At 39.6% G+C, this 144179-nt stretch overlaps 1 protein-coding gene and 1 pseudogene across 1 annotated transcript; both read right to left on the bottom strand.

Annotated features, from left to right (window-relative positions):
* Positions 1-43012: 43012 nt before the first annotated feature.
* Positions 43013-45235, bottom strand: LOC149173659 (subtilisin-like protease SBT5.3 pseudogene; annotated as a pseudogene).
* A 775-nt stretch (positions 45236-46010) lies between these two features.
* LOC149173658 (subtilisin-like protease SBT5.3) lies at positions 46011-129914 on the bottom strand. The gene is made up of 6 exons (XM_089426788.1): positions 129740-129914; positions 49978-50211; positions 49663-49845; positions 49469-49580; positions 47345-47900; positions 46011-46231 (listed from the first exon to the last, which is right to left on the bottom strand). The coding sequence occupies exons 1-6, from the start codon at positions 129912-129914 to the stop codon at positions 46031-46033; spliced, it is 1461 nt and encodes a 486-aa protein (XP_089282914.1). The 3' UTR covers positions 46011-46030.
* Positions 129915-144179: the final 14265 nt, after the last annotated feature.

The raw sequence follows: 144179 nt of genomic DNA, 5'->3' as shown, positions 1-144179 counted from the left end.
TGGGTCGACTACAAGGAGTGACCATGGACATTGATGGGGTAAGTACACAGATCAATTTTGAAGTCATAGAGATTGTTGATGACAATAATACTTACCGTGCTTTACTCGGAATTGATTGGGCAACGAACATGAAAGGGATCATTAATTTAGAGAAGCAGAAAATGACGTTCGAAAAGAAGTCACTACGAGTAGTAGCCCCGTTGGACCCAACAGAAGGAGACTGCTACACCAAACCCATGCGCGATGAAGAAAGGGACGACGAACTGGATTGCATCTATCAGATAACAGCGCAAGACCAAGATCAGGTGCATCCCACACACGGTAGAAGAATCTCGTGGGAACGCGATAGCACCTGTATAGTGGATTCCCATGAGGAGACAAAGCACTGGCAGAATCGATTGCAGGAAATTACGACACTTAACTATAATATGATGATTCAGTCATTATGATGCATAACGACAGAAAAAAGATAGCGGCAACTAGAGACTGACGCGACAGCTGACGAGTAGCTCATCCAGCTAGGCACGTTATGCGTATCACAGGAGCAACATAATGTGTCGAAAGACGTGTTGTGCGCACCAGAAGGGGAGCTGAAGAAGCTGAATGTAGGCGGTAGTTCCAAGTATGGCTTAGAGGACATGCACGACAGCCAAGGTGGCATAAAACAGTTGTTCATCAACAATGAAGGGTGCAGATCGAGCAAACAACAAACCAGCTGGATCTGTGTGAAACACAGGCTCGCATGACCAGGAAGGGACACCTATCTACAACTGAACGAACCACCATAGATACAACTCACCTTACCGGTGACAACATCTGTGAAAGGATTCAGCAGCTCTGGGCAGCCATTTGGCATGGTAAAATCCAACTTGATAAATTAGAAGAAGCAGGGGCCAAACTCTGAGCACAAAGTACGACGCTAGATGAAGAAATTGAGAAGCTACAGTTAGAAGTCATCTACACAGACTATGCAAAGAAACTACCAAAGGGAACGGACATGGCTAGCTCTCCTCCCCTGCTATAAACAGAAACACTGCTAGCATGGCTGCGACTGCACCTAGGAGGACATGGACGTGCACACTGCCCTCGTTAGTGGAATCAATAGAATGCAAAGGGTGCTCGCAGCTCAGGCTAGCCGGGAAATGGAAGGCCCACATGAGGGGTTCGCCCACCTGACTATCCATAGGAGGCCTAGTCCTAGCACCCCATGCAGTTGGAAGAGGGCGCGAGACTATAAAACAGGCTGCTGAGAAGTTACGCGACATGGCCATAGAATACATACAAAAATCACACTTGTGTCTCTGGGGATTCGCTGCCGCGAAGGAAAGATGGAAAGTGACCATTGCCGGTATTGTTCATGATATGATGGCCCATTTAAGGTGCATTGGAGCAGGTGATAGGCAGTTAAGGAAGAGGAGTGACCACCAAAGTCGCATTTATGAGCTACAACAACGGCGATCAGCCGATTTTAAATTTGAAATCATTTATAATCATATCAAGAGTTACACCACCATGCTTTACCGTTCCACAAGATAGATGTCATGGGTTCGAAGCAAGCATAGGATGAGTGACGAGCAGCTGGAAGAAATTCTGTGGTTTTAGGAATTACTAAACCATTACCAAGAAGCAATCCTTAAGGCGAAAAATTCTACCGCAGATAGTTCGCAGAAAGCCCCACCGCAGATAGCCGAACTTCCTAAATCTCCCCGACCGCTGCGGACCAAAAAAGATCCCCAGAAGCCAGACCCAGTAAGAAGATCTCTAGGACACCTGCAATTTAGCAAGTTCACGATGGAGGAAAAGGCTAAAACTGTCATAATTGAAAGTGAAGAAGAAGAAAAGGGTTCTCCCACATACGTCAAAGAAGTCCTCCCTGAAGAGGATCCCATCCAGCCAGTATGACGGCCCGACTATGTGGTTCCAAGCAAGGGGAAAGCAAAAGTACCTGCAAACCTAGATGAAGTCAACACTACCCTCATCACTCCCTCCCTCCCAAAAGCAGTCCTAGTGGAAAGCTCGGTGGTTGGCCGTATTGCGACACTGAAATTCGAAGACTGGGACCTAGCAGATACAATCAAGTTTCCCCACTTGGCAACTGATGAACTGATGGAGTAGAGTGTAGAAGGGACGGTGACGATGCTACAACCAAAGGAGTGGCTGCGAAAGGTGGAAAAAGCTAGGTTGCTCTGTCTTTTGTCTATTCGTCACTTTCACCGGCCCCTTATCACAATGTTGGTCATAAGGTAGCTGCTTTGTTTGGTCCATGAGGAAATATTATGGGTTGGAAAGCTCGTCCGCATGACATCAGAACTTTTTCATTAAGTTTCGCACCTTCCCTACAAAAGGAAGAGACCCCTGCGAAATTTCTGATAGAAGTGGCGATGTCGCGATGATAGAGAATCTGAAAAAGAAGTATAGCCTCATGAAGGGGCAACGAGCATACATCATTAACAACATTTCTAATAATGCAGTCCACATCGCCACCCAGCTACAGGCAAGGAAAGTGATGCGGAAATGTCGTGGCACTGAGGTTCCCGCAGTAGTCATTGCACTAGCTGATGAGTGTGCAGCTGGAGCACAGTTTAATTGGTCATAGTTCCTGTGTGAAGAATTTCTGACCAACTGCCACGAGGTTCAAGAGGAAGGCAAGAATTTTCATTATGCATGGTTACTCTTGTCGATTATGTTGGTTGCCATTGACTTACCCGAGGATAGCCAGTTTCTGGACTTGGACTCGGATTGGCTGGAAGCTACCAAATATGCCTCCCTTTGGGCGACGAGGGATGCGGGATGAATCCGGAACATTAAAATCTTTTGGATACTGATGGATGAATGTGTGCCAATGGATTAACGAGCTACCCCGTCTGTCCAACGAGATCTATGAAATCATGAATCATATTTCCGAATTCAAAGCGGACATGCATCGTATCTACATCAGAGTGCGCAAGGACCTGACTCGTTCATGGACATCACTCCGTTTTATTTCCTATGATGACACTATTGACGCAGTGATAGATACCTGGCCAGTGGCATGGTGCGGACCAGAGGCAGTAGATTGCAATGACGCCGCTATTCAGAAACAAATGGAGGAAGCTAAGCATGCCACACAACAAAAGCGAAATGAACAGTTCGCCGCAAAGGTTCAGGCAGCCTGGGAGGCGGCACAGACGATGACAGGAAATATACTGCCAGGAGGGGTTGCATCAACAATGGACAAAAGTAGTCAGAAGGCACCCATTAAGATGGCTGTGAAAGAACCACCATCAACTGCTACGGATTCGCCCTTGAAGCAGCCAGCACAACCAGAACGGTCGAAACCACAAAAGAAGACGAAGGCATCTAAAACGGATAGCGGAATGACCACCTTAACCGAAGGTGACCTAAATGACATAGAAAATACTGTTCGGGACACCACTCAGGATGCAATCGATGAGGCCATGACAAAGCAGTAGATTGTGTTGGGGGAACTCCGTACGTAGCTACAGGAACTTGGAACAAGGATCGCGCCAATCAGTCCCAGTGCTATGCAGGGGATTCCTGGTATGACAATCGCTGAGCCATTGTTGAAGGCCCAAATGGCTGATTCCATCGTGACTCCAGCAGGAGCATTGATCACCACAAATATGGATGACCGCACTGTGCTAGGACGACTTACAGGGGTGGGATTAAACATGGCTTCTCTACCGCGGGAAAGTCTACAGCAACTTCAGGACAATGCTACAATGGAGCTTCGTGCCCAGGGTGGCCGTGCAGAAAAAGTACTCCAAGAACATAAAGTTAATCTCGAAGAACTATGCCTCCAATGGGACGAAGCAGTCACACAAAAACAACAAGTCTAGAAGCTAGTAGCAGAAGCCTGCTCAAGTGCCCGGGAGCTAGAGATTAGGGCAGAATTGCCTGTGGATACACAAATCCATAAATTGGCCACTGGGTTTTGACATGCAAAGGAGGAGGCCACGCGGATCTAGCTGGAGCTTAGTTTGTAGATTGCGGACTTAAAACTGCAGACTCAACCGTCAACACCACCTGATATCATCGAGCAGCGCAAAAACATCCTTACTGTCGGGCGCGTGATGCTCACGAAGTCAATGAAGGAAGGTACCAATTTGTTAACCCAGTTGATTTTCACGCTCACCTCCCTCCAAGAAGATCCAACCCTTCAGTGACTGGAAGCCAAAGTCAGGGAACTTCAAGAAGCCTACGATAAGATCAAAGGAACCATCTTGACTGTTGCTATTACGCAACACCTGGCTAAGATAAGGGATGCCTAGGACCTAAAGATTCAAGCTGACACAACCCAACAGAAGGCAGCAGTGATTAAAGCTCATCTCCAACTATGGTTGGATGAGGAATTTGTAGTTTCTCCCACATCGAGTGCAAGGTAGCTCACATTCAGAAAGAATATGCCACCCTTGAAACAGCGTCGACAGAGACTGAGGTGATGGCCACATGCGTGGAAGCGATGCAGCGGATGACGGAGGAATTTGCTGCAGATATGAGCGAAGCACAGAGGCTGCTAACTGACCTCCGCAAGAAGATTGTTGCAACAGCTGAGTGGCTAAGGATGAGTCACGATGATTGTGTTGGGGGACTATTGGGTAGCGGAAGCCCTGCGTAACAATCATGGGGCACAAAGCCAGAAATTTTGGGAAAAGATACAGTAAAGACTCCACGGAATGCGTAGAGCGCGAGGTGTAATAGGTTAAGTCAAAGGGTAGTCCACCCAAAAATAATGTAAATAAATGCAAGCAGAGTCGGCCTGCCTTGGATTGCAGGCGAGAGAATATATAAGTAGAGAGAGGCTCGATAGGTAGAGGTAGCTAAGTTTTCGGTATGATTTTGGATCTAAAATGTAATGGGGTTTTGAGAAGAATAGTCTGAAAGGCATCTGTAAGTCCAAGTCAAGGGTTTGGGTAGTGGATAGAGGCTCTGCAGCTATGTGCACAGAGGCCTAGTAGAGTCTGCAGCTGTGTGTGCGGACCCTTGCAGCTGAGTGCGTAGAGCAGATCTGGATGTCTTGGTGAAGAAAGGGAATAAGATAAGCTACTTCTGTGATTCTGTGTTAAATCTGAGTTATCGTGAATCTATGATCAATATAACTGTTTATTCTATGTGCATATGTTTATATTTTGAATACATGTGAATCTGGGTTTAATCTAAGTACGCAAACTGGTTAAATCTATTAAATGTTTGCTTAAAGACCTTGCTAAGTAGATTTGATTTACAAACCTTCATCCAATAGAGTAGATCTGTAAGAAGTGCGCTAATTGAAGGCAAGAGTTATCCTAGATCTATGCGAATACAGAGAAGCGCGAAGCTACAAGTCAGTGCACGAAATCTCCAAACCACATCTAGACATTCTAAGGTCTTGTTAGTCAATGGTGTCATACATTACCCATTTCTTCTATCCATTCATTCAACTAGGTTAGCAAGAAGATTCATAAAGCCTTCGATAACTATAACTACTGATATTCTTGTGGAATAATCAATCGTTTAAAAATGGAGCTTGATGAACCAGTTGAGAATTTTTATGATCGGTTCCTTCACATGTATTGTGAAATACCTTAAAAACATTTGGACAGGGATTTCTTGAAACAAGAGTTTGAGTGCTTGGTTCATATCTCTTCATATTGTGAGCCTGAACCTCCTGATTTTTCTTCTTCCCCAACTCTTTTGAATCATGAGGCACCTCAAATTTCATAGGTGGAGCTCACTACCCCTTTTGTTCCTTGTCCTCCTCCTTTTCTAGTCCCAATGAAGGTGCCTCCTTGCGATGATTGTAAAATTGGGAAATATGTGAATCAAATCTCCAATCCATTTTATCATTCTTCTTCTGCTTCAATGGAGGAAATTCCATAATGGGTCATGAAGCCTATAGTGAAGACTCACTCCTCCATTCCGTAAGATGTTGTCACCATTCACAACTCTAGTCTCAAAGCTAATTCATATTTATGTTATCCTCTATCATCTACATATCCTGACTCTTTGTATTGTGACCCGCTTTATTAATCTGCTCCACCAGTTAGTTCTTCACATTATCTTGATTCTCAAGTTGTTGGCTCAAATTGCAATTAGATACAAGGAAGTCACATTACATGGGTAGACGAGTGGGAAGGTGAAGACGCTTCTAATCTTTCCTCTATGTTACAAAATCTTCCATGTCAAAATAATGAGTTTCCATTCTTGAATGATTCTCAATCTCCTAATCTCAGTAGAGAATCTAATTCAATCAATTATTTCAATCAACCCCCAGCCTTGGTCAGGAATCATTCCAATGATGATGACTCTATTTTTGTATGTCATGATGAATGCCCAAGCACATCATATGATCTTTCAGTTTCTCATGAAGATTTTAATTTAGATGTAGAATCTGGTTTGGTCAAACAAGATATTCATATTGAAACTTCTTCTTCACCTCACTATCCCTTGTGTCCAACCATTTGCAAGCCATATGCTTACGATGGAGATACTTCATATTCTATTCATCCGAAGAGTTATCCCCTCGATGGAAACAAAGCGGTGAGTCTGTCCATGCTAAAATTGAAAACAATAAAATCATAGAGTGCCCTTCCCATTCCCTGTCATCTCTTCTTCTGCATGAGGAAAACTCTTCAAATGATATTTCTCATGAGATCTCACCGATTCAATTATATTTTAATATTCTATGATAAGAGCCTCTTCAATTAAGTAATATGATTGTTGAAGCTAAAAGATCCAGTAAAACCTAGGACAAAGATGGTTTCCATCCACTGAGCATTTTTGAAATCAGCAACAACAACTATCCTCAAGCCATGCATGATCTGGTTCAAGCTTCAAAATGTGATCCCGCAATCCTGGGAAGTTCCGGTACCTTCCACGGAGTCAAGGCACTTCAACTTCCATTTATGTCAAGACCTCGCGACTCGAGTAAGCCCTCCGAACTAAATCAGGTTTGGTTTCTCTCACACAATTCGTCTATCTGCATTGTTTCACTCAATTTGAATTCTCATATGAAAAATGTTTGGTTTTAAGGGTGTGACATTTCAAATTTTCAAGATTTTACTTATGACCAAATTCAAGAATCTGTTGCAGTTAATTCATCTTCATGCAAATCTTTCACATCAAACTCAGGTTGGGAATGTGCATCTCCCATAAATTCATGGAATTGTGAAGTTGATTATCTCAAGAACTATCTTTGCCCGAAGGAATCAAACTTATCAAATTTATCCCTTAGTGGTAAGCTCGTCGTTCTTCTTATGAATTTTATATTGCAAATTTGTCCTCTCGTCACACTAGAAATCCTCTTGAGTGATAATGAATGCACAAGTTGTCACACAAATCAAGTTCTTCTTCGTTCACCATGTCCCAACTAGTCTCATGAATTTGTGGTGCTAGCATCCTTTTTAAACTCTTCTGATGACTACAATGTTTGTGAAATTTTTCCCCAGTTGTAGGAAGGTGGTCTGTCATATTTGGCTCACAAGGAACTTGGTTCAATTGTTTAGATCATTGGCGCGATTGTTCAAATTTATTTTGCTTCATTTATTTCAAATTGATAATATGATGCTTCAATTAGCTCGTATAATTCTTTATCTATCTTTGGTGACTGTCATTCAGCTTGTCATTTTCCCATCAACACGTCTCATGGATGTTGTTTCACACTCCTTGATCTTCATTGTTCAACATCTCTCTCTTCAAATTTTTGTCAAGTAGGCGAGGCACTTCAGCCTTCGTTGATGGTTATGGCAGGTCCTCATTGTCTTGGAATGACTGTTATGTATAATCAGATTTGCTTTCCCTCACAAGATTCCCATTGTGTTGCTATTTCTCTAATCAAAATTTCAACTTATTTAATATTTTGGAGTTTTCAAGAGGGCCATCATGAATTTTACGATCCAATCGCTGAGTGGCTAGAACAATATTACTTGGCAAGCTCTATTGCAAATAACAAGTTCCAATATTTCCTTGTGCTTGCTAAGGAGATCGGTGTAGATGAAGACACATCTGCAAGAGGATTCTGAGGTTTGTTAAAAAATGGTATTCATTGAAAAGGTAAGCATGTGGATTGGATGAATGTAGTGGTTGTGTCACACCTTTCTTCCCACAGGCAAGACCTTCCTTTTCTTGTGCAAGTTTTTCAAGTTTTTTTATCTTATGTTGCACATCACTTTTTATCTTTTTATATTTTTCATAGCTCTGGATGATCTATGTTGTATCACTAAGTGTCCAAGTGTGTGGTTTTTGTCATCACTGCATTGTGGGTTTCAATTGGTTAAGGTTGCCCAAGAGTAGTGAAGTTAGGATCCACTTTCCAGGGCCATAGAAGATCTCAGAGCTTAATCAGACCCTCTCCATTTCCTAGTGCTGGGAAATAGCTTTCCAATGGTATATAGTTTTCCAAGAATGGAATTCTAGATCGAAAGTTAGAGCATGTTGAAGATCACACTTAGAAAGCCTTGAAAACCAAGAAAATGACTAAGTATGAAGGAAAATATCACGTATCGGAGTCCCCGGGCACAATAAGCCCCACACATCGCAATCCTGTATATTGGCAGCCCCGTAGTCCTGCACTATAGGCTTATTGGTGATCAGTGAGGGGCAATCCCACAATCCCGCATCCTGTAATCCCACATTATCAGCATATCGACGGATCAAAGGGCTACCACTCTAAAAACCTTGTGGGGGTGTGATTATGCGATGTAGTGTGACATCGCTGGGGGAGGCTGAAAAGTGTTAACAAAGGAAATGTGGAACAAAATGAAGGTTAGGACACCCCCCTTTCTTTCTCCCTTTAGCGAGTCTAAAAAGGGTTTAAAGAGGACTCTATTGACCATAATTAGTCAACGTATACCTTTTTTGTAAATAGTCCATTTCAGTCCATAAAAGGGGTAAACTTATACTGAAGGGATGATTATTCATTTATTTTAACGAGTTTGAACAATCAAGTGCTCGACAATCTTTTCAATTTTTGAGAGTCTGAAAAGAGCTTAAAGAGGACTCCAATGTTTCGCTTTTTCGTAAATTTTTGAAAGAGTCCGAAAAAGTGATAAAAGTATGCTCTTTGTTGAAAAATGATCAATTTTCCCGAAAAATCCAATATTCTGCACAAAAACTCAAAACATTACACATACCTGTTTAAGATAAATAAAAATGTTTTAAAAATTTACCTTTTTAAAGTGAAAAATAAATAAATTAAAAATTCATTTATTCGAAAAAACTTATAAAAAGGGCTTTTCTAACTTCATTTTTACCATTTGAGTTCAGAGTGAGAAGTGAGAGCTTTTGGGTAAAAAATTTATTGCGAAGATTCTAGAAAAACCGTCCATCGGAATCGAAAACCGTCAGCTCCAGGTAATCCATGTCCTCCTTAACGTGCATTTCATCTATTTACATTTCGTTTTTAGGCTTTAAATTTGTTTTTTAAAGGAAAAATAGGTTTAAAAAGTCGCTCGTGGGGGTCTGCAGGTATAACATGCCGGCCCTGCGGACCCCGACCTTTTTTTATAAAGAAAAAAGTCATTGGTCCACCCTATTGCTCACAACCCGTGCGAACCTACGCACTGTTTGTAAGTAGTGGGTGTGGATCCCACGTAACGAATTTTAAAATTTAAATTTCTCCATTTTTGCCCAAAATTTTTCGAACAACCTTGTTCTCATATGTCTTTTTATGTATTGTAGGACATTCAAAATTCTTATTTGGCGAGAACACGAGCATGAGGATATAGATTATGCTGCAATGAATTATATGCCCACATTGTAGGCATTGAGAGCATGCAGATTGTATAAGTTCTAGGCCATACAGCGCATGAGGGCCCAAGTAGACCTCTTGACATGGCTGGTAGACAGATGGAACACACAGGACCAGTGCTTCGTGATTGGTGGCCATCGGCTTGAAATCGAGCTGGAGGACATATACTTTTTGACTGGTTTTTCCAAGAGGGGCAAACAAATATCTCTTTTCGGGACTAGGCCAGGTGGCCAGTCTGTCGCTAGTCTCCGAATGAAGTTTTGCAATGATCAAGCAGACCCCAAGGATAAACAGATTGATATTAAAACTATTAGCCATCCTGAGCTTAAAGTTATTGCATTCACTATTACCAGACTATGCGGGAGTGCAACATTGCATGTGGCTACTAGATCCCAGATGTAGATGGTTGTAGACTGTTTTCAAGGCACCATATACAACTGGTGCCAGGCTGTGTTGGCAAATGTGAAAAGCCAACTAACCAGAGCAAAGAATGGATAGCTGAAAAACTTTGGATATGGATTTATCGTAGTCAGCTTTGCTCTAGAGACGATCCCCATGCTAGCCTCGCAACATATTCGTGTTGATGCTAGTCTTCCTCGAGAGCCTAGAATGGTTCAATGGGTTGCTTTGATGGCCCGCCACTCTAAGGGCATAGAGGTTGTTTGATTTCCACCTGCATATTTTCGTTGGATGAACAACCAACTTTTTGTGATTAAGGATTTTTCATGTGCTGGGATGGATTACCACGGCGACCCAGACATGATTCTTCCACCAGGAGAGCAATGGGATGATTCAGGTAAAAACCATTTTCAACACTTTCTAAGTTTTATTTTTTTTTATATTTTAAATTTTCCAAAACTGACAATCAAAAGTTTAAATGCAGATGTGGGTCCACGACGACCAATTGCTCTCCAGCCTTATGAGAGAAGACAACCAGCTGCAGCAGCACCAGCCCCACAGGACCAATCAGTAGAGATCCTAACCGACTTGGAGCATCATCTAGAGCATTTGACACTAGATATTCCAGAGACTGATATAGATGATATTCCACTTAGGTTACAAAGATATGTGATTAGGGTCCCAGGACCTTTTAGGAGGTTCCTATGTAGGGTGGCACGAGCAGTAGTTTCTTATTGTGATCATTGCCAAGGATAGGATGATCGATTTTGTAGACTCATGACATTTTTGTCTTTTTGTATTATCATTTTTTCTGATCATAAGGTGTTTTTCAACCTATGATCGAAGACGATGTATATTTTGAAACACACTTCTATGCTATAATATATCATTATTACCGACTATCTCGTGTAACATGTTATTGAATGTTATTAAATTTACTGTTTTGATTATTGCAAATGTCTATTTATCATACTAGAAGAAATTGCATCTGCTAATGTATTTAAATGTCTTGGAATATGCTGATATTCAATGTAATCAAATTCACATTCCAAGAGACAAAATCTCAAAAATAACCTTAACAACACTGGATTTCTAATGGCATAAACCCTATTAAGTTGTAATACAATGAGTTCAGAATCCAACCTAACAATCAAACTCTGAATCCCAAATGAGATGGATTCAGATAATAACTCAATTACTGCACTATACTCTGCAATGTTATTCGTTGTTTGATCGAGGCTTACCCCATGCATAGACACTAACTCATCAGAGGTTGAATAGATAACCCAAGCTGCGGAATAAATGTTTTTTGTACTACGACAAGCACCATTAGCAAAACCAATGTATGTTTGAAGAGACGTCAACATCTGCAATATCAAGATTAAAATTAAGATAAGCAAGAATAATGATAAGAGCACTCTCTAAACTAGGCACACTTTTCTAATCTAAAACACACCAGCTGCAAAGAAACTAATCTAACAAAAAATCTCCACACAGAATTTAAGCATAATATCTCTTCAGATAAAGTCCATTTCTGGGTTTACCCAAAGGGACACCGTCAATATATAGCAATTCATAAGCCCCTTTTTCCAGCTTTCGCTTAACAATGTAAGGACCATGCCACATAGGTATAAATTTTCCAGCCCCTAGCTTATCGTTCGCTTGATCATATACTAAAACTAGGTCTTCTTCTGAAAAATTACGAGGTGTAACACTTCTGTCATACTAAGCTTTCATTCGTTTCGCATGAGTCTCATTTGCTATTGCAGCAGTGCATCGATTCTCATCTAGCTAAGATAAGTACAAAAAACGTTTTTCTTCCTCAGAAGTAATTGGGAGTAATTCTATGGCTAATTGTAATGACAAAATTTCACATTCAATAGGTAACACTGCTTTCAAACCATAGACTAGTTGAAAAGGAGTGAAACCAGTCGATGTTTTCACTAAGGTCCGATATGCCCAAAGTGCTGAAAATAGCATGGTATGCCAATTTGACTTGTGAATACCAATGATTCGTTTGATCATAGTGACTAAAACTTTATTGATAGCTTCAATCAGACCATTAGCCTGTGGGTAATACAGAGTAGAACTATTGTGGCACAGGCCAAGTTGATCTGTCAGTTCAGTCATCATGATATATCAAAAGTGACTTCCATGATCAGTAATAATAGCTTGAGGAACACCAAATCTAGCAATTATATGATTGAATACGAAAGTTGCAGTAGTCTTGTCATCTGTCGAGATGTAGGCATTGCCTCGGACCACTTAGTAAAATAATCTACCACTAGGATAATATATGCATGCCCCCCCCAGCCGAGTGAGGGTTACATGTAATAAAGTCAATACTCCACTTTGTGAAAGGATTGACAGTAATTATAGGGTGAAGATCAGTTTCGGTTGAATAGGAACCAGAAAACGATTGTACAACCTGATATGAAATTTCAAAGGGACTCAAAGGCATCACACCATCAAATGAATCCACTTCAGAATAGGAAGGTACGATCCAAGGATCATCAAAAGTAATAGTATTCGATGAAATCATATGAATATTTGCAATAGAAGGCGATACGTTAGGAGGAGGAAAGGAAAAAGTTCCCAGTAAACCAGAATCTTTAATCAAACCTACGCCAACATCCTTGTAAGGGATATTCGTTTTTTACCGATGTGCTGAATACTATCTATAGAGGCTAGGTCGGATGAGAAATAAGTCAGCTGGTCTATCATAATGATATTTCCATTATGGGGAAACTTGATAAGCCGAAAAACCGATGAGACAATAGTAGTCATAGCATAAGACCAACTGCGACCCAGGAGAAGGTTGTAATCTAGAGGGGCATCAACCACTTCCACATCTAGATTTATGGTTTTTCCTTCGACCCCTATAGGTAAATCCTACAAAATACCAAAAGGATGGAACCCTCAGCCATCAAAAGCCTTTAGAATTCCCGGAGACTGATTGAGTGTGGGGGAACCAAGTGATTTCCAACACTGGATCAACATAACACATGTAGAAGCCCCTTCATCAATCACAGTCCAAAAGAAAGGTCCATTTTTGACTAAAACTGGAATCTGGAAAGCCATTTGATGAGGTAGGCGAGGTGTACTATTCTCTAAATCGAAGATTATTAGGTTCAAATCCTGAATATCGACAACTCCTATACCAGACAATAGTAATTTACGCTGTGCTGGGCATGATTGCAGCACTTCCAAAGCCGACATTGCTGAAGGGGAAATAGCTAAGTCTTCAACAACGTTGTAATTCTGAGCAGCTCTTGCATGTGGATTGAAAGATGATTTCTAAAGTAAACCTTTAGCAGGTGGTTTTATTACTAAGTCAGGGTTGGGTTTCTCGATTTGTAGTGGATCAGAACCAGGAGGAGGTGTAGTTGATGTGTTTGAATTAGAAGATTCTTCTTCTTTACCACCAATAGGATTTTTACTGCCATAATCTTGCGATTGCATCGCAATCTTGACATGAGACATCATCATAATGGGATCTTCTGAGGCATTCGAGGAAGAACCAATCATCTTACTATCTTGAGTAGGAAAATGATCCTTCAAGACAGTAGGTGTTTGAGAACCTTTAACGAATTTCGAAACCTCTAATTGATGTGGGCATTCTTTGGTAAAATGATCCTCGTCGTAAATGAAACAAGGATAGCGAGGTTTCCGTTTTTCGTCAGTAGATTCATTTTTATCTGTTTTATCTTTTGAATTTTGTTTGTTTTTCTTCTTCCCCTTATTTTTACTACCAGATTTTGATTTGGTCATATATGATTCTACGACATGGACGTCGGTAGAAATTTCAACGGAAGAATCTCCCGTCGAGGAATCAGATAAAGTTATTACAGGAGAAGAATTTTTTGAAGATTTCTTCTTACTTTTATTACTAACTGAACCAATCATACCATCAGTGGCATGAGACCCTGAAGGAGCTGCAGTTATTTGACCGTGTTTTGGAAGATCAAGGATTTTTTCATGTAAAGTACCTGACTGTGTATAGACGAGGTCAAGGTACTGAGCCTGAGCAATGACTTGCTCTTCAGTAACAACTCCTCCCTTAGCTACATATTTCGTGATTTTTGGTAACAATGATTTAGTGAACCATTCCACTAAAATTTGATCCGGAATGAAAAATTTCACTAAATGCCTTCTACGTCGCCATTCATGAATATGATCAGAAATATATCTGGACGTGGATTGTTTCAGTGAAGTTAACAGTTCTGTGCCATTGTCGTATCTGACAAGAAATTGAAAATGAGTTAAGAAAGCAATAGCTAACTGATTGAAATTATTAAAAGAGCCTCATGGTAACTCAATGTACCATTTGGTGGCAAGACCAATAAGAGTTTGTTGAAAAAGACGCAATCGAATTGAATCATCAATGATTGAATTGGATGTACACCATAGGTGATAAGTCATAACATGATTTGACGGATCCTCTCCTGACTTGCCCTCGAATTTCAGGATATCACTAGGCAGCTTATTAGGCATTGGTGGCCAATACGGAAGATAGTAAATTGAGTCGTTCGTAAGGCGTGACAAATCAGGTAAATCCAAAGTTGCAATAAATGGTAACTGATGGTTAGGGTCATGAAAACCTTGAGTTATGAGACCAGTTCCAGGAGGAGGATATCCAGGATATCCTGGAATCGGATTTGCATTAGGAATGTTATAACCTCCTGGAAAACCAAGATTAACCGGACCAAACTAGGGTTGTTGAGGCTATTGATAAGTATAGCTAGGATACAGTTGATACTGATAAACTGGGTTTTGTACAGTAGGACCGAATTGATACTGTCCCTGGTACAGTTGATAGATGACTTGTGGAAATCGTACTTGTACCAGCTTTTCCTACAGGCATCTGGACCGAAGTGTAAACTATAGGTCCTGACTGTGGCACAGAGACTTGAGGAATTTGCACTGATGCAGGGATAGTAGAAAACAGAGAGACAGATACTCTAGAAACAAGTGTTGTAGGTTGAACAGAAGTTGTAGTAGTTGCATCAATTTGAGGCGGAGTATGAGGTGTGCTAGGCCCAGGCTACTGAACTAAACTAGGTGTAGGGATTTGAATAGTAGGTTGGACAGGTTGCTGGGTTGGACCACAAACCAAAGGTTGTCCAGGGTTATTAGGTAACTACACATTAGGTTGCATAGTTTGTTGAGTTTGAGATGGATTCCACACCATGTTCATTCCAGAGTATGGACCCATGAAAGGTTGTGCATATGGAGGACCATAACCTGGTTGAACGTAGGGCTGATAATTAAGCGGTACATTTCCAGCTCCTTGTAAAAATGATTTACCAGAAGGCGGTTGGAAACCTTGAGTTGGGTACTAACCTTGAGGTTGATAACCCTGAGGCACGTACTGAATCTGGGGTTGACCTTGGGGTATGTACCGACTCTAGGGTTGACCTTGGAGTATGTACTTTCCTGAAGGTTGAAAAACTTGAGGTAGCCCTCCAGGTGGTAACTTACTACCTTGAGGTTGCCCCCCAGGCAGTAACTGAGTAGCTTGGGTTGCCCCCCAGGCAGTGACTAACTACCTTGGGGCTGCCCCCCAGGTGGTAACTGACTACCTTGAGGTTGAGGATTTGGAATACTACCAGACATCATAAGGATTTGCTTTGCGTTCAACGTTTGAGTTCGATTACTACCAGATGATAACTCTTGTTCAGTCAGTAAAGGAGTTGCTCTTAAAAAAGTACCGGAGAGTGACTGGTACCCCGAAGGAACAGAAGGACCGCTGGATAAAAATGTTTTCGGTGATTGGGAAAACATAGATGACAGTCTTGACATGATCGATGAAGGATAATAACCTCTTGATGTAGGATGAAAAGGAATTCAAGGTGGTGAAAAACTAAGACCTGGGTTTTCTAAAAAAATTGCCAATGATAAATACCAAGCATCACTCCTAAAAGGACTGTAGAATATTGATTCACGCTCCCTAAGATTTAAAGTTTGTTGGCTTTCAGGAAGAGTTACGTCTTCATCTGGACTAACAAGTTCTTCAACAGAAATGAGGCCAGAAGGAAGATTTTGAGCAATGATATTTCTTACCCTAGGTGAACCAGGATCACTAGAAGTTGGAGTAACAAATCCTGAAGATGGTTCCAAAACAGTAGGTTCAGTGTCAGGCTCAGAAATTTTAAGTTCTTCAGCTAATTCACTAGAAGGAGAAATACTACCAATAACATCGGAAAATGAAATTATCTCTTGAATATATTCTGTTGTTTGTATTTGATAATCAAGATGAACAATTAAAGATGACTCTCCGGCTTCTGGTGATCCAACTCTACTCTCTCTAGGTGATACGAGAGCTCGCAGCCCTTCAATTTGGCTTGGTGTATACTCAAGAGGTTTCCCTTGAAGTCTACGATATTTTCTCGGTAATTCGGCCACGATTAAATATTAATTAATCACACGCAAACAAATAAAATTTCAATAAAAACACCTAAAGTCTCTAAAGAAACAAACAGTTGAATCACACACCTAAAAAATTTAAGAGTTCAAACCACGCACAAACAGTAACTTCCCGTACTAAAAACACTAGTTGGTGATGAAATCCAACTTAGTAGAAGTTTAATACAGAAAGGGCGGTTGGAACAGTTACCCCGACAACCCGCTTAATGAAACAGATTAGCACAAGTTTGTTCACAAAACCATCTCGAGTGAAGAGAACCCCCCAGAGATTCGAAGTGAGTATAGTTGACGTCTGCTCCACGTACAGTGAGATCTTTCCTTCACCGTCACCTTAGGAAATAATCTTAAGTTTATGGACACTAAGGTTACCAACAACAAAAAATACAACTGGGGGAACAATCTATGATCCGATCTACTCGCAAGGGCAGAGTAACAATGCTCAATCCCCTTGAAGGCTCCTCGACATGGTTAATCCGAGGTTTACCAACAAGTGACCCCAAGCTCCTCGACAATAGTTAATCCGAGGTTTACCATTTATAATACGCGCAGATCTTCTATCTTTCCCAATGAAACAGAATTGATTGTCTCAAAGGTTCGGACATGATCTCGTGATTGACTCCTTTAAGAGAAGCTTCCTAGAATGTATGAATTACAATTGGATTTATTTCCTACCGCAAGATGTATCTACTTGTTTGTTTTAACTATCTTGAAGAGTTAATTACTCCCTACTCCAAGATACTAGCCTAAGCTATATTGGTGATAAGATCCCTAGAAATAGAAAAGATTACTAGATCAATTTTAATTAAGCATTTCTTTTATGGGTTGTTCTTTAAGTCGATAGGGATCGAAATGGAACTTTGATAGTTTGAAGACTCAACTCCAAACACACTAAAAAATGCACCTAAATTGATAAGCAATTCGTTTTCCTTTTAATGAAATTCTAGCTAAAAGAAAGAGTTCGAGAATGCAATTCTTTAAGAAACAATTCTTTCTTTCAACATGGAAATGGAAATAAAATCTTTTTGTTTTAATAAGAACTCAAATGAGACAAATAATTAATGCTCACAATAAATCCATTTCCCTTTTCAAAACTTGAAACTACAAAAAAAAACAATTCGCTTCAAAAGAGATCTACAAGTTCTAGAAAAACACTCAAAACTACAAAAACTAATTTTGAGATCTAAAAACTTTAAAAATCTAATTGAATAAAAGCTTCAATTCTTTTTTGAGGACGTTGTACTTAGTTTTTTAGTAAATTAAGGATTCATTTGCTCAGAATAACAAACCAATAAAAAACATCCAGATATGTTTTCTTTTGAAAAAATGAAATTCAGAACTTATAACAAAGTTTGTTCAGATATTTGCAATGAGAAAACTAAATATATTTCTCATAAAGGATAGATTTCACAACCAAGTCAGACTCATCAAGAAGACGAAAAGACACGAGGGTGATCTAAGGTTTCTCAATCTTATGGTCTTTGAGTCACTACAGAGACAAAGTGAAAACCACTCTAAGCATGTAAAACTTCTAGAAAATCATTCAAAACAAAAATACTATCAGAACTCACTCATAAGAGATTTTTGACAGGAAAAATACAGATCTGGATAGACACTAAAAATCCTAAATCAAACCTAAATTTAACTGGAAGAAGATATTTTAGGTTTTTCAAAAAAATTTAACAGGGTCCGTAGGGTCCAGAAGTAACAGGTGTGGTTCCAAACTATTTACTAAATGAAAATGCAGAGATGCTCGCACTATCTGTAAAGATAAAGTGCGGTCCCCAGAAAACTTTGAAAAAACAAAAAATAATTCCAGATTTTGAAAGCTACCCAAGCCAATATACATCATAAAAAACCAGAAAAGAAAACAATTTTCTCAAGTCAAAACAAAGGAAAACCAAAATCAAATACCAATCCCCAGCGGAGTCGCCAATTTGTTGGCCGGATAAATCGATCTTGCGGACAAGACTGATCTCCCTAGTATCAAAAGATAGTCTAGCAACAAAAAACAAACAAACCTATATTTCTCTAGACATATGCAATTTATAAGTAAATACTACAAAGGTGTTAAGATCCTACCTTAGATCCAGTGCTTGTTCGTAGTAGTCATCCTCCAATCGTTCGAAAGAGTTACCCTCCAATCGTTTGAAAGAGTTACCTTTGAAGACTTGAAATCACAAACAAGAAAAAATTAAATAGCACCTGCATAGAAAATATTATAAATCATGTCTATTATTGTGATCAAGGAATCCATAAAATAAACCATGAATTAACAGCGTATTGAGAAAAACAAATACATTTGTATTAACTTTGAATAGTAGAAGAACCTTACAACCTTTTCAACCTTGATGTTGAACAAGCTCTTCCTGGGGTCCGAAACAAGAATTTCCTTTACTTTGACAAGTCTTGCACTCTTCCAAATGAGATCTTAATGGTATGTAATCTCTCCTCATAAAAACTCAACTAAAGAAGAATAAGTTCCAGCAACATTTCACCTCAAAAAATAATAAGCTTCTCCCTCCCAAGTAACCAGCCAATTGCTTCTTTTTATATTGCAGAGGAGGAGGTTACTGTTCCATCTATGAAGGGATAGAAGCCTCCTTCAAAGGGATAAGCTCCTCACATCAAGGGATTAGCTCCTTAGGGTATGGGATACATGAACCTTAAAAGAGCGAACTTGCCACCTCAAGGTTCCTTCCAAAAGCTTCTAGAAATAACTGAAAGTGAGTTTTTATAGAATATACTTGCGCCTTTTTAACTTTTACAGGGGTATGCACCTTTAACACAGAGACAGTGCGGTCAGGTGTGCAGGAGACATGACCATTAGGTGCGGGACCGCAGGTAAGACAAAGAGAAAGTGTGGAACTAGAGTTTTAAAGACTTTTGAAAGCTTTTCTCTTATTTTCCAGACTTGATATGAGGAACTGATGTTTTAGACTTGCAGAGGAGGAAAGTATGAGTGGTAATGAACTCACACAGATAACAGAATGTCAAGGTGACAATTTTTTGTGCAACAACCCAACATCCTCTGCACTGCTGCATCCTATACTGCTGCCCATGGCCTTGCCACTACTACTGCTACATCTGTATGACAACTCCCTCTGCATTCGTGCTATTCTTGATCCTTTCTCCTAGCACTCCATCTGCACCACAACCCCTTCTCATCATGCTACATCATGATCCTTCTAACTACTACTACATTGCAACTCAGTTCCTGAGAAGTAAGTAACTGATCCAACCAACTACTGACATCCTTATCAAGCTAGAAACACTCCTGATGTTGAAGCTCTCTCTGTCGCTATCTTGTTCTTCCTCTACTACCTCTGCACTACTGCAACAACTCCATGCCTCTCGCATTGTTGCAAACTTCTTTGTGTCATTCTACACTGCTGCAACCTCCTCTATACCCCTTGCACTATTGAAAGCCTCTCTGCGCTGCCAGGTACTACTGCACTCTAGCACTCTCTGCCACTTAATCCACATTCATTGCTATGAACATTCGCCATCCTACTATTCTCACTTTGGGGCTCCTATAGCCAAGTATGATCCAAGAGTTTGCGTACCTCAAGGATCCTGCCCCTCATCGCCTATAGTCTTCCTGACTACAGCTCGATGTCTCCCCAACTCTTCTCTAGAGGTACATGAGCAATCATGACACAATGTCATCCTCTTCTACCTCCTTTTCTGTTGATGCTAGAGCTACATCCTCTTCCTCTTCTTTCTCGACCTGGGCTCCTTGGCTGCTACTTCCTGTCCTGGTCAGTTGTCTGATCTCTTGGCTGTCCATAATTCTTCCCAATTTCGAAGATTTTTCCTACCCGAAACGCTCTGGACAAATGTCTCCCACTCCTCGGAGACTGCATTTAGGGCGGTCCTCACCATCAACTCCTGATCCGGCATGGCCCCTATGGAATTCAGTTGGTTCTGGATTTCCTTCAAAGTGCCGAGGAAATGATCTATCTGCTCCCCCTTTTGGATTTGGTATGACCATAGTTGATTCTCTAGTAGCATCTTCCTCTGCATGGAAGTGTGCTGATACAATGTCTTCAAGGTGTACCACATTTATTTTTCATCTCCTTCTCGGAAATATGTTGGACCACATTATCCTTGAACCCATCAAGGATTATGCATTTCGCCTTGCCCATTGCATTCTCATACCTTTCATTTTCAGTTGGGTCAACTGGGATACCCACGGTTCTCAAGCTGAAGGCCTTGATGCGATGTCTATCTAGAACGAACAGGATCCTGGCCTTCCAGATGACAAAGTTGGATGCCCTATCCAGCTGTTTTTTTTGGGAAAACTAGTGTCTTTTCTATCAAGTAGCCCTCTAGGATTGGCAGCTACATAGAAACAAACAGTTTAAAGCAATTTGTGATTTCCTCTATGTATGATAGGTAAGAGAGAGGCAAAGGAACCAACCTGGATCTTCCGCTTAAATCCTTTCTTGATCTCTCTCCCCCTTGACAGAGCTTGCACCTCTCCTCCTACTTATCCCGCTTAGAGAATACCTGTAGAAACAAAGTAACAAAACACCATCAAAGCATCTTGATCTATTATATCATAAGCATTGCAGAATCAGAAATACAATGAACATACAATAGCATTCACAAATAACAACATTCACAAATACACAATTGTATGGAGGAAAACTCAAAGAACTTTATTAAAATAGAAGGGAGAATTACAACCCAGTTGTCTGATCTAGCATCACCCTCCCAACACCAAAGCCCTCTTCACCTCACAGAAAGCAAGATCACCCAACAATACAATGCTCTTTCTCAGATATAAACTATCAACACTTCCTTACAAATTACAAAATTCCATCCTCCTGATCTCTCAGATGAGGGATCCATTTATAGATGTATGCAAGGGTGTGAGTCATCTTTGGGTTTTTGATTAGTGTCATTCCACTTGTTTTTTTTGGTTCCACTTGGAGATTTCTTGGATCTCTTACTCCTCCCTGGGCGAATTCAGAGAGGCAAGAAGTTTCTAAAAGATTCCATGAGCATCCACTTAGAAAATTGTCTCAGACATTTGTCCATTCTCGCTCATTGCACCCCACAGAAGGCCTCTTTAGTATGCATCGCACCTGGCTAGTGTAGAAGTCAGTATGCATCGCACCCTGACAGTGGAGCTTTCAGTATGGTCCAGTTTAGGCCAGTTTTGGATGGTTTTTCAGGTGGAACTTTTGGGGAATGATGTAATCAGTTGACCATGATATTTTAGGGTATAAAACAGCAATTTTAGGGGTTAAATAGCCCTAGTTTATCGACATATAAGATTGGGTTTGAATTTCCCAAATATGTCTATAACAGTTGCCCCCTAAAGCATGAAGTCGTAAATCTTTGGTGTCGGGTGAAATGCTTTAACATGAGGATCCGAGGTTTCGACACTGGAAGGTGACCTATATAAGATACAATACAATACATCATAATCATATAATTCATGATCTAGCTGAGGTGGGCATTACCATGCTCATCTTTATAAACTCATTTCATGTACATAGAACAGATAATCGTCTGTAGTTGCAGACTGGTGATTCTTCATATGTAGAGTCATCCTCCCTGGCTTAGATGACTATCTGTGCAGCTTTTGTGTACATTTGATGTCTTTATATTCCTCAATATATCGCAGCCCAGATGGATGAAACTAGATCCGGGGTCTTCAAACTCATTCAATCTTCGCCTGATGTGAAAGTTGATCCATGCGAAAAGATGTTCTGAAGTTGAACATGGAAAGACATCGCCTGATTACCAGCCAATAATGTGGGCTGTTAACAGACGCGAGAGGAATCACCGATAATGATAATGACCCTCAAGGTACTACAATACAATTCACGTGGTTTGAATATATGATTCGATGTCGAACACCACACAAAATCTTTCGGTCGAAGGCCATTGATGTTAACCTGTCGCTAGAAGTGAGAAACTTGCCATTAAGGCATGCAAGCTTCAAAGTACTGAAAGGGTTGTTTCTAAGTCAACTTCTTGGATAATGAGCTGATGTCGACAAGAAGTGACCCGTTGTATGAGGGCCTTAATGTATCCCACATCTACGACATGAAACGGAGAAAATGATTTTCTGGAGGTGAAAACGATCAACGACACAAGGCTCAAGAATGGCGGTCATGAAAAATGGAGGGTGAAGGTATTGCAGTGGATGAGACATTAACTAGATGGTGAATTCTCTACTAAATGACTTCTCTTGAACATATCGGCAACTCTGAGGTGGATTGGTAGCGTTAACCCCAAAAATGGATGGTGTGAAGTACCAATGGTGAAATGACCAGTGAACAAAATAACCCAACCCGACTCAATCATGGTGATGGAGTGAAAGTGTCATGTTCAAGAGCTACCTGCTACCATAAAATTCTTCAAGATTTCTTCCCTTTTTCCCTAGTCATTGCTGACTAGTACCTCTTTATTTTTGTCAAGCTTGAGGAGGATAACATATGATTGTTCTATAATTTTCCCTTCGGGCAAACCTGTCGCTATGTTTTAGCGAGTCTAACGACAGTGAAACTCGTTCTTGTCTACGTGGACAAGTTTGTCGCTATTTTTTTAACGAGTTTAACAACAAAGATAACTCGGTCCTTTTCAAGTTTAGAGAGTTTGAAAAGGGACGAAAGGAAACTCTAGAAGTTATTTTTTGTAGCATAATCCCTTAGGTCCGAAAAGGATTAAAATAATACAAAAGGGATGACTTTTTGATCACTTTAGCAAGCTGAAAAAGACACGCTCGAAATTTTTCGTGAGATAATCCCTCAAGTCCGAAAAATATTAAAATCTACATGAGGATGGCACTTTCAATTACTTTAGCGAGCTAGAAAGGCCAATAGCTGGACAATCTTTTCATATTTAACAAGTCTGAAAAGGATTTAAAGAGGACTCGTTTTTTAGGAACGAGTGGTGTTTAGGGTAGCAACTGGTTCTGAGTAAGCTTGGAACTTCTCAAAACATGGTGATGTGAAGAGGGTGGCCAATAGGACCACTCGTCGTAGCTGTTCCTCAAAAAGGTAAACAATCAAGTGGAAGCATATGATCGGCCAAAAGAATGGAGGTGATGGCAGGAACACAACCATGGCTCAACAGGCTGATGTAAAGGCAATCACAAAGGTTATTTATGGAAGGTAGGTTCATTTTTTAACGAGCTTGAACTCTGGGGGAACATATGCTCAGTGTGGGTGCGGGTTCATTTTTTAATGAGCTTGAACCTTGCGGAAACTATGCTCAGTGGTAGGTTTATTTTTTAACGAGCTTGAACCATGCGATAACATATGCTCGGATTTTAGTTTTTCTTTTTACGCAAACTAGAAACGATAAAAATAAAAAGCTAAAAAAGTTTTAAAAACTAAGGAACTACTGAGGTTCGGTAGGATGGTTTCATCAACGGTTAGACAAAACACTTCCTTTGCTTCGTCCGACTATCGAGTGGACAAAGGTCAATGGTGGTCAGACTAATCACCTAACCTAAGAAGTTAAAAACCTTAAAGAAAAACTAAAAAGCTAAAAAAAATGAAAATGGTCGTTTATAACTTTGTATAAAAAGGGTTGCATGCCCCCATCATGATGAAAAGGAGAGTCTCCATTAACCATATGGAAACTTACTATGGTTATGCAGGATGATTTCATCCGCGGAACAGACAAAACACTTCTTGCACTTCATCCGCAGAATAGACAAAGGTGAAAGGTATCTCGGACCAATCACATAACCTACAAGGAAACTTATCTCTAGAAGAAAACTTATCTTTTCAGCTGGGTTCGTCCGCCAAATAGACAAGGGTACATGCCCCCTAAGCTTCGTTTCATTCACTAGACTACTCGCGGTAATTAGGTGGACGGAATGAAGGTTAAAGAGACATCGTGGATATAAAAGGACCATTTAGGGATGATGGTTGACTTGGAGCTATGCTTGAACCGGGAAATGAAAGCTAGTCAATGGTGACAATTTTGCCTTCAAGTGGGAAACACATCTTTCGGAAAAGTTTTGAAACAGTAGCTTCCATGTTATAAACATAGTCACGTCCAAGGAGTAGATTGTAATCTAATGGTCCTCGAACTACCATCACGTTCAGGTGAACGGTTTTTCGTCCCAAACTTATCGATAATTTAGGAAGGATCCCTAATGGTCGACTGGTTCCTTTGTTAAAGCCTGACAAATTCTTTGTAATAGGCATAAGCGATGGCGAACCAAGTTCTTTCCAAGCAGTTGAGGAAAGGATACTCACTGACGCAACCTCATCTATGATAGTGCCTGACACGATCATTTTATAAACTTGTACTATGATTTGGAAAGGCACCTAAGAAGCAAGGCGAGATCTCACTAGTCGATTCCAATCAAAGGAAGCGATTAGACTGCTTGGACGGGGTACCGAATAAATGGGTGAAATAACCCCTTGAGTAGCGGGAACTAGGGGATTCTCTTCCTATTGTAAAGGAATGGGCAGATTTCCCCCAAGTTCATCAGACTCTAAAGTAACAAAGAGAATTTGAACGATATCATTCTCACTCTCTTGAGGATGGATATGATCTTCTGAAGTTAAAACTGGGTCGACCATTTCGACCTGTTGACTTTGGTCTGGTATGGACTCAGAAGATTCACTTTCAACGATAGGTGTTTCGACCGACGGTTCAGTTAAGTCAGTCAGATTTTCCACTAGTAAAGGACTAGGGGAGAGTTTTCTGTATCCAAGTGGAAGTCGCTGCGGTGAAGCAAGACGGTTATGCAAGACTCTTTTGGCCTCACCCAAAAAATGACAACGGGGAAGTGTATGGTTCCCTTCACATAGCTCACATGGAACTTTGACTTTTCCTTTCTGTCCCTGGACTTCACTATCACTAGTTGATGGTGTATTATCAACATGATCAACAGAGGTTAATGACACCAGTTGGTGCGAACGGGGGGACCATTCTCTGAAGATCCGAGGAATGCACGGAAAATCTCGATGAAAATGGTCTCCTCTATAGATTATGCATGGAAATCTGGTTTTAGGAGCTTTAATGTGCGGATTTTCGCTAGCTAATGCATCCAAATCTATGGTTGTTTGGTTTCCCCCTCGCTGAATTGGCTTCTTCTTCTTCTCCTTACCTTTCTTCTTCTTCTTAGCCACCTGGTTATTAGCATCACTATTTTCACCAAGCGAAGAGGAAGAAGGGGAGGGAGAAACAAACGAAGAAGAAGGCGAAGGGTCAACTTTAGTATCAACTGGATGTTGATTCGATTGCTGAGGAATCACGTTATTTTGAACCACATAGGTTGAGAATAGCCATACTGGCAGGCCAATAGTAAGTCCCGGAAGGGACAATGTGACCATATGAGGAGCACCAATATTTTCCCAAGATGCAAAAGGACTAGGATTCCACTCAATAGGGATTCCATGATTGGTGGACTCCATTATCTCAACCTAAGATCAACAGAGGAAACAGGGATGTTATTCCGAATTTAATAAATTTTAATGATGCTTTGACACAACTTTTATTTTTCAATTTTTAAGAGTCGAGAAAAAGCTAAAGATGACTCTAATCCCCTTCGATTTTTAATGAGACTGAAGTGACAAGTGCTTAGATGGACCTTTTCTTTTAAGGAGTCGAAAAGGAACGAAAGTGACTACTCTAGAAATCTAGACAGAGGGATTACTAAACCAATCACAAAACTACAAAATACACCTTGGTGATAAATTAAACAGAAATTACCAAGGACTTATGTACGACAGTCAATCTTCCCGAATGGTGTGTTCAATGCATTGCGATCGATAGGGCGGTAGACACGGCTTCCTATGGATAAAGGATATAAGCATATTGTGGTCTCCCAATATATACGGGACGATACGGGGAGCACAAGTTCATTCTAGCACTTGTTGTATCAAGGAGGATGAATCACCCAACCTTCAATGAAAATGGTAGTTACTAAATTTTACAATGCCAGAAGACGTCTCTAGCATAGACCTCTAGATGTGTTCTGTTAAGTTCCAAAGCGTTGTTAAGTTCATTGAAATTTATTTTAGAGTTGATCTTGTTTAAAAGTTTGCCTTTCAATGGTTCACCGTGTGATGTAGATTTAAAATTCCTAAATATGTAGTCTACAATGATAAACAATCATTGTTTATTTTGAGCAATAAAAATCCTAGCTACTAAGGAAAGAAGATTACGATTCTTTCAAACAAAGACCAAACAACACACACTAAATGCACTTTTCCTAAATCATTTTTCGCACACAGTCTAAATGCAAATGCATGTATTTTTTTTCATTCTCTTTAATGTGAAAATGCCAAAGAAGAAAACTAAATGTAGTAAAGATCTGAAATATTTTTACTCAAAGTGACATTTCGACAATTTCTTTTTCAAAATAGAAAGGAAGACTAAACGAAACTTCTCGATTTCGAATACAAAATGATTTTGACACTTCAAATATCAACAAATCAAATCAAATACATGACAAAAAGCTCATTCGACTATCCAGGGAAGGAAGACTCAACGACACTTCTCTTTTTGACACAAAACGACAGTTACGACACTTTTTGTACCAAAACGACCGATCAATTTAAGCAACTTTTCGACAAAGGATCATAAATTATGGACAAATACATAAAAACATTTACTAATCCTAATCAATGGAGGCTGATCTATCTAATGCAAGGAGGCTTCAGTAATGAGGTACTATTTATAAGCAACAAAGCAACTAAACAGAGTTGAAAACAAGGGCAAAAAACCCCAAATTTCAAGAAGGGAAATAGGCTCAGTCAGTCATCGCACTTGGGCTTCACAGAAACAAGGATTCATCGCAGTTTTCAGACTCAGGAGGTGCGACGCATACTGGTAGACAGTGACAGACAGTGCAATGGGCCAGGGAGCGCAACTGAGATGGGTGTTGGCTCAAATTTGTAGCTGATTTCAATGAGTTAAGCTAAGCTATGGTAGACAATAAAGAGAAAAGTATAGAGGTATGATCTTGAAAGGTTACTGAGCTACCAAAATGGCATCTAGAATCCTTGTAAGTCAAATATTCAATTTATAAACCAAACCGGAGATTGACTGAAGCAACATTCATCTACTATGCAATTGCAGAGCAAGAGCAGTTCGAAGGCTATCTGGCTAACTTCAGGCTTCGTCAATAGTTTATAAAACAAACAACAATAACAAACCAACATCTATTCGATCCCCAGCGGAGTCGCCATTTTGTTTCTGGGAAAAATAGTGTCTTTTTGATCAACTAGCCCTCTAGGATTGGAAGCTACCCTAGAAACAAACAGTTTAAAGCAATTTATGATTTCCTCTATGATAGATAAGAGAGAGGCAAAGGAACCAACCTGGATCTTCTACTTAACTCCTTGCTTGATCTCTCTCCCACTTGACAGAGCTTGCACCTATCCTCCTATTTATCCCGCTTAGAGAATACTTGTAGAAACAAAGTAACAAAACACCATCAAAGCATCTTGATCTATTATATCATACACATTGCAGAATCAGAAATACAGTGAACATACAATAGCATTCACAAATAACAACATTCACAAATACAAAATTGTATAGAGGAAAACTCAAAGAACTTTATTAAAATAGAAGGGAGAATTATAGCCCAGCTGTTTGATCCAGCATCATCCTCCCAACATCAAAGCCCTCTTCACCTCATGAAAATTAAGATCACCCAACAATACAATGCTCTTTCTCAGATATAAACTATCAACACTTCCTTACAAATTACAAAATTCCATCCTCTTGATCTCTCAGACGAGGGATCCATTTATAGATGTATGCAAGGGTGTGAGTCGTCTCTGGGTTTTTGATTAGTGTCATTCCACTTGTTGTTTTTGGTTCCACTTGGATATTTCTTGGATCTCCTACTCATCCCTGGGTGAATTCGGAGAGGCAAAAAGTTTCTAGAAGATTCCATGAGCATCCACTTAGCAAACCGTCTCGGACATTTGTCCATTCTCGCTCATCGCACCCCACAGAATGCCTCTTCAGTATGCATCGCACTTGGCTAGTGTAGAAGTCAGTATGCATCGCACCCTAACAGTGGAGCTTTCAGTATGGTCCAGTTTAGGCCAGTTCTGGATTGTTTTTCAGGTGGAACTTTTGGGGAATGATGTAATCAGTTGATCATGATCTTTTAGGGTATGAAACAACACTTTTAGGGGTTAAATAGCCCTAGTTTATCGACATATAAGATTGGGGTTGAAGTGCCCAAATATGTCTATAACACTTTTCCTGATCCCTCAGTCCATTCATGGCCATCTCTCTACTCTTCTTTCGACTCATTTGAGTCTCTACTTCCCTCCTGGAAGTTCTCTCTTCGACTTCTTCTAAGTCCCTACTTCCCTTCTCGAAGTTCTCTACTAGACTCCCTCTGAGCCTCAATTTCCCTCCCAGAAATCCGCCTACCAAACGTCGAGTTGCACCTCTCCGATATCCTATGCACCTGCAACACTGATCTAGATTCATTGGCTAGGAATCCACCTAGGTAGCGACTTCCTCTACCTTGTTTTGTCGTGTTAGGTACTGTTTTATCTCGGTAGCACAACACCCTACTAGATTTACTCTCTCGAATCTACGCACAGATTCATATGCCCAAACAGCTGAAGAACTGAGCCTCTAGGATTTGCGTAATCCCAACATTGGCTTAATTGCTCCACTAGCCAATTGCATCAACCCTCCTGGTTTTTGTGTGGCTCTTCGTGAGCCTCTCATGCCCTCTTCATGCTCTGCACTGGCCTCTCTCTAGCTTGAATGGATTATGCAATCCTTCTGCGTCAACCCTTCTCTACTGCTTTATGCCTAGGAAAAACTTTTGTCAATTGGCACAAATGTTTCTGTCACAAATTCTATGATGTAGCTAGTGCTTTCAGCTCTCCAATGATCTGCAACCCTCTGATACTATGTTGAAATTTCTATGTATTACCCGTTAGAAATTTTATCTGTTTTCTCTGGTTTATTTCACCTACTTGTTTAATTACTAACAAGTTGTTTAACCATATAAACACTGAGATAAATGAAATACAGTGTCAACCATCTACAAATCAACAGCTGAAAGAAATGAACAAACGCACAAGTGACACCATTATTTTTGGACAATCATCCCCGGGAAAACCCAACTTGGGCAAACCGATGCAGCAATTTTGAGGGTTATATTATTATGCAGTCTTTTTGAGTACAACTGGGTGCTAACTTGGATCACCCGACAAAGAAAATAATCTGGTAGTAATACCTCTCTATTCAGAAGCACATATTCAGAAAGTCTTCCCCACGAAACCCTCTCCAGCACAATCTAAAGCCCAGTGTCAACCCTCCTGGCCTCTGTGTCAACTTGAAACCCTCTACATCAGCCTCCTGAGGCTCTGTGCAGCCTCTCTGACCCTCTGCGTCTCTCTTGTAGCCTCTGCGTGGATGACACAGGCCCTTTTGGCCTCTACACAGTCGCTGCTAGCCTCTATATGGCTCCCTCTGGCTCTGCATCTGCCTCTCTGCCTCTGCACTGGTCTTCTGGCACTATCTCTTCCTCTATGCCTCGAACTCACTACCCCTCACTGCAAATCTGATCACTAATTCGATTTCTCTTAGCAAACCCCGCTCTAAAAAATTGAATGTCTAATCACTCTCATGTATTCTCCAACTAACCCTCAAGCCTCCTCTTATACGTTTTATGATGAGTCTTCAACGACCAAGATTACATCTCTAATCAACGACTAAGATTATATTTGGCTTGATCCATGTCCTTTAGAACCTTCTAACCTAGTTTTATATTAATACCCATTAATATTTTATTTTTCCTAAGATTAGACTTACGAACTCCATTAAAAATATTAATTGTTTTAATATCTCATTAACGTGATAAAATCTTCCCAAACCATTTCTGGGTCTTAGAGACCTCATGTTCTTTAGCCTCTCCACCAATTTTCATGGCTAGAGCACATCTGATGCTACCCCAAACCAACAATCCTTCCTTAAGGAGTGTTTGTATGGTGTTACCCTACTTTAAGGGTTTTGATTAATAAAGAGAAGCATTTCTATATGTAGATATTGTTATTTCTGGGAATATTTATATTTTGATATATTTGCAAGTCAGATCTACTACAAGTGGTATCAAAACACTTTTTGGGCAAAGATGAGAGATTTTTTTTTTGTAGGAATTTTTGGGGCGGCGAGTTTGCATATCATTTCTGAAACTTATGGTGAAAAATTTGCAGAAAAAATGAATATCTAGATTCTTTATGAAAACATACCCAAATTCAAAAAAAAAATCAGCCGAATCAGAATTCGGATGAGGGAGATATTGCTAATTTAAAAATCAATTGTGTTTTAGAAATGTTTCTGACGACAATTCGTGGACAACGGATCTCCAGTCAAATTTTACAGATTTTGTGGGGAATTTTGAGAAACTAATTATAGATATAATGTCCTCTTAAAAAATTACCCATTTTTGAAAAAAAAAATCGATCGAATTGGAGTCTTGATGAGGGAGATATCGCTGATTTAAAATCAACTCTTTTTAAAGAAATTTTGGACATCTAAACAGTTGTAGAGTGAATTTGAATTTCCAAAGTGCCTAGATAGAGATTTCTATCACATGAGAAGATGCAAAATGGTTGTTCCATTTCCAAAAAAAATTTATAATAAGGATTCTGAGCCATACCATTTTAAATTTTTGCCAAAGTAAGTGATTTTTTCCAAAACCCTCTTTATGGCTTCTAGCAAGGAATTTTTTTTACAGGGAAAGATAATGGTCCTACTATTGAAGAATTCATAAAATGCTTTAATAAAACCTCTCCGAAACATTGGAAAGGTTTATTATGGTCTTTTGTGAAATATGAGACTGCCATATGGTGGAGCTCACTTGATAGCACAAAGTTGTCAAAACTTTCAGATGATGAATTTGAAAAACTCCTTTTGGACAAATGATATCATGCTACACAACAAGAGAATGAAACACGGAAAGGGTTATTTTCTGATGATATCTCCTTATTACAAGTTCATGGATGTATTCAGAAATAGAAGATAATTGTGTCTATCAATCCTAATATCAAGCATAATTTTATTAATGTTCATTTGGCTAAAAGATTGGAAGTCCTCACCAAACAAATGGAGCACACACATGTTAATAATGAGCAAGTGCAAGTTTATAAAGATTTGAAGATTTCTATGGATAAGTGTGTATTGCATTCTAATTTTTATGCTTTAGGTATAACTATTATTGTTGTTGTTTTGGGATACCCTTGGATGGAATCTGTTGGTACTATCAATATTAATGTGCAAAATAAATTCTTGAAGCTCTGGTATAAAAAGAAGAAAATTACATTACAGGATACTTCCATCAATAAACAAGTACAGTCCAATTAGGCTGAAGCAGAAAATGTTGCAGGTATTGATACATCAGATGAGGAGTTTGTTGTTGAAGTAATACTAGAAGATAAGCAACAAATGCAGGAGCCACAACATGTACTAGATACCAATCAGGCTCCATTAGGTGGTGAATTAAAGAAAGATACACCATTGGTTAAAGCTTTAGCATATCACCACCCACAACACCCAGAAAGAAAACAACCAACAAGATGGAAACGAATTAGCAACAAGGAAAACAACCCCCGCACGATAGATAGAGAGGTGCGAAGATCCAACTACAACACATCAACACAAAGGAACCGCTAGGATCAACTCCCATCTCAAGTGAGCGAGGCACCGACTAGATCGAGTAATCATGTGCATGATACCAATGGACTATTCTTTTGAGTAGATCTTATTATTTGTGTTCTTCTTATGTTTCGGGGATGAAACATGTTTAAGGGGGTGGAATGTAGTATAACTAGGGGGGATATTATTGGGTATGGGGTACAAAGGGAGGTACCCAAGGGAATAAGGTAATGAGGTGATGGGCCATAGTTAATAAATAAAGTGGTTAACATGCATCATGTAAGGCACCACTAGTAGATAGGAATAATGTAAGCCCATTGTATTAGATATATGGTACTGAGAGACCCATGGTAATGACCCAGGGTGTCGTATGTATGAAGCCTGTATGGAGGCTAGAGTCTCCCCATTGAGAGGGGTCAAGGATTATTGTATTTGAAATCATATGTCTTGTGGAGTGTTCTCCTTCATTAAGGAGTGATTGTATGGTGTTACCCTACCTTAAGGGTTTTGATTAATAAAGAGAAGCATTTCTATATTCAGATATTGCTATTTCTAGGCATATTTATATTTTCATGTGTTTGCAGGTCAGATCTACTACAAATTCTCCTACAAAATGTCCTGAGTGTCTTCTATGTTTATGCCTAGATTCATCACTTTTCTTCTTATAGCAGCGTCTGTCAATATTCCCATTTCTACCATAGTAAAACAAATTATTCTTAAATCATTTTTGACAGATGACATAACTTGACTTGATTTTGGAAATGGATTGTTCTAAGATGAGCTTCCACCTTTTTTTTCTCCTCTTTGTTTCCCTTTGAATAATTTATTCTTTGCCACAAGTGCCAAATCAAGATTTTGAGGCTTCAAATTCTTGCGCCTTTTTTCTTCCTACAACAATATACCTGTCAATTCCTCAAATTTTGGTGCTTTCTCCCTTGTTGCAAGACCTATAATAAACAGCTGATAGTCATCTAACATTCCATTTAAAGTGATTGTCACACGATTAGTAGAAGATATTGATTCTCCTATATTTCCAACTTATCTTTCAAATCTTTGATTTTGGAAATAAAGTCACTAAAGAAATAATTCTCTTCCATCTTAACATACATGAGCTTACTCTTGATAAAAAAGACTCAGTTTGTATTCTTAGTTTCATACAACATCTTCAATGCATTCCTGGTCGCATTAGAGGTTTGACATTGTATTTAACATACATCCATAGTAATAACTTTGTTTTGTTCTCCCTCTTCTCCCTGTACTTTATTGATGTAGTTGTCGATCCTATAGTAGGTTTTGCTTCTTCTCCCTTCGTGATAGTCCAAGAGCCATAAATTTGTATCTTAAGTTTCCAGTTGATGTAATTCATGCCATCCAAATTATTTTCTTAATTTAAGTATGTCTATGCAAGTGGATTCAACATCTTCTCACAATGTCTTTCAGGAGGACCTCAAACAAATTAAAAAAAAAATTGGTGCCACTTTGCAATGGAGGGCCTCATGGTGGGTGCCACTCCACGTGCCTTTTTTTTTTTTAAAGTGAAAGACCTTTTTTAAAGAAAAAACAACCTGTGTCCTTTTTTACTGGTGTTGTTGACTAACTCCAACACAATTTTCAAAGGAGGAGGGGAGAGATGCAACCCAAAATATATAAGATTCATAAGTTTACCCTTATCAACACATGACCTCCTCTTGTTGAATGTGTTAATAAAAAATACAAATCAGACCACATTTCTCCAGCTGATGCATTCAACAGATCTCCATGGGCATTAGCTGGCGTTGTTGACCCATCACTACATTCACTGCGCTACTCTCTTCCTTTCACCGATGCGCCTGCCTGATTCTACTATGGAATCAAGCGTCTCAGCACTTTCCAAAGACAGAAGGAACTGAAAAACAATTAAGAGTAACACTCTTTGGAACGAGCACTCTTCAAACAATTGAGAAAAACACATAGGTGTATGCTCATGTTTCGAAAGGTCGTCGGCACTTCTTGTAAGGTATGAACTTCAACAACAATCCAACAATGATCAACACTAACTCCAGGCTCACTGCAACATCCAAATACGTCGTCCAAATTCTTCAAACACTCAGCAAACTAGCCTCTTAATCAACCTCACCAACCACAAATCCATTGTTGGAAATAGCAACAAGAAATGTTAAAAATAGAATCCAGGAATTCCAATTTAATTTGTCCTTGAATTAAATTGTGAATTAAAATTGTAATTATTTTCTCATAGAAATTTGTAATAGTTAACTAAGTTAAGTTGACTTAGTTAACTTAGGAATTTTGAATTTGAAGTCTTTTGGAAGTCATGTAAGTGTTCTCCCTAAATCTTAGGTTTCTAGGATGACTTTAATTGTGAGTTATAATTAGATAACTCGGTTTACTGAGTTATGTTTTGTTAAATTAGTTCTAAAATGTTTGTGGGACTAATAGAGAGTTAACAGTCAGTTGGTGCACTAGGGAATCCACAAGTGTCACTCTAGTTAACTGAAGATTCCCTCATCAAAAACTCATGCATGTCGATTATGAGAAAGACCCAGCTAAGACTAGATTGCAGGGATAGTGTACTATCAATTGTATGATTTACCAAGTTGTATAGATAATGCATGCAATCAAGAAGTCAACCTAGATTGGATTGCACAGTCTCGGAAGCACTGGATTCCCATTAATATGGGTGATTCAGCCATAGGAATTGCACAAGGAAATAAAGGCTTGGAGAGTAGCAAAATAGGCTAAGGTTTGGCTTAAGCTAGCTTGTGAGCAGAAAGTTGATCATACTTCTGTATGAATTGTTCTAGTGAGACCAAGCTTTGTATTTTCACTCATATTTTTTATTAATGCAATATAGATAGTAGGGGTTTTGAGCAGTGGCTTTCCCCAGATAAATATTGTGTTATGTGCCAATGATTTATCTTCTTCTTGTTCATATTGTTTTCATCGATCTGTTGGCTTCCACTGGTTGAAGGTAGATTTTTGTCCTCTGCTTTAATACTTTGCATGAGCTTATGAATCTACAAGATTTTCTAAATGGTATCGAAGCTAAAGACAGTATACTAGAGGAGACTTCGAATTTTTGGGTCTTGGGTTACAGGTGAAATTTTAAATTTTCAATACATACTTTAGGATTGGTAGATAGCATTTTATGAATTGCGGCTCGAGTATGCCTTGGATGGAAACTCAAATTACATAGACTGGAAGAACAAGATGGAGGTCGTGTTGGGGGATAATGGCTTGAAGAAATTCATTGATCAAGACATTCCTAAGACACCAGCATCAGATGAGAAATATTTGGACGAATGTAAGAAGTTTGTGGCAAGGGTGAGGTGGATAATCCTTGAGGGTTCGAGACCACATTTTCTCAAGTCTTCATGGGAAGGAGACTCTATATGCTATGTGGAAAGCATTGATAGACATTTTGCATAACAACAGTGACCATAGGAAGTTGGCACTAAAAGATAAACATCGAAAAATCAAGATGGAGGCGGGCGACTCAATTCCAAATTACTTGACCAAGTTCACTCCTTGTCGAGATGCGATTGGAAGTGTTGGAATCAGTTTTGTTGAGGATGATATGGTGAGCCTAGCCCTTCTATGACTTCCCAAGAGTTGGAATAGTTATCAGGACTCTGTCAATGGGAGGGAGAAGCTGGTAGATTTGGAACGACTGTCGTCAGATTTGGTACAAGAGGAGTTTCGACGGAACATAAAAGATGGGACCTCTTCTAAGGAAGTGGAAGATTATTTTGCCTTAGCGAGTAAGGAAAAGAAGGCCAAGGGAAATAAGTCCCAAGGCAAGGTGGGAAGCATGAATATGGACATGTCGAAAGTCAATTGTTTTCACTGTCATGAGCATCAACATTATGCCATGAATTTCCCATAGAATAAAGCAACCAAGAAGGAGCCTACAGTAGCTGCAACAAGTGAAGCTCTAGCTTCACAATTCGAACTTGATTTCACTCTCATTTCATGCATGGCCAACATTGTCATGGGAGGTGTGTGGTATCTTGACAGCGGTGCCTCGTTCCATATGAAAGGGAACAAAGATCTCTTTAGTGATTTTGAGGAGAAAGACCTCAAGTAGAGCATAGAGTTTGGAGATGGCGGGAGGTATAGAGTTATCGGGATCGATATGGTTACCTTTCAGAGGGAGTCTGGCTCCCTTCTCAGGATCACAGATGTGATGTATGTTCCAGGACTAAAGAAGAATCTAGTTTCAGTCACGGTATTGGAAGACCATGGCTATGATGTGATTTTTAGTAAGGGAAATGTTTTCCTTAGACACATCGCAATGGGACAGGTGAAACAGATCGATGCAAGGGTGAAGAACCTGCATGCTCTTGAGGTACAAGATGCATGAAAATCCTTTAAGAGAAAGGAAAAAGTTAAAGACTTGGTAGTTGAGAGGGAGAGTGAATTGCCTCTCAAAATGCAACCCTAGAAGTAGCCTCAAATGCAGTCTCATACAATTGTTGATTAGCCACAATTGGAGAAGCAGAGAGGAGACCAAGTGGAGGCATCCACTCATGCATATACCTCCAGTAGGGGGAAATTTCGACCCAAGTGGGCAGAGGGAGCACATGCAACCATACTTCCAAGTGGGAGGTGGGGCGATGTGAAGTGGTAGTCCCAAGAGGGATGAAATTGGGCAGGGTCCATTGAGTGGTTTTATCTCATGGATCATACCTTGCTACGGGAGCCCAAAGTACATAGTAACGGGAGGAATTAGTGGTGATTGATGCAATCAGAGATCAGAGTGGCAGAGGCTAGAGCAGTCAGATACTGAAGAGCATAGAGAAGGGTTGACAATAATTCATAAAGGAAGATTCAACAGAAGCACAGAGTATTCAGTCGATAGAGACAGTAGCAGTTAGAGAATTTGATGACAGATGCATCATATTGGTTCAGGTTGGATGTTTTTTTAGTTGTAGGAGTTTTTGTAGAAACAACACTAGAGAGAAGTGTTGCATGTAGAACATTCCAATGGTTGAGGATCAGGATAGAGTTGAATTCCTTTCGTGTTGAGAGGGAGTGCTAGAAATAGGAACAAGAAATGTTAAAAATAGAATCCAAAAATTCTAATTTAATTTGTCCTTGAATTAAATTGTGAATTAAAATTGTAATTCTTTTCTCATAGAAACATGTAATAGTTTACTAGGCTAAGTTGAATTAGTTAACCTAGGAATTTCGAGTTGGAAGTCTTTTGGAAGTCATGTAAGTGTTCTCCCTACATTTTAGGGGTCCAGGATGGGTTTAATTGTGAGTTGTAATTAGATAACTTAGTTTACTAAGTTATGTTTAGTTAAATTAGTTCCAAACTGTTTGTGGAACTAATAGAGAGTTAACAGTTAGCTGGTGCACTAGTGCGTCCACAAGTGTCACTCTAGTTAACTGAAGATTCCCTCATCAAAACTCATGCATGTCGATTCTAAGAAAGACCCAATTGAGACTAGTGTGCAGGGACATTGTAGTATTAGTTGTATGATTTACTGAGTTGTATAGATCATGCATGCAATCAGGAAGTCAACCTAGATTGGATTGCGTATTTTTGGAAGCACTCGATTCCCATTAATATGGGCTATTCAACCATAGGAATTGTGTAAGGAAATAAGGGCTTGGAGAGCAGAAGAATAGGCTAAGGTTTGGCTTGAACTAGCTTGTGAGCAGAGAGTTAATCATACTTGTGGAGGAATTGTTCTAATTAATGCAATATAGATAGTAGGGGTTTTGAGCAGTGGGTTTCCCCGGATAAATATTGTGTTATGTGCCATTGATTTATATTCTTCTTTTTCATATTTATTTCGTTGATCTATTGGCTTATGCTGGTTGAAAGTAGAAGTAGATTCTTTTCCTCTGGTTTAGTACATTGCATGAGCTTGTGAATCTACAAGATTTTCTACATCGACCTCCCCTTGCAGAGGGAGCACATGCAATTATACCTCCAGGTGTGAGGTGGGGTGATATGAAATGATAGTCCGAAGAGGGTTGAAATTGGGAAGGGTCCATTGAGAGGTTTTATCTCATGGATCGTACCTTGCTACGGGAGCCCAAAGTACATAGTAGCGAGAGGAATCAATGGTGATTGATGCAGTCGAAGATCAGAGTGGAAGAGGCTAGAGTAATCAAATACTGAAGAGCACAAAGAAGGGTTGACAACAATGCAGAAAGGCAGAGTCAACAGAAGCGCAAAGTTTTTAGTCGACAGAGGCAGTAGTAGTAAGAGAATTTGATGATAGATGCATCATACTAGTTTAGTTTGGATGCTTTTTTTTAGTTTCAGGAGTTGTTGTAGAAACAACACTAGAGAGAAGTGTTGCATGAAGAACATTACAAAGGTTCAGGATTGGGATAGATTTGAATTCCTTTCTTGTTGAGAGGGAGTGTTGGAAATAGCAACAAGAAATGTTAAAAATAGAATCTAGAAATTCCAATTTAATTTGTCCTTGAATTAAATTGTGAATTAAAATTTTAATTCCTTTCTCATAGAAACTTGTAATAGTTAACCGTGTTAAGTTTACTTAGTTAACTTAGGAATTTCGAGTTGGAAGTCTTTTCGAAGTCATGTAAGTGTTCTCCCTAAATTTTAGGGGTCTAGGATGAGTTTAATTGTGAGTTGTAATTAGATAACTCAGTTTACCGAGTTATGTTCAGTTAAATTAGTTCAAAACTATTTGTGGAACTAATAGAGAGTTAACAATCAATTGATGCACTAGTGCATTCACAAGTGTCACTCTAGTTAACTAAAGATTCCCTCATCAGAAACTCATGCATGTCGATTATGAAAAAATACCAAGTTGAGACTAGAGTATAGGGACAATGTACTATCAATTGTATGATTTACTGAGTTGTATATATCATGCATGCAATCAGGAAGTTGACCTAAATTGGATTGCACATTTTTGGAAGCACTGGATTCCCATTAATATGGGTTATTCAGCCATAGGAAATGCGCAAGGAAATAGGGGCTTGGAGAGCAGCAGAATAGGCTAAGGTTTGGCTTGAAATAGATTGTGAGTAGAGAGTTGATCATATTTGTGCAGGAATTGTTCTAGTGAGAATAAGATTTGTATTTTCACTCAGATTTTTGATTAATGCAATATAGATAGTATGGGTTTTGAGCAGTGGCTTTCCTCGGATAAATATTGTGTTATGTGCCATTGATTTATCTTCTTCTTGTTCATATTGTTTTCATCGATGTATTGGCTTCCGCTGGTTGAAAGTAGAAGTAGATTCTTTTCGTATGCTTTAGTACATTGCATAAGCTTGTGAATCTAAAAGATTTTCTACATCGGCCTCTTCCTTGTAGAGGGAGGAAATGAAACCATACCTCGAGGTGTGAGGTTGGGTGATGTGAAGTGATAGTCCCAAGAGGGATGAAATTGGGCAGGGTCCATTTAGAGGTTTTATCTCATGGATCGTACCTTGCTACGTGCGCCCAAAGTACATAGTAACAGGAGGAACCAGTGGCGATTGATGCAGTCAGAGATCAAAGTGGTAGAGGCTAGAGCAGTCATATACTGAAGAACGCATAGAAGGCTTGATAACAATTCAGAAAGGTAGAGTCAACAGAAGCATAGAGTTTTCAATTGACAGAGGCAGTAGCAGTTAGAAAATTTGATGACAGATGCATCATATTGGTTCAGGTTGGATGCTTTTTTTAGTTTTAGGAGTTGCTGTAGAAACAACACCAAAGAGAAGTGCTGCATGTAGAAAATTCCAAAGGTTCAAGATCGGGATAGAGTTGAATTCCTTTATTGTTGAGAGGAAGTGTTGGAAATAGCAACAAGAAATGTTAAAAACAGAATCCAGAAATTCCAATTCAATTTGTCCTTGAATTAAATTGTGAATTAAAATTGTAATTCTTTTCTCATAGCCACTTGTAATAGTTAATTAAGTTAAGTTGACTTAGTTAACTTAGGAATTTCGAGTTGGAAGTATTTTGGAAGTCATGTAAGTGTTCTCCATAAATTTTAGGGGTCCAGGATGGGTTTATTTGTGAGTTGTAATTAGATAACTCAGTTTACTAAGTTATGTTCAGTTAAATTAGTTCCAAACTATTTGTGGAACTAATAGAGAGTTAACAACCAATTGGTGCACTAGTGCATCCACAAGTGGAACTCTAGTTAACTGAAGATTCCCTTATCAGAAACTCGTGCATTTCGATTATGAGAAAGGCCCAGTTGAGACTAGAGTGGAGGGACAATGTACTATCAGTTGTATGATTTACTGAGTTTTATATATCATGCGTGCAATCAGCAAGTCAATCTAGATTGGATTGTGCATTTTTTGAAGCACTGAATTCCCATTAATGTGGGCTATTCAGCCATAGGAATTGTGCAAGGAAATAGGGGCTTGCAGAGTAGCATAATAGGCTAAGGTTTGGCTTGAAATAGCTTGTGAGAAGAAAGTTGATCATACTTGTGCAGGAATCGTTCTAGTGAAAACAAGCTTTATATTTTCACTCATATTTCTGATTAATGCAATACAGATAGTAGGGGTTTTGAGCAGTGTCTTTCCTCGGATAAATATTGTTTTATGTGCCATTGATTTATCTCCTTCTTGTTCATATTGTTTTCATCGATCTATTGGCTTCCGTTGGTTGAAAGTAGAAGTAGATTCTTGTCTTGCGCTTTAGTACATTTCATAAGCTTGTGAATCCACAAGATTTCCTACATCAACCTCTCTGAAACTCGACCTCTAGTGCTTCGTGACCTCTAGGATTAAGGCCATGGCACAAATAAATCGTGGCACAAATAATTTGATGGATAGGCTCTTCATCTATAAGAACAACCTTCAACACTTACACACACGATCTCTGACGCCTCCATGGGCTTCACGAGGTGACACTTCACTACACTCTTTCAGAATATTGAATCGGCGGTTTTATAGGCCTTGTATCAACTCAATACAATACTAACAGCAACCTGATGCAATAGAAACCTTAGCGGAACAATAGCCTTCAGCGACTGCCTTTTGCATTTTCATAATTTATATGTTCCCCCACACTAGTACTCACAACCGGAAACTCTCACAGCCTATGTTGTGAACGAACAATCAAGGATCGAATTTGGATCGAACATCTATCTCAACAATCTATTTTGATGAGCGTTAACAAAAATACATAGACTCCTCTACAAGCAGGCCGACTTACTCTTCGCGCTCACAACAAGTAGTCAAAACACAACTTTATCCCCTGATGCTCTGATACCAACTAAAAATAATAGGAAGACAAATCAAAATTGAAAATGAAACCCACCACACTCAGGTGAGGAACACCTGAGGCTACCACAATGTTGCGTTCATTAATTGGAGCAATAACATATACAAAAATATAATGGTTACATTCTGTTTGTGAGATCACAACAATCTCCTACAAAATAGGATCTAAATCTAAACTTAGAAAATAATCAAAACAACCTTTCTCCATTATTTCTATGTATCAAGTGTAGTTATGTTGGGTGTAGAGCATGATTATCATCCTAATTTAGAGGTCTTTGTTTCACTCGGATGTATACCCCAAGAAGATTGTACACCCCTCCATGTGGGGGGGTGCGGGGGGGACTTGTCCCCCCCGTGAGGGTTCGGGGGGGGGCATCACCCCCGGATGGGGGGTCTGGGGGCCAGCGGTCCCCCGGTGGGGGTTTTGGGGGCAATGCCCCTGAAGCTAAAAACAACTGTAAAATTTCCTTGTAAAAGTATAGTAATTTCTAGTCAATTTGGGCAGTTCATTAGGCAGATGATTTGACGGTAGAATTCATGTTTAGTTTATGGTTTTTTTCCCTAGAAGGCAACCCCTCTCTTTGTATGAGGGTATTGTATTGAGGCTGTGGAATATATGTGTATTCTCAGAACGAGAAACAGAGAGGCGAGACTGTGAGAGAAAACAGAGGATATTACAACGGATTTGTTGTAGGTTGTGTCTCCTCATTTTGCTAGGTAATAGAAAGGAAGGACTGGTTGTTCGGGGTGGACGTAGCCCAAACTGCGTGAACCACGTATATTTGTGTCTCTCTGGTTTTATGTGCTTGTGTTTTTCCACATATTATGTGTCTTGCATTTCTTTGTCATACATAATATTTTTCTAAGTTAAAAGCTCATCATGGATGGTTGTCGATTTATTTTGGCAGATGTGGATCTAGGGAAGGATCCCTCATTTGTTGAAGACCCAAGAGTTGTCTTCTAGTGAAGTTATGTAACAGCTTGGGATGTGTTCAGTAATTGAATTTGGGAGATTCGAGATTTGGGAGTTCAAGAGTGGAACTCGGGAAGCCAACTTGCCAACTATTCAGTATTTGAATTAGGGAGATCCCTGATTTGGGAGTTCAAGAGTGGAACTCGGGAAGCCAACTTGCCAACTACACCTTTATGAGGCCTAAGAGACAACTTGATGGAGTTAGTAATCTAGAATATTTCGAAATTATTAAGGCAAGTTGATGAAGACATTACTTGATTGAGATCAAGAGAAGTACTTGTTAAGGGAGAGACTTGGATATTAACTCTTACTTGTCTTGTGCATCTTGAGTGATATTCCTCGTCCTTAAATGTTATTGTTGTGTGAGTTGTGTAAGTGTTAATTAGTTAGACTTGAGAAATTTAGTGTTTGGTTGAGATATTTTCTCAACTTATTGATTCTATGGTTAAGATAGAATTTCTATTTTCAACCAATGACTGGTGTATTTATAGCATGATTAATCTAATGTAATATAAATTTTGATGTGCAATATGTTTTACCAATCTTGGAGATTCTATACTTTCAGGTTTTATTCCATGCAAGAGTAATTAAAAAATGTAATTATCAAAAATTAATGTAATAACCTTTCATAAAAAAAATTGGAATCAAGAAAGATTTGTAGCATTTACATATTTTAATGACAGTCTATATGACATTGTATACTTCAAAAACAAAAAAAAAAATTAATTAATATAAATCATGCTTGAAATTTTATTAGGTTGTAGGGCCTACCAATTCTACAAAAGAGAAACATTCAATGACCCTTTTACAAAATTTCCGTCAATAAATGAAAAGCAATAACTTGTCAGTGAGATATTCACTATCTTAATTCACACTGCTTACCTTCACAACAATGGGACTTGCAACCCAATACTTGGCATTTCTCCATGTAAGGTACCCAAATACGTACTGACCCCTAGAACTCTTCACGGCTTTCAGTGACACATTAAATGTTTTCCTTTCCCCACTGGTAGAAAAGTGAAGCTCTGCAGGCTCAACTAACACTGAAACTCCAACAGGAGACTGCACTTTTGCTTTATAAGTCACTGGCCCCTCTGCTACATTTGTCACAGTTCTTCTCACAGTTGCTGACCCTTTCAGGGCCGAGACAGTGATGGAGGGATAGTTGAAGTTATAGATATTAGGGGGTCGTGCTGGACAAGTGAATGCCCTTCCTGTTATGGCCTTGAGCTGGGTTGAATTATAATGCAAGCTGCAAAAAAGAATGTTGTAGTCTCTAATTGATAGATCATAGACTAGGCCAGGATCTCCAGCCTTATTTGGATACACATGACCTGCACCATACGCGAAAGGACCTGCTGTTTGCAGTGAGTCGTCTTTAATTGTCGTTTTGGTGTTGTCCAATTGTTGAGCTGTCATTTAAAAATATTAAAACATATTAAAATGGAAAAAAGGTTAGCAAATATATAGAATATAGCAAAATAAAATATCTTTTATTTAATGGAAAATTTTATAAAACTTATCATGCTAAAATTTATAATATTTAGATTAAGTATTATTTGTATTTAAGTATCCAAATTTTAACATTTTCAAAATTATAGTGTGTATAAGGTTTTCTTAAAACATATTAAAATGGAAAGAAGGTTAGCAAATATATAGTATATAGCAAAATAAAACATCTTTTATTTATTGGAAAATTTTATAAAACTCATCATGTTGTAGTATTTAGATTAAGTATTATTGGTATTTGAGTATCCAAGTTTTAACATTTTCAAAATTATATTGTGTACAAGGTTTTTTAAACATCCAGTTTTTAAATTCTCATTAAAAACAAGTTTCATTTATTTCTAATAGAGGAATAAAATTTCCATTAAAAATAAAAATAAAAACAAAAACAAAAACAATTAAAATTATAATTTTAGTTATTCTTGATTTTGGATATTTATTTGAAAGATTAGAGGTTTTGGAAGCACTATTCACAATTTAATTCAAAAAGTGGTCAACTTAATTTCAAAACAATTTAAGTGCATAATCGTATCACTGATATTATTCTCCAAAATTTTAAAGAGAAATGTAGTTTGAAGTTTAGAAATTTTGGGTATTTTTATGAGTTTTTATTATGTAAATTATAAAATGTTTGATTATATTTTGGTAAAAAACTAAATTTAATATTAATAATTTTATATAATATTTGTAAAATTTTGAAAATTTTAAGTAATAATATGTAGGGAAAATTTTAAGGATAGAAGTTTATTTTAAAGTTTAGAAATTTTGGTGAATTTTATTAGTCCTTAATATACAAAGTGTGAAATGTTTGGTGATATTTTTGTAGAAATATTTAGATTTCCATTAATAGATGTAAAATTTTAACAATTTTTAAGATAAAATAATTTTATACTATAAAATTTGGGGAATCGTTTTTAGAAAAAAAATGGAAACTAGTGCAAAATTAACCCTTTAAAATTTCCCTCATAATTCTTTATAAAATATTTGAAAATACTTTTATAAAAGAAAATCAAATTTCTAAAAAAATATTTAAAAAAAAAATTCAAATTTATAAATTTTTTATATGATATTTATAAAAAATTTAAATCTTAAAGATATAATAATTTTATAACTTTTGGCAATATAATATAATAATTTTAAACTATAAATCATTTGTTAAAAATAGAATGCAAATTGGCAATTTTTTTTTTATAGAAAACATGAAAAAATAGCACCTCTACCACGGCAGATTGGAATATATGCCGGCTCAAAATGATACAGATACCTGTAGTCATAATGGCAGACCGAATGGCTGCTGAGCTCAAATGAGGATATGCACTCTTCAATAAAGCTGCAACACCAGCAATATGCGGGCACGCCATAGACGTGCCAGAATCTAGAGCGAAAGGTACAGCTCTATTATCAAAGTTCAAATCAGTTAATGATGCTGCTTCTGAAAATGCCGCAAGGATGCTCACCCCTGGAGCTGTAATATCAGGCTGCACTGGACAAACAGTTAACAACTTTCTTTTCAAAATATTAAGGAAGATATCATACCAATGGAGTTGTGGGGATTGAGTTATAAACCTTGAGTATGTCTGGAGTAAGAGAATTCGGACCCCGAGAGGAAAAGTTTGCCATAGTCGGAGCTGGCTTTACATCTAATTGAGTTCTTGAATAAATGGAAGCGACAGGGGACCTGAATGAGCATAATTTAATTGGGCATTAGGGTTTTTCATGCAATAACCAGGTTTTACTACAATTTGAAAAGCTTTATATCTAATTGTGTTCTTGAATAAATGGAAGCGACAGGGGACCAGGATGAGCATAATTTAATTGGGCATTAGGGTTTTTCATGCAATAACCAGGTTTTACTACAAGTTGAAAAGTTGCATTGAAATCCTACGCTGTTGATTTGATGTATTGAAAAACTGCCGCTCCATCAGTTGCATTCAAATGTGCAGCAGGAAGAAAATGAAAGTCTTCATCAACGTCAGTGTCGCCTCCGGGTGCATTGGCGAGAATCATGCCTACTCCTCCTGCTAATCGAACGGTTAAACCTTTCTCAATTGTTTCACTGATACCACGAAGGCAGGCAACGATTTTTCCTTTAACTTTGCTGGGATCTAATGATCCCGGTAAACAGAGTTGTCTGAAAATATTAGCGATTGAAACTGTTAAAACACAATATGACATAGAAGTGTGACTTTGATGGATTGAAATACTATTCCTGTCCAAGTTTTTTCTTTGGTAATTGGGTAGTAGTATGTAGCATCATACCCAGCTGTCGTATTCACATGTGGGGCTTTCACTCTTGCTGATGATACCAGTGGATACAACTTTCCCTTTGGTAATTGGAACTGGGCTAGGCTTCGTCCCTGCCCTCGAACAAAAAGACACAGAGTAACATAATCAACTTTTCTAGCAAACTTCAAGGATCTGATTTATTGATTTCAATGCGCTGGATTGGGAAAACAATTAAATATTAAATTTTCGATTTTATAGACCGAAACAAAGAGAAAATGTCAATATGCTTTATTGCCCTCTTGAAATTTTGTATGAAAAGATACCTCTACAGCACTCACAATTATCCTGATAATCAAGAAACCGTTAAATCTTACAATGCTTTCCAAAAAACATGCAACATAAACATAATGAAATATGTATAAGCCTCTCGGCCTATTTAGCGGTTCCATGTTCCAGGGATTAATGTCCACCACTAAGCCTTACGGTAATACTGGTAAATCGAATTTCATAATATGAATTCAGCGCTCTTCAATACTTAACTAGAGAAAAGGTTAGAGAGCGCCAATAAGCCGGCGCCAATAAGCCGGTAGTAGTGTAACTGTTCTACGTTTTGAGGTATTTTTTGGTATATTTTTTGGGTCAAATTTATTGGAAAACTGATAGAGATTTGTTCAAGTGACATGATTGAGTTGTGAATTTAAAAAAAAAAAAATAAGTGTCAGGTTTTTTCCAGGACACTGAATGTTGGGTTTACCTACTGAATGTTGGGTTTACCTGCAGGTTTTAGTAAATTTTAGAACCCTTATCATTATCTTGAATGAATGATTAGTTTCATGTTCCAGAACATTGAATATTGGGGTTTATCAGCGGGTTTTTCAAAGGCGAGCCCGGAATGTTTTCAAGGCAGTTAGTCCCATGGTCCTGGGACAGTCCCACTCTGACATGACACGATGGAATCTCACTTTCAGCCAAGGCTATAATATCATGTTGGAGTTTGTCATTAAACCAAAAATTGCAGGTCATAGTAAATTTCCAGACATTTACTTTGAGTGGGCAGTTAATCTCATGTTCCGGAAGTGGCAGTTAATCCACCACATCAATTCCTAAATATAATACAGTTATTCCAACACTAAATCAATTTTGATAAAGAACAAAAATATATAATCTGAACCAAAAAAAATAATTTAACCTATTAAAAAAATTAAATAAGTAATTGTTAGAAGATGCCAATAAGCCGTACTTACTATATATGTTATGTTGTTTCCGAGATGAACACTCGAAGAGTATACTCTGTCGATGCTGCTTGCTCCCACCGTTATGACCCAAGGTGCCACATTTGCAACCGTTGCCGGAAGTGGACCAGAATTTGAGGCGGAACAGACGACAACCCTCCCTCTTTGAACTGCATGGAACGATCCAATTGAAATTGCATCTTGAAAATAATCCCGAAGAGGAGGCTCACCTCCAAGAGAAACTGAGAACACATCAACTCCGTCATGTATCCCTGCATCGAATGCTGCAAGAATATCTGCATCATAGCAACCATGGTACACTAAATCTAGAGGCCAGCAAATTTTATAACTTGCAACTCTAGCATGAGGGGCTCCTCCTTTTGCAACCCCTTCCGCATGTCCATATATACTTGCTTTTTTCACGAAATTTCCCCCTGCTGTAGACAGAGTATGAGTTCCATGTCCAACTTTGTCTCGCGCAGAGAGAAATTCCCCTGTTTCAGAGAGATTCAAAGGCTTAAGTTCAGCATCACGCCCCTTGATGAAATACCTTCCTCCAATCAATTTCCTGTTGCAAACAGCAATTTGGAGGGTGAAACTTTGCTTCTGTTGTGAAGCGCTTGCTTTCCAATCAACTTGTTATTGCAAAACACTCGAGAGTGAACCATGATTCCAAGAATTGAATACTAACTGTTCCACTTTTCGGGCAGGGATATCTTACAATGCGGTTGGCTTCTATTATACACGAACAAACAAAGAAACAAATACAGAGATTGAGCATTCTCCAACAAGCAATTTCAAAGTGTTTTTCTTCCCAGCAATGTAATGCAAGAAATAATAAGTGCAATAGACTGCAAGCATTACAATTATCAAATAAGAATGCGGGGGCATTTTACAAGCAAAAACATGTATTATTCAGTTGCAACCCAGCAAGGTAAATATTGAGTATCCCTGACAATTATTACTCAAAATTGTGTTTTACAAGCAAAAACCTGTATTATTTAGTTGCAACCCAGCAAGGTAAATATTGAGTATCCCTGACAATTATTACTCAAAATTGTGTTTGCATTAGTAAACCTCCAAATTGTTATCATTATCTTAAGTGGGAAATTAATCTCAATTTACCAAAGTGGATAACAGGATGGAGTTAATCCACGTGATCGATTTTCAATGAAGTGTGTGTGAGAATCACTCCAACACCCTGCCAAAGCTCTTATTCCATGTTGAGGTTTTGGGTTACACTAAAATCTCCAGACAATGTTAAACTTCTAAACCCTTACCATTATCTTAAGTGGGCAATTAATCTCAGGATCATATGATCTATTCCCAATAAGGTGAGTGTGAGAATTACTCCAACATTACTTACGTCAAAAACATGCTTAAACATCAAAGTGCCAGATTACTTTAAAATATAACATATTTACAAAAATCTACCCCTTACTGTTCCAGGATTTCTGGCCTAAGTGCTTAAAACTGGCCATCAATAAACACTTACAAACCATACTGCTCCAAAAATACAAAACTCAAACATACATCTGGGACACTGTAATGTTTTATAAAGAGTTTGAATTGCAAAACTCAAACATACTTCTGGGAAATTGTAATCTTTTATAAAGAATTTGAAATTCTTACCGTTCTAGGATTTCTGGCCTAAGTGCTTAAAACTGGCCATCAATAAACGCTTACAAACCATACTATTCCAAAAGAATACAAAACTCAAACATACTTCTGGGAAACTGTAATGTTTTATAAAGAACTTGAATTACAAAACTCAAACATACTTCTGGAAAACTGTAATCTTTTATAAAGAATTTGAAATTCTTCATCTTCTCTGGCCTTGTGTTTAACCCAGAAAGGTCATCCTTATTTAAATTGTAAATGCCAAAATATTCTTGAAATTTGATGTACATGAGAAACTGTTGACTTCATTAATGTCTATCATATTATTGGAGAATCTACCATTTAAATTTTAATCACATAAAAACAAATTTCATATCTCAGTCTCTAGATGGATATAGATAGAATCCTTTATCACCAGCAAGAAAAACTATGAGCTAAATATCTTAATTGAATGTTATCAGATATGCAAATATAGTTTAACAAACTGAAGACTACTCTGACCCCTCATCAACGCACCTGTTGCAGTGTTCTGGACCGAATTTTGTTCCCTTTTGGCAGAACCCCTTCCATCGAGAAGGAATAGGCCCTATATCTGTGTCATCAAAACTTGCAGATTCTGGCCATACCCCTGAATGCAGAAGAAAAATAGTATCAGAATCAAATAACATATAAAATGAACTCACCTAAAGGCTACTGAGGTGGCTTGCTACCTGTATCCAGGTGAGCAATAATAACATCCTTTCCGAATTGCCCCTTTCTCCATAGCGATCTCGGAGAAACTTGTACATTCTCAGATTTTCCAGCTCCTACTTCTAAGCCAAGGAATCCCCATGAACGAGTTGTGTGTAGACTTCTTGCTCGGTTAGGAAATACAGATAATACCTGAGGGTGTTCTGAATAACAGCACCCAACAGTAGCGACACCAAATTCAGTAAGAAAAACTTTCGAAAATTCTAAGTATCTACGAGCTTCGTATTCATTCAATGTGAAAGAGTGAAAATGAGCATTAAAGGTGAGTAATTCACTTGCGAGAGAAAGAGCATGTTCTTCTTCAAGAGTAGCAGCAAAACCATTGATGCTTCTGGTGTATGAGTAGTAGATGGCCTCCTCTGCTGCTTCCTTGCTGCAATTTTTAATGAAGAAATATACGGGAAAGCTTAATGAAAGCCGAATCAGTATGTTTAATAGAATAGGAATAATTGGATTTGGTTCTTGATGATGGATCCGAAACGTTGGACTGAATAAATCACTACACAATTCTATCCGAAACGTTGGACTGAATAAATCATTACACAATTCTTTTGGGCAAATCACCAACGACAATAATCATGTAATTTCAGGTTTTAAGTTGTAGCCTAGTCACATATTTTTGTTTGTGTACAGGGAACTTAAAGAAGTTACCTATCTATATTACTATTTATTTAGGATAAAGTGGTAAGTTAAATAATTTAAAATTAATAACAAAATGGTAAGTATATATATATATATATAAAAGTTTAACTTTACATATCATTGAGTGAAAAATCAAATTGTCAATAATATTATTATTATGTATTTTTTTCCTCTTCAAACATAATACCACCTGTATTTATATTGGAGGATCTATATTGAAAAAAAAATGACATATAATAATGGGGGATACATAAGGGGTAAAGGTTTTTTTATATTGGCAGGTACAAAAAATGGAGGTCAAAGTTAATGAAAAAACATATATTGAAAATGAAATTAACTCAAACAGATCACAGAAAAACACACATAAAAACCAGACACAAGATATTGACGGAAAATGGCTTCAGCCTCAGGGATTCTCTCTCATTCTCATTCCATTTTAAAATAATTGAACATAGTGTTACAAATAAATAGATGAGAGATAGTGTTCTCAAGATAGTGCGTGCTATCTTAAACACTTTTGGTTGAGATAATTTCTCACCAGACACACACCAATATAGGAGTTACCTAAACTAACTCCTATCATAGAGGAACAACCCAAGAGTTAGGCACAAATTCCTAACTTGAAATATTTAATTAATTAATTTATTTTTGGATTTATTATTGTTTTATAAGAGAGGCTAACAACATAAAGATGTATAAAAAATATTAATTAAAAAATAGATACCTACAATATCTAATAAAAGTAGGGTTTTTTAAATTGGGAAGGTGTATTGGGTTTGTATTGATAAGGGGTTAAAATATGTGGCTTTTGTAGATATTTTCCAATATGTGGTCCAATTAAAAATATTATTTAATATGAAACTAACACATATCATATGTCAAAGTTCATTGAATAAAACCCCACGACATAAATATAAATTATAAGTTAAAAAAAATAAATTTAATAAATGAGATTTTTCAAAAAAAAAAAAACTATTAAATAATAAAATTACAACATCTTCGACCATAAACCTAATAGCAACAACAAAGAGTTCCATAGACTTCTTAAACATACATAATGCAAGTGGATTACAATTGCATATCATCTCATAAAGTGGAGAGTATTTGAAAAATATTATAAAATTAAAAATGAATATCAAACAACAAAATAAAAATACTAAGAGAGCCATGTATAAATAGTTCCTTATATACATTATCAAATGTGCTCATGAGTTTAACTATTGGTAAGACAAATCCCATATTATCCAAATGATCAAAAGAATAAATGTTTGTATTTTATAGTTGAAATTGTTAAATGAGGAGGATGTCTACCTTTGCAATTTGCATGCAATTCTCATGATTATAGGAAATCAAGAAAGATAAAACTTTAAATTATATGATATATATCCATAAATGTATTGATAAAGGTTTGTATTTTATAGTTGAAATTGTTAAATGAGGAGGATGTCTATTTTTGCATTTGCATGCATTTCCCATGATTATAGGAAATAAAAAAAATAACACTTTAAATTATATGATACATATTCATAAATGTATTGATTTAAATAATTTATGTAAAATTATAGAACATTATGGTAAATAACCTCTTTGTTAAATCATTTGTCAAAATTTTAATAAACAAAATAACTAAATAGACTAAAGAAAATAATTGTATAGATCCTTCATCCACTTGTTTCTGGTATAAGCATTCAACCAATACCATTGGTATATCATCATGGTGAAGCTAGGAATGTCCCTTTATCTAACATTATCAGAGTTATGTATAGATGATTTAGAAGATTAAATCACCAAGGATAAGAGAAGAGAAATACATATTTAAATAATGTGGTGTTAATCGCAAAACAAAAAATACTTCCCAAATAAATCTAGATGTCTTGAATAAATTTTATGTATACATGATTTAGAAGATGAAATCATCAAGGATGAGAAGAGAAATACTTACTTAAATAATGTGTTGTTAATGGCAAAACACAAAAATACACTCCAAAGAAATCTTGATGCCTTGAATAAATTTTACACCTTACCAAAATAAACAAAGAAAGGTAATGGTAATAGGTGCTTTTTAATATGACATCACCATTAAATTCAATAGTGACAAATTAGAGATATTTCTTTTCTACTGAGTATGTTTAGTTGGATCACTACTGTGGACACATGTGTAATAGGGGGGCATGAGCCCTCTCTTTTTTTAAGGAAAAAATTCAACCATCTAATTTAAAGTTAAGAAGTTTCTCTTTAAATATTGGTACAAATAATAATTTTATGTGGTTATTCTAGCAAATGGTGATTTTGTGTAGTTTCCATGCTTAGGGTTCACATCTCTCTAAAGAATCTTAGAACAAGTTGAAAGATAAAAAAAAACCCTTTAAACTATGGTGACTAAAAAATATGTTTACAAACATATGAGTAATGCAAGCAAACAAATAAGGTTCATTACCTTGACAAGAAGATATGGATTGAAAAAGAGAGAATTGAAGAAGCCTACTTACAAGATGAAGCATGAGCCATTGGAGTCACGGTACAAAAAATGGGTAATAGAGGAATTATGTTAAGAGTTGAGAAAATGATATTTTATCAACATGACATCAACTTAATGATTAACGCGTCTTCTTAAGTCATAATTGTTGGTATTGATTAGTGATAGTAGTGGGTTGGGAATGTGAAATCACTATTACAAAAGTGGTAGAAGGTGGAGTGGTGGCAGTAGGTAGGAGGCTATAGGGATGATGGTAGGAGGTGATGAAGAGGTGGTACTGGAGAGGTAGTGGTAGTGAAGTAGAAGAATACAAGCTAATATTGTATGAAATTATAAGGACTAGATTAAAATGGGAAGTTGTTATTAGATCAAGTATAATCTTCCACCTCTCCATCTATTTTCCAAATAAATATTTCTATTGACATAATTACTTAAAAGAAACAATATCATATCCACAATTAAATCTAAATCTTAATTATACAATTGAAACAAGAATATATATATATATATATATAGATATAATATTAACTTAAACACAAAAAGGAATTAGATATAAGATGTTTATAGGGAGACAATCACTTGTCTTTAAACCAACCAAAGGATTAGATTCAATATGAAATTCAAAAAAATCACTTAACAAATTAAAACAAATCTATAAAACATTCACTCTCTTTTAACCATACATTTTTATTAAAAAAATTAATATATAATAATTTCTACAATTATAAAAATGAATCAATAAAATCATATATTTTTATAATTATAAAAATAATCAATAAAATCATATATCTCAATGAAAAACCAATGCTAAAGAAACTAGGACTAACAACAAAACCTTCAATAAGACATACATTACTATTATTGGATAGTGAAAATCATATAATCTAGTATTAGTAATAAATTCGAGAGGAAACTTAATCTATTAAATAAAAATAAGGATATATTATAATTTTAGATTAGATATCATTAGTATGATAAAATATAATCATTTTTATGTATTATAATAATGAACATAAATAGAATTAAAAACACTCTCAAGGAACACCAAAAAAATATTGCAGGAAAACCTTAATTATGGGGAAAAACTAAGTTTAATAGAATTTTATTTGTTTTTGGCCAAAACCTTGTCCGAACCTGTTGGGGAGTTGTGATGAATCCTTGGCCCCCTAACAACTAAATACAACTGACATAATGCCATGGGTCATGTAACCATGTGCTGGAAACCACTAGTTGTAGACTATCATTCCCGAGTCAAAGTTAATCCTAACAATCCCTTCTTTCAATTTGACTAAAGAATTGTTATGGGTCTAACCCCCCTAAAGATGTGGGAACTCAAGAGAATCCCACACGCCTCTTATCACACTTGACTTTGGGTTACCCATGCCTATCAGGTAGTATTCCCAATTATATCATCTGCATTATAATTATTATAATTTTTTATTCATTTCTTGTTACAATCTTGCCTTATCTTTCTCCATATGCTACACATAAAAATAGAAGTCCATATGAAAGGAGCCCATCTACCAATTACATAGGTTACCAAAAATGGTAACTGCCAGTACTCTGAGAGTTCTTTTCAGGTATATGGTTCATCAATATATTCACATAGGTGTATGTCTCATGTCTCCTTAACCAGTCATTGCAAACTCGCCAATGACTGCTCAGCATTCTGACATTGCCCCATTATCATTTTCTACTCGTTCAAGACTATCATCATGCACTCTTTTCACCACATCAATTAATTTGTGTCAATTGTGCACTTCGACATCAATTACAAATATATAAGACATAACACATTGACTTCGACACAACTAGATCATAACTCCAACTCATATCATAGGAATCAACAGCTTCTAGATTGACTCCTTGTAACTCATAATGACAACTATACATGACATGAAAGCATTACCTTCAATACCCTCCCTTAATGCATACATGACAAAACTAGAAAGTAGACATTACAATAATGAATGAATCTCTGTAAAATTTGTTTGATATGGTTATCACTAGCACTCATATCCACTCTGAAATCTCACAGTTTCTGCTCTTTTCTTCACCACACTTTTGAGCTTCCCACTTGATCCATTTTAGACATAACCATTTTATACCATCGTTGATGTGCTTTGCAACATTGACACTTCTCAACCTCCCAGAGTGCAACAGATCAGCCTCAATACTAAACCATCATATGGAACTACCAACATCTATTGAATCCATGACCCTCTGCAACCTTCACCAATTATCTAGGATAACATTCTTGGTATAGAATGTCTTCAACGAACAATTCTACAACTTGACCTTGTATAAACAACTTGTACTAATTCTCGTGGAGCATGATGGGTCACACCAACTTGACCTTATTAAGAAAAACCAGTGACTAATGCTCCCAGAGCACGACAAGTCATATTATGCTATTGAATAATTGGCTTGTTCTTTTTGGTTTTGCATCATTTATTTTTTCACATTACAATGGGACAATAACACACCAACTCACACCACAAATAGGTACATTAGAACACTACAACTACCAACAAACCCCCCTTTTATTTAGTATATAAAATCAGTATTATTTTCTTTGATCGAGTGCGACATGCAACCTGTCACTTTTATTCTGATGCAAAATACATCATGATACATTCCACCACATAATGATATATTAATAACATACCATAGGGAAACCTCATTCCTCACAGACTGTAGATGGTCACTTTTCAAGATTTCGACGAGATTCCAGATCGCGAATGCAGGGTCACTACCCAATCGTTTTTTAGACACAAAGCTATTCCCAACTTTGGCTCAACCATCACATCCTTCACTATTTTCAAAGGGTATCCATAAATCAGAGATTCTGCCACCTATTTAATGACAAAAAAGAGAAAAAACCTTGCCTAGGCAAACTCTAGGACCCGCATTAAACACTGTGTATTTACAACTCCCTTCCGAAACAAACACGCCTTCTTTCAGCCATCTCTTAGGCTTGAATTCCTGAAGTATTCTCCCCATATGCTCTCTGTCCTTCCATGGAATATATCAAGAATTGCGGGGAAAAACTAAGCCTAATAGAATTCCATTTGTCTTTGGCCAAAACCTTGTCTGAACTTGTTGGGGATTTGTGATGAATCCTTGGCCCCCCTCACAACCAAATACAACTGACATAATACCATGGGCCATGTAACAATGCGATGTAAACCACTAGCTATAGAGTATCATTCTCGAGTCAAAGTTAACCCTAACAATCCCCTCTTTAAACTTGACTAGAGAATTGTTATGGTTCTAGCCCCCCTAAAGATGTGGGAACTCAAGAGAATCCCACATGCCTCTTATTACACTATACTTTGGGTTACCCATGCTTATCAGGTAGTATACCCAATTATACCATCTGCATTATAATTATTATATTTTTTTTATTCGTTGCTTCTTACACTCTTGCCTTATCTTTCTCCATACGCTACACATAAACATAGAAGTCCATATGAAAGGAGCCCATATACAAATTACATGGGTTACCCACAATGGTAACTGCCAGTACTCTAAGATTTCTTTTTAGATACATGGTTCATCAATCTATTCACATAGGTGTTGTCTCATGTCTCCTTAACCATTGACTATAAACTCGCCAATGACTGCTCAACATTCGGTTGTTGCCTGGTTATCATTTTCCGCTCGTTCTAGACTATTATCGGGCACTCTTTTCATCACATCGATTAATTTGTGTCAATTTTTCACTTCGACATCAATTAAAAATATATAGGACATAAAACATTGACTTCGACATATCTAGATCATGGCTCCAACTCATATAATAGGAATCAACAACTTCTACATTGACTCCTTGTAACTCATAATGACAACTATACATGACATGGAAGAATGACCTCCAATGCCCTCCCTTAATGCTTACATGACAAAACCATAAAGTAGACATTACAAAAATGAATGAATATCTCTAAAATTTGTCTGATATGATCATCACTAGAACTCATATCCACTCTAAAATCTCATAGTTTTTGTTCTTTTCTTCAACACAATTTTGAGATTCCCACTTGATCCCTTTAAGGGATAACCATTTTATACCATCGTTGATGTGCTTTGCAAAATTGACACTTCTCAACCTCCCAGAGCGCAACGGACCAGTCTCGATATTGAACCATCTTATGGAACTGCCACCATTTGTTGAATCCATGACCGTCCGCAACCTTCACCAATTATCTATGATAACATTTTGGGTACAGAATGTCTTCAACAGACAATTCTACAACTTGACCTTTATAAACAAATTGTACTGACACTCCTAGAGCATGACAGGTCACACCATCTTGACCTTATTAAGAACTGCCTGTGACTAATGCTCTCGAAGCACGATGGGGCACATTAGTCTACTGAATAATTGGCCTATTTTTTGTGGTTTTGCATCATTTTATTTTTCACATTACAATGGGACAATAACACACATCAATTCACACAACAAACATGGACATTAGCACACTACAACTACAAATAGCCCCCCTTTAAGTATACAAAATCATTATGATTTTCTCTGATCCAATGCGGCATGCAACCTGTCACTTTTATTATGATGGAATGTAATAATGATACATTCCACCACATAATGATATAATAATAACATACCATAGAGAAATCTCAGTCCTCATAGACTGCAGATGGCCGCTTTTCAAGACTCCGACGAGATTCCAGATCGCGAATGCAGGGTCACTACCAAGTCGTTTTTTAGACATAGAATTATTCCCAACTTTGGCTGAACCATCAAATCCTTCACCATTTTCAGACGATATCTATAAAATAGAGATTCCGCCACCTATTTCATTAGAAAAAGAGAAAAATCCTTGCCTAGGCAAACTTTGGGACTTGCATTGAACATTGGGTATTTATAGCACCCTTCCAGAGAAAAACATGCCTTCTTTCAACCATCTCTTAGGCTTGAATTACATGAAGTATGCTCCCCATATGCTCTCTGTCCTTCCATGGAATATATTAGGAATATGAGATTTGTTCCCCTTTTCAACCGTGCTCATTTCGACCTAACTGAAATGTCTAGGAAAACTGTCATTATGTTCTTCAGACAATACGCCAAGAAGAGTCCCATTGTAAGAGAAACTTCTGCAATGAGACAACCTAATATTATAATGGATTCCTTCGAGGACCATAACAAGAATAATTCATGTCATGGTGGGGGCATTTTTCAGTACGGGGTCCATCGTTGCAATAACAAAGGAACGAAGGAGTCTCAGTTAATCATGCATTTTACAACAATATGATGCATGTAGCAGTGATCGTTGGCATCTTTGTAATGTATATTGATCCCCTCCAGCTGTAGATCAATGTTGGTCAACACTTTGAATTCCGCCATGGCCACTAATGTTGTGCCCTTATATTCTTTTATCGTCGTGGCTCCTTACCTTGTGATTCTCAGATCTGATCTCATATTCCCATATCTAGAACAAATCATTCATATCTACACAACTGCTCGAGAAAAAAAAATATATGCACACCGAAATGCTACCCTTTAACGACTCAAATCAATACACACAAAAATAAAATCTACTTGTAACAACACTCCACTCAACACAATTTTCTACCCTAATCTATTTACACAAGATCAATAAACTCAACGCTTTCTCACATCTTCCTAGCCCTCCTGTGAAGGAGGGAGGCCAAAATAGGCTCTGATACCATGTTATAAAACTAGAATAAAGCAAGAGAGATTGCATATACAAAAAAATCACACTTCAATATCTTATTGATCACACCAATTACAAATATATAGGGCATAAAGACTAACTTCAACACATCTAGATCATGACTCCAACTCATATCATAGGAATCAACAACTATACATGACACATTGACTCAACTCATATTGACTCCTCGTAACTCATAATGACAACTATACATGACATGGAAGAATTACTTCCAATACAATATCTGAGAGGTGCTTCTTGTCATACAGGAGGTCCAATTGCTTTGAACACAAAAATTAGCCGTTAGGGTTGACAACAATAGATGATCACATGTTGTAACTTCCTCTTGAAGAATATTCATTCCCTTGTTTGGTCAGTAATGCCTCTCATGATCATGCATGTTCTCAATATTATATTGGGTGAATGGTTTCATAGAGAATCGATGACCTTGAAAAATATAAAATAGAGGTTTCTAGTCCTTCAAAGAGGCATAAAACATATTAAAATTAATCACCGCTGGTACCAACTCCAACTCTCAACTATAGATCATACCGTGTGACCTCTTTCTCACATCGCCATCTGCTCCACAACTCATTTATGCAACCTTGAACACTAGTTCCAATGCCAAATACACTCTTGGCAACGAAGGTGTCCCTCTTAATCTACCTCTTGGCTCGTAACTATAGATCCATACTTGCTCTGACAATATTTGTGTTGATTCAACATCTTCACACACAAAGTTGTCCACAATTAAACTTCACATAGTTGATCCATCTTCTTCACATGTATAGATCACACAACAAAAGCATTACACCCATGTGATACCATTGTTATGTACACAAGATAATGTAAATAAAACATAATCATGAGCACACATAAAAGCAATCACAATCATACACATAAGGAACACCAAGAAATACCCTCGGAAAACCCCAACTCAAGTTAAAAATCAGCTTAATGGAATTTCAGTAGTGCTTGGCTAAAACCCTGACTTACTGTATGGAAGAGCTCTGCTTAACCCTTGGCCCCTTACACTTTCCGGGAGGCTTTCTCAACCTTTGCCTCTTCACACTAGGGCCTCCTCAACCCTTTGTAGTTCACAAATTACAATGGATACAAAAAAACCTATTTATAAGTTTCATTACAACTAAATACAAGTGCCATAATACCATGTGCGCGAAACCATTAGGCGTCGAGAGCGATATAATCTCTTTTCACTCTAAAAGAGGTTTTCATATCAAGATATTTGATCACTCTCCACGCTTGGTAGATGTGGAGCTAAGATGGATCTAGCGTGGTTTAATTTCCTCTTAAAATAAGTTATATACTATGCATCAATACCATGGACCATTTTTATTTTTATTTTGTTTTTGTTGGACACCTAATTATCTAAGGGTTGGTGTGGAAGCTCAACAACCAAAGGGAGTCCAATGGGCCACTTGGAATATGAAACCAAGGGTCATTCCTATGTATTATAAATATTTATCATTGTGAATTAAAAAAAAATCTAATATTTATCTTTCATATTACCTCTGCCATATATGTTCTTAACATGGTATGAGAGTAGGTGTTCTCCCATGCTCATATTTCAGCCACTTGTTTTGTTTAGTAGCCTTTTTGCATGTTAGTTCTGAGATTTATACTCCTGTAGGAAGCGTTTCCTATGCTCACCAAAACTACTTACAAAACTCTGTTGTTTGCGTTTAATACCTTGAAATTTTGTAACACATTGGCAAACTAGTCTTTCTTCTCGAGTCTTTACGCATGTTTGGATGGACTTCGAGTCTTTACGCATGTTTGGATGGACTTCGAGTTATCTAGGCGCATTATCATAAGGAGAAGATTCTGGCATGGTGTGGCTGGTATAGTGAAGACCCAGCGGTGAGTTGGTGCATCACATCTGCAGGGAGTATTGTGATTGTGGCACGAATCGTATGAAATCTTTGTGTTAAAATTACTAAAAATCGCGTGCGTTGAAGTCTTAAATCAACTGTATATTTAATTATCTCTGTTATCCATTGGAGCGACCGGTTTAACGCTCCTACCATACCTTTGGTTCACATATTCGCTTTACATACCGCACACCACTTCACATCTCCCTATCCACATTAAACACATTCAAAACCTGCGGAATCCTTCGAGGGCTTTCTTCAAGCTTCGCTGCAAGCCAAACACAACTTTCCGCAACCTTGAAGTTAAAGTGTGAAAATTATTTTTTGAAATAGAATCGATGAAAAAGAACCTGGCCTGTTGCCATAACTGCTTGTGGCAATCTAAGCAGAATGCCGATTTATTGAGTCAATTCACAGCCGAATAAACGGAGAGTCATCTTCGTCTGTTCGTCGATTCCATCTTTCCGTGAGGGGGAATTGGCAATCTGCTCGTCTATCACATAGAATGTGTCGATTGCTGTGTAAATCATGGTGAATATGGTTGGCCGGAAAGAAAAGGGAAAAGACACAGGTTTTTCGAAGGAAAGCTAGCTTGCTCTTCCACGTCAATCACTCAAAATCACTCATAATTGCTGGAGAAAGGAGGTCTCCATTCCACAACACTCCCCACAGCATTAGGAACACGATGTCTAGAGGTTTTGACCCCTTACTTTTGGATGGCTTATATGATCAAGCTTCAACTCGTCAAACTTTAGTGTATGCCTAAGACCAAACCATAATTCTGCAATGGATGTGTATCAGACGGTATCTCGGAGGTGGAATATTGTGGGTGGTGTAGTTTATTCACATGAGAGCTTGATGTAATTTTAAAATTTGTTGAATGTTACCAACAACAAGGATTTCCCTATTATAATTAGGCACATTTAATTTTGGAAAATATTGCATGGCTAGCTATCTTCTTTTATAATTACATTTGTGGTCATTTATTGACTTGAATTGTTTGAATAATGACAAAAATTCATAGACTATTGGAGTTATTAGGAACTCTAATCATGTCAACCAATGACAACACAATCGAAATCAATAAAACTACTCTTGTTGACATTCAAACTTGTTTACAGCATAGACAGGAAAAAGGCAGAATTTTTGGAACTTGAATCTCAGCTTTAGCAAGAAGAATTACAACAGTGGAGTCAACATTCTGAATATGTTTATGTTAAGAACATTGAAATGGACTCTCATAAGACACAAATTGATTCAGATCTAGTGCAAAATGAAGCAGCAGTTGTACATGTAGATGTAGAAATTCAGCTTGCACTTCCCAAGTCAGTCATTAGACCTTGGGAAGAGCTTGTCGATAAGAGGCAGAGAATAGGTCTTGGATATGATAAAGAGGTTTCCTTTCATATTCCGGATAACTCAAAGCCCATTCAGTTTTAGAGTGTTGGATTCCTTCATGACAGTTTACCTTCAGCTGTTCCAGATTCTGTTCCTCTTACACAACAACAACAACAGATTGTGAAATGCCAACACTGTCACTGAGTTGGCCATATGAAATATCATTGCTTTGATTTTCATCCATATAAGCACTATCATAAAACCAGTCATTCTTCAAACAAATGTTTAAAAAACAAGCCTCCTGCAAGAACAAAGATTCATCTTGGATGGATCGCTTCTTGGCAATGGGCATCAACAACTAAGAATATATTTCAGTCATATGTCCGAACTTGTTCTAGAGTATTAAACAGTGTTGCAATTGAGTTTTCTCCATCATCTCACCTTGTATCTAACAGGGGGGGAGGTGATGGTCATCTACAAGCTTCAAAACCACATCAAGCGAGCCTATGCCACAACCTACCATACTAGACTCAGAGTTGTAGCCAGAGACAAAGATGCCCCTGAGCATGCCTTCAATTAGTGATGCCTCTTCAAAGAATTGGGGACACTTCCTCTAGCGGAAGACTTCAGCTTCTTGCCAATTTTGGAAGAGTTTCAGGAATTACATTAAGCATTTCAGAGTTGGTGGTAATCCTTAAACCATCTCAAGTTGAGACCTCCCTTTTCAGGTTGAGGTTCTCCCTTTTATGCGGGGTGAAACCTCCCTTTCATGGTTGAAAGTTTCCCTCTTCAAAACATCAGGAGAACTTCCTCTAGAAGACGACCTCAACGTCTTGCCAAACTTGGAAGAGTTATGGGAACTGCACTAAGTGTTCCAATGTTGGTGGTAATCCTTAAACCACCCCCCTTATACCAACATTTTAGAGAGCACATTCAACCTAGTGCTGCCATGCATGTTTTTGCACATTTTATATTATAAATCTCTTCTTGGACTTATACATAACCCTTCAAATTAAGGAGGGAATGTTGGACACCTATCCCACTAAGGTTTGGTGTGGAATCTCAACAACCAAAGGGATTCCAAGGGATCACTTGGAATATGAAACTAAGGGTCGTTACTATGTATTATAAATATGTATCATTGTGAATAAGAAAAACAATTTAATGTTTATCTTTCATATTGCCTCCGTAATGTATGTGCTTAACAATTTTTATAGAGTTATTTTTATTTTGTTACTTTTATTTTTATTTAATTTGACTTAGCCAAAATGTTAAACATTACATTACAACATCTCTACCATATTGGGCTAGAGAGTGCCTCTCTTACTAATAATTTATATTGATTTATTAATATTTTTAAGAATGATGATGGTGGTTAATATTTATTAATGTGATATTTGATTTATTAAATTTAATAAATACAAATTTTCTTGATCAACTTAGTTTCCTAAATTAAAATATTTTTGACGAGTTAAAATGTTAGGATAGTAACAAATATTTTGAAATTGTCATTTAATGTGGTTGTACACAAGATATCTAAAGAGAAAGTGATTTTCAACTTCAACCATCTCAAAGTTATAAAGATGGCAGCTCAATGTTAAAAGAAAGCTAGTATATGATATATTGTCTTTAATTTTGAGACCACATATGTTATAACACAATTTTTGTTTTGTTTTATCCTTTTTCATGATCCTCTAGAGACGATATAACCTAAAGTTCACAATCATATAAGATAGGAAGAGGAACAAAAGTCTCCAAGAGGATTTTCTTGTTATCTCATAGCTAAAGCTCCACTCATTTACAATTATTATCATGTCTATAATATGTTTTCCTCACTCTATTTATCATTATCTCAATGCTATAGTTGCAATTAATTCCTACATGATGTTGTTTTCATAGGAAAAATTAGTGTAATTGGTCTAGCCTATTAGTGTTAACACTTATATTATACTATATAATAAATCTTTGAGAATTCTGAGTTGTTCTATTGAGATTGTATGGACTCTGGTCATAAGAACAATATCATTAACCTAAAAAAAAAGATGATGACTATACCAACTAAAGTTGGGCTGACACAATCTTAGTTTCAAACAATTTTCTAATTTTTCAATATATATGCCAAGCAAGATAAAAAATTTACTAACAACCTTACTTAACTCCTATATTACAATTAATTTTTTTAATATTCTTAAACTTTCAACAATAAAAAAAACATAAAATTGATTTCATTATACATCTAATAGACTCCTAAATTTATTTTAATTTAACTTTATTTCCAAAAAAAAACTCCAATTTCCTTTTCTAAAATCATCAAAATGATGTTTATAATTCTAAAAATTATTGTTTCCACTTTCTTCAACATTACCTCGGCCTAACTTGGATAGGAGTCAGAAGGATCTTCATAATTATAAGAATGATCCTTTCCACTTTCAATATTACCTCCTAAAGCAATTAAAAATACACAAGAAGATTAAAAATACAGGTGTGGTAGAACATTTCTAGTTTCTAAAGTATTAACAATAATTTAACTTTAAAATCAGTAATTTGAGTATTGAAATTTATCCAGGTATATATGTTTTATTTTAACTATTACTTTTTAAAAAGAAATACATTCTCTTTTCAAACTCTACCATTAAATAACAGAAGGTTGATAAACAGCATTATGATTGTGCATCAGCAAAGCAATGTCAACTTATCATTTAAAAATCACTCAGAATTATAATTAATCTAAGAATGAGCCACATAATATGTACTACCATTAACACATGGATGGAAATGTAACAAAAGACCATTCTTATCAGTGTACTATTATTAACACATTGATGGAAATGGAACAAAACACTTTTCTTATTAATGTAAGCAATATATTCTTATAAAAAATTGATTCATTCATCCATTAATTGTATCAGTGAATTACCTTTTTAATATTGATCCCAGAAGCTCATGATGTGAATCAACTACCTGTTGGTAGTTCACATTGTCATGATGATGTCCTCCTAAGTACACCACATATGACTGCAGCAGGAAAAAACATAACGATCAGGCATTCCAACTATGGTTTCAGCCTTATTTCCATGAAATATTGTATTAAAAAGAACTGTGATTCCATTAAATATTGTATTAAAAAAAGTGTGAAATTATTGTATTTTAAAAATATTAATATAATGTGAAGACAGGTGAAACTATAAACTTAAAAGTAGAGTTCAAGTCATTTCTTCTTGCCTTTGTAGCTCCCACAATTGAATCTACGAAAGCTGATAGTAATAAGATAGGAAACACAAATGAATTTGCTTTCCTGACCATGGCTGCCGCTGCTCAGTTGTGCACAATTATTTCAAAGCCTTTTATACAGAAGCCTTGGCTATGTATATTATGTCCATGCAAAGTTTTGGTTTGGATATATATATATATGAACGGAGATCCGGAATTGCAAGATATAAATATGCCGTGTCAAATGCAAATGATCGGTTTTACTCTCATTACTGCGTGGAAATCTGATTACTTGACACAGGGTGGCATGGCGCGTACTCTGCCAGAATTATATGCGATATGGATATTTGGATTGTTTCCCGATTGTTTGCCTCCTTAAATTAGGAGAGTATCCTATAAACCTAACGGTAAGATTCATTGAATCGTTGAAGGGTAAATTCATTGAATCGAGGAAGGGGGATGAATATAGGAATCGACTATTCTTTCGTTCGATCTCGTTGAGAGAGGATAGACTCGGAGAGTGTATGTGGGATTAATAGAGTATGTACTTAGATGTTTCATATACTTAAAAAAATGCGAGCCTTTGTATGTAGTTTTAAAACAAGATATTGTCTTGTATTTTCAGCAGGAAGAAGTTATTTTAGTGGGATATTTCAATGCTAGAACAATAAATAATCAAGTTAGTAATTTTTGTTGTAAAGAGGATCACAATTTTATTTGGCTCACTGAAGAGGAGAATTCCCAATGGGTGAGGTGTTTGACAAAGTTAGCAATCATTTTGGAGAGCAGTTGCTTACACTGTGTAGGGCTTTCAAGTTAATTATTTACAATGGTCTAGACAGATGGAAAATGTCTGGGAACTTAACTTGCAACACATACAATGGGGCAAGTGCCATTGACTATGTTATGTGTTCAAAAAGCTTGATAGAAAAGATAGATGAAGTTAAGATTGGAGAGCATATTTGAGACTTAAAATCAGACGATAACCCAATTTATATAAGGTTATCATGGTTAGAAGAAAGACAACATAGGAGGAAAACCCAATGCTCTCAGCAATCACTATCAAGGGGAAAAATTCTTCTAACACAAGATAATTGTACTATCTTCAAGACAATGTTAGAGAGATTAATTCAGAAGGAGAAAACTAGTTTCAAAAGCTTCAACAGTTATGAGTTAACAAATATAATTCATAGTGCATTCGAGAAGTGAAAAAGAACAAAGAATAGGAAATTAGAAACAAATTGTTTTCTTGTAAATGCTTGGTTTGATGATGAATGAAAAATGGCAAGAAGAACCTTGAAAAAAGCAAGCAAGGAGAAGATGAATGTAAAGTTACATAAGCAGATACTAAAAAGGAAAAAAGATGAGTTCATGCAAACAAGGCGAGAAGAGTTAATATATCAAAGCAAGAATAATCCAAAGCTTTTCTGGCAGGTACTTCAACCAAGGAAGAACCAAATTGAAAATAATATTACAACCAATCAATGGTTTGAATATGCAAGGCAACTCTACGAGAAAGGATCTGAGGCGGAGCCTCCCCCTAGGATCAACACAACTTCAAATTTCTTCACATTACGGGAAGTGAAGAATGGAATTAAAATGCTGGAAACAGGAAAGACAAAGGACTTGGTTGAACTTCAAGTAGAGTATCTGAAATGGGGAATGAACGCTCTTGCACCGCATATCATGGAAATATTCAACAACATCATTCAGCAAGGATTCCCAAGAGACTGGACAACTAGCCTAGCAATACCCCTTTTTAAAAGTGGAGACATTAATAATCCTTCCAACTATATAACCATTATGATCAATCCTTTGTTTGCAAAGCTTTTTGGTAGCATAGTAGAAAATAGAACCAGTAAGTGGACAAAAGTAAAAGAAAAGAGGGCAAGAGGAAAAACGGGGTTTAGGTCGAAGCATTCTACAGTGGATCATTGTATCATGTTGAGACACATTTTGAAAAATAAGAAATATTTTGCTTCTTTGTTGACTTCATAAAGGCATTTGACACAACCCTTAGAGATAAGTTGTGGCATAGAATGGAAAAACTTGAAATTACTTTGCATTATAAAATTGTTGTCCATAGACTTTATGAAGAGGTGAAAGTCAAAATTAGAACCTCAGAAGGTATTTCAACAAGCTTTAGAAGTGACATTGGAGTCAAGAAAGGTTGCCCTTTATTCCCTACACTTTTTGGTTTATATATTGATAAACTAGAAGAGTGGCTAAATCTGCAAGGTGAAGAAGGTGTTCGGTTGGGGCAGTTTGTGATAAAGCTTCTTTTATATGTTGATGATATTGTATTGATTTCTAAATCAACTCATGGATTGCAAATGCACCTATATGTCCTTGATTATTTAGAGTAGTGGGGATGCAAGTCAATACTAGCAAGACCAAAATAATGATTTTCTATAATAAAAAGAAGTAAAACCAACATACTTTATTCTTTGAAGGCAACATTCTTGAAGAAGTAAATGAGTACAAGTACCCCGGGATTGATTTCAACAACAAACTTAATTGGGAGGACTCTAGAAAGAAGAGAATTTTAGGAGGGTGGAAAGCATTATATACTCTTCAAAACAGATGTAGAGAGGGAGAGTTATGGGATTGGAAAATGATTAAAGAACTTTTTGGACTCCTATTTTGCCCAGTGATGCTATATGAGTGTGAATTGTGGGCTAGCGGTACCCCCATCTCAAAATGGAAACAAATTGAGAAAATCCAAAAACGCTTCCTCATGAGCAAGTTCAAAATGAAAATTTCAATACCTTATGAGATAATGTTGAGTGAAACAGGAGCAACTCCCATCGAAGCAATTGCTATGGTGCGGCTCATAAGATATCCAAAAATAATTGTGGAAATGGGAGTACGTAGATGACCTAATGTTATCTTCAATGAAGACATGAGTGAAAGAAAGAAAACATGGACGAAACAAAACTACACATGGATGCAAAAATAGAATATATACCTCAATGTCTCTCCCACAAATAGCAAGGAGCTAAAGGATTTTGTTATGGAAATGTTTCATAAAAGGGTATGGGGAAAAGTGTTGGTTAGAAAGAGGAAGTACTAGATCAAGGAATTCAACCCTATGTGTGATCTACAATAAAAAGAGTTCATTGGAACTAGCATTTCGTGGAGGGCAAAGGTTATTGTTGCTCAATTAAAGACCATCTCGCATCAACTTCAGTGTGAAATAGGACGGTGGAAAATGCCTAAAAAAGCTTGGGAAGAACATGTGTATACATTTTGCATGTTTGGGACAATGGAATAAAAAAAAACATTTCGTTTTGGAATGTGATGCATTCAAAAACATCAGAGAAAGTTATGAGAATATGTTAGCATCATTTTCTTGGAATTGTCTTTTCAACGAGGGGATTGTTGGAAGGTTGGGTCAGCTCATCATCAATTTGAATAAGAAAATTATTGAATTGCAAAAGGTGAAAAACAGGGAACTAATGGTCTCATAGACTATTTTTAGTCTCGTGGATTTTAAAATATCATTTCATTATATATATATATATATATATATATATATATATATATATATATAAACCTTTTTATAATGTAAGGTTAAAAATGATTTAACTTTATAAAAATATGTGTTTATATATATATATATATATATATATATATATATATATGTTTTTTATATTTTTATATTTTATTGAAACATTATATTTCTATTATAATTGTTTATAAATATTATATGGTATAAGTAATATATATATATCTATATATATATATATATATATATATATGAAAGAATAATAAATAACAATAAATTTACGTGTGTCTCTTTTATTTATTTAATTTTTATATTTTATTTAAATATGATGTAGCTTGTCTAATGTTCTTAATTTGAAATTGGACTATTCTCGTCCTTTTCATTTATAACTTATTTCAAGGCCCTTTTTTATAGAATTAAATCCTCCTTCTAGAGCTCGATACATGATCCCATACTAAACCACTCCCTATGCCATTTCCTTCGATGTCCACTTCCACGATTAACCAAATCTTATAGGCTAAGGTCTCAATTTGAATTCCACGGAAAAATGTGTGACCAAGAACACTTATTGGAATGGAGCCTTGATCCTACGATCATGATTGTTACACATAGATCAGCAACGTCTGTGAATTGTGGGCGAGAGTGCGGGTGCAATGGATTCCCACCTTTGATTGAATCAACAAACTATACTAATTGTAGTGGGAGGGTCTGTTAGCCTTGTTGGCAAATGGCCCATAAATGAATCCAATTATGCTCTTTAAGTCTTCAAAAGCCAGCAAGGATCATTCAAAGATCAAAACTGGCACATGCCAAGAGCCCTTAAAAGGGACGAAAAACACTATCGGGAGGAAAAAAACCCAAGAAAATAGTGAAAAACCATGTATCAGAGGCCTAGACAGTGCAATGCACAACAACCATTAGATTTGGCCGATCAACGACCTAGATCTAAGCGGAAAATTGCAATCAATGCTACCAAGAGGAGGACTTAAGTAATGGTAGAAGACACCCCGATCAGCGATCTCTGACGATTGGATCGGCGGGTCGCAATCGGCGGAGGAAACCAGTGGGTATCGGCATAGACCAGGTGGAACTTGCGATAGCGATCGATGAATAAATGTGGACCACCATCAAGCACATAGATCTATGACCCACGTTACATCGGGGTTTCCCTATCGGAGTTTCACAGAGGCGTGATTAATCGGACCCGACGGTTATATACATGATATTGTATAATATTTCAGGTCCACAGGATGACCATTTTTAATGCATTTTCAATGTATTGCATATTTTAACGAAATACAAAGGGATCCTTGGGCAGTGCCGATGCGATAAAGGTTGGATCCGAAGGGGTTCGGGAATGAAAATATATAGAATTTCAAGTCCACCAAAGCCGATTTTTCATAGTTTTCAGTGTTTTTTAACATATCAAGAATACGAAGGGAAGCAAGGGAACAGGTCGTGTGCGACTTGTGATAGCGACCCTAAGGGTAGACCCGATAGATGAATAAGCCATGTTTAAGGACTTTTTAAGCCCGAAATGAACAGAGATGGGCGGGATTTGCACAGTTGCATAATTTTCTGTATGAAACAAAAAACAATCATGGTTATCAGTTGCAACGATTTCAAAAGGAACGCGGACCCATTCCATCACCTAACAGAGGCTGGGAGACAGAGACTGTGAGACAAAAGGCCTGATGGGGAAAGGTGATAGCGCAACTCACCCAAAACAACATAAGCAATCATGGAGTAGAAAACACAGCTCATCCAAACAAATAGAACGATCATGGAGCATCCCTGGCATGAGAGAGCTCTCAGACAGCGCATCAAACTACCTGAAAGCGGTTACTCTTATGTTAGAAGAAGAAACCTCCGAGCCCATGCTTGCCTAGTCAGGGCATCAAAGTTGTTGAAAAGACAGAGGGATAGATTAAGACCTCTTGAGCCTCAGAAGGCTCGAGAGCATTGTAAAGAGATATAAATATCTGAAAGCTAAATGTATGAAGGCTTCAACTTCTGGAGACTGTTGATACTCTATTCCTTGCAGCGTCTCATCTTCATTCCAGTAATACAAGCTTCTTTTGCTATTACATGTTCAATATCCATTTCTCTTCTGTTCTAAGCTTGCACTTGGATAGTCTATTCATGATTTCTTCTGTGTCTAATGCCAGATAACCATCATCTTATCTCTACATTGATAAGTTGGATTTGCAATTGAATAGGTTGTTCATGTTTCTTTTGTGTCTAATGCCAGATAATTGTCATCTTATGTCTGCATTGATAAATTAGATTTGCAAGCTTCTTTTATTGCCTATAGTTAGCAATCATGTATGTTTATGTATGCATCTACCGGTACAATCAGTATTCTCCATCTATCCATTGAAGCTACACACTATTGAGCATTAGTGGTCTAAAGCCTTGTCAAGCTGAGGGTGTTCATGCATGTTTACAGTGAAAACAAAGTTGAAACGGTTATCTGGCTTGATCCAAACCTTCATCTATTCCAATAGTTCCGAGAACAATATTGAAGATTATATGTTACCAGGCATCTCCGAGCTACAACCTAGGAGAGTTTCCTGGGGTGATAACATAATTGGCGTTGTTGCCAGGGAGAGGAAACTAAAGCTCAGCTTCCCTGGGAGACAACACAGATCCAACTTTGATAGAAAAAGTCTGGGCACTTTTTTGGTTGTAATCATCTATCTGGCAACTCTACTGGAGGTCGAACCTCTTGGCGACTCCACTTTATAGTTCTGGCTCAGTTTGTGAGGCATACTTAGAGAAATCCTTAGAAGCCACAAGCTGACCTAGTATCTGATCCTGAAAAAATCATCAAATAAAGAAAGGTATTGTAGAAAGGAGCATCAGGTTTAGGTAAATCTAAACAATCTTCTATATCTCTTCAAGAAAATCTTGCAATAGAACAAATACATGTTGAGAGTACAACATCTAATACTAGCAGTGAAGAAAAACTCTCAGAGATTCATAAAGCTCCTTATTCTTTAGATTCTCCTTTTGTTGTATGCCCAAAGGAAACTCACCTCCTATCCATCATACTCCTTTAGTCCTGTCAGTCACTCCTCAACCCTCTATCATTTAGAGTGCCAGTACTCTTATAATCACCACAACTATGGCAAGTCCACAAGCACCCAACAAAATGGAAAGAATCATAGCTGCTAGGTATGGACCTCTAGTACTACCCACTCCTTTGAATGCCATGCCTACTGGAGAATATCAGAAGTATATGCCTAAGTTCACTGGACATGAAGGTGTTACAACTGAAGAACATCTTGAATCATTCTATAGCTATGCTGATAACCTCGACATTAGTGAAGATGATGTCTGGATGAGAGTCTTTGTCCAAAGCCTAGATGGAGAGGCTAGAAAATGGTTCATAGAACTGACCCCAAGATCTATATAAGATATCGAAGCTTTAGATGATGCATTCACAAAGCATTTGGGGGATAAGAAGGATCTACTCTACTATCACACCGAGTTTGGGAACTTAAAAAGGGAAAATGGTGAGTTGTTGTCTGATTTTAATAAGAGGTTTAACCATATGTACAACAAGATACTAGCTGAAGTACAACCCACAACTACCTCTGCTAAACTCACCTATGCCAATGCTTTTGACTCTAACTTCTGTCTACTATTGAGGAAGAGACGATGTGCTAGCTTGGCTGATATGCAGGATGCAGCCTTGGAAGTAGAATCAAACATCGTGGCTGCAGAGAAGCTCAAGGGAAATATTGATAGAAGAAGACAGAGGGGCGAGCCTTCATCATCTTCAGATCCCAAGATTGATAAAATGACTAAGATGATAGAGTCATTAGCCTCTGAAATCTCCAAATTAAAAGTTGAGCAACACAATGGGAAAGGAAGAGTTTCTAATACCTTTGTTCCTAGAAACCCAAATCCATATACAAGAGCCAATGAGCAGTTGTAGATTTTGTAGAGAAGCAAAGATGCCAATGAAGACCAAAGGGTGAAGACCCATTTCCAAAATGAAGTCATGGAAGAAGAGTAGTTTGTAGAAGATGATGAGATCCATTGTTTTGAAGACAAAGGTAGTGCCCCTTTTTTGACCTTAGCTGCCTATGAAAAGTCATTATTCAATAACTAGATCAACCAAGAGTGGGATGGTGAAGCTGTTCTACAAACTACAGATCAGCAAAGATATAATTTGAGATAGAAGATGAATAATGCCAAGGAAACTCCTGTTCAAAGAGTTGTTTTCCCTGCAGTACAAAAAGCTAATAAGCAGAAGAGACCAATAGTTGATCCTATCACCCTCAATGCTCCAGCCCATGAGGTAAGAGGCCCTGACAAGTATCCTTCTCCTTTCAGTTTTAAATTAGAAATTCAGAAGCTAAGAATACCTATACCTCTGATTGAACTATTGAAGTATGAGTCCTTCAAAAGATCCATCCTCGAGGCCCTTGAGCCTAAAGCCATCCAAGCCTCCATCGATTATGTAAATCTGCAAGATGACAAACCAGCTATTATTATCAGCCCAATGATTGAAAATTGTGAAGACAACTCCCCATCATTCTATGTTTCTCTGACTATTCATGACAAAATCCTTCACAATTCCCTTCTGGACACTGGAGCCAACCATAATCTAATGCCTAAGGTTGTCATGGATAAGTTGGGTCTTGACATTACCAAGCCTTATCATGGCCTGTTTTCTTTTGACTCTAGAAAAGTGAAATGTTTGGGATTAATCAAGGACCTAGCCATCACTTTGTCTCAGCTGCCCAAGAAGAGCATGATGATGGATATTGTGGTAGCAGATGTCCCCCCCAAGTTTGGCATGTTTCTTTCCAGAGGCTGGATCAAGAGATTAGGTGGAACATTGCAAACTGATCTGTCCTATGCCATTGTCCCAGTTTTTGGAGGTGAAAATAGGAGATTGTATAGAGAGGCTCAGTTGGCTTATATAATCAGCGATGAAAGGAATCCCAATAATCATCCCATATATGTTGTTGACACTGATATTGGAGCTTGTTTTCTTCAGATTGAAGAATCTCAGTTGGCCTCTACACAACTTAAAAAACCAGTTTTCCAGATCACAGAGGAAGAAGGCCCACAAATTTGGGACATGTTTTTTGATGGAGCTTGCTCTAAGGAAGCTCCAGGGGCAGGTGTAGTCCTTGTGTCCCCCATACAGGAATGCATTCATTCATATTTGATATTAAATTTTCAGGTCAACAAAAAATTCCAAGCAAAGCATCCAAGGCTGAAATTATACAGAGATGAGGTGAAATATAGATCATATCTACCTGTCAATGTCAAATACTGCGAAGTATTTGAACCTGATGATGAAATTAATAGGCTTCAACAAGTCTTTGATGAATTTGTTAAAATGCACATTGACTAAGAAAAAGAAGCCTTTGATAGAAAGGCAAAAAGGGACAATTTTCAGTTTGGTGACTGGGTTCTGAAATGGGATGCATTAAAGGAAAAGAAGGGCAACCATGGTAAATTTGATGCTTTATGGACAAGATCGCTTGTCATTTCTTAAGTTCAGATGAGCCACATTTTCATTCTGCACAGTCCAGAAGGAGGAAATGTTTTTGGTAGCCCAGTCAATGGGCGGTTTTTGAAACTTTATTTCATTTAAGGCTTTAAAGCCTTGGTATTGTAAATATGTTTTTTTTTTTGTTTTTTTGTTTTTTGTTTTTTGTTTTTTGTTTTTTGTTTTTTTTGTTTTTTTGTTTTTTGTTTTTTTTTGTTTTTTTGTTTTTTGTTTTTTGTTTCTTTGTTTTTTTGTTTTTGTTTTTTTTGTTTTTATTGCAAAATAGACTTCATGCCCAATGGAACACTAGGAGGAAGATTTGATTTTGGTTTTACAGGAAAGGCATTGTTCTGCAGTTCTTAAAACCTCATAGGGAGGATTTCATCCCCAGAAGGAGACAATGTTAACCTTGTTGGCAAATGGCCCATAAATAAATCCAATTATGCTCATTAAGTCTTCAAAAGCCAGCAAGGATCATTCAAAGATCAAAACTAGCGCATGCCAAGAGCCCTTAAAAGGGATGAAAAACACTATCGGGAGGAAAAAACCCAAGAAAACAGTGAAAAACCATGTATCAAAGGCCTAGACAGTGCAATGCACAACAGCTGTTAGATCTGGCCGATCAACGACCTAGATCTAAGTGGAAAATCACAATTGGCACTACACAGAGGAGGACTTAAGTATCGGCGGAAGACACCCCCGATCAGTGATCTTCGACGATCTGATCGGCGAGTCGTAATTTGTGAAGGAAACCAACGGGTATCGACGCAGACCAGGCGAAACTTGTGATAGAGATCGACGATTAAACATGGACCATCGATCAAGTGCGCAGATTGACAACCCACGTTACATCGGGGTTTCCCTATCAGAGTTTCACAAAGGCACAATTAACTGGACCCGACGGTTATATACATGATATTGTATAATATTTCAGGTCCGCAGGATGGCCATTTTTAATTCATTTTCATTGTATTGCGTATTTTAACGAAATAAAAAGGGAGCCTTGGGCAATGCCGATGCGATAAAGCCCAGACCTGAAGGGGTTCGAGAATGAAAATATATAGAATTTCAAGTTCTCCAAAGTCGATTTTTCATAGTTTTCACTATTTTTTAACATATCGAGAATGCAAAGGGAAGCAAGGGAATAGGCCATGTGCGACTTGCGATAACGACCCTAAGGGTAGACCCGATAGATGAATAAGCCATGTTTAAGGACTTTTTAAGCCCGAAATGAACAGAGATGGGCGGGATTTTCACAGTTGCAGCGTTTTCTGTATGAAACAAAAAACAATCAGGGTTATCAGTTGAAACGATTTCAAAAGGAACGCGGACCCATTCCATCACCTAACAGAGGTTAGGAGACAGAGACCATGAGACAGAAGGCCTGAAGGGGAAAGGCAACAACGCAACTCATCCAAAACAACATAAGTGATCATAGAGCAGACAACACAACTCATCCAAACAAACAGAATGATCATGGAGCATCTCTGGCACGAGAGAGCTCCCAGACAGCGCAACAAACTACCTGAAATCGGTTACTCTTCTGTTAGAAGAAGAAACCTCCGAGCCCATGCTTGCCTAGTCAGGGCATCAAATTTATTGAAGAGACAGAGGGATAGATTAAGATCTCTCAAGCCTCAGAAGGCTCGAGAGCATTGTAAAGAGCTATAAATATCTGAAAGCTAAATGTATGAAGGGTACAACTTCTGGAGACTGTTGATACTCTGTTCCTTGCAGCGTCTCATCTTCATTCCAGTAATACAAGCTTCTTTTGTTGTTACATGTTCAATATCCATTTGTCTTCTATTCTAAGCTTGCACTTGGATAGTCTATTCATGATTTCTTCTGTGTCTAATGCTAGATAACTGATGCTAGATAACTGTCATCTTATCTCTTCATTGATAAATTGGATTTTCAATTGAATAGGTTGTTCATGTTTCTTCTGTGTCTAATGCCAGATAATTTTCATCTTATCTCTACATTGATAAATTAGATTTGCAAGCTTCTTTTACTGCCTATAGCTAGCCATCATATATGTTTATGTATGCATCTTCTGGTACAGTCAGTATTCTCCATCTATCCATTGAATCTACAAACTATTGAGCATTAGTGGTCTAAAGCCTTGTCAAGCTGAAGGTGTTCATGCATGTTTGGAGTGAAAACAGAGTTGAAATGGTTATCTGGCTTGATCTAAACCTTCATCCATTCCAATAGTTCTGAGAACAATATTGAATATTATATGTTACCAAGCATCTCCGAGCTGCAACCTAGGAGAGTTTCCTGGAGTGATAACAGGTTCACCTGTGATGTAAGAAAGGAGGGGTTGTATGAAATGGGCTTCATCCTCACGCTAAAAACTGATGTCATCTCACTAACAACCATGTATTATCCTCAACTTTCAATTTCCATTGTTAGCTCAATCGAATTTGTTCACTAGTGGTTTGGTCTAACATACAATTGGACAAAAAGACTTCGACTGCAAAGTAAGTTTCCCAAATGTTGTGGCTCTGACCCTTTTTCAATGATAACTAGGGTGCTAATTCCCTTGTATCATCTTGATGACATACTTTCTTCTCCAGTCGAGATAAGGAAAGTCATCTATTTCACATAGGGTTTGGTTGATAGACAATATGCCAAAAATAATAATCGACTTGCTTCTATTGCAAGGTAACTAGTCATTCAGTCCCAGGGCAAGATATTGTCATTATGATTATACTATAACACATGTTACAATGAGTCAGGGTGCACATGTTTCTATTCACATTGGCCAATTCTATATAGCATTCATCAGGATATGATGAAAATTGAGTCACACATATACATATATTCAAATAAAACCAAAACTCATTCCATTACTTAGAAGAGAATATTGACAATAAATTACATGTCCTGCATTCATGTTTTGCAGGGTTCTCGTGCCCCTTTATTGGGCCGCCTCTCTAAGCGTTTCTTGTAGAAATTAGATAGAATTGCAACTACTCAAGAAATTTAATCTAAAATCAAGAGACACAATTCTACTCTATTGATTTTCAGAATGAAATTAACAATTTAGAAAACCATGCATAGACATGCAATAAGAAAAACCAAAAATACACAGTGATTTCTAGGGCAACCCAACTGTTAATAAGATGAATATAGAATCTCTTACAATTTCTAGCACAAGCTCTGAGCTCAACCTGCAAAAGAATAATTGTTCTCTCTGCTCAATGAATAACTCTAGCCAACACTTAGCCAATTATTTTCTCACCTAGCCTCCTATTTCCTTACGCAATTCCCAAGGATTGATCATCTTACTGCATGCAACCCATGTACACTCAAAATAGTTTACAACTGCTTGTTACACTGCCTTGTCATCTTCACTTCAGCTGAGGAACTCAAATTCTCTGCATACACTGGCTATTTTAGGATGATTGATCAGTTAAATAATAAATCTCCGAGTTAAACTTTTGTCCCACTACATAACTCACCTTCAACTAACTCTAACAATAGTTAGAGGTTAGTTAACTAAATACAATTGAACATAAATGAACTGGATTATTAAAATTTAGAAATCACATATGCATAACTAAACTCCAAGCCCTCTAACTTGAATTTATTGAGCTAACTGAGTGACAAGATCCATGTCACACTTGTTAACTGCCTCCAAGTTGTCTTGTTGATGTGGAAATTAGAATTACTCAATTTGACTAAGGCTAAAGTCAAATTGAGTTGTTCTTGCTACATTTTTTCAATATTCCTTGAGCTCGATTCCCCCTAAGTTGAATCAAGATCTAATTGTACATATGTATAACTTCCCACAAGAAAGAAATATCCTCACATATTAAGACAAATGGGACATCTATCAGAACAACCAAAAACTACCTAATACCTCACCTTGACCCTTGTTATTTTCACAACTTAGGCCCATCAATATGAAACACCAACTCATCTAATAGCCTAACAACCTAAATTATTTTTTTAATCTGAAAACTTGAACTTATATAGAAAAAATCCTAATTTTATACAAATTAAAATTTAGCTAATTCCTTCCCCATCTCATCTTCTCCTTGCTTCTCAACTTCATTTTCTATGCATCCTTCTTGAATATTGGGGTGGTCCAACCAATCCTCTTCATATTATAACTGTAACAACATATTATCCATGTGATGTCTTGTTTCCTTTATGAGGTTAGCCTGAAAATGAATTCCCTCATCTTTACTTCTTTTTATAATAGTTTTTTATGGTTTCCCTTCACCTTTAGTATGGATACAAGCCAACTTGTCCTTGTTTGTTTCCATGAAAACCCTTTAAGTTGTTTATAGGGATAATTGAAAAAACCTGTTTATAATTGTCTCTGCTTTTGAGAAGACACTCCATGATCTAGGTGGATATTGGTGGCCACCCACCTATTACACTTTTAGCCCCACCATTATTTCTTTCAACTTCCTTATTGTAGCACAATTTATCATTTTTGGCAATTTTTCGAGTCCTAAACTTCCGGAGCCATTTTGAGGCCCTAAATGATGTTTTTTGGAAAACGATCAAATGTGAGTTAGTGATATATGTTTGTAGTAAAATGTTGTCTTCCTCGGATAGATATTTCTAACAATGTATCGTATGCGTCACATGAAGATCATATGTGAATGTTACGCCCCTAGGAAGTTGATGTACTAATTTACTCCAACGGGGCCCACAAATGTTTGGCGCTTCATCTCCTAGGGTTAGGTTTTTGGATGTTTAGGGTTTTCCATTGTTTCTCTATAATAAATAGGTCTTGGAGCTTCATTGTAACATAGTTCAGAAGGCATGTAGCCACCACATCTCTTCTCAGAGATAAGCTATCATCGCCTGAGCTAGTTTATTTCCATTCTGCATGTAAACAATTTTCAATTTTTTTTATTAATGAATTGAAGTTCTATTTTCGTTGTATCTCTGTATTTTTTATCTATGTGTTTCTGTTTATATCTATATTTCATTTCGTTCCTTCATAAATTTGGATCACTCCCACACTTTCTTCCTCTGGGAAAATCTTTAAGGGTTTTTTATCCTCTACTAAATTCCTTTTCTTCTGGTCTTCTTGGAGAAAATATTCCTTCTCCTCTCCCTTTCAGGAAATATATCCATGCTCTTGAATTGGAAATTTTACATTCACATACAATTTATTATTTTTTAAAATAGGAAGTCATTTAACATCTTATGCTATCTTCATCACCAATTCCTCCTGTTGTGTATGGTTCTCCTTTTGGTTTCCTTTATGGGACAATTTTGTCTCATCTTCTTTCATTACACATTCTAAATTATGTGCTCCTTCAATGCCTTGGGAAGGCACTCTTGCATCCTCTTCTATCACCATGACAATTTGATCCAAGTGGATATTGGTGGCCACCCGCCTATTCCACTTGGACCCTCACCGTTGTTTCTTTTAGTTTCCTTAATTGTAGCACAATTTACTATTTTTGGTAGTTTTTTGAAACTTCCCGAGCCATTTTAAGGCCCTAAACGACATTTTTTTGGCAAAATTCCTTCAAGAATTGAAGAAATAATCGCGTCGACAGTTGTAGTTGTAGAAGAGATATTTCCAACGAGGTATCATACACGTCAAACAGAGATAATATGACCAAGTTACAACCCGGGGAAGTTGGCTTCCCAAATAACCCCAACGGGGCCCATAAACTCTTGGTGTTACATCTCCTCGGGTTAGGGTTTTGGTTGTTTAGGGTTTTCTCTTATTGTTCAATAATAAAACGGCCCTTGAGCCTCATTTTAACTCATTTTAGAGGCATGTAGCTGCCACATCTCTTCTCAAAGATAAGATACCATCGTGTGAGCTATCTTATTTCCATTCTATTTGTAAGCACAGTTCAATATTTTTCTATTAATAAAATGAAGTGCTTTTCTACTGCATCTCTATGTTTATGAGTATACCTGTAAGTTGTTGCATTCATGTTTAAGTTTGCATCACAATTGCAGTTCAAGTGTGTATTTTGCAATAGTAAAACCAAACCTTGTTTCAACCCACTAGAGGAACTAATCAAATCTGCAAGTAATTAGTCATTAAACAATATACAAGATCACTGTTTTAATAAAGGAAAATAATAGAGCATTTTCATTATCTCAAGCTCAAATCCCATAATCCATTGAACTCACTACCTGTAAATAACTCACAACCTCTGTAGATCGGATATATATATACACACACACACACATAAAATACAAAAGGATTTAATGGGCATCAACTGAGTGACATCCTTTGAACTAAATAAGTCCTTTGTGTCAATGTTTGCAAAGCACAAATAGTAAACATAAATGGAATATTGTATAACTACACATGTTGTACTAGCATACACAAAACATAGATATCTTGTATAGATCAATTTGGTCTCACTGGATGCTAACCACCACCATCATCATCATCATTAATGAGAATATACATTGAAAAAGGATCCTAAAACACACTATTACAAATGGGGCCAAAATCTAACATATATTGATCGGTTATTCGACTTATTGTCATCAGCTATCAGACACATTAGATATGAGCTCCTCGTCGGTGAGATTGTGTCGAATAGTTAACCCTTTATTAAACATCAGATATTCGATAGGAAGACATCGCATATCTAACACCAAATATGGATGAAAATGTCTTTAAACATCCGATGCTTTGTGGTCAGTTTTGTGATGCCTACGTTTGATCTGATATGTAATAAGGTAAACATCAAATATACACCATAATAGATGGAAAAAATGGCAACGCTTTGACGTTAGATAGTCAACGCGTTATTAGTTTAGTCTGACGGGACTCGACTATTGATTTCCTCGGTATAGAGTTGGATCTTCGACCGTTGAGCATTGGATAATCAACCTTATAATACGTTTGTGTGTTGGGAGTGTTATAGTTCCATGATCTTCGATTCAAAAAATGGAAACGCTTTGATGTCAGATATTTGTACGACTTATTAGTCTATTCCGATGGGAGTGTTATAGCTCTGATTCTTGATTTCATCGGTACATAGTCATATATCTGACGATTGAGTTTCAAATAATCAACATTATAATGAGTTAATGTGATGAGAGAATTATAGATCCATGGCCCTAGATGCCAAAAATGGCAACGGTTTGACGTCAGATATTCTAGTCTAACAGGAGTGTCATAGCTCTGATGCTTGGTTCCTATAGCATCAAATATCTGACGTTTTTTCTTGTCGGTTATGAGTTATATATTTGATGGTTTCCACGTACCATCAAATATCCGGTGACCTCCTGTGAATTAAAAATATATATATATAATTGTGATCCAGGACACTTGATTAGATCGATCAAGAGTCAATCAATAATGTCTTCACCATGAAGTGGTAGTCACAATGTCTAAATAAGAGTTTATTAACTTCACCATGATGTGTAGTCAAATTAGAAGAGAAATGGGAATCATGAAAGGTTAAGTAAAGCAAGGTTCAAGAAGACCTATGGATAATTAAAGAATACCAATCAAAATACAAGGAGAACCCTACCAGCATCATTAGATTAGGTTGGAAGGATTTGGAAAAATATCAAACCCTAAATAACTCTTGGAAAGGGACTACCCTTAAGTTATATATATGCTAAAATAAAATGATATAGTTAGATTGTAGGAGAGCATTGAGAAACTCACCACTAGATCGAGCATGGCTACCATATCTGGATTAAATCAAACCGAGGATCAAGAGAAATATGAAGAATCTAGTCAAATATTGGAAGAGAGGGGCTAGTGAATTGCATCAATTGAATTAGATTTAATATTTTTCCCTCTTAAACTTCCTCGTCTCTTGTTCAAAATAGGTCCTAAGTCTGACATTTTGTGGAAAAATCATTGAAATGAAGTTAGAACATATTTCTCAATTTTGAAATAATCTACATAAAATCAAAAGTAAATGTGGTTGAAGATGCACCATCTATAATAGAATAACTATTGAATTATATTACACTACATCTTCAATTATTGTGTGGCTAGGAGTAGCTCAACATCGCTAGCTAGAAGATAATAATAGTAGCCAAAAAAACAAGGCCTAAAAAAAGGGAAGAACTCTATGTAACGATGTTAATGAAAGAGAGATATCCTTTGCTATAATGATAATATATTTTTATTCCCTCAATCAAACTTAAAACAAAAAATAATAAAGGAATCTCATATCTCCCCCATAGAGTGACATTTTTTATTCCTTAAAACATGTTAATGGTTAAAATAATAATTATTTGGGGAAATAATTAGGATAGAAATTCATAAACTTGTACAAGAATTCCAAGTATGTAAAATAATGAAGGTTTTGACGGTGTTGGACATGACAACATTCATGGGATCTCCCCAGTATGAAGTCCCATGTAGACCTCACACCATTTGGTGTAGAAGTCCAATCCGGTATGATGGCCCGATTTCCATTATCTTAAAGGTTTAACTTAGCTCTTGCTTATCAACACATGAGAGTGGTCTACTTTATCTTTGAACAACCAGGTTCGCTCGCATGCCTGGTGAGTGCTTAGTGTTACTTGTGTCAAGGTTCTTTCACCGCATAGGGAGAGGGTGGAAGTGAGTCTCAAGTCAAAAGGGATTAGTCCCAACTCTGTCAGAGACACACAACATAGCAGGACATGCATAGCTTCTGATGGAATAGTCCACATGAATGTGGTAGTCACAAACACACAGTGAATGGATAGCACGTACAACACCCAACGCAATAGTCCACATGAGTGCGATGGTCGTTTTAACAACCTTATGAGAACGGTTCTGTCGAGTGTTCGGCGGGATAGCCCACACGGGTGAGACAACATTAACAACTTATACGACACATTTTCATAAGCACATGTATTAGAAAAACGAAATAGTTCAAATGTCCTAGTATAGGTTAAAGAAACATGCATTACAAGTGTCCAAAGAATAGTCTTACAAACAAATAAAATATGTGTGAAAATATGCTGGCTTGTTATCAGGCTTGTGAATTAAGCAAAAGTTCCAATACACATTGGTACACCATTACATCACTAACCCTGATAGTGGGGCATTGGAACCACTACTCACTCCTCAAAGAAAAGACTATAGACTTTCAAGGCCATGTGGGAGGAACCACAGTGAAAAGTCCTTTGCATGTACAAATGAGGGGTATTTATAGCCAAGGGTAAAATTGGCCATTGTGACTGTTCGACTTCCCTCATGACTGTTTGAATTACATGACTCTTCAAATTTACATGACTATTCAAATTTACATGTGGGTCTCTTGGACTTCCACATTACATTACATTGATTACAGTAGTATGGCCCACAGCAGTGATGTGGCTGAGATGACTGTTGGTGGTGTGCATGTCAAGTTGCAATGCTACTAAGTGATGGATGTGCTCTTGGTGTATCATAGCTTCACCTCTACATGGAAAGGTGTGTAGAGTCTTCGATGGTCTTGGTGTTTGCTTGATGTTGCATGTGCATATCTCTCCTTCACTTGTACTTGGCATGCTCTATGTGTTCGTTTGCTTGCAAACAAGTCTCCTTGCATGCACTCCTTGTTCATCCCATTTGTTGTCGTGCCATGTCTCATTCATTTACCTGTATCTACAATCACTCATGATGAGATGACATCAAAACAAAAAATCTCCTAGTCTACCATGATGCATTGTTTTTCTCTTTCGAATGCGGGTGACTAGGAGAGAGGACAAGGCTTTGAAGCTGCACAGATCAAATTTCAAGCCAAGATGTGGGCTTCAGGCACTCTCCATGAAAATTGCATAGAGGTCACTAGGAGGTTGAGATGGAAAATCAGGATCGACATTGACTGTTTGCGGGATCTGGCTCGGCTGGAGGGAAGATCTGTACATTTTTTCCAGGGTGACAGTAAAGTAGCAAGGGGAGACTACTAGTGAAAACTACACAATTTCTCCGGGGAGGGTGGTAGTGGGATGTGGGAGGCTACTGGGAACAACTTCACAGAGCTGGGAGGCTGGCCTGTAGGACATCCATGCATAGTTTCTCGGTTGAACGGGATGCTGGGACGCTGGCTTGTAGGACATCCCTGGGTAGTTTATCAGCTGAGTGGGATGCTAGGCAGCTGGGGGACTTTTCATGAAAAATGCGCAATTCTCAGGAGGAGCAGTAGGGTGACTGACAGGGTGACTGGCTCAGAAAAATGCGCAATTTTTGAGAGCAGTGCAGTGATAGGAAGCAGGTGTCTATTCAACATGTCTAGGCAATTTCTTCAGTCAACGAAGGCGGGCATGCTTGGCAGATTTTGTGCAATGTTTTTGAGTGAGGCCCAGGGTCACTGCTCGGTCAAACTCTCCGGTTCACTCGCTGGAGGCTTGGTTGTTTTTCTTGCGAGAAGCGCAGATTGAGATGGCCTGCTGAGAAACTTCAGTGCTGTTCTGGGTGACAGTGAGTCCATTCGACTCCAGGATTGCATAGTGCAAACTTCCTGGGAGGCAGCCTCAAGCTTTGTGCAATTCGGGGCAGCAGTAAATGTTCACTTAGGGTTGAAACTGCATAGTGCAGCTCAACGCAAGTCCGACTATTGGGGGGTTGTCCAGTCGAAAAATTTTCAACAAAATGACCAAGTGTGTGAACGAGTGACTTCGTACATGCATGACCTTGTGAACACACACTCAACATGACTTGATGACAAGACACCTCGAACCATCAAGACAACATACACTCAGTGTGATTGACCAATGGTGCGAGTGACAAGTGCGACACTTGTGATAGATCATTGAACGACCACGATGAAACTTGCGTGAAAGTGCATACAACTTCGTTTCTGTAGTGCGACAGATGCTTACATAGTGAATACAACTTGTACACATGAATATGGACTTTGTGTATAGCTAGGACATGGCTGCAAGCATGACATTTTCACCAACATGCTAAAAGATATCCGATGAATGATCAAGTGAGGGGGGTGGAAAGACTCAACACGAACTGATGGGATGAGCTCGAGTGCTTGAAAACATCAAGGAAAAACCCAAGGAAGGCTCTAAAATTGGATGCAGGAAAAATTTTTGGAGGGTGTTGCAGCCGCTACAACACTTGGCGACACAATGGTTGAATTCCAGCTTCTCTGTTTTGGTCCATTGATAGAAAAGGGCCTTGGTGTTTCAGGGAGCATTGAATAATTGTGTGGGTTACTTCAGCTTCCCCACTTACCCCATGGACAAACATGGTTCACCTTTCACCAACTCAGTCAAACAAAACAACAAGTTTCATCTTGATCACAGTGTTTCAAAATCAGGAAGGGTAGTTTGGATCGTGAGTTAAAAAAAATTAGAGTATAAGTTTTCATCTCTGGTGTTGCTCCGCTACCAACAGGCCTGTATAGTACCCCGATAGAGTCATGCAGGAACACATGCATTTCTCTACTTCTAGCAAGCCTGTTCAGTACCTCGGTGGAGTTGCATGCTTTACCTCTCTATGCAAGAAGCCTTTCTCTTATTTCACCTTTGTATTTTTTAAGAGGACTATGCATAGGCACTTATTTAATTTTGGGACGGAAGAGGGATATCCACTTATTGAGATCATAAGAGGTTTATCCTTTAGAGAAACATGTAAGACCTCTGACATAGGTTTTCTCTTTTAGGTTTTCCCCTTCTTCGTTTCTACTAGTTGGATGAGCTTGAACATACATAGCAGAAGGCTAAGTACATGCATGGGGTTTCCTAGTGTGGACACAGGTTCATGGTTGGACTCAAAATTCCCTTCCAGATGGCTTGTATTTTCCGTCAAGTCTTCATCAGACGAAGGTTATAACCAAGCACAAAGAAGATAGATTCCAGACTAGCCAAGTCCTGCAGTGTCACAAAACTCTTTAGATCTCAGCCACATACTCATTCAAAAGCCAGAACTCAGTAGACAACAACACTTATTTACAAAAACAAAAAATAGCATGATACTAAACAAATGAAACAAAACGAAACAAATATAGTAAGAAAAGAGAAAAAAAATAACAAGTAGTAAACAGACTATGTACATGGCATGGGGCGCGACCCCGACTTGTTGAAAGTAATGTTTGTGATGTTGGCTGTTGACAGGAAGGTTGTGAATCCTCTCGTCAATTGATTGCAGACAGTATGTGTGTGGGTCAAGTTTCTTGTGAACAGTTTAGAAACCAATCCACATGGATGGGAACTTTGTATGTTCTCCTTTGTCTTCATGGGGTTTGTTCCATTTCAAGACCAAGTAACCAACATTGAAGTTAGCGTTCCTTACAGACTTCTTGTCGAACCATCTCTTGATATAGTTATGGTGGAGTGTAAATTTTTCTTTTACTTTCATCCTTTCTTCCTGTAGCTTATGAAGTGTATCCATCCTACGCTGAACTATTAGACAAGGCTTGCCTTTGGATTCTTGAGACAACTGGAGTGCAGGAAAGTAGATGTTTGGTGGTAGGATGGCTTCTTTACCGTAAACCAAGAAGTATGGTGAAGTATTCAGAGAGATTTTGGGTGTTACATGGTCAGCCCATAAGGAATTCATCAAGGCAGAGTACTAGTTACACTGCTCAGCGTAAATGGTCTTCTTGATTATGCGAATAAGGTTTTTGTTCATGGATTTTGCGAGACCATTTCCCTGTGGGTAGTAGTTATTTCAACACAACACCATAATTCAATGCAAAATCACAAAGCTTCAAAGATAAAAATTAAGTTGCATTGTCAAACACAAGTGATATCGGAAAGCCAAAGTATGAGATGATGTTATGTTGGAGTAAGCTGATGACTTCCTAGTCATTGAATTGGTTGAGTGGAACTACTTTAGTCCACCGTGTGAAGTAATAAGTTTCTGTCAAGATGTAGTGGTTTTTTTATGAATGTGGGAAAATTTCCCCAATGATGTTCATGCCCCATTGTTGTAACAGTTCAGTCACTACAACAGGGTGCAGCGGGGTTGATGATCTTTGTGTTCTGTTGGCGCATTGCTGACAGACCATGCACTTGTGGGCATAGGCGTGTGCATCCTTGAACAATGTTGGCTAGTAGAAATTGGCTCACATAACTTTGTGCGTAGTGGTGTTTCTAGTGAAGTGCCCCCTGGCCGGTCCGTCATGCAGGTCATGCAATACCTTCTCTGAATCATGTGCCTCTAGGAACCTGAGCAAGATTTCATTACTGTACTTTCTGTAAAACACTTTGTGCACCAACTGATAGGATAAAGCTTTAAGGCATAGTGCCCTCTTCTGTCTCATGGAGAAGTGAGAGAGCATGGTGTCATTCTCAAGGTACTAGAGCACATCTTTGTACCAAGAGTTTCCACATACAGTGGGTGGTGCTCACTCTACATCATACATCTCGATTTCTTTCTCCCAACCAACAAGCTCTTCTTCTTCCTCCTATGCATGGACTACCTCAGCTGTGAGTCTGCATAGACCATGACCCATGACAGTGTGAATTGGCTTGATTTCAATATCATACTCTTGCAAGCCTATCATCCAGTTCACACGTTGTTAACCTAACTCTTGATGTACGAGTAATGAGCAGACTACTGGGTGAGAAACATAAACTATGAAATGGTTCTTCAACAAGTAGGGTTTGAAGTGTTTCACCTCCTTGTATAGTACATATGCTTTCTTTTCAACGACGAGTTAGTTGAGTTCGGTTCTCTACATGCTTGCACTCATGAAGGAGATGGGACGTTCGTCGTTCAACTCATCCTTCTGAGTGAGTACTACAGCAAGCGAGTTGTCGGAGGTGAAGGTGTATAACAAGAAATCTTTCTTAAATATGGGTTGTGTTAGTGTCAGTATATGCATACTTCCATCAGGGATCAAATATGCTCTTTGCATTTTCATTTTAGGTGTCTCATACTGAATTTTTAATCATGCCAATAGGTCATGTTAAAATGGTCCACTCATGGTTGTTCAATTGACCTCCTGCATCATTTGTTGTTCAATTGACCTCCTATGTCATTTTTTGTTCAATTATTGTTAAATTGATCTCCTGCGTCATTTGTTGTTCAATTTCTATTCAATTGACCTCCTGTGTCATTTGCTGTTCATTCGTTGTTCAATTGAGGTAGTTGTCTTTCCATTAGGTTTTGGGGTTCATTTCCAAGGTCAAACGCATGATTTCAAATGTACATAAAGGGAAAAAAAGGTATGAGGATGACCAATAAACAAAGAGAAATTGTCAATAAGTCATAATGATTGTATACATATCTTGTGTCACTGATGTAATTTTCATCTCAAAAACATGTGTTTGAGATGAAAACATAGTATTTTAGTTTGCTTATATTTTTTGATGTAATTTAAGTCATTATATGTAATACTTGTTCCCAATGTTGCCCAAGCATGTCTCCTTGCTACAAGAAGTGATCCATTGAAGAAATCAACTCAGTAAAAGCTACATTCACCTGAAAAGAGACCAAGAAGAAACATTAGACAGAGATTTGAAAACAGAATTAAAAGTTCCAATCAAACATTATAAAGTGGGTTTTTTCATGAGAAAAATCAAAATCATTCTCTATATAAAGTTTCAAAGGCATTTTTCAAATTTCATTAGTTCCTTTTGCATCCTAAGTTCTCCTTAGCAAAGAGGAGATTGGGTGAAGGAGGAAAAAATCAGAAAGGCGCATTTGCTGAGGGCATTGCGTGCCTATAGGATCAAGGGCATGTTTGCAAGCTTGATCCTATGTTAAATTTAATGGTACTATGCGCTTGTAGGGTGAGAGGCGCACCTGCTGAGAGCATTGTGCGCTGGGAGGAGGTGCTGCGCGTTTGGCCAAAGGAGCCTGGCAAACCCTAGGGGTGCCAAAACATCCTTTCTTCCACCTTCTCCAAGCCACAAAGGCTTCAACTCCCTGCATTCAACAAGTAAGTGGCCTGGCATTCCTCTTTCTCCATCAAATAAAGCAAAATGGCACTCTAAAAGTTGAAACCCTAGAAAAACTCCTTTGGATGCTTCCAAAATTATTTCATTAATCACAATTACAGTACTTCTCATATTTTTCCACCTTCTAATCACCCTCACTGTGTTTCACTCCACCTCCTCACTATTTCACTCATCTTGGCATTTATATTGGTTCCTCAAATTTTCACCTACAAAGCATGGTAGAATACAGTAGTTCAGAGGAAGGTGAATGACAACCCAGGAGGACGACCAAGAAAGGAGGGAGAATTATTAGATTTGAACTCATTGATACAATTGAACTTATGGCATCACCACTTGCAGTATCATGTTTTAGGCACATGAGTTGTTTAGAGTTTTTCCAAAAGGTTGAGACGGTGAATTTTCGTCAGTAGTTAACCAAGCAGTTCATCGTTAATTTGCAAAACAACCAGGTCACTTTAGCTGGGGTCACATTCACTATATCTTTAGGCATCATATCACAAGCCACTGGAATTCCAAATGCAGGAGAGAAATGGTTCAAGTAGAAAGAGCTGCATCATAATTTTTATGAGCTGTATCTTAAAACAACGTTCAAAAATGATAAGAAGATAATTTTCCCTTTCTCTTATCTTTTGGAAAAATATGTGCCATTTATGAAGATCATCATGAGGTATTTCACATGTGAGGGCAAGTTTTCCCCACTATACTCATACCACATCGGGTTACTCATGCACTTTACCAGGGTAAGAATGCTCAATTTTTCATATTATCTTTTCAGGAGCATTGACAAAATGACATATATTGCTTAGAAAAGGGACCCAACTCATCAGATGCATAGTATTTTCCATCATTCTCTTATCAAAATGATAGTTCTCCATCACTTAGATCAACTAGGCATTAATTGGGAGGCCTTCATAGCTAATGAGATATTTAATGAAACACCTACTCAGACAGCTCCTCACATTCCTCCATCATCCTCCACTCATCCATATACTTCTTCTCATCCACCCCAGCATAATTATCACTCATCTTCAACAAGTCATTCTTCACTAGACTCCTCCACACCATCTACATCACCATTTCATGTAGCCATTCATTCACCCCCTAGAGATGATGATAGTGATGAGGGACATGATGTGCACACTGAGCATGGTCATACTAGTATACCACAAAGGAGCAGTTTTTAGTCATTTGCTTTCACCTATTAGAGGGGAAAGACGTAGGTGTTTACCCCATAGAAAGTGGGAGGGGTCTTGCCTTTGTCATTAGCATTACAGGTTAAAGGGAAGGAGAAAATGGTAGAGGGAGTAGAGGTCAAACAATAGCATGAGGAACATGACATTGAAAAGGAGTTTCTCCCTATGGACACTAGTGATGAGGAGGAAAAAAAATCTTCTCAAGCTGCCTTGAGAGCAAAGGATGCCAAGATTGTTGGGTTGTGTTATATTCTTTCCACGACTAGCCCATGTAGTTAACTGGGGGGTTAGAGGGGGGGGGGGTGCGTATTGCCCCCTTCGTTTCACCTATTGCGTAGCGGGGGGGTCACAGGGGGTTCGAGGGGTGCAAGTAACCCCCCTCTATGGGGTTCGAGGCAGTGCCCCGAAAAATATTGTTTTTTGGACCCTATATTTGGTTGGGCGGACCTACCTATAGTTTTGTGCATGTTTTTCGCACATGGTTTTGGACGCTATGGTTTTCGGTCCATGGTATTCGATGCTTCAGCATGTATAAATATGTATTCTAACATTGAAAGGAAAATAATGAAAAGTCAAGCTGGTATTCCCAGTTTTGGGATCAAGGGGAAAATCTCTATGTATATGTGTTTTATGTGTTATGCTATTGCATTGTTTATTTTCTGTGTTTTAGAATTCATATGCAAGTAAGTTCTGTATGGGGTTAAAACCTACATTTGGTATCGGAGCTGTTTTGGCTTCAAGGGGACGCCTTTGCTACTGGGGGGTTTCGCTCGGGCCTGTGGTAGACACTGTTCAGTGGGAGATCTGCAGGATCAATTCTAGTGGTGAAAGAATATGGCGAGCAGTAGAAAGATAAAGATTGAGAAATTTAATAGTCCGAGTTTTGAGGTATGGTAACTCAAGATGGAGGATCTGTTGGTGGATAAAGATCAGTGGATCGTGGTAGATCTAGGTACTAAACCAACGGGAGTGTCTGATGAAGAATGGAAGAAGTTGGATCGAAAGGCAGAGAGCACAATACGATTGTGTGTCTCAAATTCAGTATTGCTAAATGTATCAGGGGAAGCTATGATGAAGGCTTTGTGGGACAAGTTAGGGACTTTGTACCAATCTAAGTCTTTGGTGAATAAACTGTTCCTACAGAAAAAGTTGTATAACCTGAGGATGAAAGATGGAGACTCGGTGATAGAGCATCGGAACGCATTTAATACTATGGTAAGCTAGTTATTATTTGTTGACATTAAAATTTCAGATGAAGATAAGTGCACCAATTTGTTTTGTTCTCTACCAGATTCGTGGGATAGTCTGGTTATTGCAATAGGTGGCAATGCAACTGCCTTGCAGTTTGATGAAATAGTCTCATCCTTGGAGGAAATGAGATGGAAAAATATGCAGATCTAAAACGGTGATGCCTTGTCTGTACAAGGACGGTCCTAGAACAGAAACAGAAATAAGTCATCGAGTGGGAGGTATAAATCTAGAGGGAGATCTAAATCTACAGGAAAACCTATAAAGGTGGTGTGATGGAAATGCAAAAAGGAAGGGCACTACAAAAGGGCCTGTAAATGTAAAGCTCCTAATAAAGGAAAGGAATTTGATGATGCTCCTTCTGCAGAGGCGAAAACCACCTCAGATGAAGGTGGGGGTGTGTACTTGGCTTATTCAAGTACACATGTAGATCATGAGGCATGATTAATTGGCTCAGGTGCATCCTTTCACTTCATTCCCCATAGAGATTGGTTCTGCGAGTATGAGAAATATGATGGTGGTGATGTCTTCTTAGGGGATGACAGGAAGGTTGGAATCATTGGTCGCGGAAAATTAAAGTTGAAGTTGTAAGGTGGAAGGGTTAGAACACTTCCGGGTGTTCTGCATATTCCTGCATTAGCCAGAAATCTGATTTCTGCAAGCAAGCTAGATGATGCAGGTGTAAAAATAGTGTTCAAGAAGGATACCTGCAAGATGGTTCGGGGGGCACTGGTATTGATGCGAGGAGTTCAAATTGGAACTCTGTACAAGCTGCAAGGTAGCACTATTTTTGAAGGGTGCAATAGTTCTATGGTTCCTGAAAGTGGAGCAAAAAATTTAGTGGTCTCTGGAGAGAATACCATGCTATGGCATCAAAAGCTTGGACATATCGGAGAGAAGGGCCTTCGAATACTTCATGGTAAAGGTATGATAGAAGGTATGAGTAATAGTTATCTGGATTTTGTTTTCTATGAAAATTGTGTATATGGGAAGTAAAATCGGGTGAGTTTCCCCTCTGGTGGTAAAAGGGAGAAACATATATTAGAACCTGTGCACAGTGATGTGTTTGGACCTATGAAGGTTCCATCATTGGCTAAGTGTGTGTACTATGTATCATTTATAGATGACTTCTCAAGCAATACATGGATATATTTCCTTAAGAAGGAATCTGAAGTATTTGATAGGTTTAAAGAATTGAAGGCTCTGGTGGAAAACCAAATAGAGAAGAAGATAAAGGTGTTGAGGATAGATAACGGTGGAGAGTTTTGCAGCAAGGAATTTGAAGAATTTTGTAAGAAGTGTGGTATAGCACGACAGAAGACTACTCCATACACACCTGAGAAAAATGGAGTTGCAGAAAGAATGAACAAGACATTGATGGAAAGGGCAAGAATCATGCTCAGTGGTGCCAGGTTAGGAAAAGAATTCTGGGTAGATGCGGTGGAGACAACATGTTGCCTGGTCAACAGATCACCTTCATCAGCATTGGAGGATAAGACTCCACAAGAGATATGAACTGGTAAGAAACCCTCTCTTTTACATATGAAGGTATTTGGATGTGATGCATATGCCCATGTTCCAAAGGAGAAAAGAACCAAGTTGGATAGTAAAAAAGTGCATCTTTATTGGGTATAAGGATGGTTTAAAGGGTTATAAGCTTTGGAACCCAGTAACAAGGAAGGTTGTGTACAGTCGAAATGTGGTGTTCAGAGAGGTGAAATATGTTATTAAACATGAAGTCCAACCAAAGGAACCTGAGAAGATAGAGTTTGAGCTTAAGGAGGAAGAATCTGACTCTACAGTAGAGGAAGAATAAGAAGATGAAGAGCCACAAACTCCCAGTGTGAGAAGATCAGTTCGAGAAAGAAGGTAGCCGGAAAGGTATAGTCCATCTGCTTTTTGTTCAACTTTTTCTTTATTTGTTACTGATGATGATCCCAGAACTATGAAGGAAGCAGTAGATTCAGAGGATGGAAAACTCTAGAAAGAGGCCATGGTTGATGAAATGGCATCTTTGCAAAAAAATGAGGCTTGGGATCTGGTGGAGTTGTCGGTTGGAACGAAACCTATCGGCAGCAAATGGGTGTTCAAGAAGAAGACAAATGCAGAAGGAAAGGTGGAGAAATACAAAGCTCGGTTGGTAGCAAAAGGTTATTCCCAGGTAATAGGAATTTATTTTGGTGATATTTTTTCTCCTGTTGCCAAGGTAGCTTCTATTAGATTACTTTTATCTGTTGCTGCTGCTTTTGATTTTGAGGTAGAATAGATGGATGTGAAGATAGCATTTCTTGATGAGGATCTAGAAGAAGAGATCTATATGAGGCAACCTGAAGGTTTTGCGGTGAAGGGTAAGAAAGAAATTGTATGCAAGTTAAAGAAGTCTTTGTATGGGTTAAAACAATCACCAAGGATGTGGTATCAGAAATTTGATACATTTATACGGGGACTTGGCTTCACTAGAAGCAAAGCAGATCATTGTGTGTATTTTAAATTAATTGGTGACCATGTTATTTATCCGGTCTTGTATGTGGATGATATGTTTCTAGTTGGAAACGACAAAGAAATTATCCAAGATTTGAAGACCCAATTGTCCTACAAATTCGACATGAAAGATCTTATTGCTGTAAACTATATTTTTGGCATGGAAATTAAAAGAGACTGGGAAAAGAAGAAGCTATGGTTAAACCAGAGGAAGTATGTTGAGACAATATTGCAGAGGTTTAATATGCAGAATAGTAAACCAGTGAAGGTTCCTATTCCTGTAGGTGTGAGGTTATCTGCTGTATAGTGTCCCAAGACACAAGAAGAGGAAGAGGACATGTCCTGTGTTCCATATGCAAGTGCAGTCGGTATCCTGATGTATGCAATGGTCTGTACTAGACCAGACATTGCACATGCAGTGTGAGTATTGAACATGTTTATGTCAAAACCATGGAAGGAGCACTGGATAGCAGTGAAGCGGGTTTTTAGGTATTTTCGTGGCACTAGTGATTATGGTTTGTGCTACCAAGGAAGACCAGGATTGGACAGAGTGTTGGATATTCATGGCTTTGTTGATGCAGACTGGGCTGGATCTCGATCAAAAAATATCTACAAGTGGGTATGTGTTTAACCTATTTGGAGGTGCAGTCAGTTGGATGAGTAAGAAACAATCTGTAGTGGCACTATCAACTATAGAGGCAGAATACATGGCAGCCACTCATGCAAGCAAGGAAGCAGTTTGGTTGTAGAGATTGTGTTCAAGTAAGGGTTGGTACAGGGAGCTATAAGGATAGATTGTGACAGCCAAAGTGCAATTTTCTTGGCAAAGAACCCTGCATATCATTCAAAGACAAAGCACATTGATGTTCAGTATCACTTTGTGAGGGATATGATAGAAGACAAAAAGGTGTTGCTAGTAAAGGTGGACACTTTGAAGAACACTATAGATGCATTGACAAAATTTGTGAGCTCTGAGAAGTTCTCTTGGTGTAGAGAAACAATGGGCGTTTTAGAGCTGGATAGATGACTAAGCTCTCTTGTGGGCCCCTGTGGAAAGAAAACAACAAGTGGGAGAATGTTGGGTTGTGTTATATTCTTTCCACGACTAGCCCACGTAGTTAACCAGGGGGTTAGAGGGGGGGCAGATGCCCTCCTTTGTTGCGTAGATGGGGGGTCACAGGTGGTTTGAGGGGTGCAAGTAACCCTTCTCTATGGGGTCTGGGGTAGCGCCTCGGGAAATTTTGTTTTTTGGACCCTATATTAGGTTGGGCGGACCTACCTATGGTTTTGTGCATGTTTTTCGCACATGGTTTTGGACGCAATGGTTTTCGGTCCATGGTTTTGGATGTGATGGTTTTTGATTCATGGTATTGGATGTTTCGGCATGTATACATATGTATTGTAACATTGAAACGAAAATAATGAAAAATCAAGTTGGTAGCCCCGCTTTTGGGATCTAGGGGAAAATCTTTGTGTATATGTGTTATGCTCTCGCATTCTTTATTTTTTGTGTTTTAGAATTGGTATGCAGGTAATTTTTGTATGGGGTTAAAACCTACATAAAACAGGGAGCATGAGGTAAATTTACAAAGAGCCCAATATGTTATCTCCTTCTATGATCAAGAGAACAAGCAGCTAAAAGTTAAGCAGGAGTGGATGCAAATCAAGTACATCAAGGCAAAGAGGCAAGCCGAGAAAACCAAATTTCTGCTTGATGAGACTTATGGAGACAATGGGGAGCCATATTATGAACAGGGACAAAGAAAAAGGCCAAGAACAAGAGGATTGAAAAGGGCCTTAGAGCTTGAAAGACAAAAGGAGGCAAAATTGGAGGAGCATCTCACTTTAAATGAGCAATTGGTCAAGGACATAATTGAAAACAGAGAGTCTTGGCTTGAGAAAGTGAACACACACTTGGCGACCCTCTTGGACAAAGAAAATAGAGGTGTTGAGTTGCAAAGGAAGATGATCAAGTATTATGCAAGGAGAAACCAAGTGGGAAGGAGCAAGCTCAAAAGAGCTCACGAGAAAATTGACAAATTGACCAAGCAAGAGGAGAGGAGGAGACTTGACATGCTTGTTGAGGCATCCCTACATGCCTCTAATCTTTGATCAGCTATAAAAAATCATTTTTGGGTACTTTGACCATTTTGGGACATGAAGTTACTTGCTGAGATTTTTAGACAATTTTTAGCATAGTCATGGTGTCAAACGTGCAACGCCATGGGCGTTGCGATCTTTTTTAGGGCATCCAATGAGGCAAAGGTCAGTAGTTTTGGGTTTCTAGTGATGAGTACATACACCCTATACTTTTTCTAAGGATTTGGGGGAGAACTGGTTGGTCAAAAGGTCAAAAACACCCAAAAAATGACCTTTCTACCCTCTTTTTGGTCTGGGCATTGCGTGTTGAGAAATGTTTGCAGAATTGACTTTTGACAGGGAAAATGAGCTCCAAATAAAAAAATTCAAGATGTTCTAGAAAGTAGATAGGCACAATTTCCAACAAGCTATTGTGGGCCTGATTTGGACATCGGGAAGGCCTCCAAAAGTGTGGTTGCATTTGAAGGGCGCGCCTAGCATTGGTGCTGCATGTTTGAAAAATTGTCCAGTTTTTCACTATTTTGTCCCAGTTTTCACTTTCACCTTGGAAGATCATGATTTTATCCTTGTAATTGATCATTTGAACGTAATTATGATGCTTCTAGAGCTTACTAGGGTAGATTCATCAAGTAAAACAAGTTCATGAGGTGTAATGTATCAGTTTGTTTGGGTTAGGGATGAGTCTCTTTGACCACCCTATTTTCTTGTTTGCAGTTCAGATCTTGTTAGAAACAACTCCTCTTCTCATGGATTGGACCCCTTGAGCTTACACTGAGTTGTTTGGGGTCTATATGATGCTTTTACTCAGTCATTGTATGGGTTGGACTTAGTGGGATGCTTATGCTTTGAAGAGACATCATTTTGTATCAGTTTTAGCAGGAGATTAATGAAAAATTAGAACTATTTCTTTGGGATCCATGTGGTATGATGCTCAACTTAGGTTTTCTTATGTTTTCATGTGTTAAAATGTATTTTTGACTCCATTTCATCATTTCATACTCTTATGTGAATGTATACAAGTTTGAAAGGCAGAATCCATAAATTTTATGCTTTGTTTTGGGTAGACATTTCATATTCTGTGTTTTCTTCATTTTAGGAAGAATCCATTAGGTTTACATGCTCTTCCTAGATCCTCACCTATATTTTCACCTCATCCATAAAACCATAAGGTTCTAATCGTTGAGCCTACCTTGCCCCATAGAACACCCTGTAGTTTTGACCTAATTTTCTTGCCCTAACTGTTTGGCTCCTCCTGATCCAACAAAACCCTTCAAAATCAAATCAAACCTTGTGCTACTACACCTAGCCTAATATCAGTTTCTAGATCCAGTCAATTTGGTTGAGATCCTTATGGAGAGAGCCCTCTCCTAGCCTAGTAGGACTAGCTACTTGGCTAAGTGCGTTTGTGGTTACCCTGGCATTGCCTTCCTTCAGCCTGAGGTTCAATCCAGATGATGTGGCGACCATTCTGGGGAATGAAAGATTAATCACCCCAGTAAGATGTTTCATTTGAGTTCGTAAGCTTGTGGATGATGAGTTTTAGAATTCACTAGGCTGAATTGGAACGTTGTGAAGTAATATATAAAACTTCAAAATTAGACATACTGGCTTCTCAAAAGTACACTAGATCCAATTCAAATCCTAATCCTCCAACCATTCTCAGTGATCCTCATAAAATTGGGCGGAAATCTAAGAAAGTTGTAGAGAAATTCAGTTTAGCCGAAGAACAATCAAGTGAGGATTTCATTCCTCATGTTAATTCACTCCCGGGAAGGTTAGACACTTTGCAAGACATTGAGTTTGATGTTAATTTTGAGAAAAATTTATTTCACAGTAAATATTTAAGTTGGATTGATCAAATAGTTGTTGATTCCTCTATATCTTTTGATAACCCCGTTGAAGACTTGTTTCCACAAAGTAAATCAGGATCACAACTTATTCATACTCTTGATCAGTTGCAGAACCTTTCTTCAAACTTAAACACTTGGGTGCAAAATAAGACTCATAGGCCATCTTTTGATTTTCGAAATATCTCCTTTGCATCTACTGCCACCCAAACAATCCCTTACTCACTACCTTCTTCTTTACATATTGTTCACACCACTCAAGCTATTGTTAATCCCCCTTTGAGTATACCGAGTATCCCAATCCTTGCTTTAAATCCACCACCTCCCCCACCTCCAGTCATGGCTGCCCGATATGCACCCCTTGTTTTACCTCAAAATCCTGGTGCCATGCCTACTGATTATCAAACCAAAATACCTTTCTTTGACGGCACCCAAACCATTACAACTCAACAGCACATAGACAAGATGAATGATTTCTTTGACCTCCATGAAGTTGAAATTGAAGATGTGACGATGAGGCTGTTTGTACAAAGTTTTGGAGGAGAAGTTCAGAAATGGTTCAGAGCCCTACCAGTAGGTTCTATCACTACTTTACCCATCCTCCATAGGTAGTTCCTAGATCGGTGGGAGGTGAAGAAAAATCCCCTTCAGATTTTGTCCGAATATGAGAACATCAAAAGAAATGTTGGTGAGAGTGTGCAAGATTATTGTGTAAGATTTAATGTAGTGTACAATGTTATCCTTGCAAACATCAAACTGCCAGAGGGATTGGCTTTGCTTAAGTTTCCAGATGGATTTGATGTTCATATGCCATATCAGTTGTGTGAACATGATCCTACAACTCTAGAAGACATGCAAAAGAATGATGTGAGCATAGAAGCAAACTTGCTGACCAAACGAGCGAGGATGAGATCAGAGAAAAGAGTGACCATAAAAGAAGAAGCATCTACTTCATATGTAAAAATGGATACATTGATTCAAACAATGGAAAGGATGGTTGACCGGTTGTCCATCATAGATAGACCTGAACCTCATATCCGGAATCCAAACTTTAGAGGGTAGCAGCAGCCCCAATTCTGAATCAAGCAAAGAGAACAAAAAGCACCAGAACAACCAGCACAACAACAACAATAGATCAGAACTCCCTTACAACAAAATTATGTTCAAGGAGTGGAAGAAGAAGACGAGGAAGATCCGATAATTGAAACAAATCACTTTTTCACTACTAAAGGTATTCCTATATTTTTTACCAAAGATGAAGAGTATGTAGAAAGTCTCGACATTCAGAAGGATGAAGACTACATCTTGGCAAATGATGTTGTTTTGGAGGCCGAATTTGATGATTATCAGTGTGGTTACATGAATGCTTTGAGTGCACAACAGAGGCACTATCCTTTGAGGAGCGGAGATGTACCGGTCAATCCTATTTAGAAGAGGAAGGATGTTCAATCGAAAAATGATCCCCCAAACAATCAAAAAAAGGGAAAGGAGCCTGCCGATTATAATTCCAGCAAGGTAAATCAGCCATCAACAATTACAACTGCAAAAGAGAAAGACAATCAACAAAAGGATAGTGCAATGAAGGATCAAACAGATAAGAGAGACATCGGTGTTGAAGAGGTAGAAAAAGTCACGTCTTTTAATTTAGAAAGTGAAATTACTAAATTGAAAGTGTCCATTCCTTTGACTGAACTTGTTAAGAATAGCCATTACAAACATCATGTATATAGAATACTACAAATTGATCCTTTGTCTGACATGGTGAATGTTGAGGATGATCACCCTGAACTTATTTTTGTTCGAGCTATAGAAGGTTAACTAGAAGATAGTGAAGTCCCACCCTTTTATATGATTCTTAGGCTGCATGAGCATATTCTTCATAATGCTATGCTTGATTATGGAGCTTCCCACAATTTGATGTCCAAGGCCATCATGGAAAATCTAGGCCTGGATATCACCCAAAAATATCATGATTTGCACTCATTTGATTCTGGTAGAGTTCACTGGATTGGTCTCATCAAATATTTGGTGGTTTCTTTAGATCAAATCCAAGCTAAAAATGTCTTGATGGATGTGGTAGTAGCTAATATACCACCTCGATTCTGTATTTTGTTGTCTAGATCGTGGCGAGCCAAGCTTAAAGGCACTTTACAACCTGACTTCTCTTATGCTACAATCCCTATTTTCAGTCAATTGAGAAAGTTGTACCGGGAAAAGAAGATGAAATATATGATCACTAGTAAAGAGAAGCCCATAAATCATCTGATAAATGTTGTACATACAAATTTAGAGTCTTTTGTTTTGTACATTGATAGTGGAGTGAATGATGTAGATATTCACCTTGTAGAAGTAGATGATGTACTAGAAATTTTCGAGAGTATTAGAGTAGTTATTAATCAAGAAAAGGAAAAAATGGCAATTCCTTCTGAGTAGCCTCCACAGGAGTAGAAAGTCAATGAAGAGTAGAAAAGTGAAGTAACCATCCAAGGTAAGATCAAAACTAATGCAGAATTCCAACATCTAGAAGATGAAGCTGGACTTTGGAGCATGGAATTCGATGGTGCCGGTATTGGAATTTGGATTTGAAGTTCTGTTTTTCAGCCAGAAAAATTCCCAAGTAATGTTAGAGTGTGTTCCTATAAATTAGCTTTTGATTGCTCTAATAATGAAGCGGAGTACGAGGCATTGATTATAGGTCTAAATTTTTTGAAGAAACTGGGTGTGAAAAGGATTTCTGTTTATGGTGATTCAGAGTTGGTGATTAAACAAGTAAAAGGAGAATATCAAGCAAAGCATCCGCGCATGAGAGCTTATAGGAATGCAGTCCTGGAAATATTGAAAATGTTTTTAGAATACACCTTGAAAGCGGTGCCGAGAAGTCAAAATATCATTGCTGATTCACTTGCTACAACAGTAAGAAATTTGAAAATTCCAATGAATTCTAGCAATAAATTTGAAATTCATGTCAAACATAGGCCTATTGTTCCTGATAATCTGAGATATTGGAAAGTTTTCTGGGATGAAAATGAAATTAGTTCTTTTTTTCATAATGAAGGGAAGTTTAAGAATGCTTTCATTGATGATGTTTGTGATTCTGATGAACAAGACATTGAGGTAAATCAGATGGAGGTTTTACAGCTGAAGGATAATGTTATTCCTAGAGATCTTATACCTTTAGAGGAGATGATTGATCAAGATGATGTGGCGAGAAAACCAACCTTGGTTCCTACTAACAAGGGAGTTGAAGATGTAAATCTTGGGACAATAGACAAGCCCACACTTATAAAGTTATCAAAAACATTGTCTCCCGAATCAAAGGCTAAGTATGTTAAGTGATCTGAAAATCACCCTATGAGTGACCTCAGTTAAGATTTATTAAACAAAAGGTATTACAGACTTCTGTGCTGGTGTGTGTTCTGTGTTATTGAAACAACAGATTGATCAGATTGCCAATACACAGACATTTTGAATGGAAAGATAGTAGAGAAATACAGTAAGCAACACAAAGACACAAAATTTTTTAATAAGGAGTTCACCCTATTCTCCAGGGCTATGTCTCCAGTCCAGCTTCAGTGGTGGCCTTATTTTATTGTGTCTTTCAATAGAGAAATTACAATGCAGGGACTCAATATGAGTTCTCTTGAAGCAGAGTTTTCTTGGCAGGGTGGTTCTTGGATTCCCCAAGCCACTTGGAGTACACAAACTCTTGTTCTTCCTACCAGCTTTGTGACCCTCGGTCTATAGTGGAAAGAGCGAATTGTGATGCTCATCCAGACAGATTCTTCTATGGGACAACTTGATTCCTCAAGCTCTCTGGTGCTCGATGCTACCTATGGTCAGCTCGGCCGGCCCTCTGTCTCCTCTGCTTGGCTTTACTGCTCTCTGTGCTTAGTCCTCCTCTCAGGGTTCACTATTCACTGTCTCTCTTGGTTGCTTGGACTCTTCGATCCAAATCTCCCTTTTGATCCCCTGTTGATTCTGCTCTGTCTATCAGACACAATCTCAGCTGTCCGATCTGGGCTCCTCCAGATCCAACATCATTTGCATGACGAGTGCGGTTGACTTGCTCGACCAATAACATGCGATCACGACTGTTTTTCTCTCACCTCCGCTGCCATGCGTCGATCGTTGAGTGTGATCGCTCCGCTTTCTCCAAAACTGCTTACCATTCATGGGCGCCTCGATCAAAGCACTGGTTTCTAGGTTGTGGGTCCCACTGTTGTACGATGGCGCTTTACCTTTTTCCGCCCACAGTCTTCTGGCTCCCAATGTGACCGAGTGCTTAAGCTTTACCATTTCATCCCTGTTTTCCCAGCGATGCGTGTTAGCGCTAAGCACGCATCGAAAATCAACTCCTTTTCCCATTCTGGGGCTCCTAGGGGCTATTTTGACTTCCTGCGCAGTCTCCATGGGCCTCGGTCAACGCGATTTGACCGAGGTCCTCGTCGTTCCACACCTGCTGCCATGGCCATTGGTTCAGGGTGTTTTCGATTGTTGTTTTGGATTCTTCAAGGATTTGTTTTGTCTGGATTTAGTCACGGTTCTATGATAATCATTTATGGATCCAATTTGAATCACGTCCTCCCAACTGAAAAGCTTTTGGACCACCAAAAGTTGGTTTTTCTTCAAGCATCGACTAAGTGAGGAAACTGTTGTCTCACTTGTCCAATCTCAATCCACTTCGCACTGCTCGGCTTCGAACCTTTAAGCCCAATTCTGAGGTATTCCACCTGTCCACTGCATGTCGTCCTTACCTTCCTTTCCAGCACTGTATCTTCCTGCAACTCATTAAGATATTCAGGTAGTAGGTCATCAACAGAAGGCAATTGACTCTGCTCTTCAGGGTCCTCAATCATTGAAGGTTCAAACAACCTCAAGCAATCTGCGTTCACGACTGAGTAGATGTGCATGTAAGCTGGCAGATCAAGGTGAAAAGCATTTTCACCAATCTTCTCAAGTATCTTGAAGGGTCCATACCTGATAGGTTTTAGCTTTTTACCTTCACCTTGCATCCTGTCCTTGCTGATATACAGCCAGACTTGGTCTCCAACTTGAAAACTATGCTCCATCCGATGCTTATCATGCCTAGCCTTGTACTTGGCCTGGCTCTTTTCCAGTTGTTCCTGTACTGCCTGGTGGATCTCCTGGATCTGTTCAATGAACCTAGTTGCTTTGTCCACATCACTATGTCCATCAACCATGGTATCTTTACCAAAGACAAAATCCAAGGGAGACCTTGGTATGAAACCAAAACAGGTCTCAAAAGGAGATCTCTGGGTAGAAGAGTGTTTGGCTCTATTGTAAGCATGCTGAACATAACACAAGTGTTCATCCCAAAGCTTAGGGTGTTTGCTGCAATATCCCCTCAGTAATTGGATCATTGTCCTGTTAACTACTTCTGTCTGGCCATCTGTTTGTGGATGAAAAGTTGTGCTTTTCTTTAACTTGGTGTCCATTAGTTCCCACAGTCTGGACCAAAACTTTCCCACAAATCAAGTGTCTCAATCAGATATAATAGAAGTGGGTAATCCAAAATGAACCCATACATGTTCAAAGAATAACTTTTTAGTTTGTTCAGCTGTAATCTGTTTACTACAGGGTATCAAAATACACATTTTGCTGAACCTATCCACAACAACATATAGATAGTCATGACCTTTCCTAGATTTAGGCAGTCCTCCAACAAAATCCATGGAAATGCTTTCCCAAGGGTGAGAAGGAACTGGCAATGGAGTGTACAAGCCTAGTTTTCTGTTGCTGGGCTTGCTTTTAGCACACATAGCACACCCCTTTACATATCTAGAAATTGTCTCATTCATTCTTGGCCAATAACAAAACCTTTGCAGCTGTGAAACTATTTTACTTACCCCAAAGTGACCTGATATCAGAGAAGTGTGTGCTTCCCTAATTATCTTTGCTTTCTCAGTTTGTGGAATGCAGAGTTTCCCACAATGGTATAAGAGTCGATCCTTCATATGATAGTCCAATTCTTCTACTCTTTTGCCTTGACTCAAAGTTGCATATACATCTTTAAAGTCCATATCCTGAGCATACTGTTCTATGTAGCTTTCATGTAACACAAAATTATGCTTAAGTATGGTAGATGCATTTATAATGGGTCTAGATAACATGTCTGCAACCTTGTTATGTATGCCCTTTTTATATCTGATGACTAAATGAAACTGTTGTAGAAAATCCATCCATCTGTAATGTCTTGATTGTTGCAATTTAGTTTGAGAGTGTAGATATTGGAGTGGCTGATGATCAATATGTATTACTGTTTCTTTGCCGATTAAGTAATGTTTCCACTTTTTCACACTCTGAACTAATGCATACAATTCTTTATCATATGTAGGATAGCTAACTACTGCAAGATTAAAAGTCTCAGAATGATAACATATGGGTTTACCGTGCTGTGTCAACACTGCTCCCATGGCATAGTCACTGGCATCAGTTTGGATCTCAAATGGTATTTGTAGATCTGGTAGTGCTAGTACAGGTGTTGTACTAATTTTTTCTTTCAAGGTGTCGAAGGCTTTCTGCTGTTTGCCTCCCCACTGAAACACCTTGTTCAATCCTATCAAAGCAAGTAAGGGAGATGCAATTGAGAAAAATTTGAAATGAACTTCCTCCAATACTGTGCTTCTCCTAGGAAGCTTCTCACTTCTGTAGCAGACTTGGGTTTAAGCCAATTTACAATGATTGCCACTTTAGAGGGATCTATTTTCAATTCATCTCCCCCTACTATATGACCAAAATAATTTAGAGAGGTTTTGCCAAATTCACATTATTTGGAAAGTTTAACATGAAGTTTTTCTCTTTTCAAAACATCTAATGTCTACTTAACATGCTTTAAATGTTCTTCCCACATTTTACTAAAAATTAGAATGTCATCCGGATACACAATAACAAAATCATCAAGAAAAGGTCTGAGTACATCATTCATTAATCTCATGAAAGTAGCAGGGGCATTGGTCAAGCCAAAAGGCATAACCAGCCATTCATACAATCCCTGCTTTGTTTTGAGAGCAGTCTTCCATGCATCTTGCTCTGCAACTCTGACCTGATAGTATCCATTGTGCAAATCCAGCTTGGTGAAATAAACAACTTCCTTCAATTGATCTAAAAGATCATCTATGCGAGGAAGGGGATAACGATTTTTTATTGTTATCTTATTTAGTTCTCGATAATCAATGCACATTCTCCACGAGCCATCTTTCTTTCTCACCAAAATGATTGGTGACCCACATGGTGATGTGCTAGGCCTAATGAACCCTTTCTCGAGAAACTCCTGCACCTGCTTCTTGATTTCAGCATTCTGTAAAGTAGATAACCTGTACATCCCAATGTTAGGCAAAGGAACATCTTGCTGCAAAATAATATCATGTTTTATTCCCTTTTTGGGTGGCAGACCTTGAGGTTCTTGAAACAAGACATCATACTCTGAAACAATATTTTCTATATCAGCTTGCTGATCAGAATTATAGCCCTCAAATACATTGGTTTTATCAATTTTCTTTTCCTTTACAACCATTAGTAAGAACTGTTTGCATGAATTTATCATTCTTTTCATCTGTCCTGAGTTTATGAGAGTATATTTATTCTTGAGCTTATGAGCTCTTACAAAGTACTTGATTCCATATTTAACAAGTAAATACTTGTTCTCAGCTCTATAGAAAATAGCCTTTCTATCATACAATTAAGGAATTCCTAAAACAATTCCACATATATCCAAAGGAATTACATCTAACTCAACCTCATCTACAAATGCTGACCCAAAAGAAAACTTTGAGTTTGCACTGTCTAGTCACTTGTAGTTGTGCTTTATCATTCAAACATCCTAATGGGTATGGTTTCTTATGATGTGTAGTTGCTAATCCCAATTTCTTTACAATTGCTTCAGAAATCATATTTACTTGTGAGCCACTATCAAACAAAGTATCAATCTTTTGATATTTGGAAACAACTCGAATATGGAAAAGCTCACGCCTTTTTCTCTCGTGTTCTTCATCAATAACATATTGAGTAGAATTACAAGTAGATGCTTCAGAATTCTTACCTTTCATACCTGTGGCTACAATGATTGTTTCATCTCCCGAGTTTGACCCCAAATCTTTCTGAATAGCTGCAGTAGTCTTCTTCTTCTTGCCCTCGGACTTCTTAGGTCTCAGCTCTGGATGTAGAATCCAACAATGCTCATCATCATGCCCCTCCTTTTTACAGTAGGTGCATGAGGCTTTACCTTTCTGTGCAGAGTTAGCCTTCCTTGCTTTCCACTTCTGCTTTCTTTTCTCCTTGCTTTTGCTTACAGTGGGTTAGGATGGTCCCCCAGCTTCTGGATTTCCATTCTTTCCTCTAGCTTCTAGATGAGTAGCTTGTATAGATACCTCATCTATACTAGTGGGATTAAACATGAGGATGATATGCCTCATGTAGCTGTGTAGACCCCTAATGTACTTCAAAAGAGTTTCTGGTGAGTCTAATGAAATACCCAACATCAATGCTCTCTTTCGCAACTCTTGAGTATACCCTTGTACACTTTGCCCTTTCAACTGCCGAAGAGTTTGTCAGCTCATCATGGCTTGTTGCATGTAGGCCAACTGATAGAACTGCTTTTTGATTGCAGTAACAAATTCACTCCAGACAGAGATGGTCTTACCATGCTTCCTCATATCAGCTTGGGTTCTGCCTTCCCACCAAACCAAGGCAGTGCCCCCTAGGCGAAGGCTTGCCAGCTAAATCTTGCTCTTGTCTGAGTCTATATTTTGTACTCTGCAATACGCATCAATTTGTCTTATCCAATTGTCCAACTTTTTAGCATTTAACTCTCCATCATATATAGGCAAATCAAATTTAACATCTAACTTAATCAAAGATGCTTTCTTATTATGCACAGGGCTACTAGGAGGTGTAGGGAAGCTTTTCTTTTTCCCCTTTCCTTTGGAGTGGTCATGGGAATGAGATTCATCTTCTTCTTTATCTTGCTTGGAGCCTGATGAATCTTCACCCTTATGCTTTCTAAAGTTCCTATACATTTCTTCTACCATGGAATTTATAGCTAGGAAAATTTCTATGAATTAAGAGTCTGGCCCTGCAGAACCTTCTTCTGACATTGTCTTTCGAGAATAGACTCTCCCAATTTCAGGATTAGTTTCCACCAACTCTCCTTCTCCTAATTTGAGCTTTGATCTAGTGAGCATCCACAGCTAAACCAACACAAGCTTTTCCAACCTTACAACCTGGAGCTTTGATACCACTTGATATGAAAATCACCCTATGAGTGACCTTAGTTAAGATTTATTAAACAAAAGGTATTACAGACTCCTGTGCTGGTGTGTGTTCTGTGTTATTGAAACAATGGATCGATTAGATTGCCAATACACAGACATTTTGAATGGAAAGACAACAAAGAAATACAGTAAGAAACACAAAGACACAAACAATTTTAATAAGGAGTTCACCCTATTCTCCAGGGCTACATCTCTGGTCCAGCTTCAGTGGTGGCCTTATTTTATTGTGTCTTTCAATAGAGAAATTACAATGCAGGGACTCAATATGAGTTCTCGTGAAGCAGAGTTTGCTTGGCAGGGTGGTTCTTGGATTCCCCAAGCCACTTGGAGTACATAGACTCTTGTTCTTCCTTCCAGCTCTATGACCCTCGGTCTACAGTGGAAAGAGACAACTGTGATGCTCAATCCGGACAGATTCCTCTATGGGACGGCTTGATTTCTCAAGCTCTCTGGTGCTCGATGCTTCCTATGGTCAGGTCGGCCCTCTGTCTCCTCTGCTTGGCTTTACTGCTCTCTGTGCTCAGTCCTCCTCTCAGGGTTCACTGTTCACTGTCTCTCTTGGTTTCTTGGACTCTTCGATTTGAATCTCCCTTCTGATCCCCTACCGATTCCGCTCTGTCTATCGGACGCAATCTCAGCCATCCGATCTGGGCTTCCCCAGATCAAACGTCATTCGCACGCCGAGCACGGTTGACTTGCTCGACCAATAACACGCGATCATGACAATTTTTCTCTCATGTCCGCTGCCACATGTCGATTGCTAAGTGTGATCGCTCTGCTTTCTCCAAAACTGCTTACCATTCAAGGGCGCCTCGATCAAACTGCTGGTTTCCAGGTTGTGGGTCCCACCGTCGTACGATGGCGCTTTACCTTTTTCTGCCCATGGTCCTTTGGCTCCCAACGTGACTAAGTGCTTAAGATTTACCATTTCAGCCCTATTTTGACCTCCTGCGCAGTCTCCATGGGCCTCGGTCATTGCGCTTTGACCGAGGTCCTCGTCGTTCCATGCTGGCTGCCATGGCCACTGGTTCAGGGTGTTTTCGATTGCTATTTTGGATTCTTTAAGGATTTGTTTCGTTTTAATTTACTCATGGTTCTATGACAGTCATTTATGGATCCGATTCAGATCATTAAGGCACTTTCTGAATTTTCTGATGTTTTTCTATGGGATTACACAGATTTGAAAGTATATGACAAGAACATCATTCATCATACTATTCCTATCAAGTCGGATCAAAAACCTTTTAGAAAAAAGTTGAGGAGAATCAATCCAAAGCTACTGCCATCCATCGAGAAAGAGGTAAATAGATTGTTTAAAGTTGGTATTATTGTTCCAGTCAGATTCTCTGATAGGATTTCAAATTTGGTCCCGTTACGGAAAAAGACCAGAAAGATAAGGTTGTGCATTGATTTCCGGAACCTGAATAAAGTGTACTTGAAAGATAATTACCCTCTTCCTAAGATGGATCATATTCTACAAAGAGTAGTTAGAGCATCATGAATGTCACTACTAGATGGATACTCAGGTTACAATTAGATCTTGGTGCACGAAAGAGACCAGGACAAAACTGCCTTCACAACACCATGGGGAACTTTTCAGTATGCCAAGATGTCATTTGGGCTAAGGAATATCGGAGCCACTTTTTAGCGGGCAATGGATATAGCTTTCACTAATGAGAAGGATGTCTTCTTGGTAGTTTATTTAGATGATTTGACAATATCTTCTAGTTCTGATGATGAGCATTTACACCACCTGAGGATTGTTTTTCAGAAATGCAGGAATTTCGGGATTTCTTTAAATCTAAAGAAGAGTATTTTTTCCATGGAGGAAGGTAAACTCCTCGGTCATAGAATTTCTAAAGATGGTATTCGCATTGATCCTTCAAGGGTGGAGGCAATCCAGAAAGTAGACCTTCTGTGCAACAAAAAGGAGATTCAAGATATTAACGGTAAGATGAACTTCTTACGCAGATTTATACAAAATTTGGTTGAGCATTTGCGTGAGTTAACTAATATGTTGAAACAACACTGTGAAATGGACTATTAGAGATGCTGCTTTGCGCTATAACATCATTGAGAAACAAGATTTGGCTCTTATAAAGTGATCCCAAAACGGGGCACTTAGGCTTCTTGTCTAACTTACAAGAACCTCTCCCACTTCCAAAGCTTATTTATTCCCAAGTCTTTATGATTAACCAATGCGGAATTAAATATGTGCTTGAAAATAAGGTGTAGGCTTATGTCTGTTTTAGAATTGTTTATGTGCTTTTAATATTCTTTTTTTATGCTGATACAACATACATACATACATACATACATATCTATATATATATATATATATATATATATATATATATATATATATATATATATATATATATATATATATATATATATATAGATATAACAGTAAACAATGCAGCAATAAAACAAAACACATAGAACAATAATTTAATTAGGAGTTCACCCAAAACTCTTGGGCTATGTCTCCGTGAGCTCTAGTCGACTCAATTAGGCTCTCTGGGATTATGGCAAAGTCCTTTTTACAAGCTCTTGGCTCAACTCCACTGTTTTACACAAAAACAATGGGTTTAGACACCATTTTATCCCTGGCTCTTGAAGCTCTCGGCTCTTCTGGCTCTCGGCTCTCGCTTTGGCTCTCGGCTCTAGCTCTTGGCTCTGGTTCTTGGCTCTGGCTCTTGGCTCTAGCTCTTGGTTCTCATTCTCTTTGCCTCTGCTTCTTGCTTTGGCTTAGCTTTTTGTGCTCCTGTGTCAGCACTCCTTTCTCTGTCTCTGCCATTCTGTGGCTTTTAAGCCAATCGGCACTGTCTGTTCATTTCCTCTTCTAGGCTCTCTAGCTCCTGACCTCTATCCGCTCAAATCCCCCTCTGAGCATTAGCAATCATTTCTAAACGCCTTCAGGGATGGTGGCCACCTGTTCTGTAACGGAAGGATCATCAATGCCTTTGAAATCCTCAGAATAGTCATTCTCTGTTTACACAGAGAAATACACTAAAACACAGGAAAATCCACGAATCTGCCATTTATCAAACCTGAAATATCATTAAATTCATCCTATATTCCATCAGGTCTGCCTTTAAATTGCTATCGCAAGTCGCATAGGCATGGGTTCCTTTGTATTTGGGTTTATTGTTAAAAATCCCAAATACAAAGAAAATCCTGACAAAAATCCTTTTTATCAGACTTGAAAACTTATCGCATCCACCCTATAATCGTATTGGGTCTGCCTTTGGCTGTTGCTGTAATCTCCACCGTTGATCTAGGTGTTCTCTGATCTAAAGGTTATCATGCAATTTCGGGCGGCTTAGGAGTACGGAGGTTACCCACCCGAAAAGGCGGTTTTCCTCTCTCCTCTGCTTGCCACGTGTCAACCAGTCTATGGGATCAGGCAGAGCCAACCCAAAACCATTTACCGCTTGAGGCCCACCCAAAATCCACCTTTACAGAACTCAAAATCTATGCAATTGGGCTTAGAATTCCCCTTCGGGTCTGTTTTATCGCTTCGGGCGTTGTTCCTTTGTATTTCAGTTTTTACACCAAAAAACATTAATACATAGAAAAATCTGAATTTTCTGATTTCAAAATTTATGAATTGTGCCTATGAAATCCGTCAGGTCTAACAATCACAGTCGCATGTTTTAGCCCCACTCCTTTGTGTTGCTCCAATGCGATATTGCAATGCGACATGTTGCAATTGTATATCGCAAAGTCCCGGGTTCTTTCCATATGGCATTGATGATGCCGATGCTAATCCGCCGACGCCGATATTAGCGATTGCAATATAGCTCAGCCTGGGGTCCTGCCTTAAGTCCCATGCCCTAGCCGATGCTGATCCACCGATTTCGGCGATCGTAGTATCGCATTGACCTAGTCCTTATGTTATATCGCATGTCTGCCTTTGACCCGATATGTCGGGGATCGGAGATCAGGGGTTTCTCCCCTTTCCACTTAAATCTGCTCTTTTGCCCTGGTCTGATGCGATTTCCCTTTATAAGGGTTTTTTTTGCCCATTTTAGAGGATTTTTCCTCCTTTTCTAAAGAACATAGGGCATCTTCTTTTGGTGATAACTTTTGCATCCTAAGTCCATTTTTTCCCATTCAAGTTGCAGTAGATTCAGAATGAAAATATCTCTGCAATGGGGCTATTTCCAGGAACTTCCTTGGACTTTCATTTTCCTCAGTGAGGAACACTTAGACTTAGGAGTCTATCCAAAATCCATTTTCGATCATGCCTTCCCACTAAAATAACTTTTGGTCTCCAAAAGATTGATATACTAATTTGAACAGTACCTGAGAGTAACAACACCCTCTTCTTTCATCCTCCACACACTTGCCTTGCATAGTGCCTCTAAACCAAAGTCTCTGACCACTTCCCTTCCTAGATGGGTTGGTCTTCCTGGGAAGAACTATCTTCCTCCTTGCCTTCCTGCAGAGATTCTGCTGAAATGGTCATAGAAGGTGGTTTGAACTTATTTGCCTTGATCATTGATCCAAGGTGGCTCAAACAAATGTGAAGTTCATCTGCTCCACAAAACTTTCATTTGTATCTGTTTGACAAGCTGTCAACAACAACTGTTAACAACAACAGGAATACAGACAACAACTGGATGGACTAAACTCCTGCTTCAACAAAAGAGACAGATTTCACATCTTGTGAACACCTCCATGTCTTACATCTATATATAAATGATGGACTAGACAACAAGCCCACAAAACATGCCTTTAAAACAAATGACCTTTCAAGTCAAGCATGTAGGAAAGGACCATTAAGAGTCTTTTCAAAAGATGAAACACTTCATTATTATCCCCATGTTGGAGACCAAGTTAACTTCTCCAAAGTCAACATTGCATCACATGCATGTCAAAGCAATCAACCCTACAAGTTAATTACACATACATGTTCAAAACAAGGAAAACATCAACATCCCTGTGTCCATGCGCATCATGCTCATGCATGCATTTCATCCTTCAACATTCACTTAAGTACATTGTACTTTCAAATATAATGTTGCAGCAATAAAGTGAGTCTCCTACTCAACTTTTCCATTCACCTTCTTGGTAGAAACATGCAACTTGCATCTCATCAACAAATAAATGCAAATAGATGCATCAATAGACATGCAATCCTTAATTGGAAAAGAACTCTAACCATTTCTTACCAACCCAGTTCAAAGGTCCTTCCTTTGTTTGCACATCAGCATCAACATGTAAATCATCCTGAGACACATCATTCATGGAAACATCCTTTCCATTTCTGCCATCTTCTCTTCCCACCTTCCTCTGCTTTTGTGGAAGCATTGTTAAATTCAAAGTCCAACACCTTCCAGCAAGATGCCCTTGCTTATGGCAGTAAGTGCAACACATGTGCATCCTCTTGACAACATGATTTTCCTTGTCCAATGGACCTTTGGCTTTTTGCTTCTTTTCCTTCAAAAGTTTCCTGTATGTGGCCATTCTCTTTCGGTTAGCTTTGTTCGCGTTTGACCCAAAAATGGACCCAAAACACTCCCAAAGTCTCCAAAGTTTGCTTAAAATCATGAAAATGGATCCAAATATGCTCCAAATCACTCCCTAAGTCTTCAAAAGTTCTTAAGATCATCCAAAGATCAAAACAAGCAAGGGAGGAGAGCCCTTGGAAGGGCAGAAATGCACTATCGGGAGGAAAAAAACGCATTAAAACAGTAAAAAAACTATTATCACAGGCTTAAAATTGAGAAGGCATAACAACCATTAGATCTAGCTGATCAACGACCCAGATCTAAGCAGCGGATCGCATCGACAGATCTGATCGGCACAGGCGGGTAGTGAAAATCGGCGTTAGACACTGCCAATCAATGATCACCGATGATCGAATCGATGACCCACGTTACATCGCAGGATTGCTATCGGCACTGACCATGGGGTGGGGCCTTTGCATATACATATGGGCGACCTGATAGCTAGACTCGACGATCATATATATGATATTTTATAATATCTCAGGTCCGCCAAAGCCCATTTTTAATGTATTTCAATGTTTTTCACGTATTTCAAAAATATAAAGGGAAGACTGAGGATAGGCCTTTTTGCGACTTGCGATAGTGATCAAGCCTGGACCTGATGGGATTCAAAACGAAAATATATAAAATTTTAAGTCCGCAAAAGCCATTTTTCAATGTATTTCATGTATTTTCGTGTTTAACGAAATACAAAGGGAATGGGTCAAATGCGACTTGCGATGGCGACAAGGGCGGACCCGATGGATAAATAAACCATGTTTAAGGACTTTTAAAGTCCAGAAAAGCATAAATAGGCGGGTTTTTTGCTATATGCAGTGTTTTTCTCTATTTAATAGAAAAATAGTAGTTCCAAATATTCAAAGGGAGACAGAGACCAAAAAGGAAATAACAAAGGCCGGAAGGGGAATTGAAAGGGCCACAGCATGCATAGCTCTTCCCAAACTGACAAATAAGTCATGGAGCAGACAACGCAGCTAGCTTGAAACAAAAATATCATGGAGCAGCACAACGCATCAATAGCCCAACGCAGCTCATCAAAACCAACATCATGGGGCATCTCTGGCACGAGAGAGCTCCCAAACAGCACAACAATCCACCTGAATGCATTTATTCCTCTGTTAGAAGGAGAAAACCTCTGAGCCAGGCTTGCCTATACATGGAATCAAATGGTTAAGGGATAGAGAGGATAGATTAAGACTCCGAGCCTTTGAGAGCTCAGGAACATTGTAAAAGTTCTATAAAAGGCTAAAAACTAGATGTAACAAGGGTTCAACTTTTGGAGACTAATGAGACTTTTCTACTCAAGCTTCTCATCTTCATTCATTAGTAATACAAGCTTGTTTTGTTGTTATATGTTCAATGTTCATTTTCTCTCCTGTTCTAAGCTTGCACTTGAACAGGTTATTCATGTTTCTTTTGTGTCTAATGCCAGATAACTGTCATCTTATCTCTGCATTGATGAATAAGATTTGCAAGCTTCTTTACTACCTATAGCTAGCCATTCATATGTGGTCATATATGCATCTGCTGGTACAGTCAGTATTCTCTTTTGCTTCCTGTATCTAGCCATTCATTTATGTTTATGTATGCATCTGCCTGTATGGTCAATATTCTCCATCCATTCATTGAATCTACAAATTATTGAGCGTTAGTGGTCTAAAGCCTTGTAAGCTGAGGGTGATCATGAATGTCTTGAGTAAAAACATAGTTGAAATGGTTATCTGGCTTGATCCAAACCATCATTTATTCCAATAGTTCAGAGAAAAATATTGAAGATTATATGTTTCCAGGCATCTCCGAGCTGCAACCTAGGAGAGTTTCCTGGAGTGATAACACTTCCAACATCTAGAAACATGATGATTATCCAAACCACAAAAGGAACATGTAATTCTTTTCCCATGCTTATGTGTAAATTTACCATGCTTTGCAAAATCAAAAGGAATGTGTTTAGAACCAGATTTATCCTTGCCTCTTTCACCTTTATTGCCTTCATGGGGAGGTGAAGCAAGTGAAGAAGTGGCTCCCTCTGGAACACCATCAATCTCTTCAAGGCTGTTAGAGTCTCCCCAACTCTCTAGTTCAAGTGTGTGCTTATGAGCACCTGCATCCTGCAAATGATGTTTCAAGTTATTGCATTCCTCTTGAATACAACCTTCACACTCTTGAAGACCTGCAATGCAACTCCTTCTTGGAGCTGTTTTAATGGTCTTCATGGTAGCTTTGGAACTTTCTCCATAAACTTGTCCATAGCCAAGACCCAAATAATTAGACCTTTCCTCAATTATTATTGGCTCAACAATACCTTGTGCATGTTAGCGCAAGCCTTTTCCTTCACAGCCCATCTTGGACATTAGCTTGGAACCTATGCCTTTGGTATGTTTCTCAAAAGAACCAATATAAGCATTCTTAGAGGAATTTGAAGACAAACTGGAATGGTTTACCTCTTCTTCAAGTTGATACTTGACCAAGGCTTCTTTGGAAACAAAGAGTTGTGACTCCAACGCATGCATCCTTTTCAGGTTCATATTTACAATATGAAGTTGACTCTTCATTTCCCGCAGTCCGTCGGAAAGCAACTGCTTCTCTTCCTTCATGGAATTCAACTGCTCTCTAAGTATGCTGCTCTTCCTTCCATCCTCATACATTTCTCTCACCTTTTCCATCATGATGAACAATTCTTGCTTCAAGTCTCCATCATAGAGTCTTGTGATGAAGGAGGAATTTGAGGATTCACTTGTAGAAGTTGTCATTATACCAATGAACAAAATAAATTCAAACAAGATTAATAAATTGCTTTATTAAGCAACCTTTTGCAAAAAACCTCTTGTGCTTCAAGAATTTCTTTGAGGTCCTTTGGAATAGAAGAATTCCTTCCTCCCTTCTTCCTTCTTGTCCTTCCTGGACTGAGCTATCAACAACTTTCCCTTCACCTCTGCAAACTCAAAAAATAGTCAGTCTGCAAACAAGCAGACAATCAACCTCTAACTGTTTAAACACCTTTTAGGCAAGCAATCTTTGCTCTGTCAATCAAGCATTCTGATATAACCTTCTTTCAAGGTGGGGTTAATCAATTTCAGCTCTGATACCAGCTAATCTGAAAATGGGGCACTTATGCTTCTTGTCTAACTTACAAGAACCTCTCCCACTTCCAAAGCTTATTTATTCCCAAGTCTTTATGATTAACCAATCCGGAATTAAATATGTGCTTCAAAATAAGGTGTAGGCTTATTTCTGTTTTAGAACTGTGCTTTTAATATTCTGTTGTTATGTTGATACAGCGTATATATATAACAGTAAACAATGCAACAATAAAACAAAACACACAAAACAATAGTTTAATTAGGAGTTCACCCAAAACTCTTGGGCTACGTCTCCGTGAGCTCTAGTTGACTCAAGGATCTTTGGGATTATGGAAAAGTCCTTTTTACAAGCTCTTGGCTCAAATCCACTGTTTTACATAGAAACAATGGGTTTAGACACCATTTTATCCCTGAATCTTGAAGATCTCAGCTCTTCTGGCTCTCAGCTCTTGCTTTGGCTCTTGGCTCTGGCTCTCTTTTCCTCTGCTTCATGCTTTGGCTTAGCTTTCTACGCTCCTGTCTCAGCACTCATTTCTTTGTCTCTGTCATTCTGTGGCTTTTAAGCCAATTGGCACTGTCTATTCATTTCCTCTTCTAGGCTCTCTGGCTCCCGACCTTTGTCCACTCAAATCCCCCTTGAGCGTTAGCAATCATTTCTAAACGCCTTCAGGGATGGTGGCCACCTATTCTGTAACGGAAGGATCATCAGCACCTTTGAAATCCTCATAATAGTCATTCTCTATTTACACAGAGAAATACACTAAAACACGGGAAAATCCACCAATCTTCCATTTATCAGACCTGAAATATCATTAAATCTGTCCTATGTTCCATCGAGTCTGCCTTTAAATTTATATCGCAATTCGCATAGGCACGGGTTCCTTTGTATTTGGGTTTATTGTTAAAAATCCCAAATACAAAGAAAATCCTAAAAAAAATCCTTTTTATTGGACTTGAAAACTTATCGCATCCACCTTATAATCGTATCAGGTTTGCCTTTGGCTGCTGTCGTAATGTCCACCATCGATCTGGGTGTTCTCTGATCCAACGGTTATCATGCAATTTCGAGCTGCTTAGGAGTATGAAGGTCACCCACCCGAAAAGGTGGTTTTCCTCTCTCCTCTGCTAACCATGTGTCGACCAGTCTATGGGATTGAGGATAGCCAGCCCAAAACCATTTACCGCTCAAGGCGCACCCAAAATCCACCTTTACAGAACTCAAAATCTAAAATCGGGCTTAGAATTCCCCTTGGGGTCCGTTTTATCGCTTCAGGTGTCGTTCCTTTGTATTTCACTTTTTACACCGAAAAACGTTAATACAGAGAAAAATCTGAATTTCTGGATTTCAAAATTTATGAATTGCGCTTATGAAATCCATTGGGTCTGGCAATCGCAGTCACATGTATCGGCCCTGCTCCTTTGTGTTGCTTCGATGCGATATTACGCTGCGACATGTCGCAATCACATATCAAATAGTCCCAGGGTCTTTCCATATGGCTTGGGCGATGCCAACGCCGATCCGCCAACGCCAATATTGGCGATCGAAATATTGCTCAGCTCGGGGTCCTGCCTTAAGTCCCATGCCCTTGCCAATGCTGATCCGCCGATTTTGGCGATCGCAGTATCGCATCGGCTCGGTCATTATGTTATATCACATGTCTATCCCTGACCCTATATGTTAGGGATCGGTAATCGGGGGTTTCTCCCCTTTCTGCTTAAATTCGCTCTTTTTCCTTGGTCTGATGTGATTTCCCTTTATAAGGGTTTTTGTTTTGCCCATTTTAGAGAATTTTTCCTCTTTTTCTAAAGAACATAGGGCATCTTATTTTGGTGATAACTTCTGCATCCTAAGTCCATTTTTTGCCATTCAAGTTGGAGTAGATTCAGAAGAAAAGATCTCTGCAATGGGGCTATTTCCAGGAACTTCCTTGGACTTTCATTTTCCTCAGTGAGGAATACTTAGACTTAAGAGTCTATCCAAAATCCGTTTTGGATCACAAAGGAATTGAAGGATTTCCGAGTTTACATTCTGCATTCACATGCCATAGCATATGTTTCTAACACAGCTATCAAAGATGTCCTCATGCAAACTGATCTAGAGGGAAGAATAGGTAAGTGGATAGCAGCGATGTTAGAGTATGATCTTGAGATTAAGCTTACCAAACTGATCAAAGTTCAAGGCTTGGAAAAACTCATGTCTAAGTCGAATCTTCATTCTCTAGACATAAATATCATTGCAAAAATGTCAGATGATGAGGATGGTGGCACAGTCATTCAGGTATCTGATATGTTTCTCAACTCACCTTGGTTTTTTGATATAGTATATTTTCTTCAGCATATTTCTCCTCCTCCCAGAATGTCAAGAAGTAAAGGTAGATCACTAAAACTTAAGTCTACAAAATTCTGCATTTTAGATAGTGCTCTCTATTGGAAAGATCCGAGAGGGGTTCTCCTTAATTTTTTGGTTGAAGATGAAGCTCAGCAGGTAATGAATGATTTCCATAGAGGAGTGTTACACAGTAATTTGTCACTATCTCCCTGTCAGTCACCTTACTGTGTCAAATAATCAAGTTCATGCCTTCTGAACTGGCCCAAAACCCATTTTTCCATAGTTTTCCTCATCAACGCGTCTGTTTCTAAAATATCTGCGCTGACCGGCGGCTCGTAGTGTATTCAGTGCGCTGCCAGCGCGGAAGCACATCACTTTTCCGCGCTGGTCGCATTTTATGAGCCAGCGCACCTCTCCTTTGTATTGGGTCGCGCTGACATGACTTTCCCAGTTATTGAGGCGCGACGTCAGCGCGTCAGTCACCTTATAATCCGCGCTGATCCTGTTTGGGCAAATTTGTTCCAACAGCCAGCCTTCCAGATAACTCCAGGTTTGGTTGTTGGCTTTGTGAGTATCGACTCCCTTCTATGGCATGTCTGTTCGACCCTTTGCAACCACTTCCCTCAAGGATAAGCTCATCCTTCCACCCTTTTAGGAGGCTCCTTCTCCTATATAAACTTCCACCATTACCATGAGCAGCTAGTTGGAATAGCTTGGATTGTGTAGAGCTTACAGTGCTCAGATTGCTGCTACTATAGGTATTTGGTGTGCTAAGTGTGGAAGTGATTGATAGCTTAGGGAAGGTTGTTTTGTGTTGCTTGTGTGAGAGAGAGTTTCTTGTCTTGGGAGAATCATTTCCAAAGGTGAATGCTTGAGACGCTTGCTGACTGGCCCCTCCTGAGAAGGATACCGACGTCAGAACATTTGGTTGTACTCTTCTCTGTCTTGATTAATAATAGATGACTGCTATTATTGTTCCATTCTCATTTGTCTATGCAATGGTTAAATGTGAATTACATCTTTTCTGACTGATGTATGGTTGCTTTTACTAGATTTCACGCTTGTGTTTGTTTCCTCTTCATGTGTGCAGGTATCTATTCGTGGGGATCGCGGAGGATTGTGACCAGCCAAAGCGAAGGAGCGAAGGCAGCATCTCTTCATCAAACGACAGCGCTGGAATCCAAGTAGGTGCTCTTTACCTCTTGTTTAATTGTAATTAGGAACATGCATAACAGCATTGTTTGATTGTTGCTAGACCCTTGCTGGGCTAGTAGGGATCGCCTCTATCCGTAGAGGGGATTTACCTCTCCAACAATTTGGCGACTCCGCTGGGGATCAGCCTTTTTGTCTCTTGAGTCCACTTTTGTGTTTGAATTTGATTGTTCTCTCTTTTCGAGATTCTGGGATTGTTTCTCTGCTTATAAACTTTCTGGGTGCATCTGGGAAGTGTCTTAATTGTTAAAAGGTTCTTACCTTTGGTTTGGGAAGTTTTTGCTTTGGCTTTACTTGCTTTTTACCCTCAGCGCGCTTTAATTCAAAACAGACGCGCTGACGTCGCGCCCTTTCTTCTTTGTTTTCCCTGTCATCGCGCCTGTACACCTAATACCCGCACTGACCTCGTTTTTGGGCCAGCGCGCTTTTCCCATGTGCTTCCGTGCTGACGTCGCAAAGTTGCTACAGGACCCCTCCTGTCAGCGCCGAATTGCTGAAGGCCACCCGCGCTGATCCTGTAAAATTCATTTTTGCCCAGATTAGCCTCCTGAACTTGTTGCTTTAGCTTTCCCCTCTTCTCTCCACTTGGTTTGTGACTTGTTTTTCATTATCTGAACTCTGAGCTGCTTGCTTGCGAAGTCTTGTTCCACAGGGTTTCGTTTTGCTCATTTTTCGGTTTTGCAAATACCTTCCTCTTTGCTTTCGCTGCTTGGTTTGTATTTCCGCCATCACTTTTACAGCTGCTGGATTGTGTTGAATCTTTATTTGACTGGTTGGGACTCTTACCCTCCGGGTGTTTGCTTTTCTCCATTGATTTCGCACTCTAGCCCTAGGGCATCTAGTGGCCGTGTGTGTGTCAAGCCTTCCGTAGGGATCTTGTTTGCTTGTTTGACCGGCCAACTTCAGATTTGTTGTTGCACTTGTTCAGTGATTGTTGAAGTGTTTTGGGTTGTGTTTCCGAGTGGTTTTCGCTTCCTCCTTGTTTGAATCCTTGCTTGTCTTGCCGAGCTTAGATCACATAGCTCGTGCGGAACTTGGTTTTCCTTTTGATTTGGAAATCTTTGTTGGACGTTTTGGGAACTTTGTGTGCTTTCATTAAGTGATTTTCTTGGTGTTCCGGTTCCTCCAAATTCATTTAGATGCTTTGTGCCATTGAAAGAAAATCAAACTAGTAGCTTTGCTTTTGAGAATTGAAAAGGAAAAGAACGTTTCGTTGATTTGCGTTTTCAAAAGAAAAAGTTTCCTTTCCTTGCTTTTAGCTGCATTAGGTTGTTTGATTGCTTGTATTCGTTTTGTTTGATCGAAATCTCTTTACCCTTTCATAGCTAGAATTCATCGAACAAAATGGTTTTCTTTGGCATGTAGTTTGCATCTAGGTAATTGTGAGAGAACATACGATAGGACCTGAAATCGAAACTTAATTTCAAGATCAACTATAAAATGAACCGAATGAATCTAAAAACGCATTGGAACTAAACGCAAACATCTAGAGGTCTAGGTTAGAGACGTGTTCTGGCGTCTTTAAACATAGTCACTGTTGTTTCACATTTTGGTTGGGTGATTCCTCCTTCTGTGACTCGATAGTGGTCTAACACGGACTGTGCTCCCACGTACCATCGCGTATATAGGGAGACCCCACTAGGCTTTTATCCTTTATCCATAGGAAGCCGAGTTTGCCACCTTGTGAACCGTAACGCACCGAACACAGCATTCGGGAAGATTGACTGCAGTATGGAAAGTCCTTGGCTCTCATATGATTGCTGAGGTGTATAAGCAGTTTTACGGCTCACTTGGTAAACCCTTGTACCTAGAGTCTCCAGAGCAGTCACTTTTGATCCTTTTCGGACTCCCTAAATGAAAAGGTGCCTGTGAGCGTCTTGTCACTTCATGCTCATTAAACATTCGAAGGAGACTGGAGTCATCTTTTCGTCCTTTTCTCGACTCTCGAAACATGAAAAGGTCAAGTTTGGTTCTTGTGTCTTAAATTAATTCAGCCACAATAACATCACCTGTTTTAGATCTTTTGTGCGATAGTTTTGAGTAGGGTTTTTATCGTTATTTTGCTTTAGGTTTTCTGAGGGGTCTTATCATCCTGGCTGACCCGTCAACTCCTGGTCCGAGTGATCAAAGCTTTCCATCTTCTGTTGCTCCAGAGGTACCAGTTGTAAGCGATACTCTTCCCATTGTCCCGAGTATCCAGCCTATCAACGTACGTGCCCCGGGCGACGAAGATTACATAGAAGATTGGAATCCTATCTGGGAGCCTGACAGCGACACTACCCCCCGTACTCCTTTCGGTATGTCGTCTCCGATGTCTACTTCCCCCATGGATGAGACATCTTCCAGCACGGGTGAAACACCTGTCGTGACAGATATTGAAACTCCGATCCCAGCCTCCTCCCCACTCCCTCCGCGATATTCATCAGTGAGGGACAGGATAGCCGCTAGAACTACTTCTACGACTATATGGGATCCTAGTCTTATTGCCACCACAGGGCCCTTTGTTTCGCAATCTCTCAGTACACCTCTTACTTCAGGTCTTAATACGCCTGTTACCTCAGTTCCCACCAGACCCACCATTTGTGTAGCACGCTTGACTCCGGTCGTCAGTGCTGTACCAGCGTCCTCATCTACAAACCTTGAAGCTGGTCCCTCTTCTGGTGGCATTCCAGGAGCAGGGCCGTATGATGCTCATGGGCAACCCATTGTGGACCCAGATTACGAAGGTCCGCTCTTTTATTATGATGCGAACGGCGAGTACCTCGAGAACATTTCGGTCCTTCCTCATCGTCCTTTCGAAGAGAACCAGGAACCGTTGGATATTACGTATGATCCCGCTACTCACGTTTTTCATGGGCACCAGAATCCTCCCGGACAGCCCCAAGGACCACCCAATCAAGGCCAGCCACTCTATGTGCAAACCCCTCAGGGGCAACCACTTTATGGCCCGCCTTACCCAGGACAATCTGGGGGCCCACAGGGACAACCCTACCAGGGACAACCCTCGGGCATTGGAGGTCCGTCGTATTCATATCAAGGTCAACCTACTGGATATCCAGGGCAACCTGGTACCCAGCAGGGTTACCCAACTGGACAACCCGGGCAGCCTTACATTCAACAAGGCCAATCCGGTTTCCAGCAAGGGTACCCATCTGGACAAACTGGGTCAGTTTATAATCCTCAAAATCAACCAGCAGTCCAGCAGGGATATCCTCTTGGGCAGGGGGGCAACCCTACTTACAGCAGGGCCAACCTACTGCCCAGTCTGGTCATCTTTCTGGGCAGGGTGGGCAACCCTATGTTCAGCAGGGTCAACCCACTGCTCAATCCATGAATCCTTCTGGGCAAGGGGGGCAGCCTGCTATACAGCAAGGCCAACCCACTGCTCAGCCTATGCACCAAGGAGGGCAGCCTGCTACACAGCAAGCCCAGCCCTCTGCTCAGTCTGTGCACCCTGGGGGGCAGACGGGCCAACCTTCTATGCAGCAAGGTCGACCCGTTGTCCGCCCTATTCGTTTATCTGGACAAACTGGCCGACCTCAGGGCCGACCAGCTGTTCAGCCGGCTCAGTCATCTGTTCCGCAAGGACAACCCTCAATGGTCCACGGACAACCAGGCACCCAACAAGTTCATCCTGCTGGCTAGCCAGGCCCGTCTCAGATCCAACCAAGTCAACCTTCGGGCCAGATGATCCAAGCCCCGTCAGTTCAAGGACATTACTCTGGGCCTCAAACTCAAACGGGTTATCAAATGCAAGGTGGGCCACAGCCTCAACCTTCCTACCAGACGCAGCCTCCCTATCAGGCTCAGTATGGGGCCCAGCAACCATATGGCTACCAGCAACCCCAGGGGCAAGCTCACTTTGCTCCTTACCAAAATTTCCAACAGCCACAGGTCACTCCTTACCAAAACTATCAGTATGGTGCACCTGTAGGGCAAGTTGCTAATACATGGGGAGCTGGGGGGCAGACACAGGGACAACCGTCCGCATATGGCCAGAATCCGTATGGACAGAACCCCTACGGACAAGCTCCCTATGCGCCAGGCCCTTTTGGGCCAGGTCCATCGGGACAAAGTTCTTACGCACCAGGCCCTTTTGGGCCAGGTCCGTCCGGACAGAGTTCGTGGGGGCAACCACCATCTGGTTGGAACCCTAATGTCGCCTCGAATCCGCAGCCACAGATGTCCTTTAACCCGCAGTTACCATTCTTAGCAACGTTGGAACTGCCTGATGTGTCCAAGTTAACAAATGATCCTATTTTGCATAATCCGTATTGGCCACCAGTTCCGACCAAAATACCAGGTGATTGCCCAAAGTTTGATGGCAAAGCTGGCGAAGACCCTCAGGCCCATGTAATGACTTATCACCTTTGGTGTTCATCCAACTCATGGCTTGATGATTCTATCCGGCTTCGCCTCTTTCAGAGGACTCTCACTGGTTCAGCTGCTAAGTGGTACATCGAACTGAATCGCGGCATGTTTCAAGATTTCAACTCATTGGCTATGGCCTTTTTGACTCATTTTCAGTTACCCATTCGGTACGAGACTGGGACTCACCTTCTCACGTCTCTCAAACAGGATACGGCTACACACATCTCCGATCATATACATGAATGGAGAAGGCGTCGTCGTTTGATTAAATTTTGGATCCCTGATCAACTCTTGACCGACTGGTTCACGACTTCCTTTGTCCCTAAGATTGCAAAAGACATCGCAATGGGAGCGTGTGTAACTGAAGAGTAAGCGATCGCGCGAGCTCAGTACCTTGACTTAGTATATTCTCAGTCGGGTACTTTGTATGAGTATTTGCCAGATGCCCTGAGGCATGGACATCCCAAAGCTCCACCAAAGCCTTCTGTTGATGGAGTCATTGGTTCTGTGAATGCATCATCAAAGAAATCGGCCGCAAACTCTGGGAGGCAGAAGCAGAATGCCCCTAGCAAAAATGCTCCTCAGGGCCAATCAATTTCTGGGAATACCTCCGAGGTCAACGCCGTTCAGTCCACCGTGGCGGACAAATCCTTGAAAGGGAAAAAGAAAGGGAAAGCTAAAGATAAATTTGGACAACCCAAGCAGGACCCTCCTAAGCCTCCTTCCGAGGAAGGAGCTAAACGGAAACCCAAGTATCCTTGTCTCATCTGCGATGAGGATCACTATACCAAGGATTGCCCAAGGTGGTCCGAGGTTAGTCGATTCTTAAAAGGTGCTCTGGGGCCCCCTGCTATGCTAAAAGAGCCTTTCCCTTCCCAGCAGACGCATCAGGTGGCAGATCCCTCTCAATCCTCTTCCTTGTTCGGTTCTCAAGTGTTCATGGCTGGAACGATCCCCATCCATGTTTCAACTCGAGCGAAAGATTATCCATCTCCAGCCAGGAAAGAGTCGGAGGTTACCTCCAGCGCTCCTCCGTCCAGTTCTGGTCCCCTTCACATTGAACGGCCCAGCACTGAGACGATCCCCCGACCCCCTCCCAAAGGTGTACTCAGGAAGTCATCTTATAACCCCAATGCTCGTGCTGCCCAGCACTATAGCATTGTCGAGGACTTACCTCAGGCTCCGTCTGCTATGTCCGCATTAGAAGTCCTCCAGAGCTACCCCTCCCAGAGGAAGTCCCTGCTATCAGCGATTGGTGGCATAGACCCGGCAGATTCGGATTTAATTTCTTTTGATCTCGAGGGTTTCGAACAGAGACTGCCTCATCAGGTGGATTTCCTTATACAGGTTCTCATCAACGGCAAAACGATCCATCGTACAGTCATTGATGAAGGTGCCTCAACCTGCATCATGTTAGTTGCTTGCTGGAAGGCTATTGGTTCTCCTGCTCTGAGCCAGTCTCCTACGACCCTGGAGGCTTTCGATGGAAGAGAATCTCGTCCATATGGTATCCTCCCGCGATTGCCTATCTCTTTAGAAGGGAAAACCGTAGAAGTAGAGGTTGAAGTTGTTGACGCTAATCTCACTTACAACCTCCTCCTTGGACGAAGCTGGACGTATGCCATGCAAGCAGTGGCTTCTTCCTTGTTCCGTGTCGTTCGCTTCCCCCATCAAGGAAGAATCGTCACGGTGGACCAGCTGTCCTTTTTTGCTTCCTCTTCTAAAGGAAATGTGCCATTCGTAGAGCATACCTCCAAGTCGTCAGTGAGTGTGGGTGCTGGATTATTCAAAGATCCCTCCTTGATGGGAGTCTTTCCCCTCCCACCTCCAAATCTCGCCCCTGTTAACATGATTTCAGTACGTTCTGATCCATGGGTTCTTCCTCCCTTGAATCAGGAAGACTCTTGGGGTGATATGATGCCGTTGAGTCCTGCCGAGCTCAACTACATCGAGATTGTCACTGCATCGGCTCCCCCTCCTGAACCTGCTTTTCCAAGTAGCGTTCCCGATTCATATGATCACTTCCCTTGGTTGGGAGATGAGGCCACTTCGGATCCCCTGAAGGAATCATTTCCCTCCGATGAGGCTATCATTGAGACTATGTCTCTCGAGGAGCTCCCTTGGTTAGATCACCACCATCGCTCTTCGTTTCTCCCTCCGCATTCGGAAATGGTCGCATGTCTCGAGCGGTTTGCTTCATGTGTCCCGTCTCCGCCTCTCCAAACCCCTGTTCATCTATATCAAGTGTCTTCGGAAGGCAACATGGGTAACATCACGCAGACCCAGCCTATCGACATCTCTGTCAAACCAGGGATTGTTGAGAATATTTTCATTGGAGTCACATGCACTCCTGAGGAAGTTCAACTTTATACCACTTCATTTCGTGAATTCCGCGATGTCTTCGCATGGTCTTACGAGGAAATGCCCGGCATCGATCCTAGTATTGTGGTGCACGAAATACCTACCTATCTAGGGACTAAGCCTGTTCGTCAGCGCTTACGTCCAGTGCACCCTCGAAAGGCTGCAGCCATCAAGGCCGAAGTTGAAAAGCTTCTTCGAGCTGGTTTCATCTATGCCATCCCCCTCACGGAATGGGTATCCAATATAGTCCCTGTGAATAAAAAGCAGGGCACTATCCGGGTCTGTGTTGACTACCGCGATATTAATCGTGCCTGTCCAAAAGATAACTTTCCTATGCCTTTTATCGATCAGCTTATTGATGACTGCGCAGGAAGCGAGATTTATTCGTTTATGGACGGCTTCTCTGGTTATAACCAGATCAACATAGCCCCTGCAGACCAGCATAAGACAGCTTTCATTTGTCCTTGGGGCACCTTCGCTTATAAGAAGCTACCTTTCGGTCTCAAAAATGCCGGTGCCACTTTCCAGCGTGCGATGTTGTATGCTTTTCATGATATCCGACACATCGTACAGCCTTACCTGGATGACCTCCCAGCTCATTCAGCTAAACGTCAAGACCATCCATCTCATCTACGCGAAATTTTTCTCCGCTGTCGACACTACCATATTCGACTCAATCCGCATAAATGTGTCTTCTGCGTAGAATCTGGCCGATTGCTCGGGTTCATCGTCTCCCGGGAAGGCATCCGTCTGGATCCCCTCAAGGTCGAGGCCATTTTGAATCTTCCTCCCCCTGCCTCTTTGCAGCAATTGCAGAGCTTACAGGGAAAAGCTAATTTTCTCAGACGATTCATCCCGAATTATGCCGAGGTGGCTAAAGGTTTCACACGGTTGTTAAAGCGAGACACGCCCTTTCGTTGGGACGCTATCGCCCAGGAATCTTTCGAGCGTCTTAAAGACCTTCTTGTCTCAGCTCTGCTCTTAAGACCCCCGAATTACCACCGTGACTACACTCTCTATCTAGCTGTCGCTGACACCACCATCGGCATGGTTCTAGTGCAGGATGATGATGCCGGCACCGAGCACATTATCTATTATCTTAGCCGCACCTTCTGGATACGGAAACTCGCTACGCATATGTCGAGAAGTTTGCATTGGCAGCTGTCTGTGCCGTCCAACGATTCCGGCATTATATCCTGTTGCGCACAATGACCGTGATCTCTGATTGCAACCCCATGACCTACATTTTGTCACGTCAGCTGCTGGGGGGCAAATACTCGAAGTGGATTGTAATCCTCCAAGAGTTCGACTTGGAATTCACTGCAGCCAAGTCTAAGAAATATCTGGTCTTTGCTGAACTGCTCTGTTCCTTACCATCTCACTCTGCACCATCTCGCTCAAAGGAACATATCCCGGATGAAACACTGTTTCTCATCAGCACCCTCGACCCGTGGTACAGGGACATTATCGTATATTTACAGACGTCTTCCTTCCGTCCGAATGTATCGAAAGATGCTCGACGGCGAATTCGTCACCAAGCTCAACCCTATCGCATTTTGGGCGATACCCTGTACCGCCTCGACGTTGATTCTGTTCTCCGTCGTTGCTTGGCTCTCGAGGAGGCTGAGCGGATGTTGAATGACTGCCACTCCGACGCTTGTGGTGGCCATACGTCCAGATATGCTACCGCCCAGAAGATCCTCCGTGCTGGTTATTTCTGGCCTTCCATCTTCAAGGATTGCATCCTTGCTGTACGTGCATGTCATGAATGCCAGGTTTACCACCGGAAGATGCGTGCACCTATTGCACCACTGCACCCTGTTGTCACCGTAGGTCCATTTGCCAAATGGGGCATCGATTATACGTCCTGTAACCCTCGCTCGGCCGGGGGGCATGGGTACATCATCGTTGCCGTGGATTATTTCACCAAGTGGGCCGAAGCGATGCCTACATTGAACGAAGACGGTTACACAGCGGCGCAGTTTTTATTCAATCATGTCATTACTCGTTTCGGAGTCCCTCAGGCTATTGTCACGGATCATGGAAAGCATTTCCTTAATCACATGATGACGGAACTAACGACCCAACTAGGCTTGCGTCAGGATAGTTCGACACCGTACTATCCACAATCTAATGGTCAAGTCGAGGCCGTGAACAAAGTTTTGATCACTATGCTTCAACGCACCGTCAACACGCACAAGTCTAATTGGCATCTGATGCTGTTCCCAGCCTTGTGGGCCTACCGAACTTCCGTGAAGGACGCCACCGGCTTCACTCCATTTCAGTTGGTTTATGGGCTGGAGGCTACCCTTCCTGTCGAATGCGAAATTCCTTCGTTGAAATTAGCTGTCGAGTTGCTTCCCAACACCACTCCGGTGGAGGAACAGCTTCTGTACCTAGAACGGTTAGACGAGACTCGTCGTTTAGCTTCTCTAGCTATCGAAGCGCAAAAGAAGAGAGTCAAAGCTCACTTTGACCAGAACATTCATCCTCGTTCCTTCGTTGAGGGAGATCTAGTACTGCTCTACGATCAAGCTAAAGATAAGCTGGGGGCAGGAAAACGCGAGTCCATGTGGCTAGGTCCCTATATCGTGAAAAGAGTTTTACAAAAGGGCGCATATGAGTTGATTGATTACGAAGGAAATCCTCTTGACAAGCCCCGCAACGGGCTGTATCTGAAGAAATATTATGCATGACTTCGTGCACTCAGTTTGTACATACGCGTGTTTAGTGTGTTTTGTGTGCATGATTTCATGTTTTGCTTTGGTGTGAAGGCGTGTTTGCCTCTTATTGTGTTTTCTTCTTCTTGTGCAGATGTCTAGTGCACCTTATGTTGGTTTCGCTGATGGCGCCTGCCGTAGTACCTGCAATTTGTCTTCTGCGGCATGGGCGATCTATGATCCTCACGGAGAGTTGCTAGACCTTCAAGGAGTCTGTCTCGGTCGTACCACTAATAATGTTGCTGAATACAGTGCCGTAATTGAGCTACTAGCCGAAGCAGTTGATCTAGGAATTCGAGCAATGATGGTAAACCTGGACTCCCAGCTGGTCGTTCATCAACTTAACGGGCAATATTCCGTCAGAGACCAACGTATCCTAAGGTTGTATCTACGTGTCAGATTGTTGGAAAGGAATTTTGACTATATCACATATCAACATATTCCGAGACGATTAAACATGTTGATTGATGCATTGGCAAATCATGTGTTAGACAGACATTTGCGAAATAGATAACATCATACAAGAAGACATAGAAAGCATAATAGAGTAAAGCATATGTAAATATTTTCTCAAGCATAGTTTGCATGCGTGCTGTGTGTGCTTTTAAGCTTGCATTAAAAACATTAAAATATATGGGTCATGTGTTTTGCAAATCCATACATAAGATCACATTTGTACTGAACATTTTCATAACAAAACATCATCATATGTAACAAGATCCATCCAAAAATCGGTATGTATATATATATATATATATCGTGTGGCATACTGAGGCGCTCAAAAATAAGTGTATGTGTCAAAAATAAAGAGTCACTGTTCTCCATACATTCGAGACATATGTCTCTCAAAACATCAAAAAGAAAGCTAGGCGACTACTGTGCTGGGTTGTGCTCTCTGTAGCACACAGCCACTCGTGCCACCCGCCTCAACAAGCGGTGCACCCTGGGTGCCACCCCCACTGTATGGATCTGGTGCTCTATGGGAACCTCCTCGACTCCTTGCCCCTCTCTCCGTGCCTCTGGGGCTAAGCCGATGGGTCTAACAGGTCCCACATCTGCACACAGTGACATTTATCAAGACATATGCATTAAAATCAAAAAATATTAAAAAATTTAGAAAAATCAAGTGTCATACCTCCATCATCCCAGTGATCTCCCGCGGGCAGTGGCATGTCAGGATCGTTGCGGAAATCCATACCTGCGTACGGCCAGTCCTCAACGAAAACGATCTGCTGCTCCAACCACTCTCGAAAGATCACTCCCCAAGTAGCTGGCCGGCCACCACCCCCGCGTGGCATAATGCGAGCCCATCGAGTGGCCCTCGTCTCCCGGGGACTTCTAGGAGGATCCACGGCCATAGTCTGCAGCCGCATGACTGGCACCCGCTCCAGAATGAGTGGGAGTAAGAGCGACCCATAGCCAAACTGTTTCGACTCTCCGCGACGACAGTTGTTGAGTTGCCTCTTCATGCTGTTGGTCACCGCAGTGGCCCAGTCAAACACTGTAGGGTGTAGACAATCAAGAGCTAGTAGCAGGTGGGTCTTCGAGGCCTCGTGGTTGGCCAAACATCCCGCTGCCCGGGTCACCATAAAAAGGATGGTGCGAAGGACTATATCTCTCACCATGGGAATTGACACCTTCCCACTCCGCGATTTCTCCGCCCCTGGACATACTCGAGCCATGAGTTGGTCGAGAGTCTCGCCGCTGGGCTGCTGCCCCTCCAGAATGGGCCTCGCACCCCGGCGCGACAATCCCATCAAGAAATATATGTCCATGTGATCAAACTCAATGTCTTTACTGCGGATGGTAAATTTGCCGTCTATTGGGTTCCATGACCGGATCAGGAACTCAAGTAAGTCATGATGAGCTCTCAAGCGTGGAGTCAGGAAGAATTTTAGGAATCCGCACGCCCGCATGGCATCTCGGCAATCCGCTCTTGCAAAAGCGGCTACGTCCTCAACATCATGAGCCCTCTCTTGCCACTGGAAGGCCATTGCGTCCTTCATGAGCATTAAAAGCAATTAGAATGCTGGCTAATAAGAATTTCACGTTAAAAATATAAAAAAATGAAATTTGGCTGCGCCAGCGCGGCTGTTTTTAAAACAGCCACGCTGACCATGGCGGTCCCTTTGTATTTTCTCCAGGTCAGCACGGAAGAACACGGGTTTTCCGCGCTGACCCGAAATCTGGTACGTGTAATTTTCATCGGTCAGCGCGGTCCCGAGCGGGAAACCCGCGCTGACCGAGAGCGCACCAATGGCTCAAAAAATTGCCCAATTGGGCCAATCCCACCGCCAAAATGCTTACAAAAGGACTCAAAAAAGGGCGCATGGCAAGAGGAACCTACCTGGAGCAAGCCGTTCGCCGAATGGTGTCCGCACGAGGAAGAATTGGCTCCGTCAACTTCACAGCTTCACAACGTTCTCAAAGGCTCAATTTGGTAACAATGGTGAAAATGACTATTTACCTTTCTATTTATAGTAAAAATGGCTTAATTGACTATAATTTTTACGAATATGGGTTTTTGGTCATACTTTTACCATGGATTTAGCACTTCTGTCAATGTCTTATACATGTTTCAATATGTTTTTAACATGTCGAACGGATTTATGCGGGTATTTTTATTGTGCAGGTCCTCAGAAACGGTGAAAATCATAATGATCCTAAAATCACTTGGTCCCAAACAATGTCGTCTTTGAGCTCTTTTCCGACACGAAACAAGAAAAGATGGCCGAGCCTCCTTTCAGCTCGTTAAAGGGAACGAGAGGCGGTCATTTTAAGCTCTTTTTTCGACCGTGTAACTTAAAAAGATTGCCGGGTGTTTGTCGTTTCGCACTCGTTATCGGCTCTAAAACGACGTGTTTCCGACCGCTTTTTTACTTTTTCAGGTCGAAAGCACTATTTACGAAAAGTACTCCTCGATCGTAATGGTCGGGCGGTGTCACACGGAAACTGTCAAGGGTGCGGACACGACTGACCTTCCTAGAAGTCTAAGACATTCTAATGACAAACAAGACAAAAAGGAGTGATCTTTCTCTAAATACACCTTTTATAACATGAAAACTACAAGTGTTTAGGTTTACCTTATTCCAAAACGTTGTTGTTGAAGTCCGTTCTTGACGATCCGGATGAGCTCCTCCTTCAAGTCAATTCCTGCAACCACAAACAATCAAACAATTACCAAGCACTTGCATTTCATATAATAAAACATATATCCAACATGCAGACCAAGGAACAAATGAAATAACTCATTAACATAAGCTATTGAGAAAAATAAACCAGTTTGTATTAATAACGAAACAAAGAAACTCTTACAACCTGGCCTTGGTGTTGTGCAAGTTCCTCCCAGGGTCCATCAAGGGTTTTCCTCTTCTTTGACAAAGCTCACCCTCTCCCAAGTAGAATCAAGTGAAGACAATCTCTCCTCACAAAGGCTCTAATGGAAGACCTAAATCCTGCAGCATTTACCCAAAGAAAATGTATAGCTCCAACCTCCTTTCCTCCTGGCTCAATGCCTTTATTTATAGTGCTGTAAAGAGGTTATTCTGGTCCACCATCAATGGGATCATCCCCCTCTTTGGGTGGGATAGCTCCCTTATTGATGGGATAAGACTCCCCTTAATAGAGATACATGAACCAACTGGAGGCGAATCCATTTCATCAAACCGACCTCTAGAATGTTCTAGAAGTAACCACAAGTAACTTTTTCAAGATAAAACTCGCGCATTTTGTCTTTTACAGAGGGACGCACCTGTCCCTTTACATACAGAGCGTCCATGGACGCAGTTTTTGTGAACAAGGTCCGCGTCCCCGCAGGTAAGACTAGAGAGAACCTGCGACCCCAGAGATAAACATGATTTTTACAAGACTTTCTCTCTATTTTGAGTTTGAGATGGATAACAGAGGCATGAGACTTGCCTAAGAGGGTAGCATGACTGTTGATTTGAGCCATACTAACTGTAAGTAGTCAAGGTGACATTTTTTAGTGTAACAGATTGCCCCCTAAAGTGCGAAGCCTGAAATAGAATGGGGTTTTGTAATTCTAGGAAGGGTGAAGCGCTTTATCATTTCGAGGATTACCTTGTGGATGGCCTGGTTGGAACCTGCAATTTTCAACACAAAATACATGGATAAGAATATATCATCACTGAGGTAGGCATTCCCATACTCAGATTCAAAACTTTAACTAATGAACTAACTACTCTGATACAGGAACGATCTTGCAGTACATCATTTTTATAGACTTTTGTAGACACAGTATGGACGCAGCCATCTGTTTATGATGAGCCTACATAGATAATGAATACAAAACTCCTCGCAGCCTGGATGGTAGAAACTAGATCCAGGGTCTTCACTTCTACTTCCCGAATTGGTACGATTCTAGCCATGTGATTAAATGATTTGATGTCGAACATGGTAGAAACCACTTGATTACCAGTCAATGATGTAAACTGTTAACAAGCGTGAGAGAAACCACCAGTAATGTCAATGGTCCTCAAAGTACCAAGCACAACCGCGGAATGTGAATAGATGTTTTGATGTCGAACACTTCACGGAATCCTCTGATCGAAAGTCAATGATGTAAACTGACGTCAAAGGCGAGAAACCTGCCATTGATGCATGCAGACTTCAAGGTACTGTCGATTCCTAAGTCATCTTTCTAGATAATGTGTCGATGTCGATAGAAAGCGACCCGTTGCAGGCAAGCCCGCAACACGAAATCATTGTTCAAGTTGAAGAAATGTTGCTGTAAGGACCGACTCAGGGATGGTCAAATGGATGACAAGTATTTTGCGGATGAAAGTTTGTTATTTGCAGGCCTCTTGAACACATAACGACACAACAGATGGCTTGGTGAAGAATAACTCAAAGTTAATCCCCGAAACCCAGTTAAAGACTTTCAAAGTGACGTGGTCAACTGTGAGGTGAAAAATTTCCCAACCCAGGTGAATAACAAGTGCCGTGTTCAAGAGCGGTAATAAAGTTTCTCTGAGACAAAAAGTGACAAATAGGTTCATTCTTCTCTTTTTCCCCCACCATTTCTGGCAAGTACCTCTTTATTTTTTAACAAGCTTGAGGAGGATAACATATGCTTGATTGTAAGCTCGTCCTTCGGACGAGTCCAACCTAGTTTAAATTCGAACCCTAGGAAGGAGTGGTTCGTTCCTGTTTGTAATTGAACAGGTCCTTTACTGTAAAAATTTAACGAGTCCAGTATAGGAAAAACTCGGCGTTTTTCATTTTTAGAGAGTCTGAAAAAACTAAAGGAGACTCCATGTTGAACTTTTTCGTATATTTGTGTCCCTCAAGCCCGAAAAAGTATAAAATAATACCTGGGGGAACCGCTTGATCTTGCGACCAAGGAGTACTTTCATATTAGTGTCGTTAATCTGAAAAGTAAAAAGTGATCAAGGACACGTCGTTTTATTTCCTTATCGAGTTCGAAACGACAAAAACCCGGCAATCTTTTCCTGATTTTGCGGTCAGAAAAGAGCTAAAAGGGGACCGTCTTTTAATTCCGTTTTAACGAGTGAAAAAGAAACACTCGGCGATCTTTTCATTTTTTAGGAGTCAGAAAAGGGCTTAAAAGATGACTCTGCAATTTTGTTTGTGAAAAGTTTACAATTTCCCTCGAAATCCCTTTGTCCTGCACAAAAGCGACCCATTACTCATACCTGTTTAAAATAGGCAAAAATACATTCAAAAATATCTTTTCATGGTAAAAAATGAACTAAATCATCCAAAAAACCTATAAAAAGAGCTTTTACCATGTCATTTTTACCGTTTCACTGTTGAGGTTGAAAAAAGGGCTTTTGACAAGAAAACTTCCCGTGGTTGCTGCGGAAAATCTGACCGCTGGAATCGAACGCCGTCTCATCCAGGTATTTTACACATCCTACTCTGCATTTCTATCCGTTTAGAATCAATTTTTAGGGTTTGTTTTTATTTTTTGGGGGGGTTTTGGTTTTGGAATGCGCCTCTCGGCGGACGCAGGTGCCCTTCGGGTGAGCCGCGTCCCCCGACTTTTTCTCTTACGGGAAAACGGTCGGAAGACGCAGCCCGCCTTCAGGCCAGCCGCGTCCGGGCGCCCTGTGCAACAAAGCCGGGGTGCGTCCTCCGAGAAACGCGCATTTCAAAACCCCAACTCCCTCAAAAAACCACCAAAAATTCCCAAATTAATTTCTAATGCTATTTTTTGATATGCAGGCACTAATCATGTTAGACTGGAGAGAAAGAGAGCACGTAGAGGAAGATGAAGTTGCAATAAATCATCAACCTTCTCTGGATGCCCTAAAAGCATGCGGTTTATACAAATATTGGACCATACCGGGCATGAGGGGCCAGGTAAGATTCTTGGAATGGCTGGTTGAGCGATGGAACGTACAGGAACAATGCTTTTACATAGGAGGGCACCAGCTCGAGATAGAGCCCTCGGATGTATACTTTCTCACTGGCTTGCCAAACAGGGGTGAGCAACTCAACCTTGCGGGGACTAGGCCGGGTGGCCAATCCCTTGATAGTCTCCGCGAGACTTGGTGCACACCGGGAGCTCACCATTCAAAAGGCATAGAGATAAAACACATCACTCTGCCGGAACTCAAAGTCATAGCGTTCACGGTTACCAGAATTTGCGGCGCGGCCGCTTTACACATTGCTTCCGGATCCCAAATGCGGATGGCAATTGACTGCTACCAAGGCACCATTTTCAACTGGTGTGAAGCTGTGTCGGCTCATATGAAGAGCCAACTAACCAAGGCAAGGAACGGACGACTAAAGACCTTTGGATATGGGCCTATAGTCGTGAGCTTTGCCTTGGAGAGAGTTCCATTGCTGATCCCTCAGCAACTCACTGTTGATATTCTGGGTCCTCAGCAGCCAAAGCTGATACGATGGGTTGCGGTAATGGCCCGGCATCCTGACGAGGGCGCGACAGTAGTTCGATTCTCAGATAGTTATTTTGACTGGTTAGAGAACCAGCTTTTTGTGATACAGGATTTCCCGTATGCCGGAACAGATTTCAGAGGTGATCCGGACATGGTTCTTCCACAGGGAGAACAATGGGATGACAGAGGTACTTTTTATTTTCACAAGTTTTCTAGTTATGTATTTTTTGTATTTTTTATATATATCGTCCCAAAACTAATAGTAAATTCTTCAAAATGCAGATGTTGGCCCACAGCGACCAGCCAACCTCCGGCCTTATGATAGACTACATCCAGCTGTACCGGCACCGGCCCCACAGGATGCGACAGCAGAGGTACTAGCCGACTTGGAGCATGATCTAGAGCGTCTCACGGCAGATATACCTGAGACTACTATGGATGATATTCCAATGAGGCTTCAGCGCTTCGTGGTCGCGGTCCCTGGACCATTTAGAGGTTTTTTACGTAAGGTAGCCCGCGCAGTGGTGTCGTACAGAGAGCACCACCAGTGATTGACTAGTCACTTTTGTAGTCACATGTGACATTTTGATTTTTTGTACTATCATTTTGCCGATCATAAGGTGTTTTAAACCTATGATCGAAGACGATGTATATATTTTTTGACACACTCCTATCTATATATATCACTATTTTACCGGCTTATCTTGTTTAACATATATGATGAAATGTTTTTAAATTTACTTGCATGATTATCGTAAATATCTGTCTAACATTTGAGAAGCAATTGCATCTGCTAATGTATTCAAAGACCTCGGAATATGTTGATATTCAATGTAATCAAATTCACGTTCCAAGAGACGCACTCTCAAAAACAACCTTAACAACACAGGATTTCTAATGGCATAAACTCTATTAAGCTGTAATACAACAAGTTCAGAATCTAACCTCACTATCAAACGTCGAATTCCAAATGAAATAGATTCGGATAATAATTCAACCACTGCACTGTATTCTGCAATGTTGTTCGTTGTTTGACCGAGGCTTACCCCATGCATAGAAACTAACTCGTCAGAGGGTGAATAGATAACCCAAGCTGCGGAAGAGATATTCCGTGTACTACGACAAGCACCATCAGCAAATCCAATGTATGTTTGGAGAGGCGTCGACATCTACAATATCAAGAGTAAAACCAAGATGAGCCAAAATAATGACGACAAACCACACTTAGCTAAACTAAGCACACTGACTAAACTAACACACACTTGCTAGCTAGAAAGAAAATCTAACCTATCTAAAAATTTCTCCATACCCATCATTTTAAGCATAATACCTCTTTAGGTAAAGTCCATTTCTGGGTTTACCCAAAGAGTCCCCATCAAAATCAACTAACTCATAAGCCCCTTTTGCTAGCTTGCGCTTTACAATGTAGGGCCCATGCCACATAGGAACGAACTTTCCGGCACCTAGCTTATCGTTAGCTTGATCATATAATAATACTAGGTCTCCTTCTGAAAAACTTCGAGGGGTCACATTTTTATCGTACTGAGCTTTCATTCGTTTCGCGTGAGTCTCGATAGCTAAAGTAGCGTCACGTCGAGTCTCATCTAATTTAGCTAAGTATAATAACCGTTTCTCCTCTGCGGAAGTAGCTGGAAGTAATTCGACAGCCATTTGAAGTGATGGGATTTCGCATTCAATAGGTAACACAGCTTCCAAGCCATAAACTAGCTGAAAAGGGGTGAAACCTGTTGAATTTTTCACCGAAGTTCGATATGCCCATAGCGCCGAAAATAACATGTTATGCCAATTCGTTCGATGGATACCAATGATCCGTCGAATCATGACGACTAGAACTTTATTGATTGACTCAACCAAACCGTTGGCCTGCGGATAATAAGGAGTAGAGCTATCGTGGCGCAAACCAAGCTGGCTTGTAAGTTCAGTCATCATGATATTTCGAAAGTGGCTCCCATGATCAGTAATGATTGCTTGTGGGACACCAAACCTAGTTATGATATGATTGAATACGAAAACTGCAGCTGTCTTGCCGCTTGCGTCGAATGTAGGCATCGCCTCGGCCCATTTTGTAAAATAATCAACCGCGAGGATGATATACGCATGCCCCCCGGCAGAGTGAGGGTTACAAGTAATAAAGTCAATGCCCCATTTGGCGAATGGACCAGCGGCAATTATAGGGTGGAGAGGAGCAGGTGGAGCGCGCATCTTTCGATCAAAAACTTGACAGTTGTGGCACGTCCTGACAGCAAGGATACAATCTTTAAACATAGACGGCCAGAAGTAGCCAGCGCGCAACACCTTCTGAGCTGTGGCATACCCAGACATATGACCGCCACATGCTCCAGAGTGACAGTCATTCAAAACTCTCTCAGCCTCTTCGTGAGTTAAACAACGTCGAAAAACTAAGTCTGCCCCCCGGCGATAAAGTGTATCTCCAATAATTCTGTATTGCTGGGATCGAAACCGAATTTTTCGACGGTCTTCTTTGGAAGCTTCAGGCCGAAAGGTTTGGGTTTGGAGATAGGTGATTATATCCCCATACCACGGATCTAAAGTGCTAATAAGAAACAAAGATTCGTCCACGATGGACTCCTCTGCCACAGTTTCTGTGTCAGCACTCGGGAAATCACACATTAATTCCGCAAAAACTAAAGATTTCTTAGACTTGGACTTCTCGAACTCCAAGTCGAACTCTTGCAGGATAACAATCCATTTAGAGTACTTGCCCCCTAGCAGTTGTTTTGTCAAAATATAAATCATAGGGTTGCAATCCGAAATAACGATAGTCTTGCGGAGAAGAATGTAGTGACGAAAACGCTGGACAGCTTGAACGGCTGCCAGGGCCAATTTCTCCACATGTGAATATTTTAACTCAGTTGGGTTTAAGGTTCTGCTAAGATAATATATCACATGCTCTGTTTTGAATTCATCTTCTTGAACTAACACCATTCCAATGGTGGAATGCGAAGCTGCGAGGTATAAGAAGTAGTCCTGGTTGTAGTTGGGAGGATGCAATAACGGTGCATGGGTCAACGCGTGTTTCAATGCATCAAAAGATTGTTGGGCAATCTCGTCCCAAAAGAACTGTGCGTTCTGTTTCAACAACCGTGTAAAACCTTTAGTGACCTCGGCGTAGTTCGGGATGAATCGTCGTAGAAAGTTTGCTTTCCCTTGCAAACTTTGGAGTTGGCGCAAACTCGAAGGAGGAGGCAATTTGATGATAGCCTCGACTTTCGAGGGATCGACGCGAATGCCGGTTTTTGAAACAACAAATCCCAGCAATCGACCTGTTTCTATACAGAAAACACATTTGTGGGGATTCAACCGAATTCGATAATGCCTACACCTCATAAAGATTGCTCGTAGGTGGACAAGGTGATCAGCTCGTTGCAAAGAATGAGCAGGCAAATCATCGAGATAGGGTTGCACAATGTGCTTGATGTCATGAAATGCATAAGACATCGCCCGTTGAAAAGTGGCCCCGGCATTCTTAAGTCCAAAAGGTAATTTGCAATAAGCAAATGTCCCCCATGGACAAATGAATGCCGTTTTTGGTTGATCGGCAGGTAGAATATTGATTTGATTATAGCCTGAGAAACCATCCATGAAGGAAAACATCTCACTTCCGGCACAATCATCAATGATTTGATCGATATAAGGCGTAGGATAGTTGTCTTTTGGACAAGCCCGATTAATATCCCTATAATCGATACAGATTCTTATTGTTCCTTGTTTTTTATTGACGGGAACAATATTCGATACCCAATCCGTTAACGGGATCGGATAAATGAAACCTGCTTTCAACAGCTTTTCGACTTCTGCTTTGATTGCAGCCGCTTTCCGAGGGTGGATCTGACGCAACCGTTGCCGAATGGGTTTAGCATCCGGGTAGGTTTTGATTTCATGAACAACAATTGCAGGATCAATTCCCAGCATTTCCTCGTAAGACCAGGCAAACACGTCGCGGAATTCTTGGAATAGGGCCTTGTAAGTTTGGATTTCCGTTTCAGTACAAGCGGCACCTATATGAACGTTCTCCTCGATTCCGGGCTTCACTGAAATGTCAATGGGAATTGTGCGAGAAATATTCCCTAAATTCAGCTCTGAATCAGAATGTTTCGTTGGATCCTGAGCGTCTTTGACATATTCAGCGGTAAAGATAGATGAAAAATCATTTTCAAATGCATCATCCTTAGGTAAAAACGAAGATCTATGATGGAGATCTTCCCATGGTAGATCATCTACGCTTAGGATTTCCCGAAGTTGTTCGTCAGATGACACTTCTTCGGGAAACGTTATCCGTTCTAAGGGTGAAGTGAAACTTGACTCTTCACTGACCACGTTCATTTGGTCGGTTGAACGAAAATCGGTAAAAGACATAAGAGCTTCATAAGCAATCTCATACGGACTCAACGGCATAACATCACCGAATGAGTCTAGCTCAGAGTCAGAGGGAACATACCAAGGATCATCGTGAATAATGTTTTCTGACGTGATCATATGAATTGTTGCGAATGAAGGATCTACATTGAGTGGAGGGAGAGGAAAAGTTCCCAGTAAACCGGAATCTTTAACTAAACCTACACCAATGTCCCTATAAGGGATCGTCGTTTTACCGACATGCTGGATAGTTTCTAAAGAGGTTGGGTCGGATGAAAAGTATGTCAGCTGATCAATAGTCACGATCTTACCGTTATGTGGAAATTTAATGACTCTGAAGACCGATGAAACGATCGCTGTCATAGCATATGACCAACTTCGACCCAAAAGAAGGTTGTAGTCTAGAGGGGCATCAACCACTTCCACATCCAGACTAACGGTTTTACCTTCGACCCCTATAGGTAATTCTTGTAGAATACCAAACGGACGGAACCCACGGCCATCAAAGGCCTTAAGGATGGTGGGGGATTGGTTCAATGTAGGAGAACCAAGCGATCTCCAACATTGAATCGACATAATACACGTAGAAGCTCCCTCATCAATCACAGTCCGATGAATAGGCCTGTTTTTTACTATCACTGGGATTTGGAAAGCCATTTGATGGGGGAGACGTGGTGTACTATTTTCTAGATCAAAGATCATTAGGTTCGGGTCCTGAACATCGACAGCTCCAATAGCCGACAAAAGCAATCTTCGTTGCGCTGGACATGATTGTAGCACTTCGAGTGCCGACATTGCTGAAGGTGAAACAGCTAAGTCTTCAACAATGTTGTAATTCTGGGCTGCTCTCGCATGTGGATTGAAAGCAGACCTTCGAAGTACACCCTTGGCGGGCGGCTTTATCACTAAGTCTGGGTTAGGTTTCTCGATCTGTAGTGGATCGGAACCAGGAGCTGAGGTTGATGGGTTAGAGTGAGAAGATTCTGCTTCCTTACCATCAACAGGAGCCTTACTACCATAATCTTGCGATCGAGTCGCAATCCTGACATGAGACATCATCAAAATGGGTTCTTCACTGGCATTCGAAGAAGAACCTATCATCTTATTTTCCTGCTCTGGGAATGGATTCTTTAACACAGCAGGAGTCGGAGAACCTTTGACTATTTTGACTACCTCGGCCCGATGAGGGCAGTCTCTTGTAAAATGATCTTCTTCACAAATAAGACAAGGATAGCGAGGTTTACGTTTCTCGTCATTGGCTTCCGACTTTTCCGTTTTCTCCTTTGGAGCCTTGTCTGCTTTAGCCTTCTTCTTTCCTTTCTTCTTTCCACCGTTTTTAGATTTGGCCGTAGTTGACTCTACAGTGTGAATGTCGGCGGTAAGTTCAGGAGGAGAAGACTCTCCTGTCGGAGAATCAGGCAAAGTGATAATTGGAGTATTGGAGGCCTTGGAAGACTTCTTCTTACTCTTCGTAGTCACGATACCGATCATACCATCAGCGGCATGAGATCCCGAAGGAGCAGCAGCGATTTGGTTTGACCTGGGAAGATCCGGAATTTTTTCATGTAACGTACCCGACTGAGTATAAACCAAGTCAAGGTACTGCGCCTGAGCAATGACTTGCTCCTCAGTAACTACTCCGGCCTTAGCGACATCTTCAGTAATTCTAGGTAATAACGATTTGACAAACCATTCAGCTAAGATCTGGTCTGGGATAAAAACTTTCACTAATCTCCTTCGACGTCTCCACTCATGAATGTGATCAGAAATGTACGTGGACGTCGATTGTTTTAGCGAAGTTAATAACTCAGTACCATTGTCGTATCTGACTGGTAACTGAAAATGCGTTAAGAACGAGGTAGCTAACTGACTAAAGTTGTAAAAAGAGGCCCGTGGTAACTCAATGTACCACTTGGCCGCGAGACCAATGAGTGTACGCTGGAAAAGACGTAAACGGATAGAATCATCTATGATGGAATTTGATGCACACCAGAGGTGGTAAGTCATCACGTGATTAGACGGATCCTCTCCAGACTTCCCCTCGAACTTGGGTATATCACTGGGCAACTTATTTGGCATTGACGGCCAAAACGGAAGATATTGAATTGGATCATTCGTGAGGCGCGTCAAGTCGGGTAAATCTAAAGTTGCAATAAACGGTAACTGCCGGTTAGGATCTCTGAAACTCTGAGTCACAATACCAGCCCCAGGAGGAGGATATCCCGGATAACTAGGGACAGGATTCGCATTGGGGATATTGTATCCTCCTGGAAAACCAGGATTAACCGGACCGTACTGGGGTTGTTGAGGTGGTTGATAATTGTACCCAGGATACGGTTGATACTGGTAAACCGGTTGTTGGGCAGCTTGCCCAGGTTGATACTGTCCCTGGTACGGAGGTTGAACAAATTGAGGTTGAGTAGTAACAACCGTACTAGTACCAGGTTGGCCTACAGGCATCTGGACTGTGGTCTGAACCGTGGGTCCAGGGAACGGTACAGATATCTGAGGAGTGGTAACAGGGACAGTAGGAACTGGAGCTGCCGATACTCCGGAAGTAAACATGGTAGATGAAGCGGTAGTTGCTACAGCCGTGTGAGGTGGAGTACCTGGTGCAATTGGCGGCTGAGTAACTACCGAAGTTACAGGGGTCTGAACACTTGACTGGACAGGTTGCGGTTGCTGGGATGGACCAGGAACTGCAGGTTGTCCTGCTTGAGGTACCGACTGCATACTTGGTTGCAACATCTGTTGACCCTGTGACGGATCCCATGTTAACATTCCAGGGTATTGACTCGTAACAGGTTGAGGATACTGAGAGCCATAGCCGCCGTATTGAGGATAGGGTTGATAACTGTAAGGTGCAGTCCCATATGATTGCCCTTGAGGTGGTTGATAACCTTGACTAGGGTATTGACCCGTAGGTTGATAACCTTGGGGTAAATACGAATACTGGGGTTGACCTTGACCTTGAGGTTGGTAACCTTGAGGTTGATACCCTTGGGGTTGATACCCTTGGGGTTGCCATCCTTGAGGTTGCCATCCTTGAGGCGGATACTGATACTGAGGTTGACTTTGGGGTACAAATTGAGGCTGGGGTTGATACCCTTGGGGTTGCCCCCCAGTCGCAAATGAAGTACCTTGAGGTTGCCCCCCAGGTATAAACGAAGGTTGCCCCCCAGGCGGTAATTGGCCACCTGAAGGTTGGTTAATGGGAGTTGAACCTGACATCATATAAACGTCACCTATACTCAATGGTACATTACCACTGTTTCCAAGTAATAACCCATGATCAACAGGTTTAGGAGATGCTCCCACAAAAGTACCAGAAAGTGATTGATACCCAGTAGGAACAGAAGGACCGCCATGTAAAAATGATTCAGGACTTTGTGAAAACACAGATGACTGACCAGACATATTTACAGGAGAATGTATACCTCTAGGTGGAACCGGAGTACGAGGTGTAGAAAAACCTACTGAGTTGTCTAACAAATTGGTTAATGCAAGGTACCAAGGTTCAGTTCTAGGAGGACTGTAGAATATGGATTCACGCTCCCTTAAATCAAGGGTAATTAGATCTTCAGAATTAGAAACGCCTATTTCTTCCTCTGGAACAAGTTCTTCTATGGCAATTAATCCAACAGGAAGATTTTCGGTGATAATTCTTTCTATTCTTGGTGAATCAGGAACACTAGGAGTTGGAGTAACAGGTTCTGAAATTTCAGGTTCTTCGCCTGTTTCACTGGCAGATGAAAAACTACCAGCAAGCTCGGAAACTTCAACAGCTTCGGGATTGTAACCTGTTTCTAAACTTTGGTAATACGGATGGACTACCAAGGAAGATTCTCCTTCTTCCGGTGATCCCACTCTACTGCCACTAGGAGGAGTTACAAGGACCTTTAACCCTTCTAAATGACCTGGGTCGTCTCGAGGAGGGGATCCCCTAAGTCTACGGGATCTTCTCAACAATTCGGCCACAGACACAACCTCAGGAGACTGGCCCGCAATTCGACGGGACCTTCTCGGTGATTCCGCCACAATTAAAGATTTTAACTACAACACACGAAAACAAAATAAAAAAGTTCAAATCAAACCACCTAAAGTCTTCTAAAGAACCAATCAATTTTGAAGCATACGCCTAAATAATCTAGAGCGTCAAACCATACACAAACAGTAGTCTTCCGGACCAAAAACGCTAGTTGGTGATTAAGCCCAACGTCGCAGGATTCAGTACAGAAATAGTGGGTGGAACAGTTACCCCGGCAACCTGCTTAATGAATAGACTGGACCAAGTTCCTCCACTTTAACCGTCTCGAAGTGAAGCGAACCCCCCAGAAAATCCAAGTGAGTATAACC

The sequence above is a fragment of the Pinus tabuliformis genome, chromosome 4_2 (genome assembly GCF_031772625.1).
Source record: "Pinus tabuliformis cultivar Carrire ecotype Pingquan chromosome 4_2, CPIR1, whole genome shotgun sequence".
NCBI lineage: Eukaryota > Viridiplantae > Streptophyta > Pinopsida > Pinales > Pinaceae > Pinus > Pinus tabuliformis.
Note: the sequence above shows the minus strand (reverse complement) of the source record. Positions and strands in the feature narration are given on the sequence as shown.

Excerpts from the sequence above, each read along its gene's own strand:
- LOC149173658 (XM_089426788.1), bottom strand. The coding sequence starts at position 129,914 with ATGCGGCTGCAGACTATGGCCGTGGATCCTCCTAGAAGTCCCCGGGAG. Across the intron at positions 50,212-129,739 it reads TGAGGACTGGCCGTACGCAG|AATTGTGTAGTGATTTATTC; the intron begins GTATGGATTTCC and ends CGTTTCGGATAG. Across the intron at positions 49,846-49,977 it reads ACATGCTCTTTCTCTCGCAA|AACACCCTCAGGTATTATCT; the intron begins GTGAATTACTCA and ends GCTGTTATTCAG.